General features: G+C 37.4%; 1 protein-coding gene across 1 annotated transcript; it reads left to right on the top strand.

Annotated features, from left to right (window-relative positions):
• Positions 1–10,528: 10,528 nt before the first annotated feature.
• DNAAF6 (dynein axonemal assembly factor 6) lies at positions 10,529–65,317 on the top strand. The gene is given in 10 exon segments (XM_089904901.1): positions 10,529–10,708; positions 21,171–21,333; positions 21,483–21,629; positions 21,876–22,075; positions 27,934–28,059; positions 32,308–32,371; positions 39,508–39,613; positions 42,536–42,632; positions 60,265–60,350; positions 65,073–65,317. Coding segments are annotated over 10 exon segments (1,299 nt in total). The 3' UTR covers positions 65,203–65,317.
• Positions 65,318–118,955: the final 53,638 nt, after the last annotated feature.

The following is a 118,955-nucleotide window of genomic DNA, read 5'->3' as shown; positions in this document are numbered from 1 at the left end:
AATGGTTACAGGGTTTCTTTTTGCAGTGATGAGAATGTTCTTGAATTACATAATGGTGATAGTTGCACACTAAGTGAATATGTTTAAAAGAAACACTGAATTGTACAGTTTAAAAGCGTGACTTTTAAGATATATGAATTATACCTCAATTATGCTGTTATTTAAAAAATACATGATCATCTCAATAGAAGCAGAAAAAGCATCTGAGAAAATCCAACACTTTTTCACGATGAAAACACTCAACAAACTAGAAAGAGAAGGGAACTTCCTCAACATGATAAAGGGCATTTATGAAAAACCTACAGCTAACGTCATGCTTAACAGTGAAAAACTGAATACTTTTCCACTGCCATCAAAAACAAAACATGGATGTCTGCTCTTACCACTTCAATTCAACAACACACTGGAAGCTTTAGCCAGGACAATTAGGCAAGAAGACGAATAAAGGATACCAGATTGCAAAGTAAGAAGTAAAATTATCTCTATAAACAGATGACATGATCATAAATACAGAAAATTCTAAGGAACCCATAAAAAAATCTGGAGAAAAACAAATATCATATATTAACGCATATATGTGGAATCTGAAAAAATTGGTATAGACGACCTTATTTACAGAGCAGAAATAGAGACACAGATGTAGAGAGAACAAATGTATGGATACCAAGGGGGAAAGTGGGGGGTGGGATGAATTGGGAGATTGGGATTGACATATATACACTATTGATACTATGTATAAGATAGATAACTAATGAGAACCTACTGTATAGCACAGGGGACTCTACTCAATGCTCTATGGTGACCTGAATGGGAAGGAAATCCAAAAAAGAGGGGATGTATGTATAAGTACAGCTGATTCACTTTGCTGTACAGTATAAACTAACACAATATTGTAAAGCAACTATACTCCAATAAAAAGAATCTATTAGAACAATGAACAAGTTCTGCAAAGTTGCAGGATACAAGATCAATATAAATTTCAATTCTATATATTATGAATGAACAATCCAAAAATGAAATTAAGAATATAATTCCATTTACAATTGTTCAAAATGAATAAAATAGTTAAGAACAATCTAACAAAACAAGTGTAAGGCTTGTATCCAGAAAAATAAAAAACATTATTGAAAGAAATTAAAGGCATCCTAAATAAACAGAAAGCTCTCATGTTCATGGATCAGATCATTTTATATTGTTAAGATGGTATGGTAGACAGAAAAATGGTCCCCAAAGATGGCCACATCCTAATACCCAGAGTCTGTGAACATATTACCTTACTTGACAAGAGACTTTACAAATGAAGTGAAGGTTAAGTAACTTGGAAGAGGGAGATTATCCTGGATTATCCAGGTAAGCAAAATCTAAGGACATGAATCCTTAAAAGTAGAGATCCTTTCCAGGCTGTGGTCAGAAGGAGATGGTGACTACAAAAGAATAGTCAGGGGATTTCCCTGGCGGTCCAGTGGGTAAGACTGTGCTTCCACTGCAGGGGGCACAGGTTTGATCCCTGGTTGAGAAACAAAGATCCCACGTGCTTCGCAGTGCAGCCAAAAAAAAAAAAAAAAAAAAAAAAAGAATGGTCATAAAGACGCAAAGTTGTTGATACAAACGGCCATCTAACACTTGAAATCATACTCAATGTCATTAGGGAATTGCAAATCAAAACCACGACGAGATACTACTTCATAGCGACTAGGATGGCAATAACCAAAAAAACATAATATCAAGTGTTAGCAAGGATATGGAGAAATTGTAAACCTCAGGCAAAGCTAATGGGAATGTAAAATAGTGTAATCTCTTTGGAAAACTGTATGGCACTTCCTCAAAGTGTTCAACATAAAGTTACCATATGACCCAGTAATTCCACTCCTAGGTATACAAACAAAAGAAATGATAACATATATCCACACTAAAATATGTACATGAATGTTCACAGCAGCATTATTCATAACAGAAAAAGATGAAAGGAAACAACCCAAATGAATATCAACTGATGAATGGATGAATAAAATGTGGTATATTAATACAATGGAATTTTATTTGGCCATAAAAAAGAAGCGCTGATTCATGCTAAAACATGGATGAGCCTTGAAAACATGCTAAGTAAAAGAAGCTAATCACAAAATACTGCACATTGTATGATTCTATTTATATGAAATGTCCAGAACAGAGCAATCTATAGAGACAGAAAGCAGATTCATGGTTGCCAGAACTGGGGTAAGAAGAGAACGGGCAGCGACTGTTAATGGGTATGACGTTTCTTCGGTGGGTGATGAAAATGTTCTAAAATTGACTTCAGTAATGGCTGCACAACTCTGTGACTATCCTAAAAACCAATTAATTGTGCACTTTAAATGGGTAAATTATGTGGTATGTGAATTATACAATAATAAATCTGTGAGAAAAAATAATAAATAGAAGTCTGGAATAAAGTTTCAAAAAACAGAGTACCTGGACTCTTCTTGAAAATTTAAAATAAAATCTATAAAAGAAATAAAGCTAGAGAAATTAAGTACATAAAGACACAAATAAGCTTAATTGGTTCATTGAAAACAAAGTTTATCTTTTCATCCTCACTATAGATCATTGCACACGGCACATGATAGTAAGTACTCAATAAATATTTATGCTGAATCGAGCCAACCTTTTCCAATACATAATTACAGATATTCTTCTTCCTTTTCAAAAGGAAAAAGTGCTTAATAAGTAACTGCATTTGAATCTATTGATACCTGTATCCAACTGTTGAACAATTCATGACAATATATGATGTAAGACTCTGCTATCCAAAACATCTAGGGCCACCGGGGGTTTGGGGACAGGGGGGAGATGCTAGGAAGGAACCGGGAACATTACCACATACCTCCAACTATTTAAAATATGTATCATGGAATATCCCTATGTTTCATTTAAGAGAAGCACCACATGTATACTTTTAAAGAAATAACCAATTATAGCAAAGGTGTTTTAATATTTCTAATTCAATACCTACCAGTGAGGCTAAATTTTTATCATGGGTTTAATGGCTGCTTTAATTTCTTCATTCAAAATTGCCTGTTCATGTCATCTGCCCATTTTCTCATTGGAGTATTGTCTTCTTATTATTGATTTTTAATAAAAGTATTATATATATATATTGAGGCTATTTAGTCAAATGTTGCAAATATTTCCTAATCCCAGTTTGTAATTTGCTTTTTTGATTTTGTTTTTATTTTTTATGTAGTCAAATCTTTCCATTGTTTTCTCCTTTCTGGTTTATGTCTCCATATCATGTTTCAAAATTCCCTCAAACGTATAAAAGGTGTTCAACTTCACTTTTAGGAGAAAATCACACATTATAACTACCTTGAGAACAATTTCACCTAACAGATGGGAAGAAATAAAAAAACTGGTAACACACTCTGTTTAAGGACACTGTGAAGAAATGGGCAGCCTCCGAGATTTCTAATGGGAGTGTAAACTGGTATAACCCCTATGCAAAATAAGTGGCCAATGTTTTAAAAATTACAAATGCATCTATCTTTTGAACCAGTAATACTTCTTTTAGAAATTTATCCACAAAGATATACTTATACACCTGCAAAATGACATGTAAAATAAGATCCATTGCACCACTGTTTATATTAGCAAAAGAGGAAACAACCCAAACGTCCACCAGCAAAGGGTTAGATAAATTATAGCACATCCAGACCATGGAATTCTATGATGCTATAAAAAATACTGAGGAAGCTCTCCATATACTGATTGATGTGAAAAGAGCTACAAAATGTTTAAAATAAGTGTATTAAGTTTTACGTTTAAAAAGCAAGGTACCGAATAACGTGCAGAGTATACTCTCATTTATATTATTTTTTAAAAAGGCAGAGGGCTAAGAATATATATTTTTATTTGCTAGCAAATCCATGAAGAAACTCTGGAAGGATACATACAATTACAGTGGTTAGCTGACTAGAGGGGGTGGGGAAGGGGTAAGGGAGTAATACAGGGTAGATGGGGGCAGTATACTTATTTATACTATTTTTATAGTCTTAATTTTAAATCATTTGACAGACTATATTATATATTTTAAAATTATACTTAAATAAATGGTCCTCTCCCTAACCCAAGAAATATTATTTACACATTTTCATATTCACCTATGCTTTTTAAATAGTTATGGTTTCATTTTCTACCTTTAATTCACCTAGTATTTCTTTCAGTTAATCTTTTTAAGCAAAACATAATCCCCTTCCCCCAAATCACCTGGCTAGCCAGCTATTGCAATTCATTTGTTCACTACTCCATCCTCTCTCCCCAGATTGGAAATGTCATCTTCATAAACCCAGGTTTGTTTCTGTACTTTAAAATTTTTCACTGATTTTTCCTTCTATCCCTGTTCCACAAGAGAGTTCCAATTATTGAAGCACTAGAATTCATTTATTTTTTATACTAAATATTTCAAACTTATAGTCAGAGAATAAATTTACAATATATTTTCATATATTTTTCTACAAGTACACTATCATTACTTTTCTTAAAAAACAAGACATGACTAGTCTCATGCATTTATCCCCTTCATTTAAACTCTAGAACCTTGTCAAGTCCCTCCTTCCTTTCCTTCCCTCAAAGATTCCCATTGTGGTTTTATAAGAATTATGTTCAACGTGTTGGTTAATTTAGAACTAAATGACATTCCTGTACTATCGAGTGTGTGTATTCTTCATTTATTGATGTCTTCTTTTATATTCCTCAGTAAAACTGTATGGTTATCTTCATATAGGTCATGCACATTTTTAAAGTTCATTCTTAGGCATTTCATACCTTTGGTTGAAATTGTTAATGGGAACTTCCTCCATTATATTTCCCAATTACTATTGTTTAAACATGGGAAAGTGACTGTTTTTTGCATTATTTATTTTGTAACTGACTGTATTACTGAAATCTCTTCACTAGCGCTAATTAAATTTACACTCGAGTTATGCCCATATTTTAAAGTCTTGATCATCTGTCTCAGATACTGGCATAATTTCAGGGGCCTGACCTTAAATCACATACCCAGAGGTAACTAAGGAAACAAATGCCATTTAATATGATGTGCTTTTAAGCTAAAGGAGCCTTACTCTTAAATAAGGAAGGGTTTAAAAGACAAAGTCTCATTTTCCTAATCATAGGGCTAGAACAGGGTTTTTCAACATGGCACTACTGACAGCTTGGGCCGATAATAATGGACAATGGAGGACTGTCCCATGCTGGGATTTAAGACATGCATATTTGGTCTTTGTACCCTTTCTTGGACAAAGACCCTAAAACCCTTGTAATTTCCTAAGTGAGGAGAGAGATAGAAGCATCTTCTGTTATAATATTTGGGTTTTGTCCCCAGTTTCAGAAATAGCTCCAAGAGCAATAAAGGTGAAAGGAGCCTCTGCAAGTCCCTTTCAACCACACCTGATTTATGTCAAAGAGGTGAACTTTAGAAAGCCCCTAAGGCTGAGAGGCTGGTTACCAGAGGAACCAACCAAGTGATTAGAGGGCTGGGGCTTTTAGCCTAACCCTCTGACGTCTCAGGAGAGGAGAGGAGATGGAGATTGAGTTCAATCACCAGAGGCCGAAGATTTCATCAATCATGCTTACATAATGGAAGCTCCATCAAAACCCTAAATGAAGGGTTTTGGAGAGCTTCTGGGTTGGTGAACACACGGAGGTGCTAGGAGGGTGACGTGCCTGGAGAGGACATGGAAGATCTGGGCTGCTCCCCCATACTTTGCCTTACGCATCTCTTCTATTTGGCTGTTCCTAAATTGTATCATTTATAGTGAACCAGAAATTTTAGGTCAAGCGTTTCCCAGAGTTCTGTGAGCTGTTCTAGCAAATCATCCAACCCGAGGAGGGAGGGGTCACAGGCACCCCCAGTTTGTAGCCAGTTGGTCAGAAGTACAGGTGACAACCTGGGACTTGCAATTGATATCCGAAGTGGGGGACAGTCTTGAGGAACTAAGCCCTTACCCTGTGGGGTCTGTGCTACCTCCAGGTGGTGAGCATCATAGCTGAATTGTAGGACACCCATTTGGTGTCTGGAGAGTTGGAGAATTGGTTGGTGTGGGAAGAACCCCCATATATTTGGTGTCAAAAGGTTGTGTGTTGAGGACAACAAAATTTTCCTTTATGTGCACTGCAAAGTATTTAGCAGCATCCCTGGGCTCTACCCACTAGATGCCAGTAACACTCACCCAGTCTGGACAACCAAAAATGTCTCCAGATACTGCCAAATATCCCCTGGGAGAAGGGGCAAAAATCGCCTCCAGTTGAGAACCACTGGACAAGAGGAAGGGTTCAATACCATAATTTTCTCCATCTAGTGCTATAAGGCTAACAAAATCAGCCTTAATTCCTTCATGTTTAAGAACAGAGGAAAATGTCAACTAGCTTAATGAATTGTTAGCCATAGAAGATAGGCACTTTTTTTTAACAGAATGGGGGAAGGTGGCCATACACTACAAGATAGTGGGGCTTGCTACAATAACGAAATGGTGATACTAGAGGAAGAAAGGACAGATCAATAGAACAAAATAGGAAGTCCAGAAGCAGAACCAAGCATATATAATAATTTGGTGTATGAGGAAGGCAGCATCTCAAATCAATAGGGAAAAAATGGCCATTTAATGAAATACTATGGTTTAATTCACTAATCATTTAGAAAAAAGATTCCTAAAAATATGATGGAATTCTATAAATGTTCAAGTAATCAATAGGAAGGCAGGAAATTCCTAAAAATATAAACCATAAAAGAACAAAAAGAATTAAGAATCCTAAGGTGAAAAAGGTCTACACAAATAAGTCCAGAGAGAGAAACTCCGAAGAATGAGAGATTTGACAACATAAAAATTTATATCTTAAGGATTTCCATTTCCAGGAAAATGTACTTTCCCTATTCCTTCCACTACGTATGGCTTGAACCCCTGGACATTATATATAAAATGAACAAGAAAACCCTGAAAGGTGGCGAGAAGGCAAATCAACTAGGGATCTTGAGACCCAAGGAACATTATGGTAATGAATTCCATAGGTTTTCTTTCTGCCTCGTATTTCCCAGACTCGGAGTTGAATAGGTTGGCCAGCCAGAAATGACAATGGGTATAGAAAAACAAAACCAAACCCAACAAAAACCTGCTCTCTAGACAAAAGACAAGAATGGGGCAGACCAACAAGACAGAAAACTTTTAGACAATAACCAAACATCACAGAAAAATGTGTGGTCCCGCTCCCTACCTATTCCAGAGAACAGCAAGTGAGGAACTTAAACTTCCACCATTGTGAGGCTATAACGAGGTGTCCCAGTACCCCAGCCAGGAGGGTATCAGAGAAGGTCAAGTAGGGAGCCAGGATGTTACCTCTGCCAGCAGTTAATGAACCATGTCCTCACAGTGTCAGTGGAAACCACATCAGGAGCAGGAACTCCCACTCCTGCCCAGCAGTAACTAGGAGGCCCTTGCCTTGGGTAGCAATGGAGACGGACTGGGGAAAATGAAGTTCTACTCCCACCTTACAGTAACACAGCGAAACCCTTCTGTCTCATGCCAGAGCAATGCCAAATAAAGCCAGCTAAAGCAAAAGTCTTGAATCTGATTCAGAGTCTCATAACATAATAAGAAAATGTCCAGGTTTCAATTAAAAATCACTCTTCCTACCAAGAACCAGAAAGATCTCAAATGGAATTTAAAAAGACAATACCAAGATGATAGAAATGTTAGAATTATTTGACAAATATTTCAAAGCATCCATGATAAAAGTGCATCAAAAAGAAATTATGAACACACTTGAAACACAAGAAAAAATACCCTTAGCAAAAAAAGAAAAAGAAAAGAAATGAAAATCTCTACAAAGAAATAGAAGATATAAAGAAGAGCCAAGTGGAAATTTGAGATAACCAGATAACCAATAACCAAAATGCAAAGCTGAAGCCAAGCAAAAGGACTCAGCAGCAGAACAGAGGGGATAGAGACAAGAATCAATGAACTTGATGACAGAATGATAGGAATCTACACCAAGACACTTAATAATTAAATTTCTGAAAACTAAAGACAAAGAAGAAATATTGAAAACAGCAAGAGAAAAATGTCATCTGACCTACGGAGGAAAAATTATTTGAATGACAAATAGTTACACAAATTGACATCCATACCATGGAATACTATGCAGCAATAAAACAAACAACTGACACACACAACAGTCTGGATGATCTAAAGGGAAGTATACTGAGTGAAAAAAGCCATTCCCAAAAGATTACATACTGTATGATTCCATCCATATAACGTTTTTGAAATGTCAAAATTACAGTAATGGAGAGCAGATTAATAGTTGCCAGGGTTAAATAGAGTGTGGGAGCAGAAGAGAAGTAGGTGTTGCTATGAAAGGGCAAAATGAGGAATCCTAGTTGTGAGAGAACTATTCTATATCTTGATTACCAATATCAACATCCTGGTTGCAATATTGTACTATAGTTTCGCAAGATGTTACCACAAGGAGAAAATGGCCAAAGGGTATGTGGGATCTCTTTATTTTTTCTTACAACTGCATGAGAATCTACAATTATGTCAAAATAAAAAGCTTAATTTAAAAATTTAAAACCTTTTAATATCTATAAAACTAAGTAAAGTAAAACCGAAACAAACTGGGAAAATACTTCTTTTGGGGGGGGAGGGGAATTACATCTTTATTTTCACTAACATCTAGCAGAACCTGAGCACTTTCCTTAGTTATAAAGGTAGGCAACAAACCACGTAGGTTAGTAGTACCTGTGACTTTGTCACCAACAGAAATCATAGGTACAAAAATACTTCTTATACAAATATCAAAGGGTTAGGCTATTGCAACTGCATATAAATGAGAAAAAGATAAGCACCATATTAGAAAACTGAGTAGGAAATTCCCCGGTGGTCCAATGGTTAGGGCTCCACACTCCCACTGCCAAAGGCGCGGGTTCGAGGGCCTGGGTTCGATCCTCAGTTGGGGGAATTAAGATCCCGCAAGCCGCATGGTGCGGCCTCCCCCCCAAATAAAAGAAAAAAAAGACAGAAAAATGAGCAAAAGATACAAAAAGGGAATTCATTCAATTTCCCTCTCTCTCACACACACACAAACACACGAGAAAAACACAAATACAATTAATCAATCATTTGAAGAGAAGTCAGCCTTACTACTAATAAAGGAAAATGTAAATGAACATGATGCTATGATACTATTTTCAGTGTGAAACTACCAAAGCTTAAAAAACAAACAAACAAACAAAAGGGATAATATCCAACATAGTTAACACCGCGGGGAAATGTATACTTTCATAAAAACGACAAAGATAGCCAACGTTTATTGAATACCTATTATATACATGTCAGACAAGGTTCTAAGCACTTTACTTATTTATATTCACTTACCTACCTAATCCTCACAACAACCCTACAAGGTAAAACGCTGAGCACTTATTGATGAGCAAACCAAGCATTGAGAGGTTAGAGTAACTTGTCCAAGGTCAGAGAACTAGTAAACAACAGAGCCAAAGTTCAAACACTTATTTCCTGGTTGTTTTTTTATTGATAACAGATATGTATTACTTGTAATATCAAAAATTCATTTGTACACAATTAAAATAATGCCCCCCAAGGTAGTGACCAAATATTCTAGCATCATAATGATTTTAATGCTCCACTTCATCTCTTTGTGTCCTACAATGCCATACCAACCAATCAAAATTGGTTACATTATCACTACTAAATACAAATTATAAATAAGTTGTTTATTATCTATAATTTTTTACATATTTTACCTTTTTGGTTGTTTCCAAAAGCTCTGAAACCATTACTATGAATATGTAATTCAATAAAATATACCATAAAGTAAAATGTATACAATATCTCACTCAGTGTATTTCTCAAGCTCTAAAATATCTGAGGCATCTACAGTAAAACCAAGCTTATGTGGCTTATAAACCAGTACTTTTTATTAACTGCATTTTGGTTTAGAAAGATCCTAAATGTCTTCTCATTAATGTTCAGTATAGGTTAAATGCATTTTACTGAATCCGACTTATTTAGAAACTGGTAACCCATGCATGTAAAATGTCTCTACCAGCCAAAATATTTTACCATTCCCCAACTATGCCATATAACTCACTTATTATTACATCATTAATATTCTCTAAAATTTTATACTACTCCAAAAATATTCTTTCCTGTTTTATCGTACCTCCTGATAAATTTCATTTCAGAAGTTTTATTTTAAAAAAGGAAAACAGAACATATCAACAGATTGTGAAAAAAAATACTTGGTAAACACAAGCATTAAACAGTTGAACAAAACATTTCAGTGTAACGCTATTATTACTAGTGGCCAATTTGTCTAGACTATTCATTCTCAGAAGGTTGTAACTTTTCCCCCAAACAAACATTCCTTGGTTCTAAACCTAAAAATGCAAAACCAGAAGGAGCAGTTTAGATTAAATTTCTATCGCATTCATCAATAACACTAACCTCCAACAAGAGAAGTCAGTCATATTCGGATGAATCAATCAAATAAGAATCTCAAAATCAATCTTGAATACTGTGCTTCTCCATTAGAGAGCAGAGTTCAAACCTTACCAGTGGACTGTCCACCACGGTTGAAAGGAGTAACTGATTGTGTAGCAATCGTTCCACTAGACGTCCGAGTAGCAGGAGTGAGGGGTAATCCTGCAAACGCTGTTGGTTCAGAGGCATTCCCCATCAAGACAATATTGAAATTGGTGCACCCAGTCTGAGGTGCACTTCCACCAATGAACGAGAACCCTGTTGCAGACTGAGTGACAGAGCCAAAAGCAAAAGGAGTGGATGCTGTCCCCTGGTGTGATAGGGCACTGCTTGTTACAGCATTAGTACGGGTGCTGGCACCCAGCTCAGAAGCCCCTAGAATCACTGTAGGTTGTGTGAAAGCCCTGTTGCCCAAGTTTAATTTTATTGCATTTATTCTAAATAGAGAAAGGAAAAAAATCAATATAATAGTTCGCCGCCACATTAAATGGCAGCTAGATAACAGAGCTCCTGTCAAATTAAGTTTTATAACATTTTATTCCATAGGTTATTTCATCTCAATACAGGAGGAAAGATAACCAGATATTATTACAGGAATACATGTACAGAGCTCCCTATTCGCTCATCCATAGATAAAGGTTTCCTAATTTGGTCTACTTTAAGGAGAACAAAAGTTTTAAAGGTTTTGATGGGGAAGGAGTAGCTGCGGAATTTTTATTTTCAGTACAGACAACAGAACTTACACTTCTTCTACCGGTCTGGCAGACTTTATTAAAAACATAATTTTTAGTTTTAGACACTGAATCACAAAGTCATGTGAGGCATACCTTTAATAGAGTTTCTAGAAAATTTTAAATGTATTTCATGACCCACGAAAAAAGTGCTTCAGTATTTAAATTACCCGTCCTAAGAAAGGTTATTTAACACTCAATTACAGGTTATTAGATAACTAACAGTATAGGGGAGAATTCCAGAGGGAATAGCTTTCATCAGGCTATCAGGTGTTACTGAAAGAAAGGGCTGGATCCAACTGAATTTACATAGAAAGGCATTTTTTAAAATGCTCCCTTTAAAAATTCTGAGATGCAGGAGGGAAGAATGTATGTCCAAGGTCATTAAAATGATCAATAGACAAAGATCTCTCTAGAGAGAGACATTTAATAAGCAAGCAGTCTAATTTCAAGATGGTATATGTTCAAAACCCAGTGAGTACTCTTCCTACGGCTCACATAAAACGAAGGGATACCACAGATCAGAATTCAACGTGCCTTGTGTCTCAAATCAGAAATGACTTCAATTTATAGGACTACCTTGGGAATGAGTAGCATAATTCCTAATAACTGACTTCGAAATGCCACACCATCCCTTTACCCTTTCCATACTCCGAATTGAAAGTTTGTCTTTGAAAGATGATTACCTTTGTAGCCACTAAAAGAATCAAATGGCACTCTTCTTACCCTAAGGAAATCCAGCTCCTACTGGGATAGTTGATGCAACTGGTGCTCCAAAGCTGAATCCTGTATTCTGCCTAGCTGGAGTTGTGTTACAGAGTGAGAACAGGCCGGTAGAAGATGAACTTCTAACTGGTTGGAATGGAGTCCCTAAGTTAAACCTCCTATACTAGGTGTAGAGAAAGTAAACTCTGTAGCTAAGTGGTCGTCTCTGCAGAGCCAGAAGTGAACCAACCAGTAGGGGCACCAGTTCCTCCAAAAATAAACCAGCTCCTGACTCCAAACCCTAAATGGGGGTAAGAGAGGAATGGAAGAAGAAAATTTTGAGATCTCAATGAGACTTCCAAGTCAAGACGGTAGATGGGAGACACACTGGAATCACTCTCTTATACTCCAAACTCCAAGAAATACCAGTTCAAAAGCATTTACTAAAAACACTTTTTAAAAAAGACAGAGTTTTTTAAGAAAAAAGACAGGGTCTTCCCTGGAAGTCCGGTGGTTAAGACTCTCCACTTCCAGTGCAGGGGGCACGGGTTCCATCCCTGGTCGGGGAATTAAGATCCCACATGCCCCGCGGCATGGCCAAAAAAAAAAAAAAAAAAAACGAAAGAAAGAAGACAATTTTTCAGGTGCCAAACAGGGAATTCATATCTATGAGCAGAAGCTGAAGCTGCTTAGCCCAAGGGGGTGACTTGAATGAGATGTGTGCCCTAAAAGCTGGAAATATGCTAGATTGTGGGTAAATTTGAGGCCACAGGGTAAGGTCATAGGCTCCTCAATCAGCAGAAACCTAGTGGAGCTTATATCTGGGAAATCTCTATAGGAGAATGAAAAAGGCAATGGAGACATGCAGGAACCCCAAGCTGGTACAGAAGATATACACAGACGGCTCAAATTCAATTTACCTTTGTGGTGTGGAAACTTCAAACTAAGATGGTAACATAAAAGCACTAATTAGGAGCTGATGAAACTTTCAGGGCCCAGGCAGGTTGTCCATGACATCACTTATCAGAGATATCTCCACTTCCTAGGTCATCCATGATCCAAAACACCCCGAGAAAATTAACTCAAAGACAAGAACTACAAAACATATAAGTAAGTAGTCTATAGACCTGAAAATTGAGGAAATTCTCATCTAAGGAATTAGAGGTGATAGAGCAACATGAATGGCACATTAAAATGTTTTATATGTTCAAAGAGCTCAAGAAAGAAATAGCATCCATAAAAACAAACAAGTGAATGTGAAAAAGAACCACGGAGAAATCCAAGAAACGGATACAGTATTAGAAATAAAAAGGCTCAAGGGATAGATTTAAATAGTAGACTAGACACAGTTGAAGAGGGAAAAAAATCATTGAACAGGAAGAGAGAACAGAAGAAAAGAATCTGCCAGAGCACAGGGCAGATAAAGTGATGGGAAAGAAGAGAGAAAGTAAGAGATAAGGAGAAAGTAAAAGAGAAGTTTCAGTGTATATCCAGAAGGAATGTCAGAAGGAAAAAAATAGAATGGCAGAGACATTATTCAGAGTTAATAAATGAGTTTGCTAGAACTGAAGAAAAATGAGTCCTCATACTTAAAGCCATCAAGTGCAATCAGGCAACTCCTCCCACCACCATACACACACACACACACACACACACACACACACACACACACACCCTTTATATTGAAACCCTAAAATATTAAGAATAGAGAAAAAAATCTGAAAGTTATCAGAGAGAAAAAATCATTTACCTAATAAGGAGTAACAACCAGGTTGACAGCAGGCTCTTCATTAGCAACAGTAAATGTTAGAAGAAGATGGAATAATATCTCTAAATATCCCTTAAAGTGTTAAGGGAAAATCACTGTGTACTTATCATTCTATCCCAGTCAAGATTTCTAAAACAGGATGAGACTAACAATCAGGTTTTACACAATAGCTCTGAAAGGCAATTCTAAGAAATCAGTATCAAAAATATTTCATCAAAGTTATGAGCCCCATTACTTTATACACCAGTAAAAAGGAAAAAAAAACAAAAACAAAAAACCAACACCAATCTGTTACAGTTCCTTATCATCACTTAATTTTTTTTTACTTTTTGAAAGAGCTCCTTCCAATGTAGACACAGATTTTAATCAAACATGCATATATTAAGAAAAAATACTCAGAGTCCAATTTTCCACTCAAATTTCTTAAAGTCTTCTGTGCCACCAGGAGCACTGTTGCTGCAGCAATTCTTAAAAGAACTCATAAGAGAACTAAAAGCTATTTTTGCTATGCTTTCAAGCCAGCTTTGCAAATATGTAGACAAGCCTCCTTTTGTCTCCCACTTCAGCATAATCAATAACTAAACCTGATTAACCATCTTTTGCGTTCGCTCCCCACAACCATTGGTTTCTAGGAGTTACAGGTGATCCCCTATTATCTCTGGGATTTTCACCCAAGACACCCATTAGGCAGGTTTTGATCCTAGACATTTTGATATTAAATGTGCATATGGAAACAACTATGACATCACAACTGCCACCTAGCCAAAAGGGATTGTAAGATACCATCAACTGTTAAGACTCATTTCAATTGCAGAGATGTTAAAATATGGAAAACTATACCTCTTAAAATTGGTAAAATACAGTATCCTGAGTAGTGTTTGTGTCATGGTTATAAGTGAACACCTCCCCAAGACTAACTCTGAAGGACAATATTTATCTAAATGTGTTAATATGACATGCTTATTTTTAAGTCATACACATCTTAGAACTTTTAAAATGTGAGCTCCAAAGGGTGATTTCAGTGGTATAATAACTCAGTCCTGGAAGGCACAGAAAGAAAGGCATTCTGGGCAGAATAAGAGCCCTTGCTGTATTTAGTCTTGTATTCCCAAGGGTACCACACTCCTGAGGTTATAAGCATTATAAATTATATTATAATAATATTATATTATTATGTTATATAATTATATATTCCATATTTATGATATATAAGTATATGATAATATCACAGATGTTGACAGAAAAAATACTGTTGCCAAACCATGGTTCTTATACTGTCATAGACATTGATACTTTCAGAATTAGGTAGTGTCATCAATGTCATATTGCAGGCCAAAGGAAAAACTTCTGGTAGCCATCAAAAGGTGGAACTTTTTCTTGTGCCCTTGCATTTGTGGACTTTCCATTCTTTTGAAAGTAATTTAAGAATTACCCTGTTATTAGAATTTCTCTGCTAAATGTAGCATGAACATTTAAATATTTTCTTCCTTAGAAAATTGAGAAATAAAACAAATGAAAATCACCTTGGGACTAAAAATGAATCTGTCATTAAGAATTTGGAATTAAAAATTCCCTTCCGTCTCATTTAGATCGTATATCTGTCACATCCTTGTACTTTAAAAAATCTTTTTAATCTATTCTGCTTAACCAGTTTCTAACAAGGGTGTTTTAAATGTCTCTCATGGGCTCCCTGGTGGCACAGTGGTTAAGAATCCTCCTGCCAACGTGGGAGACACGGGTTCAAGCCCTGGTCCGGGAAGATCCCAGATGCCGCGGAGCAACTAAGCCCGTGCACCACAGCTACTGAGCCTGCGCTCTAGAGCCCATGAGCCACAACTACTGAGCCCACATGACACAACTACTGAAGCCCACACACCTAGAGCCCATGCTCCGCAACAAGAGAAGCCACTGCAAGGAGAAGCCCACGCACTGCAACGAAGAGTAGCCCCCGCTTGCTGCAACTAGAAGAAAGCCTACGTGCAGCAATGAAGACCCAACGCACCAAAAAAATAAATAAATAAACCTCGTTTCCAAAAAAAAAAAAAAAGGTCTCTCATTATTAGAGATTATCAATTTCTGCTTATAATTCCATTGCTGTTTTGCTTTATGTATTTCAGGACTATGCTGTTAGGGGCATAGATTCATGGTTGATACTCTCTTGGCAGATCTCCGTTCTTTCATCAGTGTGAAATATCTGTTTATTACTAAATTGCCTTAGATCACATTTCGTCTGACATTAATGTTGCTTCACCATTTTTCTTTTGGTTGCTATATGCCTAGTGTATCTTTTTCCTTCCCTTTGTTTTCAACCTTTCTGAGTCATTTTTAGCATGGTTTTTATGACTAGCAAAGCTGAAAATTTTAAAATAGAGTCTAAGGATCTCTTAATGAGTGAGTTTAATTTATTTACATTTATTATGACTACCGACACAACTGGATTCATATTTCTCCCATCTTATTTTGTCTTTTTTATTTGCCATGTTGTATTATCTTTTATCTTTTTCTGCGTAATTGGACTGATGGAATTTTCTGTATTCCATCATTTTTCCCATACTTGGAAGTTACATATGCTAATTATATTTATTTGTATGAGTGTCTCTTGAATTCTTTAACACATTTAAATTTATGTTCTTCTAAGAAAGCCTGAAGTTAATCAGTATTCCATGTCCTTTTTAAGAAATAAGACCTTAGCACACTTTAGCTTCTCTCTGCATATCACTACTTTAATAAAAATGGAAAACAAGTCTGTACTCCCTCTATGTGGCTATGAGTAGGAATATCTGTCTCTGTCATTGTTGAGTTCCTCTAGCCAACTTCTTTCTATTCCTCTTCAGAGTGCTCTCTCCTTATCCACACTGCCTGACTAGGAGCTTAAAGTTGACAAAACTACAGCTTTTTATGTTGAGCCCAGCTTACAGTTCCATCCTGGATGTCTTAATGCAAGCACACATGTTCAAAGAAAGAAGTACTAGATGGTGAAGGACTTGTGCAGAAAATTCACTAGGCCTAAAGAAATCATCGGAGCTCACTGAAAAGGCTCCTGGAACTGGGCAGATGATCCCTGCCTGGTAGTCCAATCTAAATGAGACAATTCAATCAGTGCTGCCACCTATCGGGCTGTGCTAATCACTTAAATGCATTAGAATCTGTTTCCTCACCTCTAAAATTCTGGCAGTTTCACTGAGTAACCAAAATGTTTTCTTAAAAATAAGTTTACAAAGGGCCCTCCACATATATTATCTTGTCTAATTTAATTTAATGTAAAGTGCTATATGAAAGCTTTCTAAAATATAATGCTGGGGTTGTCCTCACTGTCAGTGAAGGATCAGTCAATCAGGGGTATTTATGGGGCACTCTCTAAGCTGGCCCAGAGAGTGTACATAAATTGCATTTCAAATTACAATTCAAAAAAATTACTACACAACTATCTCATTTATCAGCATGCAAATTATCTTCTTTTTGTACTACCCTTTATAGGTCCTAGGAGTGTTCTGGTTAGTAGGAAACCTGACTGAGGATCAATAAATGATGGTAGGTCATTTCAGGACACACCATTTTACCACTTAAGTTCTTGAATCTCTTGAATAAAAGGGAAATGATAAAAGCACTTATCGAATCTGACATTCCTCATCTTTTAATTACCTACAACAAACCGTAAAGGTATTTTGATCTCCATTCTATAGTTGAAGAAACTGAGGCTCTAAGATACTAAATTACTTTCCCAAGGTCAAACAAATAGTAAGTGAAGGAACTGAACACAATACTTTCACTGTAACATTAGCTTAAGCAACACATATTAGGAAGATAAGTCTGCATCTCAAAGAGCAGAAACAAAATAAGTTCAAGCCTGGGTACCTATTATAGGTCATTTCAGCATAAATGTTTAGGGGCTTCTGTCTCACAAAGTATAAATGATTTTGGGGGAAATCACTCATGCCATTATTCCCCCACATTACTTTGAGAAATAACTGTCAAGAAGTGACTAGCATAGAAGTTCAGCCATGTAATGGATTAAAAAGTTTTTCTGCCTTCTTGGAAGCAAATCCACTTTGGAGACAACGTTCTCCCTAAAATGCCTAGTTACTAGATAACCATTCATGAATTCCACGTGAATGGTGAATTCCATTCACCATTCCACGAATTCAGTTCACCTTCTCAAGAACATCATGACTAAACAACCTGGCCTGAAAATTCATGCAATGTGATTAGTCCTGGTATAAAACCATTCCAATAAATAGTAACTTCTGATGATACATATGGCTCCTTAACATATTAATTATCGAACTAAGGAGAGAGGCAGAGAAGCAAAGGAAAAGTACCAAATCACTGAAGAAACCCCTTTTCCACCAAGAAAGCATTACAGAAATGGAACTAAAGAAGAAAGTAGAAAAATTGAAGCCTCAAAGTACAATAAGGTCCTTATTTGCACTGACAGTTATTGATGCCAACTCTGGAAGTAGAAACTGAGTTACCAATGTTTTATCCTAAATGTTTGAGTCCCCAGAGAGAAATCGATAGGGAGAGATGAAATTAGCACAGCCATTTTCAAGGAAATAGGAAGGGATCAAACCTCTAATGGTAATCATTTTATTTTATGCCAAAATAAAATATAGAGCTATGGAAAATTGTGCATTAGTTTTCAGTTCATATTAAACATCTTAAGCAATATAACTCACTGATTATCTTTCACGTTAAGTGTTTTTCTCCCCCTTCGTACTCATACTATAACTTGTCAAGGCCATAATGTCAGAATCTTATTTTAAAGGCTAGAAAGGTTTTTTCAAATCCCAAAATTAAGACCAACTTTCCGAATATTACAAGTCTGACACTGCAGAGAAGACTGTACATTTCCATGAAACAAGTCTTATTTTAGTGAATGCCTTTAGCAGTTACAACAGTGGAAAAGAAAAGACCAGGGATGAGACCACAGGGGAGGGTGGGCAGAAGGACTCAAGAGAGGGGAAATCTTGGAGGAGCTGAGAAGGATACAAGGCAGGGGAGGGGACTCAATAGAGGACGGGAGTGGAGGGCAGAGAAACCCAAAGAGAAGGCTTGGCTAAATGGAAAGGAGGCAGAGGGACCCAAAAGGGCAGCGGTGAAAGAACAGGATTAGGAGAGGGGAGAGGAGAAAGAAGAGAGTACATCACTGGAGAGAACTAGTCTAAGAAATGAAAGAGGAATGGCATTCAAATGCAAAGTACAGCCTCAAGGCCTACTCACTTTTAGAAGAATCCTCCCTCAAAACCTTGGAGAAAAAGAGCAAAAAAAAAAAAAACAACAAATGAAAAACTGGAAACTTCTGAAGCATACTAGTATTCATAAAAATCTTATACAAGCATGAAGCAATAGTAGTCATTTAAAGATTTCAAAAAAATATCATTTTACAAGGAAAAATAGATCTGGCTAATATAACTTAATTCAAGTTTATTTTTTAAAATAAATCTCACTTTTCTCAGGGCTTTACTCCACAAAAAAACTAGTCATCAAGTATATTTTTCAAGGTATGCCTTTGAAAAATAAGCATAATTCTTACGTTTGTAATTTTTTTGTGTGGTAAAATATAATGTAAAATTTACCATTTTAACCATTTTTAAGTGTACAATTCAGTGGCATTAAGTACATTCACAACATTGTTTAACCATCACCACTCTCTATTCAATATTTACGAAACTTTTTCATCACCACAAACAGAAATTCTGCACCCATTGAACAATAACTTCCCATTGCCCACTCCCCCAGCCCCTCTATTTTACTTTTTGGTAACCTCTATTTCACTTTCTGTGACTATGAATTTGCCTAATTTAGGTACCTCTTTTAGTGGTATGATTTATGTGAATATTTGTATACTTGAAACAACCTAAATGTCCAACAACAATAGTGGAATGGAGATATTTTTAAGGGGCATAGTTATATGAGGGCTACTTTACAGCAATAAAAGCAACTTTTTTTTCTTTTCTTAATTTAGGTTTTATTACTCCTGAATGACTTTCTGTTTTAAGCTTTATTCCTGGATTGTGCAGTAAGTCTACCGGGAGAAACCTATGAAAACTGTACATATTAAATGGCAAGATAGCATTTTTGAATATTTCTGTGTTACTGAAATAATTGTGTAAAAAATAAAAGTCACTTCACATTTTAGTATTTATGTGAGTTATATATGTGTTATTTCATTTTTTAAATTTTTTAAATTAATTTTTTAATTGGGGTATAGTTGATTTACCATGTTGTGTTAATAATCTCTGCTGTACAGCAAAGTGAATCAGACATACATATACATATATTCACTCTCTTCCAGACTCCATTCCCATACAAGTCATTACAGAGCACTGAATAGAGCTCCCTGTCTATACAGTAGGTTCTTATTAGTTATCTTTATATATAGTAGTGTGTATATGTCAATCCCAATCTCCCAGTTTATCCCCCCTAAAATAACTAACTTTATCTACATTTATCAGTATAGACAAATCTCAAAAACAACGTTGACCCCCAAAAAGTTGCAGAAGAGTAAGTACAGTATACCATTTATGAAAATGTCAAAGGACATACAAAACAATATATTACAAATCATTTATGGCCACCTATGTTTGAGTGCACTTAAAAACACAGGAAAAATATTTAACAACTTCAGAAGAACAAATATCTCTGGGATTGGGAAGGGGTACAAAGAGTAGTGTTTTAGTTTTATGTTTAGTTTTAGTGTAATGTTTTAGTTCTTTAAAAAAAAACAATATCTAATGAAAATATGGCAAAAGGTTAACAATTGTTAAATCTTTCGTGGGTACATGGACGATGGTGTATAAATAGTCTGTAATTTTCTGTCTGAAATACTTTATAATTTTAAAAAGAGGGTCTAGTTAATGTTTTAGAATGACAGAAAATAAGACAACCTGTGTGCTTTGAAAAGGGGGAATGTGCTAATACAGACCAATTATAGCTTTTATTCTCCCAATCAACTTAATTGCTTCCTTTATAAAAAATGGAAATTACAAATGAATACATACTCATATAATCTTTGGAAAAGACATTCAAAAAGAAAGCTAATCACCGTGAGTGTTATTATGGCACTTGAATCTGCTTGAATATGCTATGATTCATATATTTTTTAGAGTATATCCTTTTGAAAATGTCCATATTTATTAGTTAAAAAAATACATTCAACCTAACTCATATTGTGGTTGATGACTGCTACTCCAGCACAGAGAAACCTACAGGGGCAAATCCGTACATCCAAGGGGGCAAAAATTCACAGCTCAGGTCCAGATTCCTGGCCTTCTTGTTAGGATTCCTCTTGAGGGCATGGAAGGGGTTATATGTATAGCTAATCAGTTTTGAATACTCCAAACATTTATCAAGCCATCTATTCTGTTTCCCTTTTATTTAAAACCAAGCCACGGAATTCCTGAGAAACTAGGGTCACAACTGTACCTCTAGGCCAAGTGCAAACACTCCGATTGCCAAGCAGAGCAAACTGGCGCCGCGCCAGCGTTTCTGCACTCCAAAGCGGGAAAAGCGGGGCACCGGGTCCGGCGACGTTCCCGTGAGTGGGAGCGACGCGTAGCTCCAGCCGGTGCCTCGCTGGAGCTGCTTGGCAGCCGTAGGGGTGCTCCCCCTGGGGCTCCGGATCCAGAAGGCTTGCCCACAGCAGAGGAAAAAAAGCGCGATCCCACCCTACACACACATAGACACAAACACACACACAAGCGCTGAGCCGGGACGGAACCACAACACGTGTCTCTGTCACAGCGCGGAAAGGGGGCGTGGGGAGCGTGTGTGGAGCCGCCACAAAACCTCCTCAAACCCCCCGGCCACCGAGCCTACCTTTCTGCCCACGCTGTTCGGGATCTGCTGGACAACTAGCGGTCCGATCTAGAATACACGTGCAGGAAGAAAGTAACAGTGAGGGAGCCCGCTGATTTCCTGAACAAACGAAAACCGGTGGTGGCGGTAACTCTGGTGGCTGCGAAGTAAAGGCGAAGGCAGTTAAAACTGCGGAGCGGCCAGAGAGGCGGACTCGGAACTTCTGCGGCCGAGAAGAGCCAGCCTGCGCAGTGGGCGCTTCTCCGCTGGAGCGATGCTGAGACCCAGGCTTAAAAGGGGTCGACCTAGTTAACTGGAAAGGGCGGCCATTGACCACAGCTGGCACGCGCCCGGATTGGTTACTTCTCGTGAGGTTTCAAAGGACACTCTTCTATGGTTGGCCAGGAAAGTCAAGCGGGAACCTGGAGGTGGGGGTTGGCGGCGATCTTAAACGACGTTGTTACCCAGGCAACAGAGGGACGCAGAGCTCTCCGCAGTGTATTTCTGGATCCTAAAGAGCCACCCAAAAACTGACCCAGGTGAGGAAACCCGAACCTTAGGAGGGGGAAAGAAGGGGTCCTCAGATGCCTTAGCTATCAGAGAAATTAGGGAGAACTCTAGATACTTACGGCTCTGAGAGATACCCTAAAATAGCCACAAGTTGCCGATAGAACAGACCCGTTCTCTAAATCCCCCTGCCCTAGACGCTCTAGAAGCAGGATTCAGCTTTAACAAAACTCAGTCTATCAGAATGTGAGTGAGATGGGGCAGTTTTACCAGACAAGGGATGGATGCGGATGGAATGTCAGAAGGCCAAAATGAACATGCGAACCTTCCCGACGTTTTTCTCTAGACACTTACATACACTTACTGTTGTAACGCTAATTTGAGAGTGAAAACTATTATTTCCTTGTAGGTAGATCAGGGTGCTCTAAGTTGAAGTAGCCACTGTTATCTTCTGTTTTACATGTACAGGCATGATTTGTCTTGGACCAGGTTGCCTTGGTTGGGATATATTTTTTAGGGGGTATAACGCTGTTCAGGCTGAAAAAAATGGCCTGTATTTCGTGGACAATGCCCTGTGTGTCGGAATGTGAACGCTGTGGCCTGAGAGTTGCAACCGCAGTTGGTCAGATTCGTTGAGGAGTGAGAAGCAGTCAGACCGCACTTGGGGGGCTGGAGCGTGGTGTGCAAAAGCCTACTTGTCCCTACCAAACCTGCTACTCACCAAGGGCTGATTGGGAGAGTAAGTGTTATATGTCGTTGGACTGTACCCGTCAAAAGGTAAGGGACTGTGACAAAAAAATAAAATCTGAGTGAGGGGAGAGTACAGAGTTTGAGCAGAGAGGTAGGGGCCTCTTCTCCTAGGAGCTTCTTGTTGTGACAGGCATTCAGAACAGAGACTATTTCCTGAAGAAATGAAGAAAACAGGCCTGTTGACTTGGGGAGAAAATTTCAAAGGCCTGAAGGAAAATGAGCTGTCTCAACTCCTTTTTAGATAGAGGTGGAGTATGGGAATGAGACAGAAACAAAAAAATTGTTGGCAAGTGTATTAAGTTTGGCTAAAACAAAGAATAATGGGTAGAGGAAATATTAAATCAAGAGGCTCATTTCTTGACATTTAGGTTTATGAAATATTCCGGGTACTTTCAAAAATCATCTTCCATTAAATATATTTTAAATTTGTAACAAAAACTCTTGTTAAGTCCCCATAGTTACTTATGACTTGGTACATTCGATAGCAGTGAAAGTTAGAGACCTAAAAAAGGAAATTATTCTTGGTATTGTAAAAACAAGTCAAAATGAATTAGTTTTAATAGTCAGGGAATCATTGATGTGTATAGTTGTCAAAAAATGTAAGAAAAAACCAACCAGTATATTATAATTTAACTCAGACATAAGCATAGATGATGTTTACTTTTGTGTTTTCAGAAGAATTTTAATACAGGAATTGTTAAATAAGGTACTATATAAATAAAGTTGCAGAAGAAATGCCAATTTTATTTAAGAGAGTAAATGAATTTTTAATACTTTGAAATCATTCAGCTATAAGCAGTCAGTACTCTACATAGGGATATGTGTTTACCTATTAACCAAGTTCCCAAATGATACTATTTGGTGATTCTTTATTACCCTGATTTTATTTGCTATATAAATTTGAATTAATAAAATGGCATTTCTTTTTGAATAGTGTGTAATTCAGAATTTTCACTAATTTAACCTAGACTTCTCTCCAATTAGTTCAGGTCGAAGAGCCATTCCTGCTGAGACCCCAGCCCTCTTAACTAGAGTCTGACTTAATCTCGGGTTATTGATATTATTGTTATGGTGCCGTGAGTCTGGAGTCATCCTGGTTGAGCTTGTTTAGTCCCTAAATGGCTCCAATGTTTTGGTAAAGAGCTGGTTCTGAAGCATCTGTCTCTTTAGCTCATTGTGGCTAGTACCGAAAGAGATACCCCAATCACCTATGAAGGCCCTAAGGATTCAAGTTGATGTGGAAAAAATTAAAAGCACTGTCTAGAAAACTCTGCCACTGGAATTGGCCTAGCAAAAGAGAGTGAGAGAAAAAAGAAGGGTCTAGAAAATTTACTTTCTAAATAACCAAATCTCAAATAAAAGATTTAGCAATATATTTTTAAAATGAAGTTCCTGCTTAAATTTGCCTTAAATTTATTCTTGGCCTATTTAAGTGGCAATGACAGATTCAAACAGGCAGTGTGGCTCCAGAATTTTTTTTTTAATCACTACACTATACTATCTGGGTAGTCTAAGCAAAAGGAAGAATACATTCCAAAGTACAAAGGCAGGAGATTATAGGGTATGTTTAATTAGCAGTTCGGTTTTTAACAGAATGCAGATTACAGGTAGGAGAATAATAGGAGGGAAGGGCAGAAAATTAGGTTGGGGTTAAATCCTGAAGGACCTTGACTGTCAGGCTCAAGATGAACTTTATATCAAATTTACAAATAAAAGATAGTCCTACAAATAAATAACACTGCATAGTTCATAAAAAGGCATCTTGCTTTAATTTTTCCGATGTTATGTATTTGTCAAATGAACTTTAATATGTTTTTAATAGTTTAACAAATTATTCTTAATTTGTTAGACTTCTAAAAAAGCTAGTAGAATCTTCATTTCCATTGAATTTAGAATATAGTTTTCTAAAAATTCAGATCGTTGTTTTTCTCTTTTGATACTTTGAGTTCTTTGATTAGTTACTTACAAAGTATTGCTGATTCTTTTGTTTGTCAAAATACAATATCAACAAACTTGTCGTGATTTATTATTTTGTGTTTATAGATGATTATTATGGTTGATATGGCAAAAATTATTTTTGCTGGAGTGCCAATTTTATTATGATATTTCTACTCCAATTTAGCTAAGTATGAACCTATGCCATTGTATGCCAGCATAATTTGGAATTTAAAAAGTCTGATTCCTAATATACTTCAGATATAAAGAGCATACTATAAATTATTGTGAATGATTTGTCTTACATCCCAAGGAGTGGTATTCCCTTCAAAGCAGTCACTTTGGGAGGCTATCCACTTATTCTAATGCTGTTGTTATTGCTCAAATTACTGAAGCTACTCTTTTAGAATCGCCTTGAGGCTTGCAGCACATTCTTTTGAACATCCTCAAAGTATTAAATCTTCATATTTTGAAAGTAGATGTGATATCTAGATGTATCTAGAAATCACTTGGAGACAAATCTGATGTGTAATCACACTGAGTGATACCACAGTGATACCTGTTTTCTTGGTGATACATATGAAGGCAGTTCCAAAATATTTTGAGCATTGATAGCATAATTTACATCAATGTATAACCTTCCAAGGTGACTATTTTGAAATCAACATTCGTATGAATTTAGTCATGCTTCATTCAGTATTCACCAACTGCTGACTACCTGCCAGCTCCGGTTACTGAAGACGCTCAGCCTCTAGGTGTAGCTTCCCACCGCCCACACTGCCCTGCCTCTTACCAAATGAGAACCAGGCGAGAGCTACTTCCCAACTGATGGGGATTTAGAATTAATCTGCTTTTCCTAAATACAGTATCCAGTGTACTTACTGAACCACAGCCTTCCTTCGTAACCTCCACTGGGACATTAGAAAGCCTCTGATGGAGTGCCTGTTTCCTTTTCTCTTTTATAGCTGTGATGTTGAGCCCAGCCTTATTCTGAACCTTCCTCTAGCTGCCGACTCCCCCATAATACTCAAGAATCCCTGCCTCCTATACCCCCACCTATGGACCAGGATCCTACTTTACCTAAATAGGCCTGCCTGTAACCATGGCTATTCAACCTTTCTGCCGAAACACTGCTCACGTCCTGAAACTCTCGCTGCCATGTCACTGCCAAGCCCATGAGCACGCGTGAATAGCAGCTCTGATTGCTAACTCAGATGCTATATTTGGCACTTCTGAATACCCTTCTTCTGGGTTAGTTCTACTGGTTCCAGTTTCTTCCCTTCTCACCAGCCCACCATTAAGCTCTAGCAAGCCTCATCATCGTGTACCTGTGGGTGCTGTCACTATGTGCCAAATAATAATGATATTTTTATAAAGCTTTTCATATTTCAGCAAACTCTTTTACCTATGGTGCATAATACGGCCATCACAACAATATTGTAAGGTAGGTAATGCTGGAATAGTAAAACAATTTTGGCTATATTTGTTTTTTAAAAGTCTCATTGTACAATTTCAATTCAAAATACCATTTATATCATTGCATCTGATATCTGGATCCATTTTCCCCTTTCACTGTCAAAGGTAAAAAATGTTTCAATAAACTTTTTGCTTTTAATGTTAAGTAAATATTTAATGAACACATAATCATCTAGGACTTTAAAAATATAAACAGAAGCCTCTTTGTTTAATTTAATGTGTCAATTATTCATTTCCATAGCAGACTACCAGACCATACTGTGAGAGAAGACTGTTTTAATCGGCTCTTATTTCACCTTTTCCAATTTAATGAGTTTTCAATGTAATGAGTTTTATCATTAAGTTATTCGACATCATTATTAGTTTAAATGATGTAGCCCAGAGTCACAGAGCTAGGAAGTAAACGATAGATACAAATCTAAGCAACATCACTCCAGAGCCCTTACTCTTAACCACTATGATATACTTGCCTCTGTGCTAGATCTATAGGGCAATTTAACATTTGTTTCGTACCCTTGACATCTCCGATAAGCATTCAGATCAGTTTTCCTTTTTAAAAAGGAAAGTCAAGATAATGGTAAAATATAATAGTAAAACAAAAGGTTTGTAAAACACCATTTACATGCAGATTGATTTTGAGAGGTGATTGTACCAGCACACTTTTGAGAATTCCTTTGTATTACTGTTCTAGGCACAACACAAAAATTTTAGTGGATCATTTAATAAAAGCACTAAAGAAAAGCTTCCTGTGAATTAATTTTCTAAAATAATATTCAAAAAATATCAGCAGAAGTGTAGAAAAGATTCCTATTATATTTATGCCCAAATCACTAACAATAGGCCTAATTCTACAGTCTTTATTCAGGTTATTCATTAAAGTGTGACACTCCCAAGATTTTTAAAGATCCTGAATTCCTACTCCAAATATAACGGTAGAGATTATTTAAAAGACTGATGTCTGGTTGGTAGCATTACAAGTAGTTGTGATTCTCTTATTTCTACTTTTAATGTATTATTTCCTAAAATTTCCACAATAGACATATATAGTATCACTATTATAATCAGAAAAAAGCAATTTATTTTGTGTGAACTTTCACTAAAGTTAATGAACCAACCCACTAGAGGTCTCAAACAGCAATATAATGCAAGGCATCATCAAGGGTTGATTAAAATTTTAAATAAAGCAGAAGATACCGGCCTGCCTGAGGCAAAAGTGTGAACTGAGTAAAGTTCCTTGAGATATTCCCCCCAACAAACATCCTTTTCAGTTCACTAAATAGGAATATACAAGCTAGACAGCATATATTAGACAGATAAAAAGGTAGTCTACAAAAGTATGTTTCCAAATAATAATGTACATTCTACATGACACTGACAAACCCTTTCTCTTGGAGTAGAGTTTAAGGATGTGCATTTTTAACTAACTCCCCAAGTGACCTTTAAACACACTAAAATCTGAGAACCACTATGTAGGTACTCAAGAAATGCTTGTTAGATTGAGCACGAAGTTTTAATAAAGCAAGCTGTATACTTGCGTTTACTTGCTGCCCCAGGTCTGTGAGTCAGCAAAATACATATATTTGAAGGAGTTTACAAGGATTTTCAAGGAGGAATAAGAGATAATGGAGTGACCCAGGGAAAGGAGGGAGATATGACAATTTAGAAAAATCTTCATGTCTTAAATAAAATAGAAGACTAAAATACCTCTTTCTATTATCTTCTTCCTCAGAATATGGAATCTGAAAATATGGAATCCGAATATATGGAAATGGAAACCATTTCCTCAGCTTCAGCTCTTCAGGCTCTCTCTAAGCTGCTTTATCCGGAAGAGGATGACTTTGAGTCCGGACAGGTGGTTGTATACTTACAGATGAATTAGTTCTGATCACACTAAGTTGTGAAACTGTATTTGAACAACTTGTTCCAACCTTGCTGTGGGAGCAGGGCTCTGTCATCTAATACATTCACAGGAGGTTGCAGGACTGATTATGCATGAGAGTATAACCTCTAGTACATTTCTAGCAAACATAATTATATTTTTTCTAAACTACCTGAACACTGAATAGGAAAATAGTTCTGTAACTATGGTAGCAATAGCCACATTTCAAAATGTTTGTCATTTATATTTATGGCCAAAGAATGCTTGACAACCATTACAAAGAGTGATAGCTAGGATTTTTAAGCCTAGACAATATTTCTATAAAACAAATAATTTTAATTAGACAATATTAATTAGGCCCCCAAAACCCTTAATTTAAAAAAATTTGTCTACACATGAAAGCAGAACAGAAAATATTTTGAGCCAAATAAGGGGACAAACTAGCTTCAGCCTATTAAAATTGACTTCCGGCTCAGATAGAGCTGTGGAATCTAATTAGTTGAATAGCATTTGGGGTCAGGACAGGGAACCTCAGGGAGGCTTGCAGCAGCAAGATGGGCTTCATTTTGGGTAGGAGAGTTGCATGAATTGACCTTTGGCCATTCCACAGTCACTGCCAGTATGCTCAGAATACTCAAAATACTTCCATGTAACCCCCTGCTCTCCATTCTCCTCCTCCTTAGATATTAGCAAACCTTGGCTATCAGACTGCCTATGTGAAGGCAAACAAAACTTGCGGCAGAAGTTTCATACTATAGGTGCTTCCCTGGTGGCGCAGTGGTTAGGAATCTGCCTGTCAATGCAGGGGACCGGGGTTTGAGCCCTGGTCCGGGACGATCCCATATGCCGCAGAGCAACTAAGCCCGCATGCCACAACTACTGAGCCTGCGCTCTAGAGCCTGTGCTCTGCAACAAGAGAAGCCACCGCAGTGAGAAGCCCGCTCACCGCAACGAAAAGTAGCCCCCACTCCCTGCAGCTAGAGAAAGCCCTCGCACAGCAATGAAAACCCAAGGCAGCCAAAAATAAATAAATAAAATAAATAAATTTATTTTTAAAAGTCTCGTACTGTAGCAGAATATATCAATTTGCTTTAAACTATTTTAATGTTCTTTGTTATCATGACCAGTTTACCATGAATAAACCATCTCCCATGAACATACATATCAATTTTCTCCTCCCCAAATTCTTTTTTGCCATAGTGTGGAAAAACAAGTAGTATAATCTAAATAGGCAGCCAATCCAGTGTCAACCAGATTGACACTGGATTGAGCTTCCACCCTCCAGGAAGAAGTTATGTGGAACAGGGCAGAATCAAGTAAGACATGCAATGGAAATAAAATTTGTAGAGGAGGGGAACTGAGTCAGCTTGGAGCCAGGATTAGGAACCAAGAAGTTTTAGTCAGGGAAAATTCTTAGTAGAGGCCAAAGAAGGAAAGAAAAAGCAGGCCATTAGTAACAGCATTGAATATATACAACAAATAGGACACAGAAGAAAAAGTTAAGTGCAATATATCAATAAGTTTGGGAAGGCAAACTCGTTTTTGCTACCTTAGCTGAAATAGAATGATAAATACTGGGAAAGGTAAAGTTATGTCATATAGAAAAAGTATAGAAAAGGTAAAATTATGTCATATAGATAAAAGTATGTCATATAGAGAAACAGCGATGTGGAATAAAGGAAAGTGGAACTTGTAACTAGAACAGATTCGGAGATAAGAATTTCCCCTGGTTACAAAGCCTCTTTCCTTTGGCATTTATGTATGGAGATGTTTATTTGCATCTAGAGGTGTTTCCAGGGGAAAGATGAGTGCTTATGAGAATAGAGAGACTAGAATCATTTTACCAAATTGTACAATATATAGAGGAAAATTACTATAATAATGTATGATTCTGTATATCTGGGTTATAAGCAATTTCGAGATAATTTGTCATTCAGCCACCACAGTACAGATATCATTAGAGGATATAGAATTGGGGTATCAGAACAGTGTGAGAAAAATTAATGTTTCTAATGAACTATTAAATTTTCCAGGAGAGAAATGGCTTTTCATTTTTTAACATGTATTAATCTTGGGAACTGTAGAACGATTACAAGAGCGATGTGTTTTTGAAAATACACTCACTGAAAACAGCATTTAGAACTGTTGCATACACATTGGTTTATTTACACTATCCCCACCAAGAATTGTTAAGAATATAGGAGATTGGGAAGGGAGTATGTCTGTTGTCTCACGAGGGGATCTTAAGACCTTGGGAAATAAGGTTTACCACTCTGCACAGACAACGTAACAAGGATGTTCTAACTCTCTTACATATTGCAAAGTGGCATGAATTGCAATGATAAATTGCTCGGATAATTGGATGTAGATTCATGGTAGAGGCTGAAATGATATTCTTATAGAAACAATTGCCAGATGGTTTTTAATGTTTTTATTATCCTGATCCATCTTTTCACTTGAAAATTTTATTTTTAATCATTTATTTTCATTAAGTTAATAAACTGAAACTCCTCCTCTGTTCTGATATACTGATCCAATCATCACTGTCCATGGAGAGCATACCAATTTTTGTCAGGAATGTTCAAGTTTTTATTTCTATGGATTTTAATTTGCTGAGGAAGGAAGCACTCAACAAAACAAGAGGCCCTCAGGTTCCAAAAAATGCTTTATCCTGATTGACTATTAGTAGTATTAATATTCTGGTGATTAATAACTTAAGAAAAGCACTGCAAGTTTACATGACTTTAGTGATTTAAAAGAAAAAATGTACAGAATATTGTCTTGGGATTTTCGCATAAAAATGCCTGTAACACCTTAACAGCAGACATAGCACTTTTGAAGCACCTTTTGGAAAGCAATAGTTACCGTCTCAGAAACCTTTGAGATGTTACAGATTAATTTATAATTTATAGCTGTTGGAATAATTTAGCATAAAAAAGACACAGATGAGATTTTCCACCAGCTTTCAAGGACAGACCCTATTCCTCTTGCCCAAACAGGACATTATAACTTGTGTACCTGTCTGAAGTCTTGGGAGATAAGGGCAGGGGCCTGGAAAAGGAGACTTGGAGGTGCTAGTTTGCCAGGACCACGCAATAAGAAGTTTTGACTGCCAACAATGGAGTGAATTGGAGCTGCAGAGTCTGACATCAGCAAGAACAATTAGTAAAAAAAAAAAAATTGGGATTTTCTTGAAGTAGCAAAGAACTCCTGACAGGGACCAATAAGGTGGTAGCCGCTATACTGATGGTGTAATGTGTGTTATGCTTAGCTGAAAAAAGAAAACTGTTCTTCTACTGGTGAGACAGGGGCAGTATGTCTGCTGTCCCTGTCCCATACAGTGGGTATGTCTGCTCGTACAGAAGATGGCAAAATAAACCTGAACTTGCATGAAGACTGAAGTGGTTCAGCATGTATTTGACACTATTAATCTGGCGTTGCTGTTTAAATCCACTAGTTCAGTGTCATGAGGTGATGGGACGAAGAAGTATTTCATATCCACAGTGGAAAGAAGTAAAAGCTATTATCAAGACTTTTTGCAGTACGTGGGCCTCTCACTGTTGTGGCCTCTCCCATTGTGGAGTACAGGCTCCGGACGTGCAGGCTCAGTGGCCATGGCTCACGGGCCTAGCCGCTACGCGGCATGTGGGATCTTACCAGACCGGGACACGAACCCGTGTCCCCTGCATCGGCAGGCGGACTCTCAACCACTGGGCCACCAGGGAAGCCCTATTATCAAGACTTTTGAATGAGTTGTTTGATGTCTAAATACTTAGACTCTATTTAGTGGTTTGTTTTTATTTCTATAAAACTTTCCCATACTTCTGTCCCCCATCTAACTATGACCAGACAACTGCCAAAACCCAAAGGGGTCGATGCTCTTATTCTAACACTTGGTTCTAACCTTCAAAGAGTTGAATGTGGCTCATTTCCCTAGCCCCAAGAATACATGATTCACTGGGCTGGAACTGGGGATTTAGTCTGATCAAAGATCAATTCTGCCTTGGGGTCTATTAAACCAAATACTTTTTGAAAGGACGAGGAAAACACATTCAAAATAATACTTGACATCTCTCTCTTGGTTATATAATAGCAATGGATAATGAAACTGGGAAGCTTAATGAAACTGTAGACAGAAAGCTTATCAAATTTAAAGTATCACTGGTCATGCAAGTTATACAAGTAGTAATTACAGAATGTTGGACTTTTTTTCCTCTCCTCCAGTCAAATAGTTCATCTGAAATGGGTCCTGGGGATATTGGACCCCCAAAAACAGAAGCGCTTAAAGGTAAGTTATTTAATAAAGCATATAGATCAATATAATCAGTATAATCTTTTCTTTGGGAGCAAAATGATAGGGAGAGTAGTACTAACTAACACTAGCACTTATCAAAGCTGAACTCAAATAATTGTGGGAACGATGAACAACTATTTACATATAAAGATATTGTTTTTACTCTAGTGTTGCAGGTAAGTTGTTTTTCTAGTAATGGAAGTTAATTTGCCTTGAATTATTCACATTTTTTGGCATATTTCCTGAGATGGAAAACCAGGAAAGTCACATGTGGTTAGATAACTTTTTTAGTATTTAGGGTCTAGGTACCATGACATTTAACTTCTTCACGTTCTGTGCTGCTATATTCTGGCAATTTCACAGAATTCATTAATTCATTCAATAAATATTTGTTGAGAGCTAATTATGTACCAGGTAGTATGATCATCTCTGAGACTACAATGGAGATCAAAATAGAAAGGTTCCCTGCCCCCGTTGAGCTAATAGTCCTTTGGAGAACACAATGAAACAAATAACTACACAATTTTATCTTAAGTTGAAAAGCTTATAAATTAAAGCCCATGGGGTAACTTATAAAGTCACGGGTCCAGTAAACTAGAATAAATATTTTTGGGGTGTTTTCCCAGCATTTTGGCCTATACATTTTCACAGAGTTGAACATTTTGCACATCTTTAAAAATGTAGAAATCTGTAATTCTGTTGGTCGTGATCACAGTTACCAAAGGGTGGACAGGGAGAGGAAATGAAGTACTCTCATCAATTTAGGTAATTGTAAAAGATTTTGTCTGGAAAAATGTTTAATAATGACTAAAATGAGGTCTGAGTGGACAATTTTAAAATTTCAGTTATTCTACATACTCAAGAGTCTATTTGCCTTATTCAAGAGATATTCACTTCACAGAAGACTAGTTCAAATTTGGATGTATTTCTGTGCTGCCTGTATTTCTGATAATGTAGGTCTAATAATCTCTAAATTCTAAGAACAATGAGTCATATGTAAAACATTATATATAAATCTGTAATTATGCTTTACAAAGCCCATGCTAGATGGAAGCAGATCATTTCAAATGAACTGGCAGAATTGAAAACCTGACAATCAGGTGCATTTCTGGGAATGCTTAACAGTAATCAAAATAATGTTCTGCACCTAATGTGGGTCTCCATTTGCTGCCGCAACAGTTGGAACAAATGCAAGCTGGGATTTAGCATGCCTATTTATTTTCTCTTTTTTTTTTAACATCTTTATTAGAGTATAATTGCTTTACAATGTTGTGTCAGTTTCTGCTGTATAACAAAGTGAATCAGCTATACCTATACATATATCCCCATATCTCCTCCCTCTTGCGTCTCTCTCCCTCCCACCCTCCCTATCCCACCCCTCTAGGTGGTCACAAAGCACCGAGCTGATCTCCCTGTGCTATGCGGCTGCTTCCCATTAGCTATCTATTTTACATTTGGTAGTGTATATATGTCCATGCCACTCTCTCACTTCGTCCCAGCTTACCCTTCCCTCTCCCTGTGTCCTCAAGTCCATTCTCTATGTTTGCGTCTTTATTCCTGTCCTGCCCCTAGGTTCTTCAGAACCCTTTTTTTTTTTTTTAGATTCCATATATATGTGTGAGTATACGGTATTTGTTTTTCTCTTTCTGACTTACTTCACTCTGTAGGACAGACTCTAGGTCCATCCACCTCACTACAAATAACTCTAACTTCATTTCTTTTTATGGCTGAGTAATATTCCATTGTATATATGGGCCACATCTTCTTTATCCATTCAACTGTCAATGGACATTTAGGTTGCTTCCATGTCCTGGCTATTGTAAACAGAGCTGCAACGAACATTGTGGCACATGATTCTTTCTGAATTCTGGTTTTCCCAGGGTATATGCCCAGTATTGGGATTGCTGGGCCATATGGCAGTTCTATTTTTAGTTTTATAAGGAACCTCCGTACCCTTCTCCATAGTGGCTGTATCAATTTACATTCCCACAAAGAGTGCAAGAGGGTTCCCTTTTCTCCACACCCTCTCCAGCATTTATTGTTTGTAGATTTTTTGATGATGGCCATTCTGACTGGTGTGAGGTGATACCCCACTGTAGTTTAGATTTGCATTTCTCTAATGATTAGTGATGTTTAGCATCCTTTCATGTGTTCATTGGAAATCTGTATATCTTCTTTGGAGAAATGTCTATTTAGGTCTTCTGCCCATTTTTGGATTGGGCTGTTTGTTTTTTTTTTTGATGTTGAGCTGCATGAGCTGCTTGTAAATTTTGGAGATTAATCCTTTGTCAGTTGCTTCATTTGCAAATATTTTCTCCCATTCTGAGGGTTGTCTTTTCATCTTGTTTATGGTTTCCTTTGCTGTGCAAAAGCTTTGAAGTTTCATTAGGTCCCATTTGTTTCTTTTTGTTTTTATTTCCATTTCTCTAGGAGGTGGGTCAAAAAGGATCTTGCTGTGATTTATGTCATAGAGTGTTCTGCCTATGTTTTCCTCTAAGTTTTATAGTGTCTGGCCTTACATTTAGGTCTTTAATCCATTTTGAGTTTATTTTTGTGTATGGTGTTAGAGAGTGTTCTAATTTCATTCTTTTACATGTGGCTGTCCAGTTTTCCCAGCACCACTTATTGAAAGGCTGTCTTTTCTTCATTGTATATTCTTGCCTCCTTTATCAAGATAAAGTGCCCATATGTGCATGGGTTTATCTCTGGGCTTTCTATGTTGTTCCATTGTTCTATATTTCTTTGTGCCAGTACCATACTGATTTTGTGCTTTGTTTTTGTGCCAGTACCATACTGTCTTGATTACTGTAGCTTAGTAGTATAGTCTAAAGTCAGGGAGCCTGATTCCTCCAACTCCATTTTTCTTTTTCAAGATTGCTTTGGCTATTCACGGTCTTTTGTGTTTCCATACAAATTGTGAAATTTTTTGTTCTAGTACTGTGAAAAAGGCCTTTGGTAGTTTGACAGGGATTGCACTGAATCTGTAGATTGCTTTGGGTAGTATAGTCATTTTCACAATATTGATTCTTCCAATCCAAGAACATGGTATATCTCTCCATCTGTTTCTATCATCTCTAATTTCTTTCATCAGTGTCTTATAGTTTTCTGCATACAGGAGTTTTGTGTCCTTAAGTAGGTTTATTCCTAGGTATTTTATTCTTCTTGTTACAATGGTAAATGGGAGTGTTTCCTTAATTTCTCTTTCAGATTTTTCATCATTAGTGTATAGGAATGCAAGAAATTTCTGTGCATTAATTTTGTATCCTGCTACTTCACCAAATTCATTGATTAGCTCTAGTAGTTTTCTGGTAGCAGCTTTAGGATTCTCTATGTGTAGTATCATGTCATCTGCAAGCAGTGACAGCTTTACTTCTTCTTTTCCGATTTGGATTCCTTTTATTTCTTTTTCTTCTCTGATTGCTGTGGCTAAAACTTCCAAAACTCTGTTGAATAAGAGTGGTGAGAGTGGGCAATCTTGTCTTATTCCTGATCTTAGTGGAAATGGTTTCAGTTTTTCACCATTGAGAATGATGTTGGCTGTGGGTTTGTCATATATGGCCTTTATTATGTTGAGGTAAGTTCCTCCATGCCTACTTTCTGGAGAGGTTTTATCACGAATGGGTGTTGAATTTTGTCAAAAGCTTTTTCTGCATCTATTGAGATTATCATATGGTTTTTATCATTCAATTTGTTAATATGGTGTATCACATTGACTGATTTGCATATATTGAAGAATCCTTGCATTCCTGGGATAAACCCCACTTGATCATGGTGTATGATCCTTTTAATGTGCTGTTGGCTTCTGTTTGCTAGTATTTTGTTGAGGATTTTGCATCTATGTTCATCAGTGATATTGGCCTGTAGTTTTCTTTCTTTGTGACATATTTGTCTGGTTTTGGTATCAGGGTGATGGTGACCTCATAGAATGAGTTTGGGACTGTTCCTCCCTCTGCTATATTTTTGGAAGAGTTTGAGAAGGATAGGTGTTAGCTCTCTCTAAATGTTTGATAGAATTCACCCATGAAGCAATCTGGTCCTGGGCTTTTGTTTGTTGGAAGATTTTTAATCACAGTTTCAATTCCAGTGCTTGTGATTGGTCTGTTTATATTTTCTGTTTCTTCCTGGTTCAGTCTCGGAAGGTTGTGCATTTCTAAGAATTTGTCCATTTCTTCCAGGTTGTCCATTTTATTGGCATAGAGCTGCTTGTATTAATCACTCATGATCCTTTGAATTTCTGCCAGGTCAGTTGTTACTTCCCCTTTTTCATTTCTAATTCTGTTGATTTGAGTCTTCTCCCTTTTTTTCTTGATGAGTCTGGATAGTGGTTTATCAATTTTGTTTATCTTCTCAAAGAACCAGCTTCTAGTTTTATTGATCTTTGCTATTGTTTCCTTCATTTCTTTTTCATTTATTTCTCATCTGATCTTTATGATTTCTTTCCTTCTGCTAACTTTGGGGTTTTTTGTTCTTCTTTCTCTAATTGCTTTAGGTGTAAGGTTAGGTTGTTTATTTGAGATGTTTCTTATTTCTTAAGTTAGGATTGTATTGCTATAAACTTCCCTCTTAGAACTGCTTTTGCTGCATCCCATAGGTTTTGGGCCGTCGTGTTTTCATTGTTGTTTGTTTCTAGGTATTCTTTGATTTCCTTTTTGATTTCTTCAGTGATCTCTTAGTTATTTAGTAGTGTATTGTTTAGCCTTCATGTGTTTGTATTTTTTACAGATTTTTCCTGTAATGGATATCTAGTCTCATAGCGTTGTGGTCGGAAAAGATACTTGATACGATTTCAGTTTTCTTAAATATACCAAGGCTTGATTTGTGACCCAAGATATGGTCTATCCTGGAGAATGTTCTATGAGCACTTGAGAAGAAAGTGTATTCTGTTGTTTTTGGATGGAATGTCCTATAAATATCAATTAAGTCTATCTGGTCTAATATGTCTTTTAATGTTTGTGTTTCCTTATTTATTTTCATTTTGGTTGATCTGTCCATTGGTGACAGTGGGGTGTTAAAGTTCCCTACTATTATTGTGTTACTGTCGATTTCCCCTTTTATGGCTGTTAGTATTTGCCTTATGTATTGATGTGCTCCTATGTTGGGTGCATAAGTATTCACAATTGTTATATCTTCTTCTTGGATTGATCCCTTGATCATTATGTAGTGTCCTTCTTTTTATTCTGCTCTGTGGTAGTTATTTCCACTACTTGATCTTCCAGGTCACTTATCCATTCTTCTGCCTCAGTTATTCTGCTATTGATTCCTTCTAGAGAATTTTTAATTTCATTTACTGTGTTGTTCATCATTGTTTGCTCCTTAGTTCTTCTAGGTCCTTGTTAAATGCTTCTTGTATTTTCTCCATTCTATTTCCAAGATTTTGGATCATGTTTACTATCATTACTCTGAATTCTTTTTCAGGTAGACTGCCTATTTCCTCTTCATTTTTTGGTCTGGTGGGTTTTTATTTTGCTCTTTCCTCTGCTGCATATTTCTCGTCTTCTCATTTTGCTTAACTTACCGTGTTTGGGGTCTCCTTTTCACAGGCTGCAGGTTTGTAGTTCCCATTGTTTTCGGTGTCTGCCCCCAGTGTCTAAGGTTGATTCAATGGGTTGTTTAGGCTTCCTGGTGGAGGGGACTGGGGCCTGTGTTCTGGTGGATGAGGGTGGATCTTGTCTTTCTGGTGGGCAGGGCCACGTCTGGTGGTGTGTTTTGGGGTGTCTGTGAACTTATTATGATTTTAGGCAGCCTCTCTGCTAATGGGCAGGGTTGTGTTCCTGTCTTGCTAGTTGTTTGGCATGGGGTGTCCAGCACTGGAGCTTGCTGGTTGTTGAGTGGAGCTGTGTCTTAGCGTTGAGTTGGAGATCTCTGGGAGAGCTCTCGCCGTTTGATATTACGTGGAGCCAGGTGGTCTCTGGTGGTCCAGAACTCGGCTCTCCCACCTCAGAGGCTCAGGCCTGACACCCAGCTGGAGCACCAAGACCCTTTCAGCCACACAGCCAGTTACATGGGGATTTTTTTGTCTTTGGGAAGTCTGATGTCTTCTGCCAGCATTCAGTAGGTGTTCTGTAGGAGTTGTTCCACATGTAGATATATTTCTGACGTATTTGTGGGGAGGAAGTTGATCTCCACGTCTTACTCCTCCGCCATCTTGAAGGTCCTCTGAATGGTTAAACTTTACTGCTACTATTGGAGGGACTCCTGAGGAGGCAGGGGGTGGCTGTGGCTCACTGTGGGGACGAAGACACTGGCAGCAACTGCTCTGGCAAGTACTCATTGGTGTGAGCCCCCATTTACTTTCAAACATTTAAATATGACACGTAGAAACCCCAGGCATGTGCTCAGTTGACATAAAGGACAAATGAGAGAGATTTTCTTTAGAGCCCATGTCTATATGAGGAAAATAATGGATTAAAAATGATCATTGTCTCTACTGTTTTCAGTTTCTTTCACTGATAATATTTTTAAAGAACTATGTCAGGCTTGCACGGAAAAGGTATCAAGGGACTTTTAAATAGTAAAACACAAGGCAAGATAAAGTATTTCTATCCAAATCAGATTGATTGCATGTTTGATTTGTTCTTTTATGTAAAAATATTTTACGTATGATCCTATTTGTTTCTGAAAAAATGTGTAATATTTCTTTGCATATATGTTGTATATAATATATATTTTATACACAATATGTTATTTTATGTACTAAATATTTATATATTATATGTTTTATATGTGTATATACACATATATGTATATATATTTCTGTAGATATAGATATAGATATACACACATATACAGAGAGAGAGAGAGAGACTGGAAAGATGTACACCAGAATGCTATCATTGATCATCTCTGGGTGGTTAGACTGTAGATTATTTTATTTTCTTCTTTTTGCTTATATGTCTTTTCCAAATTTTCTACAATTATTATTACAACTCTTCAATGTATTGGCTGTGTGTTGATTAAAAATTTAAGTCAATTGTTACGAATTTAGCTTCTCTGACCAAAAACCAAGCTAGCGATTACAAATAGAAAATATTTCACTTCAGTGATCCCAAACTTAGTGTGAAGAAGAACAGGAGAAATTTCAAGGGGTAAAACAGGCAAAAACTTCAACTTTATCTTCCCTTTCTTCACAGTCATCCCTCAAACAAGTGATGAAAATAGTGAGCACATCTGGAATCCGGAGGAGGTTCCAGAAGGGGCAGAGCACCATGATGTGTGGGATATTAGAGAAACACCAGAGTAAGTCAAATGAAGCCAGGAACATGTTTTTTGGGGTTTAAGTTAGATGTGTCATCTGATACCAGTCTGTTTTTGACAAGATTCATAATGTAACTTCTACCACATAAAAGGTAAAACTATGGTGACACACAGAAGGCACATGTAATTGTTGAGTTTTTTCCTTCTAGAGCAGAAACAAATATTAAGACATAATACCTTTCTTTCAGTTATTATCTAACAAAAAGTGAAAAGTAGTCATTTCCATTATCAATTTATATTTAATATCATTTAGTTGTATAATGTGGAAGTAACAGTGGGTAAAACCAGCCCATTAAATTACAAGCATTCATACAAACTAAATTATTATGCCATGTTTTTGTATCAAAGACTTGCTTTTAATTACTCAGTGTTCCACAATTTTAGTAAAAGGCTATGTTCTGCCACCAATTATCAGCTGTTACCTGGACTAATTTACTAGTTATTTTAGGATTATGTTTAGTATATTGTGCAAGCAGGATTAAAGGCTTGCTTTCTAGCCTTTTAGTAGAAATTATAAATATGAATTTTAGAATTATCATAAAAAGCCTTTCATACTAATAAGTGAAATCACTCATACTGTTAAGGATTAAAGTGTGTTTACATACATAATTGAAATTAATGATTAAATACACTAAGCTTTAAATATGTATTTTAAAATAAAATCTTGTTTGAATATTTAGAATAGCTTGAAAAACAAAGGCAATATTTATTAAATTATAGTGTGCTTTATAATGTCTTGAAAACTTCTATGGCAAATGACCTGAGAACTTTTCTAATTCTGACTGTAAAACTGTGTCCAATGCTTAAAAAAAAATAAACGATGCTTCTATCTTCTATGTCAGTTCTGAAAATAGAAGCAGTGGGAGACTGCAGATAATTAAGTAGAAAAAAAGTATCCAGCTTTCAAATAAACAATGTAAAAAAAAGTAAACCTCATAAAAAAAGGGGATTTTAAAACATTTCTGTCTGCATCTTAAGTATGAAGGGAGTGAATCCCAGGTTATGTCTATACAGTGCCCACACATCCCTATGAAAGGTAAGATTTAAGTCATTCATTTGTCACATAGTTTAATGAATGTCAAACATCCATATGTGGCAAGCTCCAAATCTGAGAAAATTTTAATTTTTCATCCTGATGTTTGATGTTCTGTAGAAAGAATATCCCTCAAAGCTTTAAATGAACAAGAACTCCAGTCAGGATATGAAGAAAATTGCTTTATAAGATTTTTTAATCTCTATTTTCTATGTTATGCAAATACATTTCGAACTGTCCCAATTGGTAAAGAAGAAAATGGGTAAAGAAGGTGAACAGGCAGATCACAAAAGAAGAATCACAAGTTACCAAATATAAAATAATAAGGGCCTGAGCTAAGTCACTGGCCTTGGAGAGAAATATGAGGGTCTTTATTTGAGAGATATTTGAAGGAAGATTTGGTATTTGATTAGATATAATGAATGAGAGGAAAGCATAGCTAGAGCAAATCCATGTGGGAGTCCTGGGCATATAGATCAATATCTTTCTGTTTTGTTTTAACTTGGCTTCACCTTTGTGAATACCTGGTAGCTGTTACAGTCTATTAAGAAAAAAGTGTCCTATCTCAAATAGCTATTTACTGTTAGCCCTATTCCAACTCAGAGAAGTCCCTCTTTCATCCTTGGGCATTCCTATTTGCAAGTGGTCAGAAGTTCAATGTCTCCAGATACAATTTTCCAACCGCCTACTATATACATTTGCCTGGATGTCCCAAGGCACCTCACACTCCACACACCCTAAACCAAACTCACCATTTCCCCTCCACCTACATTCCCAATCACAGTTAGTGGCTTCACTGTTCACCCAGTCACCCAAGCGAGTAACCTCAGCATCATCTTTGATGCTTTCCTCTCATTCATTATATCTAGTCAAATACCAAATCTTCCTTCAAATATTTGTAAATGTTTACTTACTTCATTCCATCTAAAAAGATAGGGTAGGGACTTCCCTGGCGGTCCAGTGGTTAAGATTCTGTGCTTCCAGTGCAGGGGGTGTGGGTTCGATCAGGGAACTAAGATCCCACATGCTGTGCAGTGCGACCAAAATAAATAAATAAATAAAATTAAAATTAAAAACATATAGTTCATTATGGCTGGGGGTTTCTATAAACCACTCTATCCCTGGGGTCCCAAATTTGGGGGCAAGGAAAGATTTATGAATTGTCATGTGTGAGGTGAAATACCAGGAAAACCTTTCACTGAACTAAGAATTCTGTAGGACTAGATTCTAAACACTATAGTTGTACCGGTGCTGACTACACTACCAGTGTTTCTACTGTAGAATTTTTGAGGTAGAAAACACAATAGAGATCATTTAGTTCAAACCCACCCCCTCCCATAAATTGTACAAATCCGGAAGCTGAGCACATGAGTTTGTGACTTAACCAAGATCACACAGTTAATGACAGAAAGAGTACTAAACCTGGATTTTCTAACTCTACTCTGAGGCTTAAATTTAACAGAGGAATGTTTCCATCTATCCATCAAACCCTGGATTATGGGCTCACTATTCTTCTGAGCCATTGTTTTCCAGGAAAGGACCTTCCTTTTTTCTTCTGCTTTTACTCTTATTAGAATCTTATTAGAAGTTCCCTCAATCTATTTTATTTGTATAGCTCTGAAATAGTCAAGCTTTATTTTTAGAAACCAGTATACACAACATAAATCCTGACAGTGTTAGGTATTTTTGACTGAATTTCTAGACTTTTCTTCCCTTATATTCTGCTACATGCCTGAAAAACTGCAAGCACTTTATTTATTTTGTCCTTTTATTTTTTGTAATAGCATGTCCTCATAAGTTTCTAGTTTTCTGCTCTGTGACAGGAAATTGCTCTTTCATTTGAGTCTCTATATCACTGGCTTTTTTTTCAGATATGAAATTGTGTTCAAACAGCAGGTGGGAACTGAAGATATGTTCCTGGGATTGACCAGAAAGGACCCTTCAACTGCGTGTTGTAAGGATCTAGTGGTAAGCCTCTCCCCTCTTCCCCATTTTCCATTTGACCATTATAGTTAAATTGACTGTTGTATACATAATGCCATAGGCAAGGCTGTAAACCCTTTAAAAATAGTGGTTGCTATGTTTGAGGTACTAAGGGAATAATAGGATAGACAGTTTAAAATTGGCAAACATGTACAAAATAAACTAAGTTTACACATGTGGATAAGATTTACAAATAAACAGAATCATATGACATAACGCACTACTTCTAGTCCTAATAAAACTGCCCAATCTGGACTGAATTTTCTTTCATCCTAGTTCTGTCCCATACATGTCATCTGATTGGTTATTAATTTCTGATGAGTGACAGTCAATCAAAAAGTAATATTTCCTTCCCTGAATTGGTCTTATCTCTTATATCTGTATTTCTTTTAATGACTCAACTTACATTGGGGGACATAAAAGGGGATTTTTTTCTTAAATTTTGGATCTGAACTACTGACTTAACACTCTCAAAAGGCATCCAAAATGTTACTTGGCTCCCTTATCTGAATGACACTACAGCATGTTGAAGAGCATCCTTTGCCAAGCCACTGTTTCTGTATAATAACAGTAGCGATACCAACAATATCAATAAGACTTCCTTACTGGGCCTAACCAAGAGTGTGGAATGCAACTCACTTTGGCAATATACACTAGTAATTCTGGTGTTTGGTGCTGGGAATTTATTTTTTGAGATCAGGGGCTGTGCATCTGTATTTTCCCCTCCCTCTCTTATAATACTCTACAACACAGAGTACTGAAGTACCCATAGGAGATGCTTAATATTTTTCCTGAAGCAAAAGATAAATGCATTCTCTCTTTTGCATAAACTTCAGGCTTTCTCTTATTAGCAAAATCTAAGACATTCAATTGGATCACATAACATAATAGGAATAGCGTCTTTAAGGACCTCAGGAGATTTTTCAAACTTAATGAGTTAAGGTTTCAAGTGATCTTGAAGTAATTAGCTCCCAGGGTTTTACCAGTAATATTCAAATTTCTCTCTCTTAAATGACTGTAAGATTATGTTTTTGATGTTTGGTATTGCGGATTACTCTAAACTCTAAAGAAATTCTAGGCCCTAAATAAATAAAACTGTTGTGAGCCTTTCCATTTCCCTCATGCAGCTTGCTCCCAGCATTAATAATAAAGGTATGCTGAATGAAGAATCTTGGAAACTAAATCACACCTCAGAGTAGGAGTACACAATTTATCTAAAACTCAACATGTATGTACAGAAAAAGACTTGATCCCTCCCTCTAATGAGCTTAAAATTGACTGGGGAGACTAAACTAACATAAATGAACCCATTTTATTATTAACAATTAAATTCACTGTTGACAATTTTAAGTTTGCCAGGAGTTCAGACGGTTTGGATAAGACATGGACACCTTTGAATGCCAGAAACAGATGAAACATTTGTTGGTGCCATGGCACTTCACCACATGTATAGCATTCTTTTTCTCTTTCTTTTTCTTCATACATTCAATCTTTAAATACTACTACATACCAGACACTGTCCTAAGTACTAGGGATACAAAGACAAATAAGAAACAGTCAATTACCCTCAGGGAATTTACAGGTAATGAGATGGACACCTAAAAAGTCATTGCAGTTCACTATGGCAAGTACATATTTAGAGGCATATACCAGGTACGTGGTGACATGAAGCAGAAAGGGCAGAAAGGGATCAACACCAGGTGGATAGGATTTCTCCAGTGGACAGCATTCCAAGAAGGGCATTCCAAACAGAGGTAAGAGCACATGGAAAGGTATCCAGGCATGAAATAGCATGACCTATTTGGGTAAGCATTGAGTGTAACAAGAGTAAAGAATAATTGTGGACAGTGGTGTACTGCTAAGCTGTCTCTCAAAAAAGAAAAAAGAAAACAGATTTGCTGCTTGAATTTTATCCTATAGGCATATTAATGATGACACCCACTGTCATTGCTTAACCCTGCTGGGAAGACTCCGACTGCAGAGGTTAATGACCTCATCTCAGACATTTCTTGCACAATTTTTAAGCTTATTATTCCTGTTAATAATATGGCATTTTTTCAACTCTAAGACATCGTCAAATTGTAGATGTGCCATTTGTTTAGTAACATAGGAAAAATAGGTATACTACTATATTAAATATGCACATTGTGTGATTCATCCCAATAACAGAAACATAAAAATGTGAGGAAAATTCCACCTTAGAATTGGCTAAATATGTTATTTGGGTCCTGGACCTGGTCTCTATGTAACAATCTGACCCAGAGACTTTAAGAAGAAGCCCTCTGCTTAAGCTGAGGAAGGTAATAGGAACACAAACAATCTGTTTAAATACAAGAACTGATTTGGGGTTTAAAAATTTACAAGAACCACCTTTCCTTTACCCTCCCCAGACTCCAAATAAGAAAGCAAGATTTATGAGTCCTAAATCAAAGTGTTGATCCTAAACAAAATTCTGAGTTAAGAATATGTATGTCTTCAGCAAACCTTCCATCTTTTCCTTCTAACCCCAACCCAGAGAGTTCCATTATCCAAATTATGCCTGCTGCTCTACTCCTGAGTTTGTAGTTACCAAACTTCCCGTGCCTTAATCTATATTTGGGCATTTTATTTTCTAAATAAAAACTGTATATATTTAAAGTATACAATATATTGATTTGATATACATATACATAGTGAAATGATTACTACAGTCAAGCTGATTAACATATCATCTCTTCACATACCATTTGTGTGTGTGGGTGTGTGTGGTGATAGCACCTGAAATCTACGCTTAGCAATTTCCCAATATTCAATACAGTATTATTAACTATTGTCATCATGCTGTACATTAATTTTAGAGCTAGAACTAGGCCAGTGGTTTGCAGGTTTGTTTTATTTTGTTTTTAGCTGCCAACTCTTTTCTTCAAACAAAATTCTGTGAGAAAGCCTAACATATAAAACACGTACTACTGCCTTGGTTAAAAGGGTGCTATCATCTATGAGGCAGCTCCTAGGAGAAAAACTGAGGCTCTTTGTAACACAGTTTGAAAGTGTTGATTTAGACTTTCCTCCTTATATTACAGTTGGGAAAATAAGGTCATGCTTACAATGCCTCTTACACTGATATAAGAGAGTCTAGAGGGTGTTTCCTCCTAGGTGACATGCATGTTTTTCCTTAAACTTCATGAGTAGAATGCCTCTGTCTTATTTTATTTTATCTTAAATTATATTTTCTCTTTTATCTTCTATACTCTCCATCCCTCCCCACAAGACTTCTACTATAATGGATTTGATACATATCCTTGAATACATATTTATCATTGTTTTCTGTAATTTTTAAAATTCAACAAATATTATTGAGCATTTACTACAGGCCAGACACTTGACATACAGTGTTGAACAAAACAGATATAAGGTTCTCCTTCTCTGCAGGTGCTTAACTGTTAAGAGGTCAAATAGTCCATAAGCAGCAGCACATATTTTCATAGATCCATCCGATAAGGAAACAAGTCCAAAAGGATATAGTTTATTACTTATACAGACGGCATAAGCAAGATCAGCATGGTATCAGCTCCCCATGTCCCTTTGCCCCACAGGACAACATTGAACTACAGGAGCCAGATGACAGGTGACACAAGTAGTGAGGCACTCTTGCTGAAGAGCCAACTATAGACTGCAGCTAAGCTGTTTAACAGCCTGCCTCTATACCCAGGGGAAGGGAGGTGGAAAATCCTATGCCTCATTGAAACATCATGGCATCCTCCTGCAAGATAGGGAGCCTCCAAGGTCGAAAGACAGATAAGAAACAGCCTTGAGGCAACTCCTCACAAGACTGCCTATCTTCTCATGCTCTAAGAGAATCACAGGATGTTCTGCCAAGACCTAGGGCAGACTGAAGTTGAGCCTTGCTTACGTGGCCTATGTGAATAGTGCACAGTTGCCAGAATGCCATAGTGGAGCCATTTCCCTACATTTACAGCCCATAAATAAAAGTTTCTATCCTGATTGTCTTCACTTAACATGATATAGTAACAGAAAACAATTTATATAATGCTTACTATGTGCCAGGCATTTCTCTAAGAACTTTGCACATAGTAACTCATTATTCCCCACGCCAAAACTCTATGAAATAAGTGCTGTTATCCCCATTTTACAAATGAGGTTACTGAAGCACAAGGAAGTTAAATAACTTGCTTAAGGTCACACATTTAAACTCTGGCAGAACTACGATTTGAATCCAGGCAGTTTGAATTTGATAGAAGTGATATGGGTACAAAAAAGAGGAAATCCAAGCAGACTTCACAAAACAGGTGGGATGTGATGACATTTGAGGAACATAATAGTTTGCCAGGGTGGAACAGCTGTCTAAGCAGAGTAAACAGAATGAGCAAAGGCATAGTGCTGTGAAAGTATATGATGTGTTTTGAGAACTATATGTGATGTTCTTGGAGCCCCAGAATGCACTGGTGTGGAGTAATAAAAGATAAAACAGAATACCCAGCTTAGAGGTAGTTGTAAAAGTCTTTGAATATCATACCATATGCTGTGGACTGAATCGTGCCCCCCCCCCGCAATTCATATGTTGAAGCCCTAACTCCCAGTGTGATGGTATTCAGAGATGGAGCCTTTGGGAGGTAATTAGGTTTAGATGAGGTCAACATGTGTGGGGCCCTCATGATGATATTACTGCCCTTATACAAAGAGATACCAGAGCACTTACCCTGCTTGCTTTCTATCCCTGCCATGTGAGCACAGTGAAAAAGCAGCCAGAAAGAGAGCTCTCACCAGAAGCCAACCATGCTGGCATGTCTGGCATTCTCAGACTTTCCAGTCTATAGTATTTTGTTATGGCAGCCCAAGCAGACTAAGATACCATGAAATTTGGACTTATTTTGTGGGCATTAGAGCTCCTAGACGTTTTAAAGTAAGTGACTTAAACAAGTAGATGTGTATTTCAGAGCAACTCTAGTTGTTGGTGGAGATTATGGTAAGAGATGAGTGTGAGTTTGGGAGACTGGTGATAGGAAAACCAGTTGATAGACAGTTGCACTAATTCAGGTAAGAGAAGTAAGAGCCTGGACTATGGCAGTGGAGATAGAGAGGAAAGAATGGTTTCAGTAAACATTTTAGAGGTACAGTTGACCCTTAAACAATGCAGGGGTTAGGGGCGCCTACCCTCCACACAGTCAGAAATCTGCTTCTAACTTTATGGTTGGCCCTCCACATCTGTGGTTCTGCATCCATGGATTCAACCAACTGTAGATGTGTAGTATGTATTTATTGAAAAAAAAACACATATAAGTGGACCCACACAGTTCAAACCCAGTGTTGTTCAAGGATCCACGGTAGTATCGACAGGATTTAGAAAGTGGTTGAATGTGATATGTAAGGGAGAAACAGGAGTCAGATTTCTAGCTTGAGTGACTAGGTGAATGGTGACGGCATTAATCGAGACATGGGGAGGTAAAGTGGTTTATATCTGGATGGTAGTCTTAGAGATGTTTTTTATTCATATTTGCTCATCTGAATTTTCTATATTTTTTACAACTACTATTACTTTTGGAATGAGAGTAAACAAAGGTGGTTTTGTTTGTGTTGTAGGGATCAGGTATGGAATGCAAAAGAGAAAGAAGACAAAGTTCTATAAGAAAAATATTAAGTTCGGGTAATATTGAGTTTGAAGTGCCTGTAGAAAATCTTGTTGGATGTGTCCAGCAGGCTGTTAGAAATACAAGTCTCTATGGAATTCAAAGACAGAGACTAGAGATGTTGATTTTCAGAGTTGGTGTTTGCTCTCTGCAGGGGTTAGAATATAATACCACAGAGTGCTGGCTTTCATCAGGCTTGGAATGAAGTAGAACTGTTTTTAAGTAACATGTGTATGTTTGGAGAGGGGGAGGAGTTGAGGGGGATACTAGGAAACTTGCAGAAATGGGACTAACCAGGGACAGAATAAATGGCCCTTGGGACGGGGTCAGCAATCAGAGACAAAGTTCTAACAGAGACATTGTAAATTCTAACTCAAGTTCCAGGCTAGGTATTGAAAACTAAGAGACATCGGCTCAATGAAATGAGGTTGGAATTGTGACATGGCTTTAGAAATGCAAACAATGATGACGGAGAAGCCAAAAAGCTGTCCTAGAAACAAGGTGGGAAGAATGGGAACCTGCCTACCCCTGAGAAACAGGGATTACTGAGGTACCTGACCTCTTGGGTGCCAGTTGGGGAGAGTGGAAAAGGAATTTTAGGTATCAAAGATATGTAAGCAGGTAGCCTGGCTTCCCCATAGGACTATTTGTGGCAGAAATGGGGATGGGTGCAGTGGGGAAGTAGGTCAGTGGATTTCCATTTTCACCCATGGGTGTTTAACAGCACACTATCTCTAAAATCCAAAAATGAATGGGGCTAGGTTTGTTGATATTCTGCCAAATGGCCCATCATTTGTTCTAGGAGCGGGGACAAATCTGCAGATGGCTTGATACTCTTTTTGAGCTGCCATGGATACATAATATTTTGGTGCTCCTACTATAATGGATCTATATTGATAAGGGGACATGTTAATGTGACTAAAAACAAGCCATTAAGCCTCTTTTTATTTTTCATTGTCACCTCCTCACTGGGATATGAGCCTTACTCCATCTTTAAACCTCACTGGGAACGGGGTGAGAGTCAGGGATGGCATAGGAGTCAGTCACCATCTGGCAGACACAACCAAGAGTCACATGTTTTATCACACATATTCATCTCAGAAAGAGCTATCAATCATTCTGAGCAAAGTGTCTGCATGTCCTCTAAGAATTCACTTCTTTCTTTAATGGCATGCTTCTCAAATCCCGATTTCTCTGTTAAGGTTAAAACAGTCATTTTCATTTACTTCTTATGAATAAATAGATTTGGCTGCTTGAAAATGGAGTGGATTCTCTTTCCCATTTAAAATTCTGGAGGATGGACACCTTTTTATGGTAGGCTTTCTGATTATGCTAACCTTACCTGACTGGTTATTTATCAGACTGTGTGTCAGGGAGAAGGATATTTCAGCTGTAATACAATTCCTTATTATCAGCTCCAGGCAGCACAGTAAACCTTCAATTAAATTTCTTACAGTTCTTTCAGTAATATAGATACATTTATAGTTAATATCATAATATTTTTCCATAACGATGGTAGGGGGATGAATACCTCCCTTAAAAGCTAATCTAATTGTATAGACTTAATATATTTCTGATGATGGAATTTATATATATTTAAAATTTTAAATAATACCAAAATTAGTAGAGTTGAAAATAAAAGTCCCCGAAAATGAGAGAGATAGAGATAGATAGATGCACAGATAGAGATTGAGAAAGACAGAGAGGTAAGAGAGAGGGACAGGGTGTTTGAGATGGGCTTAAGGTCAAGTATTAAATAAGGGTGAAAGGTATCTTATACATATTACTTGGTAACAAAATCAGTAATTTTACATTCTGATTATGTCATTTTGAGGAGGTTTAATCAAATATTTTAATTATATGGTCCAGAATCCTTGAACCAGAACTGGCAGAAACTTCTGAACCTATGCAAGCAGATTCACAGGTTGACCATAGAAAACACAAATATTTGAGGGATGGATAAAGGAAGAGGAACTCAGAAGGATATGCAGAGATGGAGAAAGCTATAACAGTATCTCCCACTGTAGAAAAGTAAAGCAGGAATAGGATGCAGAAGAAATTTTTAGATTCATCAGTTTAGAAGACTTTGGTGATTTTTGGAAGAGAGCAGCTTCAGAGGCATGGTAGGGGCCAACACTGGGTTGCAGAAAGCTGAGAAGTGGATAGGAATTGAGGAAGAGAAGGCAGCAAATATAGATTGTTCTTTGAGAAAGTTTAGCAGTGAAAGGGAGGAGAGAGAGGAGATGGTTTGTTGAAGAGGAGGCCCGGTTTAGAGATTTTTTTTTTTAGGATAGGAGAGACTTAAGAATGCTTTTCAGTTGATGACAAGAATCCATTCATTACTGTGGCTAAAACTTCCAAAACTATGTTGAATAAGAGTGGTGAGAGTGGGCAACCTTGTCTTGTTCCTGATCTTAGCGGAAATGCTTTCAGTTTTTCACCATTGAGGACGATGTTGGCTGTGGGTTTGTCATATATGGCCTTTATTATGTTGAGGAAAGTTCCCTCTATGCCTACTTTCTGCAGGGTTTTTATCATAAATGGGTGTTGAATTTTGTCGAAAGCTTTCTCTGCATCTATTGAGATGATCATATGGTTTTTCTCCTTCAATTTGTTAATACGGTGTATCACGTTGATTGATTTGCATATATTGAAGAATCCTTGCATTCCTGGAATAAACCCCACTTGATCATGGTGTATGATCCTTTTAATGTGCTGTTGGATTCTCTTTGCTAGGATTTTGTTGAGGGTTTTTGCATCTATGTTCATCAGTGATATTGGCCTGTAGTTTTCTTTCTTTGTCACATCCTTGTCTGGTTTTGTTATCAGGGTGATGGTGGCCTCGTAGAATGAGTTTGGGAGTGTTCCTCCCTCTGATATATTTTGGAAGAGTTTGAGAAGGATAGGTGTTAGCTCTTCTCTAAATGTATGATAAAATTCACCTGTGAAGCCATGAGAGCAGAAAAGGAAATAAAAGGAATCCAAATCGGAAAAGAAGTAAAGTTGTCACTGTTTGCAGATGACATGATACTATACATAGAGAATCCTAAAGATGCTACCAGAAAACTACTAGAGCTAATGAATGAATTTGGTAAAATAGCAGGATACAAAATTAATGCACAGAAATCTCTGGCATTCCTATACACTAATGATGAAAAATCTGAAAGTGAAATCAAGAAAACACTCCCATTTACCATTGCAACAAAAAGAATAAAATATCTAGGGATAAACCTACCTAAGGAGACAAAAGACCTGTATGCAGAAAATTATAAGACACTGATGAAAGAAATTAAAGATGATACAAATAGATGGAGAGATATACCATGTTCTTGGATTGGAAGAATCAACATTCTGAAAATGACTCTCCTACCCAAAGCAATCTACACATTCAATGCAATCCCTATCAAACTACCAATGGCATTTTTCACAGAACTAGAACAAAACATTTCACAATTTGTATGGAAACACAAAAGACCCTGAATAGCCAAAGCAATCTTGAGAACGAAAAATGGAGCTGGAGGAATCAGGCTCCCAGACTTCAGACTATACTAGAAAGCTACAGTAATCAAAACAGTATGGTACTGGCACAAAAACAGAAAGATAGATCAATGGAACAGGATAGAAAGCCCAGAGGTAAACACACACACATATGGTCACCTTATTTTTGATAAAGGAGGCAGGAAAGTACAGTGGAGAAAGGACAGCCTCTTCAGTAAGTGGTGCTGGGAAAACTAGACCGGTACATGTAAAAGTATGAGATTAGATCACTCCCTAACACCATACAAAAAAATAGCTCAAAATGGATTAAAGACCTAGATGTAAGGCCAGAAACTATCAAACTCTTAGAGGAAAACATAGGCAGAACACTGTATGACATAAATCACAGCAAGATCCTTTTTGACCCACCTCCTAGAGAAATGGAAATAAAAACAAAAAGAAACAAATGGGACCTAATGAAACTTCAAAGCTTTTGCACAGCAAAGGAAACCGTAAACAAGACGAAAAGACAACCCTCAGAATGGGAGAAAATATTTACAAATGAAGCAACTGACAAAGGATTAATCTCCAAAATCTATAAGCAGCTCATGCAGCTCAATAACAAAAAAACAAACAACCTAATCCAAAAATGGGCAGAAGACCTAAATAGACATTTCTCCAAAGAAAATGTACAGATTTCCAACAAACACGTGAAAGAATGCTCAACATCACTAATCATTAGAGAAACGCAAATCTAAACTACAATGAGATATCATCTCACACCAGTCAGAATGGCCAGCATCAAAAAATCTACAAACAATAAATGCTGGAGAGGGTGTGGAGAAAAGGGAACACTCTTGCACTGCTGGTGGGAATGTGAATTGGTACAGCCACTATGGAGAACAGTATGGAGGTTCCTTAAAAAACTACAAATAGAACTACCATATGACCCAACAATCCCACTACTGGGCATATACCCTGAGCAAACCATAATCCAAAAAGAGCCATGTACCAAAATGTTAATTGCAGCTCTATTTACAATAGCCAGGACATGGAAGCAACCTAAGTGTCCATCACTGGAAGAATGGATAAAGAAGATGTGGCACATATATACAATGGAATATTACTCAGCCATAAAAATAAATGAAATTGAGCTATTTGTAATGAGGTGGATGGACCTAGAGTCTGTCATACAGAGTGAAGTAAGTCCGAAAGAGAAAGACAAATACCATATGTTAACACATATATATGGAATTTAAGAAAAACAAATGTCATGAAGAACCTAGGGGTAAGACAGGAATAAGGACACAGACCTACTAGAGAATGGACTTGGCGATGCGGGGAGGGGGAAGGGTAAGCTGTGACAAAGCAAGAGAGTGGCGTGTACATATATACACTACCAAACGTAAAATAGATAGCTAGTGAGAAGCAGGTGCGTAGCACAGGGAGATCAGCTCGGTGCTTTGTGACCACCTAGAGGGATGGGATAGGGAGGGTGGGAGGGAAGGAGAAGCAAGTGGGAAGAGATATGGGAACAGATGTATATGTATAACTGATTCAGTTTGTTATAAAGCAGAAACTAAGACACCATTGTAAAGCAATTATACTCCAATAAAGATGTAAAAAAAAAAAGAATCCATTCATTTACTCATGTAATGTTTATTGACTGCCTACTACATGTCACTAGACTTAATGAACAAACCGTAAAGAAGTAGTCATGGTATGGGCCCTTAGGGGACTTACAGAAATGGGTGGAGGCATTTTTGGCTACAGAGTGTTATTGACATTTAGTACTCAGGGGCCAAGGATGCTCTAAATACTGCAATAAGAGGGACAGTCCTGAAAAATGAAGAGTTGTTCTGGACAAAATTAGAAAAAGAGAGATTGAAGACATGAGAGTGACCACTCAGCAGTATTCCACCCTGTTGATTACTCCTTCCTTCTTGAAACACTTTTTTCTCTTTAATGACCTCACTCTCTCCTGGTTTTCCTCCCAAATCACTGGACATTCCTCATCTTCTTTGGTCCCAGATCACTGGCTCTTCTTCTCCTGCCTGAAGTTCTCTAGGTCTGTGAAAAACACCTATGTCTTTTTTTTTCTCTATTCTCTTTCCATCTAGTCCCATGGCTTTAAATACTATTTATCTCTCTAGCCTTGACCTCTCCCGTGAGCTTCAGATTCATATAATCCACCACTTACTTGACATTGCCCACTTGTTTAATAGGCAACTCAAACCTAACATGTCCAAAATAGAACTGTTGTCTTCCCCAAATCTCTTTCTTACTGATCTTCCTCATTTCAGGAGATGGCAACAACATTCACCCAATTGCACAAGCTAAAAACTTAAATCATTCCTTATTTCTCTTTCCTTTATACCTCATATGCAATTCATCAGCAAGTCTTATTGGCTCTACTTTTAAAATATATTCTAAATCCACCTAATTGTCATTATCACCACAACTACCATCATCTTTCAAACCACCATCATCTCTCACCTGGACCATTATGATTCTCTCTTGATTCATCTCCCTCCTTCCACTCTTGATCCCTTGAAAACTTTACACAGTGTCCAGAGAAATCCTTTTAAAAAAGTGATATATCAGGTCACATCACTTCTTTGCCCAGAACCCCCAATGGCTTCCTATTGTACTTTGACCAAAATCCAAAATCTTTATCTTAATCTATGAGGCTCTATGTGATCTGACCTCTACCTACTTTTTCAATTTCATCTAATACCACATTTTCTTCCTTTTTCATTACGTTCTAGCCACCCTGGCCTTCAGTATGTCAAGTTATTTCCTGATTCTTGCGTTCATTCCAGTTGGAATGCTCTTTCCTCAGATAATGATAATTTTACCTCCTATTTCTTGCCTTTTTTAAAAATTAATTTATTTTTGGCTGCGTTGGGTCTTCGTTGCTGCATGTGGGCTTTCTCTAGATGCAGCGAGCAGGGGCTACTCTTCGTTGCAGTGCATGGGCTTCTCATTGCAGTGGCTTCTGTTGTGGAGCACGGGCTCTAGGCGTGTGGGCTTCAGTAGTTGTGGCACACTGGCTCAGTAGTTCTGGTGCACGGGCTTAGTTGCTCCCCGGCATGTGGGATCTTCCCGGACCAGGGCTCGAACCCATGTCCCCTGCATTAGCAGGCGGATTCTCAACCACTGCACCAACAGGGAAGACCTCTTTCCTGTTTAATTGCATGAGTTAGTGCATCCAGAACTACATTAAATAATGGTGGTAAATAATGGTATTATTTCTTATTTCTCCCTTCAGTTAGAATGTTTCTAATGTTTCCTCATCCAGCCCGATATTGAATTTTGGCTTGTGTGTTAGGGAACTATTCATCTATTCTGATTTTATTAAGAGTTCTAAGCAGGAACGGATGATGAATTTGATTAAATGTCTTTTTAAGATTTGTGGAAATCATATGATGTTTTTACTTTTGATCTATTGGTAAATTCAATTTCTTAATATTGAAACATCTTTGCATAAATTCACTTATTCATTTACTCAACAAATATTTATTGAGTACCTATGATGTGCCAGGTACGGTTCTAATATCACTGTACTCACAGAGCATACTTACTAGTGGGAGAGAGAAATGAACAAAATAAATGCATAAATTTTATTGTACATTGGAAGGTGATTAATGCTGTGAAGGGGAAAAGAGCAAGGGGCAGTGATATGGAATACTAGTGTAGGTAGTGGCTGCAACTTTAAATAGCATGATCAGGGAAGACCTCACTCAGAAGGCAATATTTGTTCAAAGACCTGAAGGCATCTCACCTCATCAGGAAGTGAGGCTAGGATGGTGGAAATGTTATGTAAGTGGATATTTAAGTCACCAATACTTAAGACAGTAGTTAATGGTAGAAATATCAGTAGAGAACAAAGAACTATTCTTAGAGAAATTGGGATGGGAGGTCTGACCCAGGAATTGGTAGATGGTTGCAACAAGGAGGGTAATTGGTGGTATAGTGTGAAAGACATGAGGTTTATTTTTAAAAGCTGGAAGGAAGGGGGCAGGCCCGGTGATATAAGGGGATTGAGAGGAAAAAAATATAGGCACAAATTGAGAAGACTATAAGGGAATCTGTCATCAAGGGAGATCCAGATTTCAGTTAAACTAAGAAAAATTGCGGAGAATATTAAAAGAGGCTTATGAAATAGGGGATGTTGTACTGTGTGTTCCAGAAGACCATATGGGAGGGTTACATGAGTTGGTAAGGGGTAGGAAATGGAAACAAAATAGAAGACCAGATGGTAATTATTAGGTGATAAGGAAGGACTTGGAAATCTGAGGCTCCTGTATTTTGACACATAGAGATAAAAGTATAATGAATTTAGTTCTGGTAGTCTCAAGACAGATAACGGTGGTGAGGCTGCGTTTGGGGTTGAGTGTGGGAAACAATAGAAGTATGAAGGTCCTGTAGATGAGTGTTCTTACTCCAGAATGAGCTGAGCTTACTCTTGACTCCTGTGAGAGGAGAGGAGTCATGCTCCATGATCTTGTGAAACAGACATGGCCATATAGTACTGGAATGTTTCACCATGGTAACTTCATAGAAAATGTATCCATTAATATTAAAAGATATCTGTTGGTTTTGTGTCCTAGTTTTGGAGAACACATACCTCTATATTTTTATTCTCCAGAGGTAAATACTTATACAATTTCAAAGTAGGGGGTCCATCACCTTTAAATTTTTTCACTTTCCTATAGATTATCATTGTTCCTGAGAGTTTTTATAAAATATTTATTATGGCTGCAATGGAAAAAATATCTCACATGCGTTTCCATAGTAAAACAATGGGAAATTAAATCACTGAAGCAATTCAGAATGGGTCCTACCCAAACTTTTTCTGTTAATCAAAGTTTCCTAATGTTATGTTTCAAATGGAAACTCATATAGTCTTAATTTCTTTGCTAAAAATCAAGTATATTGGAGGTAGTTGCTGTATTTCTGTCAAATGAAAATATTTTTACAATATCTAGAACCTGTAAAGTAAGACTATCTTCCAAAGTGACAGGCCAAATTTTTCTGTATATCTTAAGCTTCACTAAAATTTCAGTAGGTAGCATAGACTGGTCAAGTTATGTATATAAGGTATGTATCACTTATTCTTTTGTTCTGGCATTCAGGAAATGACAGTTCAGGAGGAAGCCTAAAATGGTTGATCTCCAACGAACACTTGCTGTTTGGCCTTCTCATTTCAATTTTCAAACAACTTAAAATATGATCAAAGACACTCATCAGAGGACCTGAGGAGCCTGTATTAATCACTTATAGATTTTAAGAACCACCTTGTCATATAAATTTTGCATAAGAACAAGACAATAAAGAGGAAATTTAAAACTCAAAATGACAATCTCACATTAATGACCCCACCCCAAAGGTTTTGGCATATTAAGCCAGCTCTTTTACAACACATAGAAGAGAATAAATGAATGACAATGAAAAATAATTTGTAAGTAATTTGACCTACATTTACCCATTTCTAGGAAAGCCCCAAAGTGAATTCCTATAGAGACTAAAGGAGTAGTTTCAACTACTTGCCCGAAGACAGGCTGAACATGGGAAAAAGGGATCTCACAAACTTTAAATTAGTGGACTCTTTTCCTGTTACTTTTTATTCATAAGGCCGGAAGGCAGAAGTGTAAATTGAAGTTAGTGTTGGGTATGGTGGTAGCCAGGCTTTGAGATGGTCCGCAATGATTCTCACCTCCTGATATTCATCCCTTTGTGTAGTCCCCTCTCACATCGAATGGGGCTGACCTGTATAACCAATAGGATATTACAGAAATGAAAGTGTATAATTTCTGAGGCTACATTTTTTAAAAAGGCATGGTTTCTCTCTCACACTTTTGGATCATTCACTCTGGGGAGAAGACAGCTGTTGTGTCGTAAGGACACTCAGGGCCCTAAGTCCTATGGAGAAGTCCATGTGGTGAAGAACAGATGTTGCAGGAAGGGGGACCCCTTCCAGGGCCCGAGAGTGGGCTCTCGTCTAACACTCAGAAATGAATTGTCCAAGGAGACACACGTGCTGACAAAGCAAGAGACTTTATTGAGGAGGGGCACCTGGGTGGTGAGCAGCAGGGTAAGGGAACCCAGGAGAACTGCTCTGCCACATGGCTCTCAGCCTCAGGTTTTATGGTAGTGGGGTTAGTTTCCGGGTTGTCTCTGGCCAGTCACTCTGACTCAGGGTCCTTCTTGCTGGTGTGCGCATGGCTCAGCCAAGATGGATTCCAGTGAGGAGGATTCTGGGAGGTTGGTAGGACATATGGACTGACGTCTCCTTTTAACCTTTCCCGAATTCTTTGGTTGGTAGTAGCTTGTTAGTTCCACATTCCTTACCAGGACCTCCTGTTGTAAGATAACTCATGCAAGTGGTTACTGTCGGGCCTGGCCAGGGTGGGTGGTTTTGGTCAGTGGTTCCCCTAACACTGAGCCCTCTTGCCAACAGCCATGTGAGTGAGCCACCTTGGATGCAAATTCTCTAGCCCCAGTAAAGCCTTCAGATGTCTGCACCTCAACCAGTATTTTAACCACAACCTCATGATAGACCCTAACTAAGCCAGAACTACCTAGTTAAGCCACTCCTGAATTCCTAACCTATGAAAAATGTGTAAGATAATAAAAGTTTATTGTTGTTTTGAGCCATTAAATTAAGGAGGGAGGAAGTATAATTGGTTTTCATTATACAACAATAGATAACTAATAAGCAATAATATGTGACAGAACCAGAATTCAAGCCCAAGTTTGACTCCAAAGGTCGAGCTCCCAAAAGGTTGAAAGTTTCCCAATGACATTTTTAGCAATTTTCATTAGTTTACCTATTAAAATAATTTTTCTTTGAAATGAATTCAGTTTGCCTCCTATGTAAAGAGAGGAACATCAATCCCTTTGTTTGGTCAGTGACATACTGTATTTACTAATACTGGACAAGTTAGGTCTTGGGTACAGTCAGTTCGAAGTCAATAATAACAATGTCTATTTTCCAGGTATTCAATAAAAGTATTTCTGAAGAAGTCTGATTCATGTTTCAGGAGGAGTTTCTCTGTTGACTCTTCATTGAATCTTCTACCTTATGAGATATTAATGTGTATCATTAAGGAACTTAATTTGTTCCTTCTCCTGTCCCTCCTCTGAAACCATTTTAGTACACAATTTTAATTTCCTCAAGAGGAAAAATTAATGAGTTGTTTCTGAATTACCCTTAACTAGAGTTGCAAACAATTTTAAGAACCACTTTGAAGTTCTACCCAAAAGTTGTATCTAAATTTCACTTGTCATAATTTTTTTTTTCCTTACTCAAATGTCATTTCAACCCTGGGGAAATAATTTTTTACCTTGAAAGAGATAAACATTTCAAACTAAAGAAGCAAATATTTGTACTTCTTAGTCCAGGTGAAATGAGTCATCCTGCAACTAAAGAACATCTCAACCTGACTATCAGATCTGAATGTTATTGAAGTAAGAATAGGTCTTTCTTGTCCAGTAGACTGCTCATTTAATTTGAGGTAGAGCCCCTATAACTACCTCTTTGAGAAATGTTGTTCTATTTCTCTCATTCAAAGCATCTCTAATTAAGAAGATATGAATTTTCAAAATATAAATTAGGAGGTAATTCTTTGTTTAATGAAAATATTAACTAAAGGATATATTTAGATAGTAGGACCTGTAGAGCTCTTTTTACAAATGTTTGTTTATATACAGTTCAATAAAGTAAAATATAACTCACAGACATGTATTTATTCACATACTTTATATCACAAAAACACTATTGCCTATTTTAAGCTTCTTATAAGGAATTCTAATTTTTCCCACTACTTATTTGATATGTATTTCCTTTATAACCTGTTGCTTTTATGCTTGCTATTCCAGCTCTGAACTCACCAGATATCCAAGATTTCAAGTCTTCTAGCTCATAATTGAGATGAGACAGTTTTAAGTGAAATCTTACTAAATCAATAAATAGTCCCATTTTTGTGTAGGGGTCATATTGTTATTTCTCTTTTGTTCTGTTAACAACTTTTCTGGACCCCTACATTTCTCCAGGAAATGTGTATGGGAGTTTATACCAGGAGACTATAACATGGCATCACCAACCCACACCCAACATGAGAACTAACCACTTTTTATACAAAGTACCCAGTGATATAAAAGTAGTTGAAGGTCCCCAACTCTAGCAGGTGCACTAGTATGCACCTTCAAGCAGTGAATGTACAGGCATGTAACCAAAGTGTTTCTATAATAGTTTTGGAGGCAGACAGACCTTAGTCAAATTACAGACAGTTGCCTTGGGTCACTCACTAAACTTTTCTGTATCTTGGTTTCTCCATCTGTAAAATGGGGGTAATAATCACTGCTTCTCAAGATTGTTACGAGGAAAGAGCATAGTCTGGCACATAGTCGGCATTAAATAAGTATTACTTCTCATTCCCCTGTATTTTACTGCACTCTTCAAATTAACTGTTCCTCAAGACAGCAGTATTTTTCATTTTCTCTTTCAGATTAAAATTAAACTGCCAAATACGAACACTTCTGAAATTGAAATCAACATTCAGGAAATGACCCTTGACCTCCGTACTCCTAATAAGTGAGTAAAACTTAGAACTAGAATAATGAATATTATAATATTAATGAACCTTTAGTCAATATCCTTTATAAAAGTGTACGTACTTATTTTGTATCACTCCTAAAGTCTGAAGAAAAGTGAAAAAGTCAGTCATTCAGATGTTTGATCTAGGTAATATAAACATATATTTGTAAATACCTAGATTTTTTCCTACTTTACATGCATACATTTGGATTAGGTTGATACCACCAAGACATAGTCCTTGACATTCAGATACAGTTTGCTTATCTGTCAGGAAAAATAGCTAGAGGTGAAAATCTCTTAAGATGTAAGTCTTGCATGTGGCTTTCTGGTACAGTGATGGCATGAAAGAAGCAATCTTTAAGCATATTGGATACTGTGGGGCTCTAAGGTTAAATTTGATTATATTCATCTAAAAATCAACAAAAAGTCTTATCAATTGCTTAAAACAAAAGTTCTAACAGCTAATTTATCACTAGATCCTCAAGTTGCATGAATACATTTAAAAATAATGCAGATGATAATGGAATAATTCAACTAAACATTTGGTATTTTCAAAATAGCCTTGTTATTATACAAGTTCAAATCATGTTCCCCGAACACAATGTATACGGTAAAATTCTGATAAAAATGTTTATCTTGAAACCTGGATAAATCAGCCCTGTCTCTCAAAACTAACTCTATAAGGAGGGAATCTATAGAACCTGGCAGGTGCTAGATAAAATGTCTAAATATCTCACTGCTTTGTTCACTTTTCATCTGGATGTATAGCAGTGAGCACACTTTGGTTGAGTGCAGTGATTCTTTGTAACTCATAGACATTTCAAACTGGGTGCGGGGAGCAGTCAGCTCCTAGCACATTCTCTTCCTTCCATTATCAGTACCTACAATTGTCCTTTGTTGATTGTAGGGCTTCAAGAAAATAACAAAATTAAATCTCTGGTACAAAAGACTTCTGTGTGTAAACAACCCAACATAACATGCATAGCTTAACCTTGATTTCTACAGTAGATGCATTTAACCCCAAATGATCTACAGATGAATACATATCAAATATTTTCTCATTACTTAATATAATTTCAAAAATGTATTCACTCAAAAAATGTCTCATATTATAAAAATTACATTCCCTATTCCTACCATTCACTTCAAGGAGTATTGTAATTTTTTTCCCATTACATGTTATACACGCATTTACTCTTCCACACAAACTTTGCAAGGAAAGTTGGTTAAATGAACAGTCAAATTTTTCATGATATTTGTGCACTTGTTAAAAGCACACACATATCTACACACTACGGAGTTAATTTCCGTTCCCCTAGCAGTTCTCACTGTCTCCATCCATCTTTAGGCAGCTGCTCTGGCTATGCTGTCATTCCAGATATTTATCAGAGCTCACTAAATGAAAGACTCACACAGAGATATTTTTCCACATAGAATGTAGGCTGCACTAGGTCATTTGGATCTTACAGTATTTATACATTAAATGCTCAGTGCATGAAGGTACTGTCTCTTAAGAAAAAGATTCATTAATTAAGATAGAAGGCAGAAGATAGAATTAAAGTTTTTATCACTTTTCCTAAACACTTGAACATGCTTTGGAGCCATGCTATTACCTGAAATTGTATTATTGGAAATGTGTCTTGTTTTTTAAGTTTATTGATATTCACATTTACTTTCTTTAGTTTCTAACTTTGACACCTGTAACACTATGCTTACCGGCTCCAAGAAAGATAAGAGTGGACATTCTGCTAATGTATCTATAAGGCAAAACAAGTGAATTTATTTTAACTGAATTGACTAGTAATATCAGTCTATTGATAGTCAACTGCATTAAAATTATAAATAAAACAGAATTTTAGCATTGTAGATCGAAAAGAAATAAAACAGTTTGCTGAATTCTTCATTTTTTACAACGTTGTTTTGGTATGTAGATTCCCAACATGGAGTAGATAGAAAGCAAGAAAGATACGGGAAATTGTATAATGTCTCAGAATCTCCTGACTTTATCTTCATATGGGGTTTCATTAGTTTTTAAGATGAATTCTAAGAATATCATAAATGAATTCCTTGAATGTGATAATAAAAACACACTCTGAAGACAAATATGAGTTAATTTTTGGTTGTGTGTTGCTTTAGATTATCTCACCTTTGCGGTGCTCCTTTGATTTATTGCATTGGCCAAAAAGATATTTCGGGTTTTTCCATATGTCTTCCAAGAAAACTCAAACGAAATTTTTGGCCAACCCAATAGATTGAGAGTTGGCTGATATTCAAAGATGTAAACACCTAAAAAAATGTTTTCTAAATGGAATAGTGAACTGCAGCTCAGTAGCTATTTCTGCACTTTCTTTGAAAATAGTTATGTCTCCAATAGGAAACATTAAAAAGGCCATGTCCTTTTTTTATCCCAGATATGTAAATCAAATAATTTATTAACTACATAAAATAAAAAGTGCATTATGTGAATATGTACAGAACAAGGTTGTCCTTTATTTAAATCTCTTGCAAGAAACATCAACTTGGGGCTTCCCTGGTGGCGCAGTGGTTGAGAGTCCGCCTGCCGATGCAGGGGACACGGGTTTGTGCCCCGGTCCGGGAAGATCCCACATGCAGTGGAGCGGCTGGGCCCGTGAGCCATGGCTGCTGAGCCTGCGCGTCCAGAGCCTGTGCTCCGCGGCGGGAGAGGCCACAACAGTGAGAAGCCCGCGTACCGAAAAAAAAAAAAAAAAAGAAACATCAACTTGAATTCTCTAATATAAATGTAAACATGTGAGTCTATAGAGTTCACTGTACAGATAATTTTGGGGTTTTACTTTCATATATTATTGTTTGCATTTAAATAATTTCTAATGAAAATTAACACTGGATAAACATTTGATCAGTGACTAAACTGTAGCTTCTTAAAAGGCAAATATATTTTCAAAGTAGAGGCAGAGGGATTGGGTTTAAACGTTCATTCATATTTTATTATAGTACTAATTTATACCAGTTATTCAAATATCATTTTGTGGTGACCTGTTTGCTTTTCATTTGTTTATTCATTCAGCCAACAAACATTTATGTCTGCTAGACACTGGGGGGACACCGAAATAAAATACAGTCCTGTTCTTCAATGAATTGTATATGATTAAGTATTAGTAGAATTTTTTATTGTTTAAAATATAACTCTCACTTCAGATATCACACAGTATTTTCCTTCTTCTAAGAGCCTAAATAAGTTGCACAGTTTCTACTCAAAATTTTAGTATGGGAAGCTGTACTACTAAGGACTAGACAAAAATGCAGGGATAGATGTACCATTCCAATGGCCACTGTCTCTTTTGAATTTATTTCTCTCTGGATAGAGGAGTGCACATTATCATTGGAACTCCTTCTTCAACTGATTTTAGGTGTCTTTTAGTGCAATGAAGCTACCACCACTGAGCTTTGCTTTCTTTTAAAAGTGAATATACTATCATTTGTAGAATAAGGGATAAAGCAAATCTAACTCTAGTACAACCTATATTGTAAACAACTTTAAAAAGATGGACTCTCGGGAATTCCCTGGTGGTCCAGTGGTTAGGACTTGGTGCTTTTACTGCCGTGGGCCCAGGTTCGATCCTTGGTCAGAGAACTAAGATCCTGCAAGCTGTGCAGCATGGCCAAAAAAAAAAAAGACTCAATGGTTTTTGCACCCATTTTTTTTGAGATGCCAAATATTACAGGGTATATTAAGAAACATCGCGATTTCATTACTTCAAGTGGAGAGAGTTGTTTCTCCTACCCCAAATATCTGGAATGGAACAAGAGTAACAGAAAATTCCTCCTATAGGTTCCAGAGATGTGTGATAAATACTTTTAATGAGCCCAGTTTCCTGAACTTAGGTCTTTGCAAATGAGCAAAGAAGCAATTGATTTTCAAGGGCTTTGTTTTCAAATACTAGTTCTTTGTACAAGTATTCAATAAGTACCCCTAAAAATTACCACATTTCCTATACTGATTTGGACCTTATACCTTCTAACAGCTTTTCTGCCCACTTTTTATAGAGATACTCAAGCCTTCTCTACTGAGAATGTGAGGTAACAAGTGTTTCATGTATTTAATTTTCTTCAGATACCAGCATGTGCCGACCCTATGCATAATTCAGATTCATACCACTATGACAGAATTATGGATGTCTCATCCCAACCATGCATCTTAAGCATACAATTATCCAGCAGCTGAGCCATAAACTGCAAACTACACTCAGCAATCTCTCACAGGAAATTTTTGCCAATGTATAGTAGAAAGAACAGAAGCAGGCAGAGAAAAGCACTTTCATTGATCTGGTATTGAAATCATTCCAGGCCTGAATTTCAATAACTACACCTAGTGTAGTAGTAGAGACTCAGTTGTGTTAGCAGAATTATTTAGAACCATTCCAATTTTCAGGTTTCTATCAGGCAGCCACATTCCATCTACACATAAGTATGACCGGCAATAGATCTATCCAGCCAACTTAAAGTTGCAATGGTTCTATTTCTATGCCAATAAACATAGCCTGAGACTATGTGTATATAATGCAAAATGAGGTCAATTTAGAAAAAAAGAGGGGTGGTCAAAACCACTGGTTGGATTTTTAAGGCCAAAATAATGGTATACTAAATAGTTTTTTGGTTCCTAACATTGTGGTGATATATATTGCTTCCCATTGTCTTGATATCACTGATTCTAGGTTTTTATTTTGTTTTGTTTTTTAGGAAGCTGCTGTTAACCCTTCCCTATCCTGTGGAATGCAACAATGCCAAAGCTTTCTATATTGCTGAAACTGAGACTCTCGAGGTCACCATGACTATGAAACGAGAGTTGGATTTTATTAATTTCTTCTGAAACAACATGAATAAGGAGGAAAAGTGGTAAAATACCACTGATAAAAAATTTAAAAAACTTTGAAAAAATTGGTTAATGTTTTCTATCTTCTCTTTATTATTCTGACATATTTCAGGCAGGGCCTAAATTCAATTCTAATGCTATTCTCATCATTTACAGTCATTTCTATTAATCTAGTAGGAAATGCTGTTTTCTCATACTAATAAGCTATTCCATTTTTATAGTGATAGCTGGATAGAATTTACAGGCTAACCAATTAGATTACTACATGGTCAGCTAAATAACTGAAATATGACCATGAAATCGTTGGTCCACTTATTTCAGTAGTTTGAAGAACTTAAGCCAATTGATTATACCATGATACAATCAGGTGCATAGCAATTGGTCATTACCATCACCAGAAAAGTTTATTTAGTTTCCTTTTTGTTGATTTAATCAAATGATTTCGAGTGTTCTCTGTTTAGGCTCTCACTATTGTTCTGGAATATACAAATAACAGAGGATTATAAATAGTTTGATGTGCCATACTAACAACATGTTTACTTGAATAAGAAATACTCTTGAGCACACAGTGTTATTTGGCTTCCTCGGTCCTGTTCTCAGTGTTTGGATCTATTTAAGTTAAAAATATTTTCCTTTTGTGCACTAATAGTTATTAACAATGCCTTTATGAGTACTGTGTTTATATTAATTGAATTTCTTGACATTTAAAAGGAATATAAAGAAAAGTGTGGCGCATTTACAAATCCTGTTCTCTCTCATTTCGTATATCGTAATTGGACATACTTACGTTATGAATTTGTACACTGCCTCTTCTGTACTGTATTGCATAAGTTTACTTTAGAATTATTTATGAATAACTTGACTTGGTCTCACACATCATTGTAGAACTCTGGAGTTACCTGGGAGTAAAGTTTGAAAAGAGATAAACAGTGGAAAGATGTGAACAATTAAGAGACTAAATACTCAAGCAGATATTGTCTAGGTTTAATTATGCAGATAACTATGAAGCATCTAGCTTATGACTAGATCAAATAGAAGGAAAAGACTGAGATTTTGGAAAAAGTGGTTATGTTAAAACACCAAGCTCTTGTAGAGAATTTGACTTTGAAATTACCACCATGACTTTCTTCTGAGGGTGGGATTAACTGAAAAGAAGTTAGTGTCTGTGAATTTAAGTCCATGGTGTCACAGAATTAAGAGTGTCCTACTTTGCTTTCTTAACATCTTTTTAAAAGGCTGTATTTTAAGAATTTAAGACTATACCCTAAACTTTAAACTCTGGAGTAAGCCTAAGCAGTAGCCAATATTTTTCTTCTCTAGAGAGCAACAGTGAGTCAGTGGAAAACGTATCTCTTCTTTCTATGTAGTGGCCCTAATTACAAAGACCATTATTACTCAAGCTGACTGCATGTGTACAAGTTGTCCCTGGAAGAGAAGATAGAGCATATCCAGGGCAACTTGAATTGGGCTTTGGTTATGTTGTACTGTATCAATTATATAATGAAACAGAGCTTCAGGACAATGAAATGTGATCCAGTAATTTATACCCATCTTCAAATCATCCTACTTCACTGTCCTTGGCCTCAGAAGTAACAACTTTGTTATCGTTGCTGTTTTGTTTTTTTAAGCTAATTCACAGGACTTTTCTCTCTTTAAAGGGGAATAGTCCATTAAAGCAAATGTAGAAAAAGAGAATACAAAAGGAAGTTAAAACCACGATTGTGGCATATTATTAGCCTTCTCCTTCATGAACTTCTTCACCTCCCTTTTTGGTTTTATAATCTCTAGTTGCGTTTCTGAAGATTCAGTCATTCATTCATGCACTCATTAATGCATTCTTTCAACAAATATCCACTGAGCATTTACCACATGCCTGGCACTATGTTATGTGCTGGGCATATAGCAATGAGCAAACCGGATGTGGTCCTTGTGCTCATGGAGCAAGTAGTTTAGCAAGGGAGACCAACAATAACCAAGTAAACACATAAACACATATTTTCAAGTTTATTATTAGTATGAAGGAGAACAATGTGTGCTTTCAGAACATCAGAGAAACCAAACCTAGTCTGGGGAAGGAGGTCAGAAAAGGCTCCCCTAAGGATTTCATACTCAGCTGAAACATGGAGAATAACTAGGATTTAGCCATGCAAAGAGAGTGTTGAGGGAAGGAGGGTGGTAGGGCTTCTAAGTGCAAGGAGTAGCAAATGTGAAGACCCAGGATGGAAAGAACCTGGAGCGTAGAGTTCAAGGAAATTAAAGCCTGTGTGGTTGAAGTAGAATGAATCTGGCAAGTGTGACTGGAGGTAAGGTTGGAAATGTAGGCTGGAGCAATGTCATGTAGAACCTTACAGGCTAAGGTTAGGAACTTGAATTTTATTCTAAGTTCTTTGGAGAAGAGGATGTATCTGGAGGCAAGAATGAAAATGAGGAGACCACTTAGGAGGCTATTGCAATAGCCTAGGCAAGTTATTATTCTACACTTCATCCTAAGTAAAATTCATTTGATTTTTTTCTAATTAGAACAAAAGTACATGCTTACATGATCCAAGTAGGAAACTTTAACAATACAGAAAAGCTCTTTAAAAATAAAGCACCCACCTCCTAGAGAAATGGAAATAAAAACAAAAAGAAACAAATGGGACCTAATGAAACTTAAAGCTTTTGCACAGCAAAGGAAACCATAAACAAGACGAAAAGACAACCCTCAGAATGGGAGAAAATATTTGCAAATGAAGCAACTGACAAAGGACTAATCTCCAAAATTTACAAGCAGCTCATGCAGCTCAACATCAAAAAAAAACAACCCAATCCAAAAATGGGCAGAAGACTTAAATAGACATTTCTCCAAAGAAGATATATAGATTGCCAACAAACACATGAAAGAATGCTCAACATCATTAATCATTAGAGAAATGCAAATCAAAACTACAATGAGATATCATCTCACACTGGTCAGAATGGCCATCATCAAAAAATCTAGAAACATTAAATGCTGGAGAGGGTGTGGAGAAAAGGGAACCCTCTTGCACTGTTGGTGGGAATGTAAATTGATACAGCCACTATGGAGAACAATATGGAGGTTCCTTAAAAAACTAAAAATAGAACTACCATACGACCTAGCAATCCCACTACTGGGCATATACCCTGAGCAAACCATAATTCAAAAAGAGTCATGTACCAAAATGTTCATTGCAGCTCTATTTACAATAGCCAGGAAATGGAAGCAACCTAAGCGTCCATCAACAGATGAATGGATAAAGTAGATGTGGCACATATATACAATGGAATATTACTCAGCCATAAAAAGAAACGAAATTGAGTTATTTGTAGTGAGGTGGATGGACCTGGAGTCTGTCATATAGAGTGAAGTAAGTCAGAAAGAGAAAAACAAATATTGTATGCTAACACATATATATGGAATCTAAGAAAAAAAATGGTCATGAAGAACCTAGGGGCAAGACAGGAATAAAGACCCAGACACACTAGAGAATGGACTTGAGGATATGGGGAGGGGGAAGGGTAAGCTGTGACAAAGCGAGAGAGTGGCATGGACATATATACACTACCAAACGTAAAATAAATAGCTAGTGGGAAGCAGCTGCATAGCACAGGGAGATCACCTCGGTGCTTTGTGACCAGCTAGAGGGGTGGGATAGGGAGGGTGGGAGGGAGGGAGACGCAAGAGGGAAGAGATATGAGAACATATCTATATGTATAACTGATTCACTTTGTTATACGGCAGAAACTAACACACCATTGTAAAGCAATTATACTCCAATAAAGATGTTAAAAGAAAAGAAAAAACAGATTTAACTACAGGAAAAAAAATAAAGCAAAATTTAAAATCACCTGTAACCCAACAAACCATAAATAACCACTCTTAACCATTTTTAGTGCCTCTTTCCAACTTTTTCTTTCAATGCCTAAGACAGATACCAGTTTTCCCCCAAATATGATGATAACACACAAACTGGCTTTAAAACCTACTTTCTTTTAATTTCCAAGTATATTCTTTTTTATTATCTTTTTGTTTCTGGGAATTCTAATTGTATTGCATTGTGATAAAAAATGTGTGATAAATGAATGATGCATGTGTATTTTTAAAGAATGAGTATTCTGTAATTGTTGGGCACAGAATTCTATCTATATATATCAACTCAAGTTTTTTTAATATTTTAATTTTATTGGAGTATAGTTTATTTACAATGTTGTGTTTCAGCTCATTTTTCTTTTTTAAACTGTGTTGTTCAGATCTTCTACATTCTTGTTAATTTTTGGCCTGCTTTCTGTATCAACATGAAGAGGTGTATTATCGATAACATTTACCAGTGATGATAGATTTGTTCATTATCTCCTTGTAATTCTGTCAATTTTTGCTTTATGTATTTTAAGGCAATATATTTAGCTGCAGACAGACTTAAAATTGTTCTGTCTTCCTGGTGGATTATTCCTTTTATCAATATTCTGTGACACTCTTTATCCCTAATAATGTTTTTTTGCTTTAAAGTATGTTTTACTTTACATTAACATAGCTACATCCACTTTGATTAGTATTTGCCTGGCATATCTTTTTCCATCACTTTCTGTGCTTTTATGTTTTAGGTATGACTTATGAACAGAATTTAGATAAATTTTGGATTTTTAAGTGCAACAAAGATTCTCACATGTTTTCATCCAGTTACATTTATTGTGATGAATGATACACTTGGATTTATTTATATCACCTTATATGGGATTTCTGTCTTATTCTGCTTTTTTCTAAGTTTTTTTTTCTCCTTTCTTGCCTTTTTTTTTCTATTAGTCAGTTTTCAAAATTCTCTTTTCCTCCTGCTGATTTGAAAGTTATATATACTTTTTTTTTTACTTCAAATGTCTAAAGTTTCTCAATAGTTCTACCCCCCTTAACATGATTCAAAGACATAGAAAGTTTTAGCTAAACTATACCTCTCCAACTTTGTTTTCATACTCCCAAATTATTCATCATCCTCATTATTGTTTTCTCATGACCGATGCTATTTAGATCTACCCACAAGTCTACCAGTTCTTTGCTCACCACTCCATTTTCCACATTAGTGCTTCCTTTCTGAAGTGCATACTTTAGTATTTCTTTCAGCGACAGTCTGTGAGTTCTTGATTCTCTCAGTTCATTCTGAGAAATGTTTTTATTGCCCTCACTCTTGAATAATAATTTAGCTGGGCTTAGAAATCTAGGTTGACAGATATTTTCCTTCATAACTTTGAAGATATTATTTACCTGTGTTCTGGACTATATTTCATAATTTAAAAGTCTGCTGTCTATCTCATTGTTGTTCCTTTGGAGGTAATCTATCTTTTCTCTCTGGTAGTTTTAAAGATTCTTCTCTTTGTTTCGGGTGTTCTGCAGTTTGATTATAATGTGTCTGCATATAGATTTAATTTTATTTATTTTATTTGGCACTTGTTCTTAAATCTTTCATCGGTCCTGGAAAATCCTCTGCCATTATGTACTCAAGTATTTCCTTTCTCCCATTCTCGTTATTTTCCTTCTAGAACTCCTCTTAGATTTAGGTTGGACCTTTCTTTTTTTTTTTTTTTTTGATGTAGATCATTTTAAAAGTCTTTATTGAATTTGTTACAATGTTGCTTCTGTTTTATGTTTTGGTTTTTTGGCCGCGAGGTGTGTGGGATCTTAGCTCCCCAACCCGGGATCGAACCCACACCCCCTGCATTGGAAGGTGATGTCCCAACCGCTGGACTGCCAGGGAAGTCCCTGGACCTTTCATTCTATCCTCCATGTTTTTCAGCCTCTCAGACATATTTTTCATCTCTATTTTTCCTTAATATTGGATAATTTTCTCAAATCTATTATCCCCTAGCTCAATGATTCTCAGGATTCTAATCTTGCTGGTGATTGTGTCCACTGACTCTCACTCATGGTAGATCATTTAATCTTGTGGGGGTTTTTCACTTTTTTTTTGAATTTTATTTATTTTTTTATACAGCAGATTCTCACTAGTTATCCATTTTATGCATATTAGTGCATACATGTCAATACCAATCTCCCAATTCATCACACCACCACCACCACCCCACTTTCCCCCCTTGGTGTCCATACGTTTGTTCTCTAAATCTTGTAGGTTTTTTAAAATTGAAATATCTTCTTTAATTGGGCTTTAAAAATATTCTGCGAAAAATTCTTACAGTCTGTGTTGTGGGAGCAGCCCTTCAAAGCAGTTTTACCTTTGCTTCTTCCAAGAGCCTCAGTGTACAGGTTCCTTGGTCATGCAGGTAGGATAAATTAAAACCCAAAGCTCACATGAGTTCCAGACCTGTGCTTTAAATTCTCAGAGGAAATTTTTTCTTCCATCTTTGATTTAGTCAGTCAGATAAACTTCCTTGTTTCCCTATGCCAAAGATGCAGATTTTTTTCTACTCCAAACTTTTATACAGAGTACAGCCCTTCCAGGGGACCTGTATGATGAGACCCTTGGGCCCCAGACCTCATCTCCTGTCCCTGTGGTTCTTAAAAGTTGAAACTCCCTTCCCTGCTTGATTTTAAAGACTTAATGTGCAAAAAATTTTTAATCTCATTAATAATGTTTTATATAGACTACATTTTAAAATGACATTTTGACATATTGGGTTGAATAAAATTTATTATTAAAACTAAAAAAAACCCAAAAAACTAACAAAACAAAACCTCCCTTCCCAGGGTAACCACAACTCCCACTCACAAGATTACAACTCTGATTTTCCATTTCCTCTTCATTTCTGGCGTCTGAGAGTTTTCCTTGATTTCTTGTGAACTCAGTTATGCAATTTAAAAAATGTTTGTATATTTTTATCTTGCACTCATAGAGGTCTGTATCAAAAGGGTTTTTCAGTTAGTTTAATTGGCCATGGCCAGTCAGCTTTCTTAATTTAGCAAAATATTTTTAATATCTTCCCATGTTAATATTCTTCAACACAACTGTTGTAGATTGAATTTCCCAGAAATCAGACTCCAACTTGGCAAAAGCATATTAGAGAGTGCTCTTGAGATCAACACCTGTTGAAGGAAGGAAAGGAAACAATATTGGACAAAGAGAGATGTTGGGTTGCAAAGCAGTCACAGGGCCTTAGCAGGCCACATAGGGAGCTCTGAATCTGGAATAATCTCCCAGAATTGTCCTCAGTTGGAACAAGGAGGCTGAACCTTTATATTCCAGCATTGACTGGTCATTGAATGCAAACTGCACCTTGGAAGAGAGTGTTAACCTTGGGATAGGTCACTCTCTTGGGCTGAGTTCCCAGAAAAGGCTGACAGCTGAGGACAATCTGCCAGCAGCTCTGCTAGCTGCTGGAGGAATAAGGCCTTCTGTCTTGGAGCAGGATCTGTATGCACATAATAGTGTCCACTACAATGATTTTTAATGGTTTCAGAATATCCCATCACATGTATATAATACAATTTACTGATTCTAAATATCAAATAATAATGGATTGGCTATTTCTAATTTTTCCTATATCAATAATACTGATATGAGCATTATTATACATTCTCTTTGTTTACATCTCATACTTTTTTCCTTAGGTTAAATTCCTAGAAGTGAAATTATTAAGATATACACATTTTAAAATATTTTTATAAGTTTAGCTAACTTGCCTATCAAAATGCTTATACTAGTGTATACTTCCCCCAACAATATATGAGTACCCATTTCTCTACACTCGAAGAAGTCCTGAAAGTCATCATGCCTTTTCATCATTTCCAATTTAATAAGGAAAAATAGCATCATGTCATTTTGACAAATACCCTTCTTCGACATTGTTTTGTGTTGGTTTCCACCTATTGATAGTGATGCTATCAGCTAGGAATGCCTGCGGCTCTTACCTGGGCCTATGCTACCTGTGAGGTGCCCCCATAGACAGTTCCCCAACTGGCCCTTGTGGTTCTTATTACGATTGCAAGACCCACTTCTGCAACAACCATCAGGAACTTTGAGAAAACGAGATATGTTACTTACACATTCTGGACAGTACACAGTATGTCCGAGGGCCACATGGAGAGGTCACAGGTAAAAAGATATTGTGTGGACCTGGGGTTCTGCCTTTATTGGGTTCAAGTGTGAAGTGTCCAAGGTTTCCCTTGATTCACCCTTTATTGGTGAATTTAAAACGTAAGAGCAGGAATTAAATCACAGGAAGGGAAATGTAATGGGTCAGTTATCTAGGTCACCCAGGGCTTTCTAAAAGGGGAACTTCACAGGCAGGGTGGCCTGGCTCTGTATCTACTTGTGCAACTGGCAGTGTGTTTATTGAAGACAGATGTCTTTGAAATGGATGCCTCAAAAATCAAAAGCTTAATGTCAGGCGCTTATATTACAATCAAAAAAGCTAATTGTTGGGCATTTACACTATGGACATACTAGTGAAGTTAAACAATTTTTCATACATTTATTAGCCTCTTATGTTCTTGTTTTGAGGACTGTTTTTTCTTTTGATCATTTTTCTATAAGAATATTTAACTTTTCCTTATTGATTTGTCAAATTTGGTTATTTATAATATATTTTACAAATATTTCCCCAAGAATGTTCTTTACCTTTTAATTTTGTTTATAATATTTTTAATAGGAATTTTTTACTGTTATGTAGTATATTTGTAGAAAGATTATCCACTTTTTTAAAAAATTATTTTTGGCTGCGTTGGGTCTTCATTGCTGCTCGCAAGCTTTTTCTAGTTGCATCAGCGGGGGCTACTCTTCCTTGTGGTGCGCGGGCTTCTCATTGTGGTGGCTTCTCGTGTTGTGGAGCATGGTCTCTAGGCACGCGGGCTTCAGTAGTTGTGGCATGCAGGCTCAGTAGTTGTAGCTTGCAGGCTCTAGAGCGTAGGCTCTGTAGTTGTGGTGCATGGGCTTAGTTGCTCTGTGGCATGTGGGATCTTCCCGGACCAGGGCTTGAACCCGTGTCCACTGCATTGACAGGCAGATTCTTAACCACTGCACCACCAGGGAAGTCCCTTCACTTATTTTTATTTTGGTGGTTTTAAGGCTTCATCTTCTACTTTCAAACTGTATCCATCTGGAATTTATTTTAGAACAATTAATTTTTAGTCTCCTAATACTAGATTTGAGCATTATAAAATACATTTAAAACATTCACTGTCACACTCTGGCTTCTCCCATTTAATTTTATCATGAAATCATCCATAAATTATGCTGTGAGAAGAGCAGTTGATGATTTGTAATATATTACAAAGTAACAGAATTTGAGTACAATGCACTTTTAGTCAACTCTTCTGACAAGACAATTTTGCAATGTTTCTATTTGACTTTAAAATACATTCACATATGTATGAATAGGTCTTACACTGAATTTATGCTAGTACAAATTTAAGAAGCTTCATTATGAACACCCAACTAGAGAGGTGCTGAAAAGCAACCTTTTTTCCTCATCCTGCCTATCTGTTTATTGTTTTGTTTGTTTCATACTCCATGCAGTAAAGAACAGTATCACCCTTCTTCCTAAGCAGTGTTTTTATCTAAATGTATTGTCTAAATATTCCCACATTCAGGAGTGGTATGGAGGAGGGGGGAGTTGAACAGATAGGTAGTAAGGGCAAAGGTAGTTTTTTTGTTTACAACATTTCACTTATAGATTACTCTGAGTACAGGGAAAGGCAAGGCCAAGGTTAACATGGAATCTTTATGCAAATAAGAAAAAGCTCCCCTGCCTCACGCATTGACAAAAAGGACCCCCCAAAAGCACCCTCCACGAAGAGACCAGTAACAAAAAGGCACACTCCCCAGAAGCCAATTAGGAGGAGGCACTATACAGTGCCTATCCTGAATTTTCAGCTCAACTTGCTCCCTTTTACTCAACGCCTTTGGCCTTAGACAACTTCAGGCAGTCCTTCTTTCTCTGCATCCTCCATTTTTTTCCTCGCTGCACTATAGACTTTTAAAACTCAGTTGAGGAATATGAATAAAGTCTATAGTTCAGTTAATATTATTGTACCAATGCTAGTTTTTCGGCTTTGATAATTGTATTATGGTAACACAAGATAGTTACATTAGGGGAAGGTAGGTAAATTATGAAAACTCTCTACACAATTTCTGATGCTTCTTGTGAGTCGAAAACTATTTCAAAGTAAAAAGTTTGTTTAAAAAAGTCAGTAAAGGAGAAAATCAGCTGCAAAATTATATTCAGATCATCACTGCTCTTTCTGCCTTTGCAGCTTGGGACTTTATTTTTTTGCCATTTTCACCTGTGGAGTGTTTCAAGTTTTGGTGAATATACTCCACCAAGCAGGGAATCTGTTTGTAGATGACAGCTGGTTTTATTTCACAAATACAACCTGTTTAACATAGAGACATAAAGAAACAATGAGCTCACTCTCAATTCAAGTAACGTTGGTAAGTGAACTTCTTTGCTAGACATTGTAGAGGTGGTGTATAGAAGTATACAGTCAAACAATCTACAGTTTAGTTTGGAAAATATGAGTAGCATGTGATACAAAGGCAATATATATATGTTATATTGCAGGATGTTAGCAAAAATGGTAGTGTAAGGACCACCGAAAATCCTCTTCTCCATAAAAGCAATGAGAAAACTAGCAAAAATTCTTAAGAATTAACTGAGAACTCTAGAAATTAACAAAAAGCTCACAACAATCTAGGGAATGTTTAAGGAAAATAGCTGAATCTGAGTAAAAATAGCAAGATTTGTGGCATTTTAATTTACCGTATTCCCACCTCCACCTTCTCCCTGATTCCACAGTAACTCTGAAAATCAATGGCCCACAATCATGGTGAAAACCAGCAGCCTGGAAACCACTGGAGGGAGCAAAATGAGGTTGGAGATTGTAATGGTTAATTCTATGTCTCAACATGACTGGACCGCAAAGTGTCCAGGTATTTGGCTAATCATTATTTCTGGGTATGTCTGTGAGGGTATTTCTGGATGAAATTAGCATTTTGAACCTGTGGACTCAGTAAAGCAGTTTGCCCTCCCCAGCGTGAGTGGCATTATCCAATACATTAAGGGCCTAAATAAACAAAAAAGTGAAGGAAGGAAGAATTCGGCTCTTCCTGCCTGATTGCTTGAGCTGGAACATCAATCTTTTCTTGTCCCCTGTGTACCTGTGGTTCTCAGGCCTTCAGACCCAGACTGGAATTTACACCATTGGTTCTCCTGGTTCTCAAGCCTTAGGACTCAGACTGAAGTATACCACTGGCTTTCCTGGATCTCCAGATTGCAGATGGCAGATCATGGGATTTCTCAGCCTCCATAACCGTGTGAGCCAATTACTTATAATAAATCTACATCTCTATCTATATACACATATATATATCTTATTGGTTCTGTTTCTCTAGAGCACCCTAACTAATGCAGAGCTCCTTCAAAGTTCCATGCCCAGTATTACTCTGATACCTAAATAAGACAAATACATCACAAGAAAAGAAAACTACAGACCAATATTCTTTATGAATATAGATGTAAAAGTTCTCAACAAAATAGTAGCAAACTAAATCTAGCAACATATCAAAAGGATCATACGCCATGACTGAGTGGGATTTATCTGAGGAATGGAAGGTTGGTTCAACATATAAAATCAATTGATATAAAGAGTCATGTACCACAATGTTCATTGCAGCAGTATTTACAATAGCCAGGACATGGAAGCAACCTAAGTGTCCATCAACAGATGAATGGATAAAGAAGATGTGGCACATATATACAATGGAATATTACTCACCCATAAAAAGAAATGAAATTGAGTTATTTGTAGTGGGGTGGATGGACTTAGAGTCTGTCATACAGAGTGAAGTAAGTCAGAAAGAGAAAGACAAATACCGTATGCTAACACATATATATGGAATCTAAAAGAAAAAGGTTCTGGGACTTCCCTGGTGTCCCAGTGGTTGAGAGGCTGCCTGCCGATGCAGGGGACACGGGTTTGTGCCCCGGTCCGGGAAGATTCCACATGCCGCGGAGCGGCTGGGCCCGTGAGCCATGGCCGCTGAGCCTGCGCGTCCGGTGCCTGTGCTCTGCAACGGGAGAGGCCACAACAGTGAGAGGTCCGTGTACCACAAAAAAAAAAAAAAAAAAGTTTCTGAAGAACCTAGGGGCAGGACAGGAATAAAGATGTAGGCGTAGAGAATGGACTTGAGGACATGGGGAGGGGGAAGTGTAAGCTGGGATGAAGTGAGAGAGTGGCATGGACATATATATATTACCAAATGTAAAATAGATAGCTAGTGGGAAGCAGCTGCATAGCACAGGGCGATCAGCTCGGTGCTTTGTGACCACCTAGAGGGGTGGGATAGGGAGGGTGGGAGGGAGGTCAAGAGGGAGAGGATATGGGGACATATGTATACATATAGCTGATTCACTTTGTTATACAGCAGAAACTAATACAACATTGTAAAGCAATTTTAGTCCAATAAAGATGTTAGAAAAAAAAGAAAATCAATGTAACACAGCATATTAATAAAATAGAGGACAAAAACCACATGATCATCGCAACAGATACAGGAAAAGCATTTGACAAAATTAAATACCTTTCATGACAAAAACATTCAAAAAATTATAAATAGAAGGAAATTTCCTCACCCTAATAAAGGGCATCTATGAAAAACCCACAGCCAACATACTTAATGTTGAAAGGCAGAAAGTTTTCCTCTTAAGATCTGGAACAAGACAAGGAGGTCCACTCTTACCACTTCTATTCAACAGTTGACTGGAGGTTCTAACCAGGGCAATTAGACAAGTAAAAGAGATAAGAGTCATCCAGATTGGAAAAGAAGAAATAAAACTATTGCAGATAACATGATCTTGTATACAGAACAAAATCTACAGAATTTTGTATATAGAAAAACCCAAATAACTCTCAAAAAACCTCTTAAAGCTAATAAATGAGTTTACCAAAGCTGTAGGAAATAAAATCAACATACAAAAATTTGTTGTATTTCTATACACTAGCAATAAACAATCTGAAAATGAATTAAATAAACAATTACATTTACACTGGCATCGAAAATAATAAAATACTGGGGCTTCCCTGGCGGTCCAGTGGTTAAGACTCCATGCTTCCAATGTAGGGAATGTGGGTTCAATTCTTGGTTGGGGAATTAAAATCCCACATGCCATGTGGCATGGCTAGAAAATAAAATAAAATAAAATAAAATACTTAGGAATAATTTTTTAAAAGAACTATAGGACTTTTACATGGAAAACTACAAAATACTGTTGAAAGGAATTAAAGAAGACCTACATAAGTGGAAAAACATTCCATGGTCATGGATTAGAAGACTTAATATTGTTAAGATGGTAATATCCTTTCAAATTAATCTACAGATTCAACACAAACCCTATCAAAATCCCAGGTAGCTTATTTGCAGAAATTGGCAGACTGATTCTAAAATGTATGTGGAAATGCAAGGGACCAAGAATAGCCCAAAAAGCCTTGAAGCAGAAAAACAAGTTGGAGAACCCACATGTCCCAATTTCAAAACTTACCACAAAAGTACTATAATCAAGAATGTTCAGGACTTTTCTGGTGGCGCAGTGGTTGGGAGTCCGCCTGCCGATGCAGGGGACACGGGTTCGTGCCCTGGTCCGGGAAGATCCCATATGCCGCAGAGCGGCTGGGCCCATGAGCCATGGCCGCTGAGCCTGGGCATCCGGAGCCTGTGCTCCACAGCGGGAGAGGCCACAGCAGCGAGAGGCCCGCGTACCACAAAAAAAAAAAAAAAAAATGTTCAGGGACTTTCCTGCTGGCAGTGGTTAAGACTCCGAGCTCCCAATGCAGGGGGTCCTTGTTCAATACCTGGTCAGGAAACTAGATCCCACATGTATGCCACAACTAAGAGTTTGCATGCCACAACTAAGGAGCCCACCAGTCGCAACTAAAGAGCACATGTGCTGCAACTAAGGAGCAGGTGAGCGACAACTAAGGAGCCTGCCTTCTGCAACTAAGACCTGGTGAAACAAAATAAATAAATAAACTATATATATATATATATATATATATATATATATAAAATGTTCAGAATAGACAAATCTACAGATAGAAAGTAGATTTATGGTTGCCTACATCTGACAAAAGGAGGAATGGGCTAATGGGCATGGGGATTCTTTTGGAGTGATAAAAATATTCTAGAAAGTGGAGATGGTTTGTAGATCAATATTATGTACTTCCTTGACATCTAAAGTGAGGAGGAAGGTGTGGATCTAATAGCCTAACTGTAAGCCATCCTCCCCAGTCTACTCCTGTGGATAAGGTCCCCTGGCTAAATAACCCTCCTTATCACAGGGACCAGGCAAAATTCTTGCTTATCTTTAAGTAAAAGGTTTCAGTTCCCTGCCATTCTGTGAAATTATTCAAACAAACCAATCACATTCTCATGTGGGAACCAAGGATCACTCCACATTCCTGATACTACAAAGTCTGCCTCCCACAGCCCCTGCATATTCATTCTGTTCCCAAGTACAACTCCTCTGTGGCCCTGTGTGACATGTGCCTTCCCCTGAGGATTGAGTATATGTGATTAGTAAACTGCTGTCAATCTCATCTGTCCAGTGTCAGGTGTCATGTGCTTGGCCATCCCCATAATCTTAGGGTCAGACTCCCTCTCTCACCAATGGGGTGAAGAGTAGGCAATAAAAATATGGTTGTATATCTTTGTGAATTATACTAAAAACCACTGAATTGTACATTCTAAAAGGGTGAATTTTATGGTATGTAAATTATACCTCAATTTTTAAATCATTGAAAAATAAACCAGATGGAAAAATTATGTGCTACGATGATAAATTCTCTAAGTTTTCAGAGGACTACATCAGGAAAAGCTTTGTACATGAGATGGGTCTTGATCTGGCTTCTGGAGGATGGTTGAGATTTGGGCACTCCTGGTAAGTGAAGACCCAGAATGAGAAATGAATATGACAGATTTGAATCACAGTATGCATACTGTGATCTGACTAAATAGGATGATTGCTTTAGGAATTAGCAGAGAATAAATCTGGCTAGGCAGGTGGAAGAAAAATTGGAGAGGAGCTTGAAAGTCAGAAGAAGAGTTTAGCCTTGATCCAGTAAATCCAGATTTTTATCAGATAATTGACATGATACAGAGAGAAGAGGAAATATATAACCTAGTAATTAAAGAAAATAGTCTCCAGAGTCAGACAAACCTAGGACTAAATTGTGTCTCAGACTATTTCCATCACAAATACTGTACCTTTACTATTTCACAGCTTTGAAGTTGGTTAATACCTTTGAATCTTGATATGGCAAGGCATCATTGTCACTTTCATTTACTGTGCTAGCATTCTCCCACTTACTGCTAGTTCTAAATATTCTTTTTATAAAGCCTAAAATGATTTAGCAGCCAGACTCTGGGAAAGCTTGCTAACTTGATCCTCAGTTACATTTAAAGTGCTCAGAAAATTGTATTGTTTTGAAATAGTTTGACTTGAACTGAGCTAAAGTTTACTTTTCGTTGGTTTTCTAGAAAATAATGTAAACAAAATGATATGTTGCTTTGGAGTATTGAGAAATTAACTTTGTGAAGACTTCAGCAAGTGTTTTAATGTGATAGATGCCTAAGGTAATGGATAACAGTTGGAGCAAACCATAGATTACCTGAAAAGCTTAAAAGGAAAAACTGAAAAATGAGTTGTCTGTAGGGACTTTGAAAAGCTAGTACATATTTCTTCTTATAATCTAGAAGACGAGAAACATGTATAGGGCTGTGCACACACATGGGAAAGACCTGAGAAAGCCATAAACTTTCACCCACCCCTGGCTGATTTGTGGTTCTGTGCAAGCAGGAAGCATAAGCTAATGCAGAGTTGTAATGTGTTTGGCTGAGAGTTGAAAGTGTGTCCAACATGCTTGCAGAGTCCCTTGGCAAAGACTGTGAGATTTTTAGCTCTAGGCATTTAAGAAAATCTCTACCTAGTCATTAGTTGTCCTCTAAGCTACTTGAGCATAGACGTCACTGGCCACATATGACAAAGAATATAGCGCTTACTGAATTAGTTCAGAAAATTCACTGAACAAGCAAACAACTACAAAAAACAACTACAAAAACCAGCAATAACCACAAACCCTAGGGGGAGGGAGCAACATAACTTCTAGGATTGTCAAATTATATTATTTAAAATATCCAGTATTGGGACTTCCCTGGTGGTCCAGTGGTTAAGACTCCACGCTTCCACTGAGGGGGCATGGGTTTGATCCCTGGTCAGGGAACTAAGATCCCACATGCCACGTGGTGTGGCCAAAAACATACATATATATATATATATATATATATATATATATATATCCAGTATTTAATGAAAAATTATGAGACATGAAAAAAAACCTATGGCCATAACATAGGAAAAACACCAAGCAATAGAAACTGTCCATGAGAGGGCCCAGACATTGGCAATACTAGATATAAACTTTTAATCAGCTATTTTAAATATGTTCAAAGAAGTAAAAGAAACAATTTCTAAAGAAACTAAAGAAAATTAGGAGAATAGTGTCTCTTTATATAGACAGTATAAAGAGATAGCAATTATAAAACTGAATCAAATAGAAATATTGGAGTTGAAAAGTACAATAAGTGAAATAAAAATTTCACTAGAGAGGCTCAACAGCATATTAGAACAGAAGAGTCAATGAATATGATGACAGATCAATTGAAATTATCAAGTCTGAGGAACAGCAAGAAAAAAGAATGAAGAAAACTGAACAGAAACTCAGAGATCTGTGGAATATGATGAAGTATACCAACATACATATACTGTGAGTCCCAGAAGGAAAGGAAAAAAATAAAAGGAGGCAGAAAGAATATTTGAAGAAATATGACTGAAAAACTCCCAAATTTGATGAAACACATTACATATAAAAGAGACTCAATGAAATCAAAGTAGGACAAACTAAGATATCCACACTGAGACACATAATAATCAAACTGTCAAAAGACAAAGAATTTTGAAAGCAGGAAGAGAGAAATGAGTAAGCATACACAAGAGCCCCTCAATAAGATTAGCAGCTGATTTCTCAGCAGAAACCATGGAAGCAAGAAGGCAGTGGGATGACATACTAAAAGTGCTGGAAGAAAAAACTTTAAAGGTCAACCAAGTATTCTATATCTGGCAAAACTACCTTCAAAATAAAGGAAAAATTAAGAGAGACAAAAACTGAGAGAGTCCATCTCTAGCAGAACTGTTCTCCAAGAATACTAAATGGAGTTTTTCAGGCTGAAATAAAAGGACACAAGATATTAACTTGAATCAACATGAAGAAATAAAGAATGCTCACAAATAAGTACATAGGAAAATATAAAAGACAGTACAAATGTACTCTTTACATGTAACTAATTTTTTAATATCTGATTTAAAAGACAACTTCATAAAGCAAAAATTATAAATCTATGTTGATGAACACAATATATAAAGATGTAGTTTGTGACAATAATATGGATAGAAGAGGGGTGGATGAAGCAATGTAGGAGCAGATTTTTACATTATTGAAGTTCCATTGGTTATAATGTAAACTATTTTGATATAGATTAGGAGGTTAATTATACTCCCTAAAGTCACCACAAATATACTAAAAATATATATATATAGTGGGGAAAAAAGATAAGGAATTAAAATAATACACTAGAAAATATCTATTTAACACAAAAGAATGCAGTAATTGAGAAATAACAAAGCAAAAAAGGCATGAGACACATAGAAAAAATAGCTACATGGTAGGCATAAATCCTATCTTAACAGTTATTATATTAAATATAAATGAATTAAACTCTCCAATGAAAAGGTAGAGATTAGGACTTCCCTGGTGGTGCAGTGGTTGAGAGTCCGCCTGCCGATGCAGGGGACACAGGTTCGTGACCCGGTCCAGGAAGATCCCATGTGCCGCAGAGCAGCTGGGCCCGTGAGCCATGGCTGCTGAGCCTGTGCGTCCAGAGCCTGTGCTCTGCAACAGGAGATGCCACGGCAGTGAGAGGCCTGCGTACTGCAAAAAAAAAAAGGTAGAGATTAGCAGAATGGATAAAAATCAAAATGCAACTGGTGGGCTTCCCTGGTGGCACAGTGGTTAAGAATCCACCTGCAAACGCAGGGGACACCAGTTCGCGCCCTTGTCCAGGAAGATCCCATATGCCGCGGAGCAACTAAGCCCATGTGCAACAGCTACTGAGCCTGCACTCTAGAGCCTGTGAGCCACAACTACTGAGCCCATGAGCCACAATTACTGAAGCCCGCATGCCTAGAGCCCGTGCTCCACAACAAGAGAAGTCTCTGCAATGAGAAGCCTGTGCGCCGCAACGAAGAGTAGCCCCCACTTGACGCAACTAGAGAAAGCCCGTGTGCAGCAGCAAAGACCCAATGCAGCCAAAAATAAATAAACAAAAATAAAATGTATATTTAAAAAAATCCAACTGGATTCTGTCTTTAAGAGACTCATTTTATTTTATTTTATTTTATTTTATTTTATTTTATTTATTGGCCACACTTTGCGGCATGCAAGGCCTTCCCCAACCATGGATTGAACCCTTGCCCCCTGCACTGGGAGCACAGAGTCTTAACCACTGGACTGCCAGGAAAGTCCAAGGGACTCATTTGAGAATCAAAGATAAATAGATGTTGAACGTAAAAGTAGGGGGAAAGATATATCACACAAACAGTAACCAAAAGATTGCTGGAGTGGCTGACTGATAACAGACACGATAGACATGAAGACAAACATTATTTAGAGAGACAAAGTAAGACATTTCATAAGGACAAAATGATTAATCCAAAAGGAAGATATAACAATTACAAATATATGTGTACCTAACAACAGAAATCCAAAGAACTTGAAACATATACAGACAGATTGAAGGGGAAGATAGACAATTCAACAATAGTAGTTGGAGATTTTAACACACCATTATCAATTATGGGTAGAATAACTAGACAGAAGGTCAGCAAGGATATAGAAAACTTGTAAAACACTATTAACCAAGCAGACATGACAAACATCGGAACAATGTTCCCCCTAATAACAAGAGAAGATGCATTCTTCTCAAGTGTACATGGAACATACTTCAGGATAGAAGATACGTTAAGCTATAAAACAAGTGTCAATCAGCCTCCTCCATAAGTGGTGCTGGGAAAACTGGACAGCTACATGTAAAAGAATGAAATTAGAACACTCTCTAACACCATACACAAAAATAAACTCAAAATGGATTAGAGACCTAAATGTAAGATGGGACACTATAAAACTCTTAGAGGAAAGCATAGGCAGAACACTCTATGACATAAATCACAGCAAGATCCTTTTTGATCCACCTCCTAGAGAAATGGAAATAAAAACAAAAATAAACAAATGGGACCTAATGAAATTTAAGAGCTTTTGCACAGCAAAGGAAACCATAAACAAGATGAAAAGACAACCCTCAGATTGGGAGAAAATATTTGCAAATGAAGCAACTGAGAAAGGATTAATCTCCAAAATTTACAAGCAGCTCATGCAGCTCAATATCAAAAAACAAACAACGCAATCCAAAAATGGGCAGAAGACCTAAATAGACATTTCTTCAAAGAAAATGTACAGATTGCCAACAAACACATGAAAGAATGCTCAACATCACTAATCATTAGAGAAATGCAAATCTAAACTACAATGAGGTATCACCTCACACCAGTCAGAATGGCCATCATCAAAAAATCTAGAAACAATAAATGCTGGAGAGGGTGTGGAGAAAAGGGAACGCTCTTGCACTGTTGGTGGGAATGTAATTTGATAGACCCACTATAGAGAGCAGTATGGAGGTTGCTTAAAAAGCTAAAAATGGAACTACCATATGACCCAGCAATCCCACTACTGGGCATATACCCTGAGAAAACCATAATTCAAAAAGAGTCATGTACCAAAATGTTCATTGCAGCTCTATTTACAATAGCCTGGAGATGGAAACAACCTAAGTGTCCATCATTGGATGAATGGATAAAGAAGATGTGGCCCATATATACAACGGAATATTACTCAGCCATAAGAAGAAATGAAATTGAGCTATTTGTAATGAGGTGGATAGACCTAGAGTCTGTCATACAGAGTGAAGTAAGTCAGAAAGAGAAAGACAAATACCGTATGCTAACACATATATATGGAATTTAAGGAAAAGAATGTCATGGAGAACCTAGGGGTAAGACAGGAATAAAGACACAGACCTTCTAGAGAATGGACTTGAGGATATGGGTAGGGGGAAGGGTAAACTGTGACAAAGCAAGAGATAGGCATGGACATATATACACTACCAAACGTAAGGTAGATAGCTAGTGGGAAGCAGCCACATAGCACAGGGAGATCAGCTCGGTGTTTTGTGACTGCCTGGAGGGGTGGGATAGGGAGGGTGGGAGGGAGGGAGACACAAAAGGGAAGAGATATGGGAACATATGTATATGTATAACTGATTCACTTTGTTATAAAGCAGAAACTAACACACCATTGTAAATCAGTTATACTCCAATAAAGATGTAAAAAAATCTACAAACAATAAATGCTAGAGAGGGTGTGGAGAAAAGGGAACCCTCTTGCACTGTTGGTGGGAATGTAATTTGATACAGCCACTATGGAGAGCAGTATGGAGGTTCCTTAAAAAGCTAAAAATGGAACTACCATATGACCCAGCAATCCCACTACCGGGCATATACCCTGAGCAAGCCATAATTCAAAAAGAGTCACGTTACCACAGTGTTCATTGTAATTCTATTTACAACAGCCAGGACATGGAAGCAACCTACGCGTCCATCGACAGATGAATGGATAAAGAAGATGTGGCCCACATATACAACGGAATATTACTCAGCCATAAAAAGAAACGAAATTGAGTTATTTGTAGTGAGGTGGGTGGACCTAGAGTCTGTCATACAGAGTGAAGTAAGTCAGGAAGAGAAAAACAAATAGCATATCCTAACACATATATATGGAATCTAAAAAAAAAAAAGGTTCTGAAGAACCTAGGGACAGGACAGGAATAAAGACACATACGTAGAGAATGGACTTGAGGTCATGGGGAGGGGGAAGTGTAAGCTGGGACGAAGTGAGAGAGTGGCATGGACATATATACACTACCAGATGTAAAATAGATAGCTAGTGGGAAGCAGCCACACAGCACAGGGAGATCAACTAGGTGCTTTTTGACCATCTAGAGGGGTGGGATAGGGAAGGTGGGAGGGAGATGTAAGAGGGAGGAGATATGGGGATATATGTATATGTACAGCTGATTCACTTTGCTGTAAAGCAGAAACTAACACACCATTGTAAAGCAATTATACTCCAATAAAGATGTTAGAAAAAAAGAATCAACAAAAAGAGTAATTCAAACCTTGCTATTCTGTGACTAAGATGTATAGAAATGTGGCAAAATCCTTTAATTTTCATGATATAAAAGTACAGACTAAAACTAGAATTGCGTATGATAGCATGATTTAAGTAGCTCATTACAGATATATTGTACAGTTGGTTCTTGTCTGAAGTTTTTCTGAATATGTGCTAATTTCTGGGGAATATTATCAATTTTAACTGAATTTTGAATTGAAATTTAAGGACAAAAAGGTATTTCAGGTGGGAAGAAAGTTCTAGATGTTGCCACCAAAACTGTATTATAGCTTAGAATAGAATATAATTTTAAAAACTTAAAAGAAATAAGATTTTGAACATAATCTTTGCCCATATTGGAAACTTACTATTTTATATTATACAATAAGTAGGACATTATAAATGACAAAACACACTTTTAAAAAAGTGTCAATATATTTAAGAATATTTATTTATTTATTTATTTATTTATTTATTTACTATTGGGGTATAGTTGTTTTAGAATGTTGTGTTAGTTTTTTCAGTACAGTGAAGTGGAGTTCCCTGTGCTATACAGCAGGTTTTTATTAGTTAACTATTTTATACATATTAGTGTATATATGTCAATCCCAATCTCCCAGTTCATCCAACGCCCCACCTCCCACCCCCTGCTTTCCCCCCTTGGTACCCATACATTTGTTCTCTACATCTGTGTCTCTATTTCTGCATTGCAAACTAGTTCACCTGTACCATTTTTCTAGATTCCATATATATGTCCTAATATACGTTATTTGTTTTTCTCTTTCTGACTTACTTCACTCTGCATGACAGTCTCTAGGTCCATCCACGTCTCTACAAATGACCGAATTTCATTCCTTTTTATGGTTAATATTCCATTGTATATATGTACCACATCTTCTTTATCCATTCTTCTGTTGATGGAAATTTAGGTTGCTTCCATGACCTAGCTGTTGTAAATAGGGCTGCAATGTATATTGGGGTGCATGTGTCTTTTTGAATTATGGTTTTCTCTGGGTATATGTTCAGTAGTGGGATTGCTGGGTCATATAGTAATTCTATTTTCAATTTTTTAAGGGATCACCATACAGTTCTCCATAGTGACTGTATCAATTTACATTCCCACCAATAGTGACAGGGTTCCCTTTTCTCCACACCCTCTCCAGCATTTATTGTTTGTAGATTTTCTGATGATGTTCATTCTAACTGATGTGAGGTGATACCTCATTGTAGTTTTGATTTGCATTTCTCTAATGATTAGTGACGTTGAGCAACTTTTCATGTGCCTCTTGGCCATCTCTATGTCTTCTTTGGTGAAATGTCTATTTAGGTTTTCTGCCCATTTTTTGATTGAGTTGTTTGTTTTTTGACATTGAGCTGCATGAGCTGTTTATATATTTTGGAGATTAGTCCTTTGTCAGTTGCTTCATTTGCAAATATTTTCTCCCATTCTGAGGGTTGCCTTTTTGTCCTGTTTACGGTTTCCTTTGCTGTGCAAAAGCTTTTAAGTTTCATTAGGCCCCAATTGTTTATTTTCGTTTTTATTTCCATCACTCTAGGAGGTGGGTCAAAAAAGATATTGCTGTGATTTATGTCAAAGTGTGCTCTTCCTATGTTTTCCTCTGAGAATTTTATAGTGTCCAGTCTTACATTTAGGTCTTTAATCCATTTTGAGTTTATTTTTGTGTATGGTGTTAGGGAGTGTTCTAATTTCATTCTTTTACTTGTAGCTGTCCAGTTTTCCCAGCACAACTTATTGAAGAGACTGTCTTTTCTCCATTGTATATCCTTGCCTCTTTTGTCATAGATTAGTTGACCATAGATGTGTGGGTTTATCTCTGAGCTTTCTATCCTGTTCCATTGATCTATATTTCTGTTTTTGTGCCAGTACCATATTGTCTTGATCACTGTAGCTTTGTAGTATAGTCTGAAGTCAGGCAGTGTGATTCCTCTAGCTCCGTTTTTTTCCCTCAAGACTGCTTTGACTATCCAGGGTCTTTTGTGTCTCCATACAAATTTTAAGATTTCTTGTTCTAGTTCCATAAAAAATGCCACTGGTAATTTGATAGGGATTGCACTTAATCTGTAGATTCCTTTGGGTAGTATAGTCATTTTCACAATATTGATACTTCCAATCCAAGAACATGGTATATCTCTCTATCTGTTTGTGTCATCTTTGATTTCTTTCATCAGTGTCTTATAGTTTTCTGCATAAAGGTCTTTTGTCTCCCTAGGTAGTTTTATTCCTAGGTATTTTATTCTTTTTGTTGCAATGGTGAATGGGATTGTTTCCTTAATTTTTCTTTCTCATATTTCATTGTTAGTGTATAGGGATGCAAGCGATTTCTGTGCATTAATTTTGTATCCTGCAACTTTACCAAATTCACTTATTAACTCTAATAGTTTTCTGGTGGCATCTTTAGGATTCTCTATGTATAATATCATGTCATCTGCAAACAGTGACAGTTTTACGTCTCTTTTCCAATTTGTATTCCTTTTATTTCTTTTTGTTCTCTGATTTCTGTGGCTAAGACTTCCAAAGCTATGTTGAATAATAGTGGTGAGCGTGGACATCCTTGTCTTGTTTCTGATTTTAGAGGAAATGCTCTCAATTTTTCACCATTGAGAATGATGTTTGTTGTGGGTTTCTCATATATGACCTTTATTATGTTGAGGTAGGTTCCCTCTATGCCCACTCTCTGGAGAGTTTTTATCATAAATTGGTGTTGAATTCTGTCAAAAGGTTTTTCTGCATCTATTGAGATGATCATATCGTTTTTACTCTTCAATTTGTTAATATGGTGTATCACATTGATTGATTTGCGTATATTGAAGAATCATTGCATCCCTGGGATAAATCCCACTTTATCATGATGTATGATCCTTTTAATGTGTTGTTGGATTCTATTTGCTAGTATTTTGTTGAGGATTTTTGCATCTATATTCATCAGTGATATTGGTCTGTAATTTTCTTTGCTTGTAGTATCTTTGTCTGGTTTTGGTATCAGGGTGATGGTGGCCCCGTAGAATGAGTTTGGGAGTGTTCCTTCATTTGCAATTTTTTGGAAGAGTTTGAGAAGGATGGGAGTTAACTCTTCTCTAGATGTTTGATAGAATTCACCTGTGAAGCCATCTGATCCTGGACTTTTGTTTGTTGGAAGATTTTTAATCACAGTTTCAATTTCATTACTTGTGATTGGTCTGTTCATGTTTTCTGTTTCTTCCTGGTTCAGTCTTGGAAGATTACACCTTTCTAAGAATTTGTCCATTTCTTCCAGGTTGTCCATTTTATTGGCATAGAGTTGCTTGTAGTAGTCTCTTCAGATGCTTTGTATTTCTACGGTGTCTGTTGTAACTTCTCCTTTTTCATTTCTAATTTTATTGATTTGAGTCCTCTCCCTCTTTTTCTTGATGAGTCTGGCTAAAGGTTTATCAATTTTGTTTATCTTCTCAAAGAACCAGATTTTAGTTTTATTGATCTTTTCTGTTGTTTTTCTTGTTTCTATTTCATTTATTTCTGCTCTGATCTTTATGATTTCTTTCCTTCTACTAACACTGGGTTTTGTTTGTTCTTCTCTCTCTAGTTCCTTTAGGTGTAAGGTTTGATTGTTTATTTGAGATGTTTCTTGTTTCTTGAGGTAGGCTTTTATTGCTATAAACTTCCCTCTTAGAACTGCTTTGGCTGCATCCCATATGTTTTGGATCATTGTGTTTTCATTGTCATTTTTCTCTGGGTATTTTTTGATTCCCTCTTTGATTTCTTCAGTGATCTCTTGGTTATTTAGTAACGTATTGTTTAGCCTCCATGTGTTTGTGTTTTTTACGTTTTTTTTTTTGCTAAAATTTATTTCTAATTTCATAGCATTGTGGCCAGAAAAGATGCTTGATATGATTTCAATTTTCTTAAATTTACTGAGGCTTGATTTGTGACCCAAGATATGATCTATCCTGGAGAATGTTCTGTGTGCACTTGAGAAGAAGTTTAATCTGCTGTTTTAGGATGGAATGTCCTACAAATATCAATTTAATCTATCTGGCCTATTGTGTCATTTAAAGTTTGTGTTTTCTCATTAATTTTCTGTCTGGATGACCTGTCCATTGGTGTAACTGAGGTGTTAAAGTCCCCCACCATTATTGCGTTACTGTCAATTTCCTCTTTTATAGCTAGCAGCATTTGCCTTATATTGAGGTGCTCCTATGTTGGGTGCATATATATTTAAAATTGTTATATCTTCTTCTTGGATTGATCCCTTGATCATTATGTAGTGTCCTTCTTTGTCTCCTGTAATAGCCTTTATTTATTTATTTATTTATTTATTCTGCGGTACATGGGCCTCTCACTGCTGTGGCCTCTCCCGTTGTGGAGCACATGCTCCGGACACACCGGCCCAGCGGCCATGGCTCACAGGCCCAGCTGCTCCGCGGCATGTGGGATCTTCCTGGACCGGGGCATGAAACCGCATCCCCTGCATTAGCAGGCAGTCTCCCAACCACTGCGCCACCAGGAAAGCCCAATAGTCTTTATTTTAAAGTCTACTTTGTCTGATATGAGAAATCCTACTCCAGCTTTCTTTTGATTTCCATTTGCATGGCATAACTTTTTCCATCCCCTCACTTTCAGTCTGTATGTGTCCCTAGGTCTGAAGTGGGTCTTTTGTAGACAGCATATATATGGGTCTTATTTGTGTATCCATTCAGCCAGTCTATGTTTTTTGGTTGGAGCATTTAATCCATTCACGTTTAACGTCGTTATCGATATGTATGTTCCTATGACCATTTCTTAATTGTTTTGGGTTTGTTTTTGTAGGTCCTTTTCTTCTCTTGTGTTTCCCACTTAGAGAACTTCCTTTAGCATTTGTTGTAGAGCTGTTTTTGTGGTGTTGAATTCTCTTAGCTTTTGCTTGTCTGTAAAGCTTTTGATTTCTCCTTCGAATCTGAATGAGATCCTTGCTGGGTAGAGTATTCTTGGTTGTAGGTTCTTCCCTTTCTTCACTTTAAATATATCATACTACTCCCTTGTTGCTTGCAAAATTTCTGCAGAGAAATCAGCTGTTAACCTTATGGGAGTTCCTGTGTATGTTATTTGTTGTATTTCCCTTGTTGCTTTTAATAATTTTTCTTTGTCTTTAATTTTTGTCAATTTGATTACTATGTGTCTTTGCGTGTTTCTCCTGGGCTTTGTCCTGCCTGGGACTCTCTGTGCTTCCTGGCCTTGGGTGGCTATTTCCTTTCCCATGTTAGGAAAGTTTTCGACTATAATCATTTCAAATATTTTCTCGGGTCCTTTCTCTCTCTCCTCTTCTTCTGGGACCCCTATAATGTGAATGTTGGTGCGTTTAATGTTGTCCTAGAGGTCTCTTAGGCTGCCTTCATTTCTTTTCATTCTTTTTTCTTTATTCTGTTCCAGGCAGTGATTTCCACCATTCTGTCCTTCCAGGTCACTTATCCATTCTTCTGCCAGGTCACTTATACATTTCTTGTATCTTCCAGGTCACTTATACATTTCTTGTATCTTCTCAATCCTTGCCTCCATTCTTTTGCCGAAGTCCTGGATTATCGTCACTATCATTATTCTGAATTCTTTTTCTAGAAGGTTGCCTATCTCCACTTCATTTCGGTTTTTTTCTGAGGTTTTATCTTGTTCCTTCATCTGGGATATAGTCCTCTGCCTTTTCATTTTGTCTATCTTTCTGTGATTGTGGTTTTTTTCCCATGGGCTGCAGGATTGTAGCTCTTTTTTCTTCTGCTGTCTGCCCTCTCAAGAGTATATAAATCATACAAAATATGTTTTCAGACGACAGTGGAATGAAATTAGAAATCAATAACAGAAGGAAATTTGGAAATTTTGAAAATTCACAAATGTGTTGAAATTAAACAACATACTTTTTAACAACCAAGGGATTAAAAAAATCCCAAAGCACATAAGAAAATTCTTTCAGATGAATGAAAATGAATACACAACATTTCAAAACTTAGGAGATGAAATTTACCCAGTACTCAGAGGGAAATTTATAGTTGTAAATGCCTACATTAAAAAAGAAGATGTCAAACCAAAAATCTTACCTTCTACCTTGAGAAACACACACACACACAAAAGAACAAATTAAACCAAAAGCAAATAGAAGGAAGGAAATAACAAAGATTAAAGGAGAAATAAATAACATAGAGAATAGAAATACAATAGAGTAAATCAGTGAAACCAAAATTTTGTCTTTGAAAAGATAAACAAAATTGACAAACCTTTAGCTAGACTGACCAATAAAAAAAGAGAGAGAAGTCTTACAAAACTAAAATTGGAATGAAAGAGGAGGTGTTACCAGCAACCTATATAGAAATAATTATTACAAGGGAATACTATGAATAATTGTATGTCGCCAAATAAGATAAACTAGATGAAATGGGGAAGTTCTTAAAAACATGAAAACTACTGAAATTGATTTAAGAACAAGTAGCAAATCTGTTTAGACCTGTAACAAGTAAAGAGATTGAACGAGTTATAAAAAAATTTTCTCACAAAGAAAAACTCAAGGTCAGATGGTCTCAATGGTGAATTCTGCCAAATGTCTAAAGAAAAACAAACACCTGTCCTTCTCAAACTTTCCAGAAAAATTAAAAAGAAGGGAAACTTCCTAACACGTTTTTTGAAGTATTACTCTGACAGAGAACACAAAGACATCACACAAAAAAATAAAACTAAAGACCAGTATCCCTTATGAATATAGAAGCAAAACATTCAGTAAAATGCTAGGAATATGAACCCAACAACATAAAAAAAGAATTATATACCATGGCCAAGCAAGATTTATCCCATGAATGTAAGGTTGGTTTAAACACTCAACAATCCAGAAATAGAACGGAAATCCCTCAACCTGAAAAAGAGTGTTTATGAAAGACTCACAGCTTACATTATACCCAGTGGTGAAAGACTGAAAGATTTTCCCTGGGAGACAGGAACAACACAAATATGTCCACTCTCACTCAACACTGTGCTGAAAGTTCTAACCAGAGCAATTCATCACAAAAAAGAAATAAAAGTTATCCAAATTAGAAAAAACGATCTCTATTCACCTGTGGAATGATCTTACATACAGAAATTCTAAAAAAAAAAAAAATTCTAGAGCTAGTAAATGAATTCAGCAAAGTTTCAGGATACAGGACCAACATACAAAATCTTTTGTATTTCTGTACACTAGCAATGAACAATCTGAAAAAGAAATTAAGAAAACAGTTATACTTACAATAGGATCAAAAAGAATAAAATACTTGGGAATAAATATAACCAAGGAAGTGTAAGACTTATACACTGAAAACTACAAAACATTGTTGAAAGAACTTAAGAAGACTTAAACAAATGGAAAAACATACTATGTTCATGGATTAGAAGACTAAATATTGTTAAGATGACAATATCACCTAAAGCTATCTACAGATTCAATGCAATCCCTATCAAAATGCAATTGCCTTTTTTTGCAGAAATGAACAAGATTATCCTAAAACTTACATGGAATTTCAAGAGACCCTAAATATCCAAAATGATCTTGAAAAAGGACAAAATTGTGGGAGTCACACTTCTCAATTTCAGAACTTACTACAAGCTACAGTAATCAAAATAGTGTGACACTGGCATAAGGATAGACATGTAAGGTCAATGAAATAGAATTGAGAGTCAGATAGAAACCTATACACTCTATAGGTGTATAGGCTTAACCAACACCTTTAACCAACACAAAATTGATTTTTGAAGAGGTGTCAAGATTGTGCAATGGGGAAAGAATAGTCTCTTCAACAAATGGTGCTGGGGCAATTGAATATCCACATACAAAAGAATGAAGGTGGACCCATACCTCACATCATATACAAAAATTAACTCAAAACAGAACAAAGACCTAAATCAAGAGCTAAAATTATATGGCTTAATAATTAATTATATGGCTCTTAAAAGAAAACATAAAGGTAAAATCTGTATGACTTTGAATTCGGTAATGAATTATAACTAAATATGACAGAAACACAAATGATAAAAGAAAAAATACAAAAATTCAACTTTAACAAAATTGAAACTTTGGATCATCAAAGAACACTATCAAGGAACTGAAAAGACGACCCATAAATGAGAGAAAATATTTACAAATCATATATCTAATAAAGGTTTAGCATAAATATTATATATAAAGAACCCATACAACTTAACAACAAAAAAGACAACTCAATTTTTAAATGGGCAAAGGAGTTGAATAGATATTTATCCAAACAAAATATACCAGTGGCCAATAAGCACATGAAAAGATGCTCAACATCATTAGTCATTAGGGAAATGCAAATCAAAACCATACTGAGATACCACCTCACACCTGGTAGGATGGCTATAACTAAAAAAAAAAAAGAAAAAGAAAACAACAAGTGTTGGCAAGGATGTGGAGAAATTGGAACCCTCACACATTGCTGGTAGGAATGTAAAGTAGGGCACCCATTGTGGAAAACATTTTGGCAGTTCTTCAAAAAGTTAAACATAGCGTTACCATCTGACCCAGCAATTTCACTCCTAGAGAAATGAAAATATATGTCCACAAAAAAACTTGTACATTAATAGCAGCATTATTCATAAGAGTGAAAAAGCAGAAATAATTCAATTGCCCATCAACTGATGGATAGGGTATATCCATGCAATGGAATATTATTCAGTCATAAGAAGGAATAAAGTATTGACACGTTGCAACATGGATGAACCTTGAAAACACAAAAGGCTATATAGTGTATGATTCCATTTATATGAAATGTCCAGAATAGGCAAATCCATAGACACAGAAAGCAGATTAGTGGTTGCCAGGAGCTGGGAGTGGGGGAAGCAGAATGAACAGTGACTGTTTAATGGGTACAGGGTTTCTTTTTGATATGTTGAAAATGTTCTGGAATTAGATATTGGTGATGTTTGCACAATATTGTGAATGTACTAAAAGCCATTGAATTGTACACTTAAAATGGTTACAATGGTGATTTATATGTGATGTGAACTTTACCTCAATTTAAAAAGATGTGTGGTACTGGCATAAGGATAGAAATATAGATAATTGAGATATATTGTACATTGAAAAAGAATTGAGAGTCCAGTAATAAACCTGTACATCCGTGGTCAATTGATTTTCTACAAGGGTGTGCCAAGACCAATCAATGGGGAAAAGAGTCTTTTCTAAAATGAGGTGTCTATCACACTGCTAAAGATGAATGATGAAGATGGGTTAAGGACTGAGGTCATGGCACTGGGAAACAGAAAAGTTTCTCAGAACGTGGTCCTTGGACAACTGAGTTCAGAATCAGTTGGGGAGTCTATTAAAATGCCAATTCCTGGGCTCTGATATAGTGAATCAAAATCTCAGGTATGATGCCCAGGAATCTGCATTTTAACTAGCTCCCTAGGTAATTCAAATGCATACTGAAGTCTGAGAACAACTGATATAAAGAATGACTTCATGGGTTTTAGAGCCAAAAGAACCTGGGTTCAAATCTTAGCTCTGCCAATGAGTAGTTTTACCTTCTCTTTTTAGGTATCACTGCCTACTCCTTGTCTTCATACCTGTGCTCCTATCTCACTGGCTTAGCTCTTACCCTCAGAGGCCAGGGTTGGTTGCTTTGTTATGCACAGTAACCACAATGTAAATGAACAAACGCAGGTGCAAAATCTTAATGCAAAACCTGAGTCTCCTTCCAGCACTCTCCCATCTCTCTTATCCCAACACCTCCAACAATGCCCTGCACTCCGGGTCTGGTGCCCCCATATCTCCTTTTCATTGCATTATGAGCGGGCTCATCTTCCTGTTGGGGATGGGAGACATGAAAACAGAGAAAGCTTCATAAAAGGAGCTTCAGCCTGAACTGGGCCTTGAAGAACAAGGCAGGATTTCCATAGGCAGAGACGGGAAAAGAAAGAATGTTCCAGAAGGAGACAAGGCCATACATTAATGTAAAGACAAAGAGAGGGGTTGCTATGTGGATTGAATGTGTCACTGGGACCAATCAGGGGGCTAGGGCTGGGGTACTTTGTTATCGGTTGACTGGTTTCCCTCCAGTTGTAGCTTACGTTCATTTTTCTGACCAATCACTAGGGGGGAGGGGGTTGCCCTTACTTACTTTGTTGTTGGTTGACCCTCAACTCCCTTCCCTTGTAGCAACCCTAACTTCTGTGTACAAACTCCTAGTGCAAACCTGTGACCATTCCTGACATTTCTCGCCTAGCTGCCCCAGTGTTAATATTCCCTGGAACCATGGCACTAATGCCTCTCCATAACTCCTCATGGTCACAGGAGAGGTCACATATTTAGGGTAGGGGACATGAAATCAAGGGAGTCTTCACAGAGGAGGCTGTGTTTATACCAAGTTTTGAGGGATGGGGGGCAGGATTTCCTCAGAGACGGAGGAAAAAGGCATCTCAAAAAGAGGCAATAATATGAAATTATTTATTCAAAAAGATTTATTGAGCACTCCTCCCATCAATCAATAATGCAACACAATTTTTAGGGCTTCCCTGGTGGCGCAGTGGTTGAGAGTCCGCCTGCCGATGCAGGGGACACGGGTTCGTGCCCTGGTCCGGGAAGATCCCACATGCCGTGGAGCGGCTGGGACCCTGAGCCGTGGCCGCTGAGCCTGTGTGTCCGGAGCCTGTGCTCTGCAACGGGAGAGGCCACAACAGTGAGAGGCCCGCGTACAGCAAAAAAAATAAAAAATAAAATAATGCAACACAATTTTTAGAGCACCTACTAGGTGCTACGCTAGGCCCCTAGATGCTTGTTCACTCACTCAAATTTCCAGTTAACAGGACTTTGCTGATCACTTACCCATCATTGTACTCTGTAGCTTATGGAAGTGTGCTCCAAGGACTACCTGCACCACTCACCTGAGTGGCACCTCATATACTACCTTCTGTATCTTTGTTGCAGTGTTCTGGGCCCTACATAATCCTATCTTCAAAGCTACAGGCTTACCAGGCAACTACCTTCAGGGCATCAGGCTTCTCTCATCCTCTCCTCCAGCTTACCACCACCCCCAACTACTTAGTGCCTACTCACTACCAGGGTTTTTTTTTGTTAATTGAGGTTAAAATATATATAGCATAAAATGTTAACCACGTGTAAGTGTACAGTTCAGTGCCATTAACTACATTCATATTGTTGTACAATGATTACTACAATCTATTTCTAAAATATTTTCATCACCCCAAACAGAAGCTCTGTACCCATTGAAAAATAACTCCTCATTTCTCCCTTCCTCTAGCCCCTGGTAACCTCTAGCCTACTTTCTGTCTCTATGAATTTGCCTATTCTAGATATTTCATGTAAGTGGAATCATACCATATTTGTCCTTTTGTGCCTGGCCTATTTCACTCAACCTGATGTCTTTAAGGTTCATTCATGTTGTAGCATGTGTCTGAACTCCACTCTGGATGAAGGGATTTCATTCCTTTTTATGGCTGAATTATATTCCATTGTATGTATATATACCACAATTTGTTTAACCATTCATCCATCTACGGGCATTTGGGTTGTTTCCACCTTTTGGCCATTGTGAATAATGCTGCTGTGAACATCTGCATACAAGTATTTGTTTGAGTCTGTTTTCAATTCTTTGAGGCATATACCTAGGAATAGAATTTCTGGGTCATATGGTAATTCTATGTTGAACTGTTTGAGGAACTGCCAAACTTTTCTACAGCAGCTGCACCATTTTACATTCCCACCAGCAATGTATGAGGGCTCCAATTTCTCCACATCCCCGCTGACACATACCACAAACCGTAAATAGCCCCTGTATTGCAAATACACCTCTACTTAGGTAGTTGTCTGTCTTCAGACTGGCTTATTTGAAACTAAAGGTTGTATCCTTAATTGTACACACTTCAACTATGAAATGTAAGGTGAAGAAACTGAAATGCATTTCAAATCGTAATGACAACTGAGCAGAAAATCTTTGAAAGAATTGGAGATGATTGAGGAGAGAGATCGGTGTCCTCTGACACGCTTTCATTGACTGAATTCAAATTTATTCCTGTGACAGCGTCTGCAGCCATGATAGAAAGGTTAACATTTCATAGATCACTTAACAGCTCTGCCCATAGCCATTGAAGTGGTCAGCAGACTGGGAAGAAATGACACTACGCCACTCACATTCTGAGTGGTTCCTTTTAGTTGATTATTTTAGACTTTCTTGGGTGATACAATTTGGCCATTTCTCCTTATTTTTAAAGTACTCAGGCAATTCAGGCATTTAAATGTTCTTCCATCTGTAAGAGGTTTAATCACTTAGCCCTGTATTTTCAATCTTCTTGAATCAGTTGAAGCCTTACAAAGTGTTCCTTTTAGCTAAGGTTGGAAAGAGAACAGCAGCAGCTGAGCCAACCCTATTATTTGGTATCAGAATGGAGATCAGAGTTAGTGAGGCAAGTTGGGCCTCCACCAAACCTTTTATTCATGTTGCAGTGTCTCAAAGTGTGGCCTGGGGGCAACCTGCATCAGAAACACCTGGGGGTGTTGTTTTTACAATAACTGACTCAGAACCAGAGTGACCAATCATCTGGGTTTTCCCAAGACTGAGGGGTTTCCCCAGACGTTGGACTTTCAGTACTAAAACTGGGAAAGTCTTGGACAAACCTGCGTGGATGGTCGCCCCTACCCCAGATCTACTGAATCAGAATCACTGCTTCTTATCAGTACTGAAGTTTGACAACCACTGTAGTGGCCAAAGCACTCCATCTCCTCCACTCCCCCCTGAAGACCACCCCCTCCACACACACATAGCCTACAGCTGGCTCACTGTGCCGCTCACTGCCTTTGCTAACTGCTTTAACTGTTACCTTCTCCCATTATGACATGTAGGTAGCCCTATTCCTTCATTTGGAGGGCGGTGCCTTTAGGGCAATATAATGGCTAAGCAAATATCAGAATCATCACTGTTGCTTGTATCTATGTGCTAGGTGAAACAGAGAGGAGGTCGTAGAAGTTCGTTCCTTCATTTATTCATTCTAGGAACATTTACTGAAAATATATATATACAGGGAATATATATATATTATATATTTTGTATACATGGAGAGAGAGAGAGAGAGTCATAAGTTGCCCAGAGAAAACAAGAGCCTAAGGTTAGGTGTGAATATAGGCATGCATGTAGGAATTTATGTCTGGCATTTTCCAGCGTACAGATGGAGGACTACCCATTTTCCTAGAATTACAACTACAGTTGGCCCTCTGTATCCACAGGTTCTGCATTGGTGTATTCAACAAACCACACACTGAAAATATTCGAAAAAAAATCCAGAAAGTTCCATAAAGCAAAACTTGAATTTGCCACGTGTTGGCAACTATTCTCATAGCATTTACATTGTTATTAGGTATTATAATCTAGAGATGATTTAACATATACAGGAGGATGTGCATAGGTTATATGCAAATACTATACCATTTTATGTAAGGGACAAGCATCTGCAGATTTTGGTATCTGCAGGGAGCCCTGGAAACAATCCCCTGCGATTACTGAAAGATTGACTGTATTTGAGAATATTCATTAATTCAGCAAATATTTATTGAGAGCCTTTTATGTGCCAGCACAGTGCTAGACACCAGGACACACAGTGAGCAAGATAGGTCCCTGCTCTCATGGAGCTTACATTCTAGTGCAAAGAGACAGATAAACACACAAAGAAATATATTATGACAGGTGTTTTGATAAGTGCTATGAACAAAATAAAAATAGAGTAATGTGATTGAGATGGAGAGTCTACTTTTGATTGGTTGATAAGGGAATGGCTCTCTGAGGAGGTGACATTTGAGTGAAGATCTAAATGATAAAAAGCCAGCCATTTGCAGACCTGGGAGAGAAATGTTCCAGACAGAGGGAATAGCTGATGCAGGAGCCTGAAGGCAGGAAAGAGCTTGATGTGTTGGAGAAAAATGCAAAGAAAGCTGGTGTGACAGGAGTATCATGAACAACAGGGAGAGTCATGTGAGAGGAGGTCGGGGAGGCCGTCAGTGTTTAAATCATGGAGGCCTTGTCGGCCTGGGTCAGGGGCCGGTCTTAAGCAGAGGAGTGGGGTGGTCAGATTGACATTTTTAAAGATCTCCCTGATGCTTTTAGACAATAAACCATCTTAGAGTGAGGACAGAAGCAGAGAAACCAGTTAGGGGACTACTGGCGTAGCCAATGTCAGAGGCGGCGGTGCCTTGGAGTAAGGCGATAGGGAGCAGAGACAAGGACAATTCTGTATGCATTTTGGAGTTAGGATTTTGGTGATGGTCTGGATGAAGGGTCTAAAAGGAAAGAGAAGACTCAAGGGTATTCCCAGGTTTCTTGACTTGGGTGAATGGTGACATCATTTACTAAAATGGGAAAGACTCAAGGAGAAGGAGTTGGTCACATATTAAAAATTCGGTTTTAGACATGTAAAGGTTGAGATGCCTAATAAAATTCCAATTGAGGTGTCAAATAATCAGATATACCTGTCCGAGTTCTGGGTGATATGAGAGTTGGAGATACAAATTAATTTTGGAGTCAACAACAGGTCGACAATAGTTAAAGCCCTGTGATTGGATGACCTTGTCTAGGGAGAGAATGGAATAGAAAAGAGAAAGAAGTTCCTGGACTGAGCCATGGAGCCTCCAACATTTAGAGGTCAATCAGTGGACAAGGAACCAGCAAAAGAGGCTGAGGGGTAGTGAGGTATAAAAGAAACCAGGAAAGTGTAGTGTCACTGAAGCCAAGAGAAAAAATAGTGGGAGTTTCAAGGAGAGAGAGTACTATTATTTCCATTTTGCAGGTAAGAAAACTGAGGCATGGGAGTATTAGTAATCTGCCCAAGGTCACATAGCTAGTAACAGAAGAGCAGGGAGTTAAGCCCAAGCAATCACTTCAGAGTCTGTGCTTCTAACCACTACACCTGTGGCTCTCAAACTGTGGTGTTTATCAGAGTCATGTGGAGGGCTTGTTAACACACAGATTGCTGAACCCCACCTCCAGACTTTCTGATTCAGAAGGTCTGGGATGGGGCCCAAGATCTTGCATCTCTAACAGACTCCCAGGTGATGCTGATGCTGCTGGTCCAGAGACCACACTTTGAGAACCACCACCCTTTTGTACATGGGGAAAGAAAGGCTTGTGATAATGTTGGTGTTGCTTGCTTTCCCCAACTGCTTTGAAATATTCTCCCTTAGGTTGTGGTGGAAGAATTATCCTACCACCCTGTCTAGAATTATCTGAGTAAAGCACCCATATTTCTGACTAGTACAGGAGAGATCAGTTGAGCTCTAGGGCCTAAGGGATATGGTGGGACTGGGAAAAAGGATAATCCTACCAGCTCATTGATGTTTACTAGATGGGACATTGCTAAACTGATCCAAATCCTGAGAAGGCAAGAAAAGATTTCAGGGCAGTCTTGGCTTAGGACTCAAACAAGGAAGGGACTGAACCTTGAGATATCCCTTGTCAGTAGTCACATATTTCCTCTATACTGAGCATAGTCATCTGTTTTAGCTTTATAAAGGCACTAGGTAGCAAAAGCATGCAGGGCATTGGGAGGCAAAAGACTGGAAAAATTGATCCTAGCCTAGGATACATACACAAAAAAGCCTGAGGGTGCAAAGCTGGCATGCTGTGAAGTTTAAAGGCAGAAAGTGCAAGAGTAATGAAATAATAATAAGTGAGCACTCACTGTGGGCAAGGACACTGGTGACAGAGGCCCCAGAGAATAGTGATCAGTGTGAGCTCCCCAAGAGGTTGCCATTCGGGCATCAAGACCCAGCCCTACCCAATAACCTACAGGTTCCAATTGCTGGAACACCTCAGGCCAAACAACCAGCAGGGTAAGAACACAGACCCACCCATCAGCAGACAGGGTACCTGAAGCCATATTGAGCTCACAGCCACCTATAAACATGCCCCCTTGACACGGCCCTGCCCACCAGAGGGACAAGACCCAGATCCACCCACCAGTGGGCAGGCTCCAGTCCCCCCTACCAGGAAGCCTGCACAAGCCTCAGAACGAACCTCAACCACCAGATGGCAGACAACAGAAGCAGGAGGAACTACGACCCTCCAGCCAGCAGAAAGGAGACCACAAACACAGAAAGTTAGGTAAAATGAGATGGCAGAGAAATATGTTTAAGACAAAGGATAAAAACCCACAAGAACAACTAAATGAAGAAGAGATAGGCAAACTACCTATAAAAGAACTTAGAGTAATTATAGTAAAGATGATCCAAGATCTCAGAAAATAATAAATGAGCACTTACTGTATGCTAGGCATTTAACATATATTATCTCATTTCATCATCAAAGCAACCTATGGGGTAGATATTATTATTACCCCCATTCACATATGAGGAAACAGACTCAGTAACCTAAGGTCACAGCTAGTAAGTGCCAAACCTTTGATTGAAACCTAGGTCTGTCTAATTCCAAAGCTCTTGTTCTTAAACAGCACTCTCTAACATGACAGAAAAATAAGAGTTTTCTAGATTACCTCTGTATAAATAAAATCCAGGAGAGTGGCATGGCTTAAGGAAGGCCTAGCCTGGAAGACTAAGTAAGGCTGCCAGATCTAACGGAGATAGACAGGCAGTGCAAGGCCCTGGGCCAGTGTCTTTGACACTGTTGTTGGTTTTATTTTTATTTTAAAATATTTATATATTTATTTGACTGTGCTGGGTCTTAGTTGTGGCATGCGGGATTTTTAGTTGCAGCATGCAAACTCTTAGTTGCGGCATGTGGGATCTAGTTCCCTGACCAGGGGTTGAACCTGGGCCCCCTGCATTGGGAGCACAGAGTATTAGCCACTGGACCACCAGGGAAGCCCTTGTTGTTGTTTTTAAATCACCAGATTTAAATCACCAGTTTACCAATAAGAATACTATGTGTAAGAAGAAGTGTGTGAAACGAGACAGGAGAGGATGATTAAGAAGTGCTTGGCATGATGCACACAACACACAGTAGCAAATTGGGGGCAAGTGAAAAAGTACAGGCATTTAAGTGAAGACATTAATGTAGAAAAGGTCAGGGCTAAAGGATGAGACATCTGGCAGAAGCAAATAGATGAAAGGACTTTATCACATTGGAGAATTCTGAGGTTGAGGATCTTCTTTTATTCTTTTTTCTTTTTTAGCATTTCTCTGACTTTTTAATTAGTCATTTAATTTAGAATTGTAGAGTCACATGCAGTTGTAAGAAATAATACAGAGAGAGCCATTGTGTACTTTGTCTGACTGCTCCGAATGGTAACATCTTGCAAAACTATAGTATAATATCACAACCAGGATGTCGATATTGATATAATCCACCAGTCTTACTCAGATTTCCCCAATTTTGCTTGTACTCAGTGTGTTTGTGTGTGTGTGTGTGTGTGTGTGTGCAGTTCTATACAATTTTATCACCTGTGTAGGTCCATGTATCCACCATCACAGTCAAAATACTGAAATTTCAACAGTACAGAGATCCTTCATGTTGCCATTGATAGCCAAGTTCACCTTCACCTTCCACCATATCCCCATCCCTGACCCCTGGCAACCACTAACCTGCTCTCCATCTCTATAATTTTGTTGAGTGTCATACAAATGAAATCATACAGTGTGTAACTTTTTGTGACTGGCTGTTTTTACTCAGCATAATTTTCCTGGAGATTCATTCAAGTTACTGTGTATATCAATAGTTTGCTCCTTTTTATTGATTAGTAGTATTCCATGGTATAGATGTATCACTGTTTGTTTAACCATTCATCTATTGAAGGACATCTGGGTTTCCAATTTTTGGCTATTATGAAAAAAGATGCTATGAACATTCATGCACAGGTTTGTGTGTGAATATAAATTTTCATTTCTCTGTGATAAATGCCCAGAAGTGCAATCCCTGGGTGGTTTTACAGTGGTGTGTTTAGTTTTTCTTAAGAAAGTGCCAAATGTTTTCCAGAGTAGCTGTACCATTTTACATACCCACCAGCGATGCATGAGTGGTCCAGTTTCTCTACATCCTCACCGGTATTTGGTGGTCTCACTACTTTTTTTGTTAGTCATTTTACTTTGTGTTTTTAAATTTTTTTTATTTTTTTTGCGGTACGCGGGCCTCTCACTGTTGTGGCCTCTCCCGCCGCGGAGCACAGGCTCCGGACGCGCAGGCTCAGCGGCCATGGCTCACGGGCCCAGCCGCTCCGCGACATGTGGGATCTTCCCGGCCTGGGGCACGAACCCGTGTCCCCTGCATCGGCAGGCGGACTCTCAACCACTGCGCCACCAGGGAGGCCCAATCTTTCATTTTTTAAACAGGCAAACTTGAGAGGAGAAGCTGTTTTGAAATTCCTTTGAGATAAGACCTCTTACTATTTCAGTTTAAGCCTCCTGACTGGTTTTTCCTGGAAAGCCATTTTGACCTTTGCTACAAAAGATCTCCATTCATATGGGAGCAAGTAGCCCTAAAACCACAAAGTAGTTGCTTAGCTTCTGCTAGGCCCAAAGAAAAGCTGAGATAGCTACATGCGATTCATCTGAGGTAATCCGAAGAGCCAGGCAAAGAAGAGATATCAGGAGAGAATTTCCAGGACAATATTCACAAATGATAACTTCTCCATTTTGTTCTATAGTCCCCTTTGAAGGGGACAGCAGTATAGTTTCAAAGCTCGAGGAGAGAATTGAGTTGTAAAGGTGATATGAAGAGCATTGATTCTGCACATCTATTCCTAACCTTGTGTTCAGTGATCTTACATTGGTAACTTGAAATCTGCCACGGTGGGAGTATTTACACCACAGAAATTGGTAAACTCAACGAATCAGAGCACTTTTTACCCAGGGAATTGGTTCATAAACATTTATTAACACAAATGCTGTGAATTTCTTTCTGTAGCTTCATTTATTTTAGTTTATTTTTGGCCATGCTGTGTGAAGTATGTGGGATTTTAGTTCCCAAACCAGGGATCAAACCTGTGCCCCCTGCAGTGGAGGCACAGAGTCTTAACCACTGGACTGCCAGGGAAGTCCCAAGACATTAAGTATTTTATCAATGTTGCATGTCGAGTAAATGGCAGAGCCTTAATTCAGCCTTGGGTCTAAGCTCAGTACACTGGCTCTCTAGGGGGGAGGAGACAATACATACCAGAGAGAAGTGGTGAGGCAAAACTTTTAAAAAAATTTTCCTTGACATTGATTTTTTTTTTTTGGCTGTGCCCTGATGCTTGTGGGATTTTAGTTCCCCCACCAGGAATGGAACCTGTGCCCCCTGCAGTGCAAGCGCAGAGTCCTAACCACTGGACCGCCAGGGAATTCCCAGCCTTGACATTAATTTTCAAAAAATAAAGTTAACTAAAAGGAAAAATAAGTCTGCCTCTGGCATTGTGTAGCACATTAGCTTATCTAAATTATATTTATATTCTTATCTAAATTGTATTTACATATATATATAGTCCAGCAGCAGTGGACATAGTAACTGGTTTTTGTCTACTCTTTCCTACTTCTCTTTTTCTGGTTCCATTGAAGAACACTTCCCCCTCTCCATATGACCCTAGTAAACCTCATAATCACAGAACTCTTGCTTCTCCCAACCACAGGTGTGGCTGGGCCAATGAGGATCCTCCTCAGGACTTGTCTTTTTTTCTTTTTTTTAAGTATAGTTGGTTTACAATGTTGTGTTAGTTTCAGGTGTACAGCAAAGTGATTCAGTTATACACACACACACACTATATATATATATATATATATATATATATATATATATATATATATATTCTTTTTTAGATTCTTTTCCCTTATAGGTTATTACAAAATATTGAGTATAGTTCTCTGTTCTATACAGTAGGTCCTTGTTGGTTACCTATTTTATATATAGTAGTGTGTATATGTTAATACCAAACTCCTAATTTATCCCTCTCCCACTTTTCCCTTTTGGTAACCATAAGTTTGTTTTCTATGTCTGTGGGTCTATTTCTTTTTTGTACATCAGCCATAAAAAAATGAAATAATGCCATTTGCAGCAACATGGGTGAACCTAGAGATTATCATACTAAGTGAAGTAAGTCAGACACAGAAAGACATATACCATATGATATCACTTATATGGAATCTAAAAAAAAGATACAAATGAACTTATATACAAAACAGAAATAAGACTTGTTTATTGAAGCTAGAGGAAAAGAGTCTCTTTTTCCTGCTTGGGTTGCTTACCTAGGGCATTGTGAGCCTGGGGCTCCAACAGCATCATCAGAATTGTTCCTGTCTCGAAAATGTTATTTTCACATGGTGCGTGAGATGGCTTCCTACACTCCCAAATATACTCTCTAGTTTTCCCAGTTAATTGAATCCATAAAGTACCACCTCCACCTTGTGTTGTGCTTAATTAAGCTGAGTTGAGTTTTCATCTTTCGTTACCAAGAGTTCCATCTCTTCTGTGACTGCTTCAGCTTCCTATGAATTCTTACAACACAGCTATCTATACCAGCTCTGTTCAACAGGAAGACAATGAGCCACATATATATAACTTTAATTTTTCTAGTAACCACATTTTAAAAAGTGAAAGGAAACAGGAGAAATACAGTTAACATGTTTTATTTAAGCCAATATATAAAAAATATTATCATTTTAACATATAATCAACATAAAAATTCTTAATGAGGTGGTTTACATTCTTTTCTTTTTCCTGAGTCTGTGAAATCTGGGGTGTATTTTACATCAGTATCAGATACATATCTGATCAGTATCTCAATTCTGACTAGTCTCATGTCAGTTGCCCAATCGCCACATGTGGCTAGTGGCTATGTATTGAACCACACAAATTTATACTATACACATTGGCACCTAATCATACATCATGATGTATTGCTACTTGAATGTTTCATGTGTAAATTTCTAATCTTTCCACCTAACACCTATGGTCCTTGAGAACAGAAATCTCACCTTAAAATTCTTTTATGGCCCTCAAGTTTTAGCATGGTACTACGCTAATAGTAGTTAATAGTATGAATAAGTGATTTTGGTTGCATCATACAATGAGCAGAGGGTTGTAATTCACACCTCAGTAAAGAAATGTGACTGAGAAACATACTACAAGTCCACTGGAGATACATCAGTCATCTGCATATGACTGTAGTAAATGTTTCTCTGATAGCAAATTATCAGGCCGCAGGCAGAGGAGATAAGGACAAAAGCTGTAAGAATGCCTTATGATTCTCAAATGAAAAGTGCTAAACTCAAAGTGTAAAATGAGTATCCTTTTCCAGTGCCATTCCATCTTATAGATGAGAATATTCAAGTGCAAGAGGAGTGATTTCTACCTCTGGTAATGTGTAACCAGCAAATTATTAGCATCTGAGCACAGACAGAAGCCATTTATTCTGCCCTCATATAAGCCACTGCTGTTTTGAAAAGGCAGTGGACAGTGTGGGAGGGGGTGAAAGGGTGAAGAAGAGGTGGGGGAGATAAGAAATCAACTTACAGCTTTTTCTCCTACTGTACATTCTCCATCCCCACCCTAACACACACACACACACACACACACACACACACACACACACACACACCCTTCCCATCGATAAATCAGTGACTCATCAGAGCTCAAATGGAGTCCAAGATGTCTAGTGCTCTTAAATCTTACTGGACCTCCCCCCAGACACAAATACTCAGCTTCAAATAGCCCCTCAGATCAGTTGGCCATTTATTCTTTTCAATCACTAATTTATTTGGAATATATTACATGCCAGGCCCTATGGAGGCTATAAAAATCAAAGCTGCAATCTCTTCCCTCACAGAGCTCAATATATTGTGAGTGTGGGAGTGTGGCAATGATGGCAGAGAAGATTGTTAACTAAAATGACACATGATAAACACTATAGAAGGGGTATATACATGATGCTACTATGGAATGCTATGCAGCAGTTTTTAGAATAAAGTGAAGTTTAAGGAAGTGGTTCTCAAAGTGTGTTGCCTGTCCATCAGTTTCAGCTCACCTGAGAAATTTTTAGAAATGTAAGTTCTTGGCCTCATCCCAGACCTCCTGAATCAGAAAGCCTGGAGGTGGGAGTCAGAAATTTGTTTTTTTGTTTTTGGTTTTTTTTTTGGCGGTATGCGGGCCTCTCACTGCCGTGGCTTCTCCCGTTGCAGAGCACAGGCTCCGGACTTGCAGGCTCAGCGGCCATGGCTCACGGGCCCAGCCGCTCCGCGGCATGTGGGATCTTCCCGGACCGGGGCACGAACCCACGTCCCCTGAATTGGCAGGTGGACTCTCAACCACTGTGCCACCAGGGAAGCCCCCAGAAATTTGTGTTTTAACAAGCCACCCCAGGTGTTTCTGATGCATACTAACATTTGAGAACCATTAGTTCAGAAGGAAAAAAGCTGCAGAATGAAATACACAGTGTGATACTCTATATATGTTTTACAAAACACTGAATGTTTTCAATGTACACATATATATGTATATAATATATATATATGTTTGCATGTACATATAAGATGTCTAGGAGGTATACCACTCTGATAATAGGGGTTACCTCTGGAGAGGGGATTAGGATTGCAGGGCAAAGAGGTAGGTAAGTGGGTCTTTATCTTCTCCTGAATTATTTGAATCATTTAAGAATGTATTCATGTATTAATTGAGCAACTATAAATAAAGAAATACTATTTAAAGGTTTTTTAACTGCTCTGGAAACACAAAGGAGCGAACATTAAATCTTCCAGAAGGGGTAGCCTTTGAACCAGGCTTTGGGGCTGTCCCAGTCCTTGTTCTCCATCCAGCCCTGTGGCTCTCCCATGTCCAGAACATAGCTCAATTTTTTTGTATTCTTGTCCTTCCAGATGACAGAGGCATCTCCAGAGAAGCTACAATGTGATTTTTTAAATAGTAAGGTGGACCACCCACTATCCCCCCAGTCTTCAAGCCTCAGAGTAAGCAGTAAGCTAAAGTCCTGAGTTGAAGATTGAACTAGAAAGAAAATGTGACTGTCCTTCCAACACAAAGAAACTGCCTTCCACCCTGTGTTTTAACAGTGATGATGCTCTGAGCAGCATATTAAGGTAGATGAAAAGCATAAAGCAAAGATCATTATTGATTCACCCTGGGCCAGGGTAGATGAAAAGCATAAAGCAAAGATCATTATTGATTCACCCATAAAGCAAAGATCATTATTCATTCAAATTCAAGATGGGAAGGCCCTAGAGAGACATCCATGTCCTTGTCTTCCAGTGTCCAGTGACAAACCATTTTGAGAAAAAAGCATGCCCTTTAGAAGGCCAAGCCCTGCATCCCATTGACCTACTCTCTTTTACAGTCTGTTTTGGATCTTTTTAGCTGATGAGACTAGTGGGAGGTGACAGAGGGAAAATAACAATGGTGAAATTCACCCAGAGCCCCTAGCATGAACATGGCCTTTTCAAGTTATAAAGATAAATAACTATCTAAGCAACATTCTAGGGAGTTTGTTTCCAGTAAAGTGAATCTGGGTAGGAAAAAAAATAGTCACATTAACCTCTGACACAGCTTTCCAGGCAAAAGCTTTCATAACTAAGGGCCAATAACACAAAGGCAGGAAGAAGCTCTGTAGAATGGGCCAGGTTGCCCTTTTAATCAAGAAGGATAATGAAACCAACAAGCTGGGGAGGACCCCCTATCATTATGATCACTTTCTGATTGCCTGGATACTAGAGGAATGGACTGATGCATCCCAGAGTTAACTGACTTGATAGCCTGTCAGGAAATGGGCAAGTGCAAAGCTTCTGTTACTTCCTAAAAGGTCTGGGATGGAGAATCAATACATTGTACTAGGAATTTTGACTTTTTAAAAAATATTTATTTAGGCTGCACTGGGTCTTAGTTGCAGGGCACAGGCTCTTAGTTGCAGCATGTGGATTTCTTAGTTGTGGCATGCATGTGGGATCTAGTTCCCTGACCAGGGATCAAACCCAGGACACCTGCATTGGGAGCGTGGAGTCTTACCCACTGGACCACCAGGGAAGTCCCTAGGAATTTTGACTTTGAAGCCAGGGTTCTTTGGGCTAAAAGAGCTTCTGGGGCTTTAATATGAGCAGGAGGTAACTCTCAATTAATAGTGAGCAGAAGGACTTTGAAATTGAAGTGCTCTCCTTGAAAGAGAATTTCTTTGATTTGGGTCAAGAATTTTGCTCCATTTTGACTATTATATAGGACCCTTGCTCTCTGCTGAAGCATGACAAAGCTTATAGCTGAGCTCAGAAAACTAATTATCACTCAAATGATTTGCCTTGACATGGAGATGTTGAAAGAATTCCATCTATTTTTTTTTTTTTTTTTTTTTTTTGCGGTACGCGGGCCTCTCACTGCTGTGGCCTCTCCCACTGCGGAGCGCAGGCTCCGGACGCGCAGGCTCAGCGGCCACGGCTCACGGGCCCAGCCGCTCTGCGGCATGTGGGATCTCCCCGGACCAGAGCACGAACCCCCGTCCCCTGCATCGGCAGGCGGACTCTCAACCACTGCGCCACCAGGGAAGCCCTCCATCTATTTTTTGAGCTAGTGATTTTTTTTATTATGCTAGAAATATTTCTTTAATGTTCATTGGATACCTACTATGTGTATAGCACTTGTTGAATGCTATAACAAATACAAATAAATAAATGTCAAAATACACTCTCAAGGAGATTATAGTACAATTAGGGAGGGGCAGTAGAGGATGACTTGAGTTAGCATACAAGAAGAGTTAAAACTACGATGGTACAAAAGCAACTTATGATTTAAAGTCAGGATAATAATACAAAAAAAAACTCAGGATAGGGACTTTCCTGGTGGTCCAGTGGTAAAGAATCTACCTTCCAATGCAGAGGACATGGGTTTGATCCCTGGTCAGGGAACTAAGATCTCACATGCTGCTGGGCAACTAAGCCCATGCACCACAACTACTGAGCTCACACGCCTCAACTAGAGAGCCCGTGTGATGCAAACTGCAGAGCCCAAGCGCTCTGGAGCTTGCACGCCACAACTAGGGAAGAGAAAACCCACATGCTACAAGTAGAGAGAAGCCTGCACACTGCAATGAAGAGCCCACATGCTGCAACTAAGACCCAACACAGCTATAAAAATAAATAAATACTAAAAAATAAGTCAGGATAAAGATGGAGAAATCTCTGTGGATTGGACAAATTGGGAAAGTTGTTGGGAGAAGGTAATAAATCAAATGAGGTCTTAATAGGCAAAGGATCTTCTGCTTTTTGTGTGTCTCAGAGGCTTTCTGTGAGGCTAAGTCACAAGTGCTGGCCACTGGTAATTGATCTAGGACAAAATTATAAAGTAAAAAATTGTCTTTCCTGCCTTTTCATTCTACTCCTTTCCCTGGGCAGTGTCTAATACTTCTCAAGTTGCCAGTAGCATCCAAATTGTTGTCCTCTACTTAATCCAACTCACCTGTCCTATGTCCACATTTTTCTCAAGATCCACCATCTCCTTGGAAACCAATTAGAGCTAAGGTGGTAATGATCTATAAGGCTTAGTGAGATACTCTTTCCAAGTAGCATTTTGGAAAATATATATTGCTAGCCTACCATGCTAGATGGCACTCTTTAATTTTTACAACAACCTGGTGAGATATGTTATATTCTTCCTATTTATCAGTTGAGTAAGCTGAACCAGAGAGGTGAAGGAAACTGAACAAATTAAGTTTATCAGTGAAAATGTCAGAGTAGGGAACTCCAAGGGCCCACCCCTCCAACAAAACAGTGAATAAATGGGCAAAAACTATCAGAATCAACTTTATTGGAGCTCTGGAAACTAATCAAAGGTTTATAGGAACCAGGAACATGCTTAATCAAGAAAAAATGGGGCCTGAATCTTTGTGGAAGAGCTTTGTGACTTTCTACTCACTAACAGACTACTAAGCTAAATTAACAGAAACTTCAATAGCCATGTACAGCAAGGAATACAGACTTTACAAAATTAGTTCAGAAATGTCACTAAACAGACAAACAAGAGCAAACACACCAAGGAACAACAGAAAACTATGTGGGGTGGGAGGGGCGGCAACATGATTTCAAGAGTTACCATATCATAATAGTCAAAATATTTAGTATTCAACAAAAAAATTCCAAGGCATGAAAAATAAATGCATACATATGTACATACATAACAGTAGAGCCCATACAAGAAAAAAATTAATAGAATCTGTCCCTGCAGAAGCCCAAACATTGGACTGATTAGAAAAAGACTAAATCAACTAACTTAAATATACTCAAAGAGATTAAAGGGAACCATGTACAAAGAAATAAAGGAAACCATGAGAATGATGTCTCACCAAATAGATAATATGAATAAAGAGATGGAAATTATAAAAAGGAACCAGATGGAAATTCTCAGGTTAAAAATTACAACAAAATTAAAAATTCATTAGAGGAGTTCAATAGTAGATTTGAATCAGAAGAAAAAGAATAGGTGAAGATAGGATAATTGAAAGCGTCTAGTCTCAGGAGCAAAAAGAAAAGGGAATGAAGAAAAATGAATGGTGCCTCAGAGACCTATGGAACACTATCAAGTGTACAATCATATGTATAATGTTAGTCACCGAAGGAGATGGGCGGGTACAGAAAGAATATTTGAAGAAATAATGACCCAAAACTTCCCAGTTATAATGAAAGACATGAATATACATGCCCAGTAAACTCAAGAACTCCAAAAAGGATAAATCCAGAGATCATGTTATAATCAAACTGTCAAAAGACAAAAATAATTCAGAAAGTGGCAAAAGAGAAGTAACTTACATACAAAGGATTCTCAATAAGGTAAGCAGGTAATTTCTCATCAGAAACCATGAAGGCCAGAAAGCAGTGGAAGACATCTTCAAAGTGTTGTAAGTAAATGACTGTCAACCAATAATTCTACATTGTGTTTGGCAAAAATGAAGGAGAAGTTAAGACATTCCAAGATAAACAAAATCCTAGAGAGTTCATCGATAGTAGGCTTGTCCTACAAGAAATGCCAAAGGGAATCTGTCAGGCTAAAATGGAAACACACTAAACATAACTCAAATTCATATAAGGAATTAAAAACACTGGTAAGGATAATTAAATAAGAAAATATAAAAGTCAGTATTACTATATTTTTGGTTAGTAACTCCTCATTTTTCCAATACAATTTAAAAGACAATTAACATAAGACAATCTATGTTGGTGAATACAAAATGTATAAATATATTACTTGTGATCAGAACAATATGAAGGGGAAGGACAGAGCTTTATAGGAGAAAAGTTTTTGTAAACTATTGAAATTAAGTTGATATTAATCAGAACTAGATGGTTATAAATTAAGATGTTAATTGTAATCCCCAGGAAAAACGATCAACATTATATAGTAAAAAAAAATGAGAATTGAATCAAATTAGTATACTAAAAAATATATAAAATAGAGAAGGCAATAACAGGAATCGGTGAACCAAAATGATGTAAGATATATAGAAAACAAATACTAAAATGGCAGAGGTAAGTCATTCCTTATAAGTAATTACATTAAGCATAAATGGAGCAAACTTTCCAATTAAAAGGCAGAGTTTGGAATAATGGATAAAAACCATGATGCAACTATACACTGCAGACAAGATATTCACTTTAGAACCAGAGACACAAATTGGTTGAAAGTGAAAGGATGGAAAAATATATTCCATGCAAACAGTAACCAAAGGAGAAATGGAGTGGATACTAATATCTGACAAAACAGACATTAAGACAAAAATTGTTACAAGACACAAAGAAGGACATTATATAATGATAAAAGGGTCAATCCATCAAGACAATATAAACATATATACAGCGAACAATAGAGCCCCAAAATATGTGACACAAAAACTGATAGAGCAGAAAGGATAAATAGTTCAACAATAATGGTTAGAAACTTCAAATCTCAATTTCAATAATGGATAGAACAACTAGGCAAAAGATAAGCAAGGAAACAGACTTAATAATACTATAAGACTTAAATAATACTATAAGACTTAAACAAAACAGGCCTAAAAGAATATAGAACTCTTTACCCTACAACCAAGGAATATGCATTCTTCTCAAGTGCACATGGAACATTCTCCAGGGTAGACCATATATTAGGCCATAATACAAGTCAATAAATTTAAAGTATTTAGATCACAAAAAGTATGTTTTCACCCACAATGGAATTAAATTAGAAATCAATGACAGAAGGAAGTCTGTAAAAATCACAAATATGTGGAAATTAACACTCTTAAACAACCAATGGATCAAAGAAGAAATCACAAGGTAAATAAGAGAATGCTTAAAGATGAATAAAAATGAAAATACAACATTTAAACTTATGGGATAAAGCTAACCCAGTGCTCAGAAGGAAATCTATAGCTGTAAATGCCTAGATTGAAAAAGAAAAAAGATCTCATCAATAACCTAATCTTCCATATTAAGGAACTAGAAAAAGAAGAACAATCTAAACCCAGAGCATACAGAAGGAAGGAAATAAAAAGATTAGGGAAAATATAAATAAAATAGAAAACAGAAAAACATTGAGAACCAACAAATCCAAAAGCTAGTTCTTTGAAAAGAGAGAAGGCTCACACCACTAAAATCAAGTATAAAAGTGGTGACATTACTACTGACCTTACTGTAATAAAATGAATTATAAAAGTCCACGACAAGATGTTTCACTGGCAAATTTGATTAAATGTTTAAAGAAGAATTAAAACCAATCCTTCTCAAATTCTTCCAAAAAAATAGAGGAGAGAGCACTTCCTAATTTATTCTAAGGCCAGCATTACCCTGATACCAGAGCCAGACAAAGACGTCACAAAAAAAGAAAACTACAGACCAATACCCTTTATGAATGTAGTTTCAGTAATTCTTAACAAAATACTAGCAAACCAAATCTAGCAGCATATCAAAAGGATTATACACATGAACAAGTGGGATTGATCCCAGGAATGTGAGGGTGTTTCAACATATGAAAATCAATCAATATAATATACCTTATTAAAAGAATGAAGGGGAAAAATACCATTATCATCTCAATTAAGGCAGAAAAAGCATTTGACGAAATCCAGTACCCTTTCATTTATAAAAAAAAAATTCAACAAACAGAATAGGAATGATAAAGAGGATCTATTAAAAACCCAAAGTTAACATCATAATAGTGAAAGACTGAAAGCTTTCACGCTAACATAAGGAACAACACAAGAATGTGTGATCTCACCAATCCTATTCAACATTGTATTGGAGGTTCCAGCCAGGGAAATTAGACAAGGAAAAGAAATATAAGGCATCCAAATTAGAAAAGAAGCAGTAAAACTATCTCTATTTGTAGATGACATGATCTCACATATAGAAACCCCTAAATAATCCACATACAAAGAAAGCATTAGAGCTAATAAATGAATTCACCAAAGTTGCAGGATATGAGAACATTCAAAAATCAGTTGTACTTCTTTTTTTTTTATTGGAGTATAATTGCTTTACAATGTTGTGTTAGTTTCTGCTGTACAATGAAGTGAATCAGCTATAAGTATATCTATATCCCCTCCCTCTTGGATCTCCCTCCCATCCCCCCCAACCCCCGCATCCCACCCATCTAGGTGGTCACAAAGCACCAAGCTGAGCTCCCTGTGCTCTACAGCAGGTTCCCACTAGCTAGCTATTTTACACATGGTAGTGTATTTATGTCAAACATAATCTCCCCATTCGTTCCACAGTCCCCTTACCCTCCGTGCCCACATGTCCATTCTCTACATCTATGTCTCTATTCCTGTCCTGCAAACAGGTTCATCTGTACCATTTTTCTAGATTCACATATATGCTTTAATATACAATAACTGTTTTTCTCTTTCTGGCTCATTTCACCCTGTATGACAGACTCTAGGTCCATTCACATCTCTACAAATGACCCAATTTCGTTCCTTTTTTATGGATGAGTAATATTCCATTGTATATACGTACCACATATTCTTTATCCATTCATCTGTCTTTGGACATTTAGGTTGTTTCCATGTCCTGGCTATTGTAAATAGTGCTACAATGAACACTGTGGTACATGACTCTTTTCAAATTATGGTTTTCCCACAGTATATGCCCAGTAGTGGAATTGCTGGGTCATATGGCAGTTCTATTTTTAGTTTTTTAAGGAACCTTCATACCCTTCTGCATAGTGGCTGTATCAATTTACATTCCCACCAACAGTGCAAGAGGGTTCCCTTTTCCCCACATCCTCTCCAGCATCTATTGTTTGTAGATTTTTTGATGATGGCCATTCTGACTGGTGTGAGGTGATATCTCATTGTAGTTTAGATTTGCATTTCTCTAATGATTAGTGATGTTAAGCATCCTTTCATATGTTTATTGGCAATCTGTATATCTTCTTTGGAGAAATCTCTATTTAGATCTTCTGCCCATTTTTGGATTGGGTTTTTGTTTTTTGTTTTTTTGATATTGAGCTGCATGAGCTGCTTGTAAATTTTGGAGATTAATCCTTTGTCAGTTGCTTCATTTGCAAATACTTTCTCCCATTCTGAGGGTTGTCTTTTCGTCTTGTTTATGGTTTCCTTTTTGTGCAAAAGCTTTTAAGTTTCATTAGGTCCCATTTATTTATTTTTGTTTTTATTTACATTTCTCTAGGAGGTGGGTCAAAAAGGATCTTGCTGTGATTTATGTCATAGAGTGTTCTGTCTATGTTTTTCTCTAAGAGTTTTATAGTGCCTGGACTTATATTTAGGTCTTTAACCCATTTTGAGTTTATTTTTGTGTATGGCATTAGGGAATGTTCTAGTTTCACTCTTTTACATGTAGCTGTCCAGTTTTCCCAGCATCATTTGTTGAAGAGCCTGTCTTTTCTCCATTATACTCTTGCCTCCTTTGTCAAAGATAAGGTGACCATATGTGCATGGGTTTATCTCTGGGCTTTCTATCCTGTTCCATTGATCTATATTTCTGTTTTTGTGCCAGTACCATACTGTATTGATTACTGTAGCTTTGTAGTATAGTCTAAAGTCAGGGAGCCTGATTCCTCCAGCTCCATTTTTCTTTCTCAAGATTGCTTTGACCATTCAGGGTCTTTTGTGTTTCCATACAAATTGTGAAATTTTTTGTTCTAGTTCTGTGAAAAATGCCACTGGTAATTTGATAGGGATTGCATTGAATCTGTAGATTGCTTTGGGTAGTATAGCCATTTTCACAATATTAATTCTTCCAATCCAAGAACATGATATATCTCTCCCTCTGTTTGTATCATCTTAAATTTCTTTCATCAGTGTCTTATAGTTTTCTGAGTACAGATCTTTTACCTCCTTATGTAGTTTTATTCCTAGGTATTTTATTCTTTTTGTTGCAATGGTAAATGGGAGTGTTTCCTTAATATCTCCTTCAGATTTTTCATCATTAGTGTATACGAGTGCAAGAGATTTCTGTGCATTAATTTTGTATCCTGCTACTTTACCAGATTCATTGATTAGCTCTAAACGTTTTCTGGTAGCATCTTTAGGATTCTCTATGTATAGTATCATGTCATCTGCAAACAGCGACAGTTTTACTTCTTCTTTTCCAATTTGTATTCCTTTTATTTCTTTTTCTTCTCTGATTGCTGTGGCTAAAACTTCCAAAACTATGTTGAATTGTAGTGGTGAGAGTGGGCAACCTTGTCTTGTTCTTGATCTTAGTGGAAATGGTTTCAGTTTTTCACCATTGAGAATGCTGTTGGCTGTGGGTTTGTCATATATGGCCTTTATTATGTAGAGGTAGGTTCCCTCTATGCCTACTTTCTGGAGTGATTTTATCATAAATGGGTGTTGAATTTTGTCAAAAGCTTTTTCTGCATCTATTGAGATAATCATATGGTTTTTATCCTTCAGTTTGTTAATATGCTGTATCACATTGATTGATTTGCATATATTGAAGAATCCTTGCATTCCTGGGATAAATCCCACTTGATCATTGTGTATGATCCTTTTAATGTGCTGTTAGAATCTGTTTGCTATTATTTTGTTGAGGATTTTTGCATCTGTGTTCATCAGTGTTATTGGCCTGTAGTTTTCTTTCTTTGTGACATCCTTGACTGGTTTTGGTATCAGGGTGATGGTGGCCTAGTAGAATGAGTTTGGGGGTGTTCCTCCACCTGCTATATTTTGGCAGAGTTTGAGAAGGATAGGTGTTAGCTCTTCTCTAAATGTTTGATAGAATTCGCCTGTGAAGCCATCTGGTCCTGGGCTTTTGTTTGTTGGAAAATTTTTTAATCACAGTTTCCATTTCAGTGCTTGTGATTAGTCTGTTCATATTTTCTATTTCTTCCTGGTTCAGCCTCGGAAGGTTGTGCTTTTCTAAGAATTTGTCCATTTCTTTCAGATTGTCCATTTTATTGGCAAAGAGCTGCTTGTAGTAATCTCTCATGATCCTTTGTATTTCTGCAGTGTCAGTTGTTACTTGTCCTTTTTCATTTCTAATTCTTTTGGTTTGAGTCTTTCCCC

This window comes from Delphinapterus leucas, chromosome X (genome assembly GCF_059928025.1).
Source record: "Delphinapterus leucas isolate spDelLeu-1000000601 "Yukka" chromosome X, BTC_Dleu_Yukka2, whole genome shotgun sequence".
Classification (NCBI taxonomy): Eukaryota; Metazoa; Chordata; class Mammalia; order Artiodactyla; family Monodontidae; genus Delphinapterus; species Delphinapterus leucas.
The sequence above is the reverse complement of the archived record's forward strand: the minus strand, read 5'-3'. Positions and strand labels throughout refer to the sequence as shown.